Source organism: Eschrichtius robustus, chromosome 15 (assembly GCF_028021215.1).
Source record: "Eschrichtius robustus isolate mEscRob2 chromosome 15, mEscRob2.pri, whole genome shotgun sequence".
NCBI classification, from domain to species: domain Eukaryota; kingdom Metazoa; phylum Chordata; class Mammalia; order Artiodactyla; family Eschrichtiidae; genus Eschrichtius; species Eschrichtius robustus.
This window is the reverse complement of record NC_090838.1, coordinates 30,911,875-31,056,053: the sequence shown is the minus strand read 5'-3', so window position 1 is coordinate 31,056,053 and position 144,179 is coordinate 30,911,875. Positions and strand designations below refer to the sequence as shown.

The 144,179-nt window shown below is 39.6% G+C and overlaps 1 protein-coding gene and 1 non-coding gene across 3 annotated transcripts; both read right to left on the bottom strand.

Moving 5' to 3' along the window:
• Window positions 1-26,944: 26,944 nt before the first annotated feature.
• Window positions 26,945-109,416, bottom strand: RMDN2 (regulator of microtubule dynamics 2). 2 transcript variants are annotated; one of them, XM_068564297.1, is made up of 12 exons: window positions 109,117-109,416; window positions 102,311-102,778; window positions 73,800-73,974; window positions 72,681-72,783; window positions 68,839-68,899; window positions 63,007-63,082; window positions 54,612-54,689; window positions 44,307-44,405; window positions 38,130-38,183; window positions 37,961-38,041; window positions 27,213-27,262; window positions 26,945-27,108 (listed from the first exon to the last, which is right to left on the bottom strand). In XM_068564297.1, the coding sequence occupies exons 2-12, from the start codon at window positions 102,760-102,762 to the stop codon at window positions 27,003-27,005; spliced, it is 1,335 nt and encodes a 444-aa protein (XP_068420398.1). In that variant the 5' UTR covers window positions 102,763-102,778; window positions 109,117-109,416; the 3' UTR covers window positions 26,945-27,002. The 2 variants fall into 2 exon arrangements, with proteins under 2 accessions (XP_068420398.1, XP_068420399.1); XM_068564298.1 differs by lacking the exon at window positions 109,117-109,416 and adding an exon at window positions 108,453-108,981.
• TRNAW-CCA (transfer RNA tryptophan (anticodon CCA)) lies at window positions 104,889-104,961 on the bottom strand. Its single transcript has one exon. It is a non-coding gene; the product is annotated as a tRNA-Trp (tRNA).
• Window positions 109,417-144,179: the final 34,763 nt, after the last annotated feature.

Here is a 144,179-nt window from a genome sequence, read left to right as displayed (position 1 = left end):
TTCCCACAGCCCCCAAGCAGATCCAGCTGGCACTTCGCTTTCCTAGCACTTGGCATGGACATTGAGGGAGAAAGCGGGGAAACACAGGCTGGATAAAGAGGTGAGAGAATAAGGCTGAATTTTCACTGTCGTGTTTTCCAACGTGGTTTCCAGAAACTTATTGCAGTAAAAAGCAAGGTGAGCCTGTCTGCCACTTAGTTTTAATTCTTAACATCAAGAGATGGTTCTGGAAACTGCTATGGAAGCTTGGTTAACGTAAACCAACAACAAAAAAAAACCGTTCTCCTTCCTCATTGCCCCACCAGGCTCATTTTCTTTATGACAGCGTGTCAGGCAGTTCAGTTCATGATATAGATTTGCCGTTTGGCTCTGCAGAGTTTAGTACCTTTTTCACTTTCTTTGCCCAAACTTCCCATCACCTCCCTGTAGTCAGAGCTCAGGTTTCATCTTAATAAAGACTGTCTGGAACTCTCTGTTTAATACTCAGCCTGGCCCCTTCCCCAGGCACTCTCAACTCCCTTACGTTGCTCTACTTCTTCTGTTTTTCTTTTTCATAGGACTTATCTCCTGTTAATATAACATAAAATTAATCTTTTAATTTCATTCATGGTTCATGGTTTATTGTCTCTCTTCACGAGATCCCACTTCCCAGGGTGTCAAGTGGCAGGGGTGGGCATCTTTATGTTGCTTGGCAAGTGGAATATCCAATCATCCTGCTGCATTTCCTACCCAATAGCCCCAACAAATGATTTGCACTATATTTTAAATTCAGATGGTGTGATCACTGCCTAAATAATCCACTCAGAAAAAGAAATTACTTATTGTCCTATAGACCTGTGCTACCCAATAAGGTAGCCATTAGTCACGTGTGGCAATTTAAATTTAAATTAAATAAGATTAAATAAAATTGAAAGTTCAGTTCCTCACTCACACCAGCCGTATTTCTGGAGCTCAGTAGCCACATGTGGCTAGTGGCTACTGTTGTGGACAGTGCAGATGAAAAACACTTTCATCAGAGCAGAAAGTTCTATTGGACAGCACTGCTATAGGTGAATCAATTTGTCAACTTAATGGATTTTTTACTTTTACTCAATATTTAGTATCTACGCTGAGTAAGGCACCGTGATAGCTGTGCAGGGAAGATTCAGAAACCTTGCTTCCTTCAGCAAGTGTGTCTGAAGATAAATATAATATGAAGATACATATCAAGAGCCGTGAGAAGAGACGGATAAAGTGCTGCAGAAATTCAAAGGAGGGAGAGATTTGTATTTTCCAGTTCAAGGGAGAAAATCAAGGAAAGCTTCTTGGAGGAGGTGAGTCTGAAACAGGAAAGTGCCTATAACCTCAGTTCTGAAGCACAACACACTCAACACCTCAAGATGGCTATAGGAGAGAACCTGTACCAAGTAATATTCTGGTGGAAAAGTTAACTCCAAACAAGGAGATTAACGGCTATGGTTCCATGGCTTTGGAGTTCTGCTTTTACTTCTCACTCATCTTCACTTTGGGACAACTAGTCCCCACATCTGCAGAAATACAGACGTCTGGTCCTGACATCCTCTGCTTGTACAGAGCTGAGAAAAGCTGGTGGGGCTACCCAAATTTGGATGGTTGCTTCTCTAATCCTTCCCTTCTGTCTGGAAATTCCAATGCAAAGAGAATCTTCTCCTAATGCTGCTTATCCTTGAAGGACAAATCTTGACATCTTCACCTAAAGAGTTATACTAAGGGATGATGAATGATTGAATGTGAATTTCAGACACCTGAGATTCTCCACCTGGGCTCATGTATCCCTTCCCCTGAGCCCACAGGGGCCGACTCATATTAACCTGACCTTCACCCATAGTTGGAGAACCCCGTACTCTCAGTGCAAAATAAACTCAGGTCGAAGAAACAATGCACGTGAGGAGCACAGTTATTTTCATAGAAAGACATTAAATTGCTGAGAGCTAGTGTGGCTTTCCAATGCCACCATTACAAGTTCAGTATCTCTTAAGTGTTTGTTCTGATGCTGTTCAGATAGTCTCAGTGTGCTCTGTTGGCCACTGGTCATCTTGGTAGACGACTCTTCCATGGTTCACAGTAGACATCAGCAAACTATGGCCCATGGGCCAAATCTGGCCCATTGCCTGTTTTTGCGCAGCTATGTGAGCTATGAATGGTTTCTACATTTTTTTTTTTAATGGTTGGCAAAAATCAGAAGACTGATATTTTGTGATACGTGAACATTTTATGATATTCAGATTTCAGTATCCAGAAATAAAGTTATGTAGGAGCACAACCACGTTTATTTATTTACTTAATGTCTATGGGGCTTTCCTGTTACAATGGCAGAGCTGAGCAGTTGTGACAGAGACCACATGGCCTGCAAAATGGAAAATATTTACTCTCTGGCCCTTTACAAGAAAAGTTTGCTAACCCTGGTCTATACCCTCAGCTTCTCAAGGCACTGACTAATAATGACAATAACCTTCTCATGCTTCTCCAGCACTCGTGGTTGACAAAGCCCTTCCCCATGTCCCTTCCACCTCTGCCTTGAGTCCTCCTGGGCTGTGCCAGGGCCCTGGCAGGCTGACGCTGCCTCACAGAGGGACGCGAACCCACAAAACCAAAACCCTAAGTGAGGTCATTAGGAAGCAGAAACAGGTCAGAGGCATTTTTCACAAAGGCATTATTCCCGATTGTTTGAAAAATGGAGGCGTTTTCTCATAGACTGGAGAACACAGCAGTTAAATTCAGGCAAAATTCAGACCCACACAGTGTAATAACATCACTAAAACAAAATTGAAAAACAGATTGTGGCTTCAGAAGCTGAAGTCTTTGCTGAATTATTTTCTCCTTCCTGAACCATTGGGTCTCTGTAATTTTATATTGTTTGAGGGTGTGCCATAGTTTCACAATTCTTATACATAGCCCAAGAAAATGCAACAATCAAATAAACAAATTCATCCTCTTATATAGTCACAGGAGATATTCTGAAATGTGGTTTTGAAGAGTTCTTATATGTTCTTAAATGCAGAGCACAGTAAATCAAGTATAATTTCACGTACATTCAGGTCAGCCAAATCATTTATTCAGCAACTGATTTATGTTTCTTAAACATTGTTAAGCACCGTTAGACTGTTAAAAAATAAAACTGTTATAAAAACAAACACATTTCCTGATTCAGAGGCATTCATTTTCTCTTTGAGGAGAAACACTCAACTCCCCTAACACAGCATGTTGGATGCTGTAACAGACATACGTGTCAAGCACCATGGGAATAAAGATTAGGACATACCTGATTCTTCTAGAGAACGTGGGGAGATGAGGATCACGAAAGGCTCCACAGAAGAGGTGCCATGTGAGCTGGGCCTACGCGGGTGCTTAGGGGTTGAACAGAGAGACACAGAACTGGGGAGAAGGGATGAGAAGATCCTCGACAAGGCACTGAGGTACGGAAGGGCGTGGCCATCTGCCTTGTTCCTGCTGGAACCCCGTGCACAGTCCAGCGCTGGCATCTCATAGCTGCTCAGTAGCTATCAGTTGAATGAATGAATATGATGTGCTTGGGGGTGGCGATAATCCAGGAAAAGCAGGGGAATATGTGTATGGACACTCAATACATGCTACTGGGGTACCATTTTAGGGACTAGACGAGATTGACTTTTAGTTTAATATTTCCAGTGTCTGTGGGTATATAAACGGCATTTCTTGGAGTCCTTGGAAATAGCTTGTACTCTTTCTTTAGCAGCATTGCTGAAGCTCTCTCCTGCTCTGATAGACAACGTGCACGTGTTTGACATTCCTGTGAAACCTCCAAAACTTCCCAGGACATTTAAGCTAACTGTACTGAAATACCCAACGGTTAATGATACGTCATAGTGGCCACTTGTCGTTGAATGTTTGGTCTTAGGTAAGACAGGCTGTGGGTCTTTGGCAATTGTATTTGGAAGGCACGATTTTTTCTCTCACTAAAAAAAGCATATCTCAATTCATGGGATAACCTTAAATCGATCACTCTCATTTATTTTTAAGGGACATTATTTGTAATTGTTGGCTCTTTATTTTTGGTAACAAATGACTTTCAGTCTCACAATGAATTAAGATCCAAGAACTGGGATTAAGAAGCACTGCTTTGAGCTACAACAGTGCCTTGACATTTGCAGATTTGGCAAGCATGGAGTTAGTGACTTGGGATCCATCCGATTTTACTGAGGCACAAATTCGAATCCCGTGGATAACAAAGCCAGAGTATGGGCGTGAATCCAAAGTAGCATTAATGTTTTCTACTTGACTTCAGAGACCCTGTAATTCTTAAGGAGTGATTTTTTTTTTTTAAGTCTGTAGAAAATGGATCCAGAAAAACCAGCAACTTTTGGCTATGGCAGTAAAAAGAGAAAGAAGTAGTTTGACAAAGACGGATCTTTAGGCAGGTTTGTAAATGCCTATGGAGAATCATTAAGAATACGAAGCTCACTGAAAATTTTCATATCCACTTGACTGCCGTGTAAGGAGGGAATTCAAAGTCCCACCACCATTCACAAACGCCCCCGGACATATCCCTGTTGTATATGAAGGGTTGACTATATCTTGAGCACTCCCCCTGCAAATTTGATTTTGCATGAAAGGACTGGCAAATCAAAGATAAACATCAAACCAGACTCAGTCTAATGGCATAAATTCCGGGTTAATGAAGCCTGAGCTAATGAGGTTTCATGCCCTCAAGTAAGTCTTAATCCTTGTCACCGGTGTTGGTGATGTCTTTCCTGAAGAGGCTGGTTCCCGGGGCCAAGCCAGCCTCACGAGGTCACGTTACAACGTGTTCTCCCCTCTCCACAACTCCGATTCTGGCATTCAGAAATCATGTGCCGTTCACAATACTTTCCAGGTAATTTTTCCAGGTGGAAGGTTCTCAAAAGCAAAGGATTACCCAAGAGCCTTCTCTGTATGCTGCTTCGCTCTCTCATTTCCTTCTGATTCTCAGGCATCAACCACAGGGGGTGGCACAACTTGAGTTCCAAAGTTCAGTGAATCTCTCTTGTAGCCAGGAAGCTAGGCGCAGGTTAAGAATTACTATTCGGGTTTCCCTGGTGGCGCAGTGGTTGAGAATCTGCCTGCTAATGCAGGGGACACAGGTTCGAGCCCTGGTCTGAGAAGATCCCACATGCCGCGGAGCAACTAGGCCCTTGAGCCACAGCTACTGAGCCTGCGCGTCTGGAGCCTGTGCTCCGCAGCAGGAAGAGGCCGCGACAGTGAGAGGCCCGCGCATCGCGATGAAGAGCGGCCCCCGCTTGCCGCAACTAGAGAAAGCCCTCGCACAGAAACGAAGACCCAACACAGCAAAAATAAATAAATTTATTAAAAAAAAAAAAAAGAATTACTATTCAATTTTGAATTGTGATGTTTCTGTTAGAGCACATCAGGAGGAAACCATAAGTAAAAAGCATAGGAAAAACCACCCCACATTATGTAAGAACTCATTTCAATTTCTTAAGCTCATGTCTTTTAAGTAATACCTTGCCTTACAGAGTGCTCCCAACTTTTTAAGGTCTTTTTATTTTTATTGCCTGATTTTCGATTTATATAGATCCTACAGATAATAACATAAATCATCATAATTCAATAAAATGGAATGTAATTACGCCAATTCAGTCGATGAGGAGGTTAAAGTAATCCGTCAGAGCCATACTCTGAAATGGTCCTTTGTTCTTACGTTAAGAAATGTATGTGGAGTTCATGCAGAATCATGTTTTTTCTCAATTCCAAGTTCTTAATGACATGACCAGGAGCTCTGTTAGAAATTGAGCCATGATAGGATATCCAGGCCAGCTCTTCTGCCCAACTAAAGACTAGATTGCATCCCAGGCAGGCAGGGCATAAGCACAATGGACTTTTTAAGGCTCCACAAAAACATCTGAGATCTGAAAATAATGTGCTGGGCTGGTTATGTTGCTGGCTTTTTCAAGAATATTCGAGGAGAATCAGAAAGTTTGAGGCTATATGAGGGGTTGCATGTTAGGAGGTATATTGTAGAGGGAGGTATTTTTTCAAAGTAGGCGATACTTAGGCATGTGTGTTTGCTGGACATGATGGTCCAACAGGGAGCGAGGAAAGGGTGAGGCGGGGCAGAAAGGAGCTGACCGTCAGGGTCACTCCCTGACAATGCACCGGGGGTGGGATGCACGGCCATGTATTAAAATCAATTGTTGTCTTTGATTTTTGCCAACCATTGAGTGACCTCAGGCTGTCAACTCATAGCTTTGTACTTCCCCTTGAATCTTAAGTTGCAATGGGTTTGGTGCTAATAAAGCCCCCTTTCCCCATCACCTATGTGGGTTGGCCAGGGTGTAGTCTAGATGTTTCTACTACTTGCTTTGTATGAAGATCAGCCCCAGAGGTAGCAACTTTCACTTGGAAGGATTTATAGCTACCCAGCGGTTCTATCATTTGTTAGAGATTTTTCCCATATGTGTAGACTCCAAACTTGAGTTATCAGTTTTGTTTTCACAGCTGGAGCTCAGTTTCAGGCTTTTATAAATCAGTTCTGAGCCTTCTCAGTACTTCATTCCTTCTTAGTGCTGAATAGTATTCCATTGTATGGATATACCACATTTTGTTTATTCATTCACCAGTTGATGGACATCTGGATTGTTTCCACTGTTAACCTCTTATAGATACTGCTGCTATGAACATTCCCATAGAAGTTGATGTGTGGACACCTTTATATAAACCTATTTTTAAATAGGCATTTGCTTTTCTAGAGCACTTTATTTATTCATGTGGACTTAAGTTACCATCTGATGTCATTTCCTTTCAGTCTGAAGGACTTCTTTTAATATTTCTTGCAAGAAAGATCAGATGGCAATAAATTCTCTCTGTCTTTGTTTAACTGGGAATGTATTTCACCTTCATTTTTGAAGAATAGTTTTCTGGATATAGAATTGTTGGTTAACAGTTTTTCCATCTAGGACTTTGTCTATGTCATCCCACTTCCTTCTGGCCTGTATTCTTTCATATGAGGAATCTGATATTGATCGTTGTTACCCTGTATGTAATGAGTCTTTTTCTTCATGCTGCTTTCAAGATTTTTCTCTTTGTTTTTGGTTTTTAATGGTTCGACCAGGATGCGCTTAGGTGTGGATTTTTTTGTGTTTACCTTGAGCTTTTTAAAAAAAATATTTATTTATTTATTTATTTTTGGCTGCTTTGGGTCTTCGTTGCTGCATGCAGGCTTTCTCTAGTTGTGGCGAGCAGGGGCTACTCTTTGTTGCGGTGTGCAGGCTTCTCATTGCAGTGGCTTCTCCTGTTGCAGAGCATGGGCTCTAGGCATGCGGGCTTCAGTAGTTGTGGCTCGCAGGTTCTAGAGCACAGGCTCAGTAGTTGTGGCGCACGGGCTTAGTTGCTCCACGGCATGTGGGATCTTCCCAGACCAGGGCTTGAACCCGTGTCCCCTGCATTGGCGTGTGGATTCTTAACCACTGCGCCACCAGGGAAGTCCCTATCTTGAGCTTTTTAGATGTGTAGATTAATGTTTTTCATCAAATTGTGAACATTTCTGGCCATTATTTCTTCAAATAATTTCCCCTTTTTTCTGTTGCTGATATTTCTGCTTAATTAAAAATATATATTATTCTTATTCTTATTTTTATGCTTAAGCTTGGCTTCCTTGGGGTTTTCCCTGTGACAACATAACGTAGTGGTAAGACAATGATGCGTTAGATGTTGTGCTCAAATACTTTGGGTCAGACTATCTTATATTCTTTGCTGGTAGGAATGCAAAATGGTGCAGCCACTTGAGAAGACAGTTCATCAGTTTCTTATCAAACTGTCTTCTTAATCACGTGATCAGTAACCACATGCCTAGCTGTTTATCCAAATGAGTTGAAAACTATTTTTTAAATAAATTTATGTATTTATATTTTATTTTTGGCTGCATTGGGTCTTCGTTGCTGTGCGAGGGCTTTCTCTAGTTGTGGTGAGCGGGGGCTACTCTTCGTTGCAGTGCGTGGGCTTCTCATTGTCGTGGCTTCTCGTTGTGGCTCGCGGGCTCTAGGTGCTTGGGCTTCAGTAGTTGTGGCGCACGGGCTTAGGCGCTCTGCGGCATGTGGCATCTTTCTGGACCATGGCTTGAACCCGTGTCTCCTGCATTGGCAGGCAGATGCTTAACCACTGAGCTACCAGGGAAGTCCAAAAACTTATGTCTACATAAAAACCTGCACACGAGTATTGATGGCAGCTTTACTCATAATTGCCAAAGTGAGAAAATGCATGTAAATGGCTTACTGCCATTTGGCTTACTGCCATTTGGCTTACTGCAAGGCCAACTACACAAGGCATATAAATAATGGACGCTATTATTATTCTATTGTTATTATTCTCTGGTATTATAATTTGTTCCATTTTCCACCTTAAGTCTTCTGCTCATTTGATATGAGATCTTGGACAAATTACTTAATATCTCTAAACCTCTATATTTTTTAACAAGTAAAATGGGACTATTAACATTTTCTTGCATTTTTGTGAAAATTAAGTAATATAGTAATGTAGTAAGAAATTAAGTAATGTTCATAAAAGATGCTCATTATGAAGCTTGGGACATAGTATGTAATCATAGTGGTCACACTAGCTGTGTGACTTCAACCAGTCTGTTCATTAGCACAGAATAATAATACCTCTCTCACAACAGTAAAGTATAAGATCATACAGGCCTAGTGAGTTTAATGACTGGTTCAAGGTCACATGGATGGTTATTAATGGGCCAGAACTCAAGCCTAGACCTAGATTATAGGTGTTCAAAAATGATGACTATTAATTATAGCTATTATTTCTCTCCCTCTCTCTTCCCACCCACCCCCACCTGAATCTCACACACACACACAAACACACACACACAGTCATTCATATGCAGTGAAACAACTAGATGCTGAATCTTCCTACCAGGTTGCCTTCCCATCCCTGGGCTTTAGGCCTGGCATTCTCTGTCTTCCCAGCCCACATAGCCTTTCCCCCAAATTGAAACTGCTTCTTGGGAATTCCCTGGTGGTCCAGTGGTTAGGACTTGGCACTTTCACTGCGGTGGCCTGGGTTCAATCCCTGGTTGGGGAACTAAAATCCTGCAAGCTGCACGGCGTGGCCAAAAAAAAAAAAAAGATAAAAAGAAAAAAAAAAAGAGAGAGAGAAACAGGAAAAAGAAAGAAAAAAAGCCTGCTTCTTTCTGTTTGTCCACTATGTGCCAGAGCCCAGGGGTCTTCCTCCTGCTTGGAACATTATTCTGCATTGAAGAGAGGGGAGTCTGCCCCAGAGGATGGTAGGATGGCCCAGCAGAGAGACAGAGATGCTAGAAGTGGGAGGAGGGGGCAAGTAGGGATTGCAGTGTGTGTGATCAGACACTGTGCTGGGCACCCTCGTGTCCCTTGTTCCATTTAATCCTCACCGCAAGGCCTGATCTTTAGCATCCTGGGGCAGATGGTGACACTGGAGACGTTAAGCCCATGGGAAGGCAGGACCAGCCCAGCATCCTTTCTTGCTGTTCTTCCTGAACCCTCAGGGAACCCATGGTTGAGATGCAGACACAGGATGATTTTCTGGTAAGGAAGGAAGAGGCATCTTCCCTCATCTGGCCTCAAACTTAATTCCTCCCTGAGTGGAGGCCGGACCTTCTAGTTAACAATAGGAGTGAAAGGGAGGGTGAATGTTTCCATCAAAATGGAAATAATATATCAGAGGAGCAGGGTGTGTAGATAGGAGGGACTGTGCCTCTTAGTAAAGGAAGTCGGGGCTTCCAACAAAGAAGTAAGAAAATGCAGTGCCCCCAGGGGTGCTCAGGAAAAACTTGAAAGACGCATGTCAGCCTCCATCCATGGCCAATCAATGGACTTTGAAAGCAGACAGGCCTGAGTTAAAATCAAAGTTCTGTGATTCTCTAGCTGTGTGAGCTTAGGCCAGTTAATTAGCCTCTCTGGGCAATAGTTTTCCCATTTGTAAAATAAGAACAATCCCAATGACTAAAATCCTAAAACGCAGCTCTAAAGTGAAGATTGTCCTTTGCAAGATTAAAATGATATATATGAAGTATTGAATAGCATCTGGCTTTTAACAGTTGTTTAAAAAGTATAATTATTTTCATCATCACGAAACTCAAGTCAAAGCTGAGCACAAAGGAACTCCACGCCCTGTTTGGCATCCAGGGGCCTTACCTTAATGGGAAACATGGGCCTGGCGCTCCTAGTGCTGAGGAGGGGCAGAACCTCTCAGGGCAGGGCTGGTATGAGAGATGCCAAGAAATGTCCTTGGGTGTGGACTCCAGATCAGGGGACACCAAGGTGTCTCTCCTCCTACCTGTCCATGATGTACCCGTTGGTCCCAACCCTATGGGCTTCTGAGAAGCACCCAGTGTAATCAACTCACCTTCCATACTGATTCCAGAAGACTTTTACTGGGCGCCTGCTATGTGGCAGGTTTTATTCTATCGATAGATGCTGTGGATACAAAGATGTGTGGCTTCTACTTGGCTGTACCACAGCTCAGGAAGATGAAAGAAGGACACATACCCTGCCCCCAAACGCTGAGGCTCTTACACTAAAGGCTCAGATGGCCCCGCGGCGCAGACAGTGGTAACCAGCCCTGCACCATGCAGGAGACGGTCCCGAATTTCCCAGAAAACAGTGTATACAACACGGGTTTCAGTTTTCTCCTTGGCTCTTTCCCCCACGTACCAAGACCACTGAACTGGTAACATGGAACTCAGTTTATTTGATTGTTGGGAGAAACAGAAAACACCCCAAGGGAGAGAAGGGCAGAGATCCTTGTGCAAAGAAAGACTAGAATTAGCAGCCGCCTTGCCTCACCCGATGCTCCTGGCGCTGCTGACGGGTGCCCGCCACTAACACGAGACCCTCCAGCTGGAAGTCCCCAAGGTCCTCCCCTGGGCTTGAGAGGGTCCAACTGGGGGAAGAAATGGAAGAAGGAGAAGAAGGGGTCGAGCGAGAGTAGAGATGGGAAGAGGGAAGGGAGGCAGGGAGAGTCCTGGACCGTCAGGCTTGCAAGAAAGTCAACTGCCAGGTTCCAGAGGCTTCTGAAGCTTACAAACACCTGAAAGTATTGCTTTTTTATATTTTCTTAAAATTCTCATTCTCTCACCATCTCCTGAAAGTGCTGGACATGACCCTCAGCTGGGGCGGTCACTAGCCCTGTCACACTGTGTGAGATATTTAACCTCAGGGCACTTGTGTCTCATCACCTGTAAAATGGGCATAATGACCCTGCGGGAGGTTTAAAAGAGCCAAGGGGTGCAAAGAATTTCACACAGTATCTTCTGTGAGCAGTTTGTGGGATTTCCTCCTTGAGTTTCTGCCAAGCTCTCCAGACCCAATGGGAAACAGAAAATACCACCAGATAAAAAAATGTGAATTCAGGAAAGTCTCACCCAGGTTGGGAACTATGTCGTAAGACCCAGTGAAGCCAAGAAAACTGGCACGTGTTCACCATTCAGTGTGTGTGCAGCACAGCATCGGGGCAATAAAACATGTGCAGGAATGAAAGCTCCTCTCCCAGGACTTACGAGAAGTTCCTTGGATGCTGCCACGCACTTCTGGGATTCTGGGCAGGGAGCTCATGGTGGGGCCTGCTCTGGAGACAGTCACTAAACAACCAGAATCGTCAGGCAGCACTTATCAAATTCTTATACGTGAGCAGTATCAGTGGCGCGCTGCAGGGATGTGGGGAGAGAAAGCAATGTGGAAACGTCTAGGCAGGATATAAAGAGCCAGAAGATTCTCTGTCCCTCCAAGGAGGGAAGCTGAGAAATATTCTCCATTTCTACAGGCTCGTTATTTTAAGCACATTTATTTAATCTTCATAACAAAATCCTGCAGAGTAGGAATTTTTATCACCATTTTACAACAAAGAAACTAGGGCTCGGAGAGCTTAAGTCACTTGCCCAAGTTCAGGCACGTAGTAAGGTCTGGATTTGAATCTGAGTCTGAATCCAGGATTTTTTTCTCTCTCCTGCCATCTTTCCCAAAAGCCTACATTTCTGGGAAATAAATGAACTCTAGTGATAAAGCAGTGCCTCTTCCATGTGCTGTGTGCTTCACCCCTTCCTACTCTTTCTCTAGAAATAGATAATAAAGCCACCAGGATCCCTGAGGCAGCCCTGGTTGTCCTTGCACTGCGGTCAGCACAGTGGATATTTGGCCTAGTTGCTTTCCCTTCAGACTTTTGCAGAAAGAGCACCGCATGTGTCAGCTCAGTACAGCACATCTTTCTGGCTCTGTTTTCTCCCCACAGGAACCTGAGAGTCTGTGTGTGTGTGTGTGTTATCAGACCGCTAAAGAGTTACATATGTCAGCACAGAAGAGCGCTTTGATGTGCGCTCCGCATCCAGGAAAGCCCTCGCTCCTGCCCTGTTCTGGCGTGAGCTCCGTGTCTTTCATTAAGTTCCATGGGACGCCTTGCTGCCTGCCAAGATCAAGGCAAATGAAGCAGGGGGCTCTCAGGGTAAACGCTCCTTCCCAGGACCTGCATTTGGACAGCAGCAAGATGATGCCGATTATTCCATGGCTCTTAACCTTCACTTCCTTTGGGGGAGGGTATCTGGTTTCTTGCTGGGTCCACATAGTCTGCGGCTCCTTTGGAAATAAGAGATGACAACAGCAAGGTGAGTGCACGTTACAAGTAAGCCTCAACTCAAAGTGAACAATTACCTCTGATCAAAGTTTGCAAAGTATACCCACATTTGTCATTTTACGTCCTTCTTATGTGAACCCTATGAGCTGGGCACAGCAGGGAGACTTGTCTTGATCAAGATCACACACAGGAGCCACACTGGGCTCCTGGCGTGGATGTCTTGCAGGTGATGGATGGTCCAGGATGACACATCAGATCTCTCCGTGGTGAGATCTCCATGGTTGTCTAGCATAGGCACCTCTTTATCTTCAAGTTGGTTCCATCGACAAGGGTCCCCTGGGTGTGTGCCCAGCTAGGCTATTCTCTCCTTCCGTTTTCCTCTCTTTTTCTACCTATCCTTTTAAATTCTGAGCCTGGGTTTCCTTCCTGGTTGGCATACCTTTCCCTGCTGTGGTATTCAGAGTGTATGGACCTTTCATGAGGAGTTACTGTGTGTAGCTCCAGACACAGCTGTGCACACTTGGACCGTAACCCTCCATGTAACAGGGTTGGTGCCCTGGAGTGGGTCTGAGCACCGTGGTGCCGTGTGAGGACAGATCTCAAGATGCTGCGCCCCCTGCTGGTTAAACTAGATCTAAAATAGCCGCTCAATTTTACAGCCTAGCTTCCCACCCTTCTTTTTCTTCCAGGGGCTCATTGTTTTTTTCTAATTGAGGTAACATTGATTTATAACATAATATTTCTATTGATACCCCTATCATGTGCTCACCACCAAAAATTTATTTCCCATCCATCACCATACAGTTGATCCTTTTCACCCATTTTGCCCTTCCCTCCCGCTGTCCCTTCTCCTCTGGTAACCACTACTCTGTTCTCTGTATCTACATGTTTGTTTTTTGTTTGGTTTTATTTTGTTTTTGTTTGTTTATAAGTTTTTTAATATTCAACATATGAGTGAAATAATATGGTATTTGTCTTTCTCTGTCTGACTTATTTCACTTAGCATAATACCCTCAAGGTCCATCCATGCTGCCACAGATGGCAAGATTTCATCTTTTTTTTTTTTAATGGCTGAGTAGTATTGTGTTATATATATCTCATGTCTTCTTTATCCATTCATCTGTTGATGGCCAGGGGCTCATGTTTGAATGATCCATTTTACACACCACCTTTATCACATACTAAATTTGCATGTGTATTTGGATGTATTTATGATATTTATACTGTTTCGCTGATCTGTTCATCTATTTATTCACAATACCACTTTAATTATTATAGATTTAGAGTACATTTTTTCATATCTGGGTGGTACAGTTGCCCTTCCTTACTTGACTTTTTCAGAATTTCCACAAGGATGCATGCTGTTTTTCCATTTGAATCTTAGAACACAATAAAGAATCTTTTTAGTACTTTAATTGGAATTACACTAACTTTATAGATTAACTGAGGAACTTTTGCTAACTTTTAGTATGCTTTCTTCTTAGTCAAAATACACTATGTCTTTCCATTTGTTCAAACCCTCAGAATTCTTAGATTTCTGCTTATCTATCAGGCATGAAACTTAGGTTTACTGCTAGATTTTTTATTTTGTTTTGTGATTATGGTAAAGGAGGTATTACTTTCTATTACATCTTCTAACTGGCTGTTATTTGTGTTTGTAATGGTTATTGATTTCTACACATTAATTTTTTACTGCACTATCTCAGTAAATTCTCTTATTGTTGAAAATAGTTTTGAAGTTAATTCTCTCAGGTTTTTTCATGCACGCAAGTTTATATACCTACATAAATAATGATATTTATTAGCCCTGTTAATATATTAGTTTCAAATGTTCCATTGTAATTGAAGTGTCTTTTCTAATTAGAGCTAGTACTTCCAAAACAATATTAAGTAATAATAGTGAAGTCATCCTTATTTGGTCGTGACTTCAGTGCAAATCATTCTAAATTCTGTGTTAAAAGCATAATGTGCTCAGATAAATATATTTTATCCTTTTAAGAAAGTACCCCTTTGGGCTCCCCTGGTGGCGCAGTGGTTGAGAATCTGCCTGCCAATGCAGGGGACACAGGTTCGAGCCCTGGTCTGGGAAGATCCCACATGCCGCGGAGCAACTAGGCCCGTGAGCCACAACTACTGAGCCTGCGCGTCTGGAGCCTGTGCTCCGCAACAAGAAAGGCCGCGATAGTGAGAGGCCCACGCACCGCGATGAAGAGTGGCCCCCACTTGCCGCAACTGGAGAAAGCCCTCGTGCAGAAGCGAAGACCCAACACAGCCAAAAATAAATAAATAAGTAAATAAAGGAGTTCCCTTAAAAGAAAAAACGTACCCCTTTATTTATACTTTGCTATGAATTTCTTTTTTAATCAAGAAAGGAGGTAATCTCACCCTTTAAAATGTTCTACATGTTGTGTGCTTTATCATGAACATTTTAGTAGAATATATATGTGTGTGTGTATATATATATGTGTGTGTGTATATATATATATGTGTGTGTGTATATATATATATATATAATTTATACATAAATAAATGTAAATATATTGGGAGATGCCAATTTTTAAAAGCTAATTCAAGCATGCAAAGAGTTTGGAGACCAATGGGTTTAGAAGATTATAATAAAATAATTTATATTAAAATATTAACATTTACCACATATGATGAACTCTTTCCTTTTTAATGCAGAAGGCACTTCTGGATCTTGAAGGCTTTAAGGATCATCATTATGAATACTGATTATCTTATCGGTTGATAGAAGACTGGTTAACTGAGGCTCAGTCATTAGAAGGCTTTAGTTCTCCTCCGAAAAAGTTTGATCTTTGTGGCCCTCTGAATGTCCTCCGCTGTGTAAGACAGTTGTAGTGAAGCAGCAATATGCTGGGTTCCCCCAGGCCCCCAACTCCCCATCATGTAGGCACCACAGTATGACAGAGGCAGGAATGGAGCGTGAGTCAGTGTGGCCTGGGTCCAGCCTCTCTGGATCACACCTGGCACAAGTAGAGTGTCCCGACTGAAAGAGCCTCTTTCTGGCAGAGGCAAGGTGGGAGTTGACACACCTATGGGCAGAGCAGTCAAAGGGTGGGAAGGAACCAGTCCTCATAAAGACCCACTGCTTCAGCGCAGTGGGACTTCCTGTCAGGGCCACTGCCAGAAGTCTTCCTGAGTAGATAATTCTGAAAAGTAAAGAAACACCAGTGTTCTCTGTAGTCATAAAAAGGGAAAAGATAGCTGGAGGGATAAACATCCCAAGCAACAAATTCTTTTTATGGGATGTCTGGCTTTCTGCAAATTTTTACTGAACCAAGACATGTGTTCTTTTAAAATTAATACATGCAGGGCAAAAACTCAAAACAATATGCTGATTTATTTCGTAAAGATAATTCCCAGGCTAACTGTGGTTTGTTTTACATTGTCAACAAGAGTAGGGAGTGGGTGGGGAGGAATCTTGTAAAGTCTTAGAGGTGAAAAGTTTGGGTTCACATGAAATGACTACTCTGAAATCGACTAAATTCAATCTCTGTCTCTGTCTCTCCCCCTCTTGCAAATTTAATTTACCTTTAAAAGGATTTATTGAGCACCATGGAAACACAGACGCAAGATAAGATGAGGTGTCTTTTAATGTATTTAGAGAATGAATACATGTGCATATGGAGTAGTTAAAAATTCAAAGAAATATCAAAATGAATGACAATATAAGTAGCATAGGCTGTGTTGTGAGAGGTCAGAGAACTCAGGACTGGTCATTGGGATTGTATCAAGAGGGGCTCCTATAAGTGGAGAATAGCAAGGGAGGAAGAGGGAAGGACACGTGGTTTACAGCTCCCTTTTCCCAGCAATGTTCCAGTGCCATAGGCTCAAATCTACCTGCTCAACTTTGGATGCTGGGGATGTCTGAAGATCTGTTTGGATGATCTCACCATGGGACAGGGGGGAAATCAGAGCTTCTGTCAGATTTTTTTTTAATGTACTGCCCATGTTAAGGCAAGAAAGAAAAAGTAACAACTTGCCAGCAACTGACAAGGACGCTTTTGGCTGTGGGATTATTGAATTTAGTGTCATGGAACTAGTCAGAGCAATTGAATCATGGAAGGAAGACCCCCAATGAGCACATGAAATGATGCTCAAATCATTAGTCATAATTAAAACCACAATGAGATGCCACTACACATCCATTAGAATGGCTAAAATTAAAGACTGAGACGGACCATGACAAGTGTTGGTGAGGACGTGGAGAAGTGGATCTCTCAGACATTTCTGATGGGAATGCAAAATGGTGCAACTGTCCGAAAAACAGCACGGCACTTCCCTGTAAAGCTAACATACACTTACCAAGTGACACAACAATTCCTCTTCTAGGTTTTTACCCCACCCTCCAAATAAAAACATGTCCTTAGAAGGACTTGTACCTGAATAGCCATATCAGCTTCATTCATAATAACCCCAAACTGCAAACAACCCCAAACAGGTGAATTGATAAACAATTTGTTGCACATTCCAGCTATGCAATATTACAGCAACAAAGTGGAATGAACCATTGATATACCCAATAAAAATAGATGAATCTCCAAAATGTGCTCAGTGAAAGAATGAGCTCATTTATTCATTAATTGTTAAAAACAAGCAACGTATAGTGACAGAATGCAGATCTGTGGTTGCCTGACCCTGGGGTGCAGGTGGGAGATTGAGTGGGAAGGGACACGAGGGAACTTTCTGGAGTGATGCACATATTTTATACCTTGATTGTGGTAGGGGTGACACTGGCATAAACCTTGGTCTAAACTCATCGAACTGTACACTTGAAATGGTTGCATTTGGTTGTGCGTAATTTATACCTCAATAAAGGACTGAGGCTGACGCATAGGCTGGCAGATGTGGTGCACAGTCTGCTTGCTTGGATGATTCTTTTGAGACCTGACTCAATTCACTGGCTCCTCTCTTGATCAAGAACTTCAGTTGGGGTCTAGCTAACTGTGTTCAGGAGAGCATTCCTCCCGGGGCCCATGTGTCCCAAGGAGGGTCCCTGCTCTGAGAGCATGTCCAGCCCGAGACGGGGGAGACAGCTCAGGAGGGGATGTGCAGCTCTCGCTTCCACAGCCCCAGCAAGCTGTCTCCTTTGTAAAGAAGCCCAGTGTTGACCGTACCTAGCTGAGTCAGGGAAAATCCAAATAAACTTTCCCCTCACACTGCAATTTTTTGGCCAACTCGGTGAGCCAAATAAAGCAGTCCATGTTTTGGGGGGATTTGCAACTGTGAGATAGATCATAATCTCCATTAAGTATGTTATGAAACAAATTATAGTTATGGAACAGTGGAAATTCACATAATTACAACAAAATTAAAAGGGAAACAAAGTATGACTATGAGCAACATCTTTTGGAGAAATTACCACAACCAGATGTAAGTAAATTGTACCCTAAAGGCACCTTTCCAGGCCATTCCCATGAATCTGTCTTGTACAGATCCTAAACTCCCTATCCAAAGCCCATCTTATTTATTTATTTATTTATTTATTTATTTATTTATTTATTTATTTATTGGGTCTTCGTTGCTGCGCGCGGGCTTTCTCTAGTTGCGGTGCGCGGGCTTCTCATTGCGGTGGATTCTCTGGTTGCGGAGCACAGTCTCTAGGCGCGCAGGCTTCAGTAGTTGTGGCACATGGGCTTCAGTAGTTGTGGCTCACGGGCTCTGGAGCGCAGGCTCAGTAGTTGTGGCTCACGGGCTTAGTTGCTCCGCGGCATGTGGGATCTTCCTGGACCAGGGCTCGAACCTGTGTCCCCTGCATTGGCAGGCGGATTCTTACCCACTGCGCCACCAGGGAAGCCCTCCAAAGCCCATCTTAAACACTGTTTTCCCGTCCAATGAACCATTTCCCCCACTGTGGGAGACACATGTATAATGTTGGCTAAGTTAACGATTATACAAATTTCAAGAAGTCTATCTTTGTTGGTAGAAGTCTAGCTTTTTAGCTGCCTTAAGCACTTTTTAGGTAAATGAAAACAAAAGAAAAGGAAACAAAGAGTTAGTTCCTGAAGGACATTAAATCTTACATGGTTTAAGATTGATTGTATGGCTCCGAATATGATTTCTTTCTTCATTGCACAGGTCGCGGGCTGGGAGTCAGGACACCGGGGTCTGGTCCCTGCTCTCTCATGAGCTAGGTATGTGACCTCCAGCAAATCTAACCTTTGTTCCAGTCCCCTCGATGGTCAGAGAAGGATGGCAGCACTTTCTCAACCCGTCTCAGCAAGTAAAAAGCGTTCACTGAAATATTAGGCATGGTAACACTTAGAAAAATTAAAAGTTTAATATGAATATAAAGCGGGCTTTATTTGGCATTTAAAAGAAAACTTTTAAAATGTTATAAACATGATATATGTGCTGTCACTATACGTATACGTTGTAGGACCAGGTCTCTAAAGCAATAAGAATCTTCGGTTATCTTTTTATTTTCCAATCTGTTAACAATGAGCGCAAGGACTAAGTATCCCCCAAAAGCAATACTCACCACTACCAGGTTGTCAGGGATGGGCCTTTAAATCATTTTAAGCTTCACACTAGAGTATTGCAGGAGTTACTTTACTGCTAAAACAATAGACTGAAAACTAAAGTCTAGAAATGGAATAAAATTAAAATTTCAAAATAAAAAAAGTAATTGAGTCATAGAAATGTCACAATGACTAACCCTAGTATGTGGTCTGTATTTCATTGAAGGAAGGCTTTGTCAACAAGATAATTAAAATTAAAAAAAGACGTCTGTATTGCTTTTAGGCGAGTAAGAGAGCATCTTGAATTTGCAGTGGAAGGGCTGGTCTTCGCATTGCCTCAGGCTTGCTGTCTCTGGTCTGGCCCCTGACCTGCCGGGCTTCTCCATCTCCTGCTCTGCCTCTCCCTTCCCTTTGCTCACTTCTCCTCTCTCTCCTTCTCTGCTCTCTCCCTGTCACATCACATCTGAGGATAGAAATGACTCTCCGTTTTCTCTTTTGGGAACCTTGGGAATATGAGAAGTGTTTTTCTCTTTCTTGAGGTGTTTGATTTAGCTGAACACTTGTTACGCGAGTCCCTACAGCTAGACAGGCAACGCGAAGGTGAGTGATGGACGGTCCTTGCCTCGCCTGGCTGAACATCTGATGGTTGGGCTAAGAAAGAACCCCAAAAGTGCCCTGCTATTTTGAGGAGGGAGAGAGCACATCTAGTCATGTGGCTCAGGAAGGTTTGGTGGCAGAACTTCCATCACTTGAGCCAGGCCTGGAGTGGCGGGGGGAGATTTCCACAAGTGGGCACGGGGGAGGGAAGGTGGCCCTAGAGGATGGAAAATCCCAAGCCAGAGGGCAGATGAGCACCAGGCAAGTCTGAGCAACAATCAGTCCAGTCTGGCTGGAACACAGTGCATGTATGCGGTGAGGGGTGAGGGAGGCCTGTTGGAAAGACAGACTAGGTGGGAGCAGGGGGGCAACAGGGCCTTCTTGAAGGCCTGGCTGAAGACTCTGGCCTTTATGCTGTAGGCAGTTGGAAGAACATGGCGAGATACTGGTATTAGTCTGCTCTTACGCAGGGCACTCACTTGCCTGGCTTTATGCCCACCCCCTCCTGCTCCTTGTCCTTCCCCGCCCCATAAGAGCAGCCCAGCCCCTGCACAGGGAGGCGTGAAGAGCCGCTCAGCCTGTAGTGGATGTGGTGGGCAGGGTGGTCAGTGGCAGCTTCCAGCCTCCACATCAGTGGCCCCAGTGGCAGCTCGCTCCTGGGGCCTGCACTGAGCTTTAGACCCTGACTTGGACTCCGAAGAGAAGGACGTGAACAAGGTGCTGCTTGGTCCCCTGCTCAGGGCCCACCACGACCCGGGCCTCCAGGCTTTCTGGGACCTCCTCACGGCTGGGGTGTGACGTGGCTGGGAACTGGAGGCGATGAGGCGGGGCAGAGCTGGACCAGCCGCTGCAGCAGGGCTGCCCAGCCTGGCTCACTGTGCTCCGGGGGCTGGGGTTCTCCCAAGGCTCACTCGCCCTGGGGAAGCAGCGCAGCCGAGGAAGCCACCGCCCACCATCAGGAACAGCGAGCGAGGCTGAGAGGAGCTTTTCTAAACCATTCGAAATGAAAACTAAATGTCAATCCATCATGCTAGGGGAAAGACCAATGTATCTATCCTATATCCTCTCTAAAGAAAATGACGTTAAAAAAATTAACGTCTTAAGATGAAGTAAACAAAGAGTATGTGAGAAAACATAGGAAAAAAGTATCCTAGAGATGTGCCTCAGAGTTAATAAGTAATAATGATATGTTATTTTTCTCATTGAGTAATATTTGTGGCATTTGTCAGCTTTTAAAACTTTATAATTGGTTGTGATGTCTCTCATTCTAAATAAAGTTACTTTCATACCTAATTTTGTATTCTTTTTCTTAACTAATACTCCAAATTGTATAAGCTTGAGGCTCACAAACTTGGATCAGTCCTTGGATGACTCCATATTAGCTCAATATACATGTGATTAATTACGACTGCTGGGTACCCTGAGCTCCTAGGACTGAAGAACATTAAGGAAATAAAATGCATTTCAAGCAAAGAGACAAAATAAATAACTGAATTGGTAGCTTGGCTGGAAAATCACTATCTTCATGACTGGAACCTTTTAAAAATTAGGACAGACAGTGTTAGGCGCCAGACGATTTCCACACTACACCACAGTCTGCCAGATTGGAAGGGGCTGTGCAATGAGGGCTCTGCCAGAGGCACAGTATGTAATGCCATTTCTACCTGTAAGTTTCAGCAGACTATTTTCCCAATCAGGTTTCCCAATTTAAATTAGTTAGGATATGGCAATACAAAGTATTTAAGAAGGAGGAGAGATATACTTTAATTCTCCATATGCAAACTTTATTGGCCAAAATTTAAGAATGCTATATAAAAACAAACAAAAAAATTATCTCAGAGTTCTAACCAAAGTCCAATTAAGTAGTTTATTTCATAGTGCAATTGCTCAACTTGCTTTATTTTATAGAATGGATATATTTGAATATTATAGAAACTTGTTTAAAAAACTAAACTCAATATGTTAGAGTTTGCTACATGCAAAATCATGGTTTATGGGACTGGAAAGTGCCGCAGTTACAACTCTCCAAATTACAATTTCTGTCTTTCAAAATCCAAGCCATGAACAATGTATATGAATCAATTGTTTTCAAGATATTGGTCAGCAGGAAAGAAAGGACAGTGATCCCTGAGAGACAGGTAATGAACAAAGTTAAGCCCTACAATTGCCCCAGATCACTGTCTGGAGAGAGTTTCCAGGCAACGGTGCACAGCAGGGAAGCCATAAAGGAGTCCCACCATCTCCTTGAGTTGAGGAGACAAATTAATCAACACAATGTCAATCAAAATCCCATCTAGATTTTTTATGTTAGAAATTTAAAAACTGATTCTAAAATTCATATGCAAATGCAAAGAACTTAGAGTAGCCAAGAAGAGTTAGCAAAGGAACACGCCTGGAGGAATATCTGATTTCAAGACAGTAGGAAACTAAAGTAACCAACAGAGTGTGGTATTGGCATTATTACTGATAATGGATCAATGGAACAAAATAGAAAGTACATAAATAGACCCACATATATATGGAAAATTGATTTTTGACAAAGGTGCAAAGGCAAGTCAGTGGAGAAACGATACCCTTTTCAGCAGATGGTGCTGGGACAACTGTATATCCATACACACAACAAATGAACTTCAATCCATAACTCAGACCATATACAAAAATTAACCCAGAATGGGTCACAGATTTAAATGTAAAACCAAAAATTATAACACTTTTAGAAGAAAATATAGGAGAAAATCTTTATGACCTTGGATTAGGCAAAATATTTAGATACAGCACCAAGAACAAGATACGTGAACGTATGAATTGTTTTATCAAAATGAAAAACATTTGTCCTGTGGAAGACACTGTTAGGGAAGACAAGCCACATGGAAAGAAAACATTGGCAAATTACACATCTGATAAAAGACTTCTATCCAGAATATATAAAGAACTCTCAAAATTCAACAAAAAAGAAAACAAGTATCTCAATTAAAATAATGGGCAAAAAAGTTGAATGGAGACTTCACCAAAGAAGATATATGAATGTCAAATAAGCACATGAAAAAATGCTCAGTGTAATTTGTCATTAGGGAAATGCAAATTAAAATCCCAAGTAGATATCACTACACACATAGACTAGCAGCTAAAATGAAAAAGACCGACTTTATTGTATAACAGAGAACTACATTCAATATCTTGTAATAACCTATAACAAAAAATATGTAACTGAATCACTTTGCTGTACATCTGAAACTAATACAATGTTGTAAATCAACTATACTTCAATTAAAAAAAAAAAAAAAAAGACTGACCATAACAAGTGTTGTTAAGAAGGTGGAGAAAGTGGAACTCTCATACACTGCTGGTGAGAATGTAAAATCATACTTTGGAAAACAGTTTTGACAGTTTTTAAAAATACTAGACATATATCAACTATATAATTCAGCCATTCTACTCCTAAGTATCTATCCAAGAGAAATGAAAGCGTATGTCAATTTGAATAATTTATATGACTACTCATATATTTATTTGTAATTATCAAATACTGGAAACCGCCCAAATGTTCATTAACAGGTGGATGGAGGAAAAAAAAAACTGTGGCGTATGTAATAAAACACCCCTCAGCAATAAAAAGGAATGAACTATTATTACACACTATGACATGAATGAATCTCAAAATAATTATGTTGAGTGAAAGAAATCAGACAAAAAAGAGAGTGCATAATGTACAATCCAATTATATAAAAGTCTAGAAAATGCAATTGCTAGTAACAGAAAACAGACCTGTGGTTGGAGATGGGAGGTGCAGGGAGAGTCAGGAGGAAGGGGTTGCAAAGGGGCAAACTTTGCTGTTTATTTGTGGTGATAGTTTCATGGAGATATATACATATATCTCAAAACATATCAAATTGTACACTTTAACTGTACATTTTTTGTATGTCAATTATACCTCAATAAAACTATTTTCAAGACGTATGATTTGACTTTAGGCATCTAGAGCAAAATATAGCTTTGGGAGCTGCAAAAATCATAGAACATCAAGATATTAACTACATTTGGTTCTAAAATGTGACCTTGTCTTTACTTGTGCAGTGAAATATTCTTGTAAATTGCCCAATCAGTAGGTCATATAGTCCATAATGAGGCTCTCCCTACACACACAGATCAAGTGGAACAAGTCATTTACAACAGGTTTCACCATTACCCCTTTTTTTTCTTTCCTTATCTTGCGGGGAGAAGGTGGAAATATAAAAGCAGATTTAATACAAGGCAAGATACACAACAGGTTGTTGGGAATTTATGATGTGAAACCAGAAAATGGGTATCAATATCCAAAAAAAACAAGGAAAGATTTTTCTTTGCTCTCTACTTTTCTTTTCCTTCTTTCCTTACTATCCCTCTCTACACCCCCCCCCATTTTCATACCATTTCTGCCTTTCCCTTCCTTCTTTTTTTTCCTGCTCTCCTTCCACCTTCTGTCTTTTACTCCCCACATCCCCCCATTTGTTGGCAGGATTGCATGGTGGTTCAGACCACAGCTCGGACTCTGGAGCCGACTGCCCAAGTTCAGATCTCATGCTGTGTTAGGCATGGTATTTAATATCCTGTGCTTCAGCTCCCCTACCTGTAAATGGGATAATAACAGAAGTTCCCTCCTCATAGGGTTGCTGTGAGGATTAAATGGGCTAACATAGGCAAAACAGAACAGGTAGAACCATGCAAGTGTTACCATTCTCAGACTTCTTTCCCTTCCTCCCACCCCCCTCCATCTATGCCAAACACATTGGACTCCACTCGGTTAAATGGAAAGGGCCCTGGGTTCAAAGATGGGTTCCAAAGGCATGAGATTCCAAGACCTGGTACCTTATCCTGGCTCAGCCACTCACCAGTTCTCTTAGATATCAGAGATTAAACTGTTTACCGGTAAAACGAGAAGGCTGGTCTAGAAGATCGTCTCTACGGTCCCATCCACCTGTTTATACGGCTTTTTATAATTCAGAAGTATGCAAAAATTATCAGATGAAAAGCTTTTTGACAACTTGCAGGCACAACAGAGATTTTCATGTTACAATGAAGGATATTCAGTACTTAGAAAGATAACTAACACTGCAAATTACATGGACATGACAATTGTTAAAATTTTAGTGGAACACTACGTTACTTCTTTAATGTTTTATGAGAAATTTTAACACGGACCTTATTATCTTCTGAAATCAAACACATTCAAGAAGTTCTGGATCGGAACTCCCCCTTCCCAAAGCCGTGTGCGAACTCTCTTGAAAGTTTAGGAGTTTGTGTACTTTGTCTGTGGTGCAGGCTGTACCACTGGCTTGGCCTCGGTGACCCACCAGGAGAAATCGTTTCAGAAACACTCGGCAGCTATTCTGTCTTCTCCCAGGTCAGCAGAATGAGTGGTGAGTGAAGCAACTACAGAAGGAGTTCACAGTGGTTCACTTTGTGTGAAATTCACTGGAGTAAGTGAAATAATTTACATATAATGCTGCCATCCGAAAACACTACTCAGCTTTTAAAAGACGGGGAGGTGGATTTAATGTGGAAACCGCCTTTAGCTGGCTTCATCACACATAGATGCTTTGATTTTATGACTTGATGAAGACTAGCTATGACCAGGCGTGACCCTGGAATGGAGCACAGAACAGGGCTTTGATGTTAATTTGAAGGGGATATGGGATTACCATGGTGAGGAGGGAGATTTCCTCCATTAACCTCCTACTGAAAAATCTGTCCAATGTGTCAGAAATTAACAAGATTTGAAAGATTCAAGTAACTTTTAGAAATGTTACATTCTTATTGGGTCAAGTCCTTATTCAGAAACTGATCACTCAATCAAGGGACATCAGCTTGTCCACTGAAGACACATTGACTACAGGGACCAAATGGGAATTCTGTTAAAACAAGATTGATTAGGTCTTGTTATGTTTCAATTATGATCCCAAGTCCCACCATCACCAAAGAGCGTTCCCGCTGTTTCTCATAATTCTTAGCAGAAGTCTTTGTACCATTCTCTGCTGGAATGAGCTGCTCCTACAAAGCCTACAACGTGGTTGATTCTACATTATTTTCTGCTGCTAGAATCACCTGTCTCGACTTGCACATTCACCTAGCTGTTTAGAGATAGCCAGAGGTAGCCATGGCCTTGTGGATACTGTGTATCAATGAGGGTACCAATAAAACTCCTGTCCCTTCCAGCTAGTAGTTTCAGTGTTAGACCAATTGTCAGAGTTTGGGCAAGAATCAGTTGGATTGATTTAGGTATCTCGATGGGCCATTATAATAGACAAGAGGGAGAAACTAGCTCAGTTTGATTAACTGGTATCACTAAGTCAAGGCTTGAAATTGAGTGCGTAAGTGTGTGTGTGTGTCCATGCATTTGGGATAGCAAACAGTAAATTTAAGCTTTGACCTGATTTCCAGGATAAGGCTGGTTAAAGGGTAGTGGGGGATCTATAAATCCCTGCTAGGTAAGTTCAATTTAAAAATCCTTTTAATTATTAAAAATTGGGAAATATTAGAAATCAAACACAACTCCACAGAAATATGAACAACTACCAGTTTAGTGTATTTCTAATAGATGATTTTCTACGCACATTTTCATATAGTTGAGATCATGTGCGTATAGTAATTTGTGTTCTACTTGAACTTAAGATTGTCTGTGCATTTCCCTATGTCATTTTTGAAATTATTTTTAATGTCAAAATAATATTCTATTACAGTTTTATTCAAATATGGTTAACTGCTTTCTTACTGCTGGACACAGTGTTTTGTTGTAAAAAATAATGTTGTTATGAACATTTATGCATAAGTGTACTTTCTCTCTTTAAGATTATTTCTATAAAATGAAATTACAAGATTAAAGTTTATATATTTTTAAGGTTCTAGATACATTTTACCAAATGTTTGCGTCAAAATGCCCTCCCAGCAGCAGTGTATGAGAATGGTCCACCTCATGGCATCATTGCCAGCACTGAACGTTTCTTTAAAGAAAAAAAGAAATTCTTGCTAATTTGATGGTAAACGGTATCTTATTGTAATTTTCTTCACATTTTTAAAATTACTAGTTATATTTCCCCTTTTGTTTTTCCTCTCCTATCAACAACTTGTTCATGCCCTTTGCCTTTTTTTCCATTTTTCATTCACATTAATGAAATTATTCTGTTTTGTAAAGTCACCATTGAAGCAGCACTAAAACACTCACTTGAGTTCATTTTATTGAATTGACTTAAATATTTTATTTAAAGAAATATTCTGAAGACTATAGTTTAATAGGAAAAATATAAACCGTACATGTTTAAAGATCATTTTGTAGTGACCTTATAGGAAATAGATTCCTCCAAATAACATGATTAGTTTTGTAGTGCTACTAGTGGAATGCATTCTGCAGAAACGTGGTTTTGCCTTGATATCTGAGCACATTACCCTTACATCAAAAAAGAAAAAAGGATAATAAAAAAACACAACTTTGATTAGTTTAAATTTTAGTAGACCACATCTGATTTGTTGAAGTCAAGTTCTTTTATTTACCTCTTCAAGGAAGTGTTTATTTTTTTCACCTCTTTCTGTGCATCTTTATCCTATAAAGAAAATACAAATACACAAAAAGATTTCACACATTCAACCTCATACTCCAGGTACTTTGAAGTAGACTTTTGTTGAATGAGGGAATACTTTTTTGAAGACCATTACAAAGAAACTGTGCATTTCTTAGGACCAGGCATGATTCAGATCTCTGAAAACGTAAGTGATGTGGAGAGTGATTTCCAGGCTCTTCCTCCAGCTGGTCTGGAGTGGTGGATACAGGAAGGGGAGCCCCTTCTATAGAAGCTGACACACTGGATCCACCAGCGTGTTAATGATAACACTGTTTTCTTCTTCAACTATAACATGTGGAAGAGGTCCTGGCCCTAGCAGCAGAATTTGAAGAAATCTGAGATTCCTCTGTAAGATCCAGACAAGATTCCACTGCAAGATCCAAACTACCTACCTTATCAGGTAGTTTATATTTAAGATTAAAAATCATGTAATATGTTTTATAGGACTCCACATGTGTTATTTCCTTAAAACAAGTGTGGAAGTTAGGAAGAGTGGAAACAAATTCAGATGGTAAGGTACTCCTATGCGCTTTTGTGTTTAACAGACACTTACTGAGCACCTATCAGAAAGGATTTAAGGAATGTAACACATTTAAAATAAACAGATGAGGAAAACTGGACAAGGTAGATTTTGGAAGTAGTTGTTGGCCAGATTTTTTTTAAAACTGTAAGTTCTTCAATAGTTTTAATCATAAACATTAACACACTGATTCTACTGTAGTGTCTGATCAACTAGAAGTATACCTTCTATCAAATCAATATTTTTGAAGGTTGTAACAAAATATGGTTAATGAATCTATGATAGTGATGCATAATTTAAAAGAACTTATAAAAAGCCATAATTCATGTTTATCTTTGTAATCCTAGGGCCAGCTCAGTGCCTGGCACCTAGAAGACTCTAAATAAATGCCTGTTAAACAAGTGGTTAGACACCGGAGCTCAGTAACAATTTCCCAGATCTAGGAACCAATTTCTTATAGACGATGTAGATGTAGATGAGAGACTTATTTCAACTAGATGCCTAAAGAAATGAATATGCTCAAACTACAATAAAAGATTTAAAATTAAGATCATGGCTTAGCAATATTTGCCCTCAGGCACCACACAGAATTCCTTCAACTCCCACCCAATCCAACTGCCAACACACACACACACACACACACACACACCCCTCCCATTTTACCTCCTTCCCAGGGCTTCCACCTAAGTCTTTAATTAATTTACTTTTTTAATGGATAGAGGACACTGGCAGTGCCTTTTAGCTTCAAAAAAATACCCCGCCAACTAAAACCAGCACCTCCAGTCATGCTTTCCTCCGCCACTGCCCAAAATGTACCCCCTTCAGACCATGAATCCTCTTCGGTGCTCACCCCAAAACCACTCTTCTCTAGTCTCTCTTCCCTGACTCAACCTCACACTCCTCCCCTTTTTCCAGACAGAGCTCCCTGGAACCCCTGTTAGAAGACTTGTTTTGAAGTCATTTCTGCATAACCAGCAATGTATTTGCTAAAAGAATATTTCTGAGGGCCTCGGGAAGAGGATGAGGGAGTGGTTAGAGCCAATGGTAGAGGATAATTGCTCTCGACCATTTCTTATAGCTGTTAACAAACTCTTGGTCACTCTCCTTTTCCTTTTATTTTTTATGACTTTGGTGCCTTGGTCTCCACACCGAGTTCTGCCACCACTGTTGGAGACTTCACTGTTCCCATGGCCCGTGTATCCCAGCCTTTTAGAAGGGTGTCTCCTCATCTTCCCCACCACCCCCGTGAGTGCACCCTGGGCTGTGTCAGACCTAAAACTGCTCCACCTCTGAAATAGGCATCCTGTTCTCTGAACACTGACTATCTTTTGGGGTCATTTATCCAATTACGCTCAATACATCAATTTTTCAACCTTCAATAGGTTCATGGAGCAATTTTTTCCTTCTTGTTCTCTTTCAGCTTTCTCCTGCTTTGACTTATTTTCTACCCACCTTAGGTTCCACACCTGCCTACTCTCACTCAAAGACTAAAACCCTTTCTCCCCTGGGGCACCTACCCTGGTTAACTACAAATGTACAAACCCACTAACCCATCGATTCCTCTATCTAGCCTGTGACAAAAGGACAGGACCTTAATGTGCTCTGGATCCCACCGTCTCCGGCTTCCTGGTGACCTAATTCTATCAGTTATCTACCCCCTCTCTAGTCTTTCTTGAACCCTTCCTTCTTTGCTGGCTCTTTCTCATTACTATTTAAATATGCTCCTAGATTTTCCATCCAAAACAAAACTATTTCTCAATTCAAGCACTGCTTTAACTTCTACCTTACATCTCTCCTCTCTTTCCCATCAAATTATTGGAGCAGTGTCTGCACGTACTGACTGGATTTTCTCACCTCTAGTGCTCTGCACTCTGTTGCCTCCTATACTGTTCCACTGAAACAGTCTGGGTTAAGATCACCAATGACACAGGCATCATTAACTTCATCTGCTCATTACAGTCTTGACTTCCCTAGAGTGTCTGACAGAGTTGACCACTTCCACCGTCCCTTGGATTCTGGAGTCCTGTCATCTTTGGCCACTTCTTTCAATCTCAGTTGTAGGTTTCTTCTCCTCCCATTACACTGGAGTTTCTCAGGGTTGATCCTTTACCCTCTGCTTTTCACACACTACATAACCTCTCAGGATGATCTCTGCCATACTTGTGGTTTCAGACATTTATATGCCAAATATTCATTCACTTAATGGATCTGAAAATCTCACAAACACAAACTCCAAATGTCCAAAACTGAACTCTCCTTGTCTACCAAATCTGGCTCTCCAATACTCCCTGTGTCCGTAAAGGGTACTGCCACCTGCCCTGGTCAGGTTCCCATGCCAGAAACCGAGATGTCATTCTTGAGTCCTCCATCTCCGATATCCAAGTCCTGTAGACAATACTACCTACAAATCTGTTGAATCAGTCCTCATCTCTTCACTCCTCGCTGCCATCATCTTGGTCCAGGTCATCACCTCATGTTTGTGTCATTGCAGAAGTTACCTAAATGGTATTCCAACTTCCAATTTTGCTCCCCTCCCATCCAAGTCAACCTCCACATGGTAGCTATTGTGTCCTTCTAAAAACCTCATTGTGTTACTTGCTGCTTAAGACCCTCTAATGGTTTTCTCTTGCTTTTAAGAAAAAGGTATACAAGGCTCTCATCTCTTCTCTCTCTCAAGAACTCAACATTTCAGCAATACTGTACCCTTGATACAGTGCTTTTTCACGTATTTCTCAACTCCAAGCCTTTCTATTTATCTTTCTAGTTCCATTTAATAAAATATGGTGTGTATACCACCCGCATCAGTATCACCTGGGATATTTGAATCACTTATAAACTGTGCTTATTTGTCCATGTTTCCATTCACCCTTGCCATGTGGGTACATATTTAAACACAAATAGAATAATTAGAACACATGTTTTGTATTCTACGTTTTTTCCGTTACATTAAAAGGTATTTTCTGATTAAACAAAGTCCTTGTAAATACGTTTAGAGCTGCGTACAAAATTGAAACTGATCAGCTGATCAACAGTGATGCAGTAAAGGAAAATGCCTCAATTACCATAATGTTTCATGATTTTTTTAAAGACAAATACTCATGTATTAGATTTTTCATCAACAACTCTTATTAATCTACTGAGGGGTTATCATATTGTTTATTACATCTCACCAAAATCTGCATTCAACTTTTCTAAGATTGCATCACAGTTCTACATCTTTACATGGCATTATTTTCAGTAATATGTCATTTGGCAGAAGTCTAATTATATGTTGAATTGTGTACTAAAGGGTTCTTCTTGATAGTTTTTTTTTCCCCCGAGTACGAATTTTCTTATATAAAATCCAGATGAAGGCATTTCTACATTGACTTGAGGCCTAAGGAACTCCCAAGTGTGAGAACTTTAAGGCTGACTAAGGTGAGATCATTTCATTCATGACACTGAGAGTGTCTGATACAGTAAAAGTCCTCACATGCCCTGGAGTGCTGCTCTATGAGTAATGGGTTTCCCATGTTTATTTCATTGAATTGCTTCTCCAGCATGAATTGTCTGGTATTTCCCAAATGGCTTCCTCCTCCTGGTAAAGACTTGCTGCGTCCCTTCCTGTTTGACTCTGAGTTTTCTGTGCAGACCAAGGCTTGAGAGATGGCTGAAGGCTGCAGCGTTTCTCCCCTGCGTGAACTCTCTGGTGTCTATAAAGGTTAGAGCTGGGACTGAAGTTTCCTCCAAATTCATTACGTCTCTAGGGTTCCTCTCCGGTGTATGCTGTTTCATGGCTAAGGTTAGAGCATCAGCTAAAGGCTTTACCACATAGATGATATTCTTATGACTTCTCTGCAGTGTGATTCACTTGTGTCATTTGAAGGATGAATTATTACTGGAGGCATTTCCGTAATGATCACAAAGGGTTTGTCTCTGGTGTGAACAAAAGGTAGCTCTCTGGCTGAAGTGTTTCCCACATTTGTTACATTTACGGGGTTCCTCTCCAGTGTGAGTTAACACTTGTTGAGTCAATGTGGAGCTGTGAGTGAATATTTCCCCATTCTCATTATATTCAGAGAACTCCTCTCCAGTGAGAAATCTCTGCTACTGAGGAGACGAGAGGCTGTTAAAGGTTTGTCCACATCCATTCATCTATTCATTCTTCTACATATGAATTTTATGCTCATTCATTCAGTGATAACCTCTAGTTAAAGTCTTTGCCACACTGGTTACTTTCACAGGGTGTGTGACTCTCCTGCAGGTACAGAAGTTTTCTCCTTTGCAGCATGTCCACTGTATAGTTATCTGAGTAATTTTGAGGCCTTCATTATGTTTCAAGCACTTGATGTTTGACCATACTTATGCAAACGTCCTCTTATAAGAACCCAGACTATGGTTGTGAGCTCAGGTTACTCCTTTCTTCCCCAAATTCAAACTATCCAAAACTTTCTGCTGAGACAGCACACTTTCACCTCAAACTGAAGTCATGAGATTGTTCTGCATTCCTCACTTACCCCACTCACGGATCAGTTCTAATGTAGAGAAACAGACCTCACCCTCACGAACTTATTGTGACGTTAGATGGCTCCTTCCAGCAGATATTCTGCAGGGAAGTTATGTCCTAGTTTTTAAGACTTTCCAGCCTAGACCCTGGCCTTGGGGAAATCTTCTCCCTCCCCCACCTCAGCTCTTCCCCTTGAACCAACTAGGAAGTCACATCTGATTTTCAGAGCTCATACCCAAGGGAGACCCAATGACTGATGTTTTCTAGCATCATGTCTCTGTATGGCTTCCCCTGAGATGGGTCCAGCAGGCCCATTCTTTCTGAGCAAAGTCCACAGCCATGTCCTCAAAGGTCATCATTTCCTGTGGTTGCAATGCCAAGAGCCCAGCTACCACCTGCCTTCCTCTGTTTTCTTACCCAGGGACAGTCTGAGCACTAAGCCGGCAGAGCAGAACTCAACGGACAGAAACCTGAGTGAGTCACATTGATAGTGAGGTTGCTGTCATCACACTCTGCAGCTCAGAGCTTCTTTCTCTCTAGAAAAAGGACAGGAATCCATATATATATATATTTTTAAAGATCAAATTTATAGAGAGAATGTTTTGCTTATCTCTTATAAATTTTATTTATTCATCTATCCATGGCTGTGTCGGGTCCCCGCCTCCGTGCGAGGGCCCTCTCCAGCCGCGGCAAGTGGGGACCACTCCTCACTGCAGTGCGCGGGCCTCTCACTGTCGCGGCCTCTCCCGTCGCGGAGCACAGGCTCCAGACGCGCAGGCTCAGCAATCGTGGCTCACGGGCCCAGCCGCTCCGCGGCACGCGGGATCCTCCGGGACCAGGGCTCGAACCCGTGTCCCCTGCATTGGCAGGCGGACTCTCAACCACTGCGTCACCAGGGAAGCCCGGAATCCATATTTTTAACAAGCCCCCCATACCCAAGAAGGTCTTAAAGATTTAAACCACTGGGTTTAAATTCTAATTTCCTTAGAATCTCAGGTTACCTATCAAAACCTCAGGAAGGCCTTTCTTAGCCCCCGGTCCAGGTTGCAGTTCCAGTTTTATTTTCTCATAAATCTCTGCGCTTTTATTCCCATTACACTCCTCACACTTTACTGCTATTACTTGTTCAGTGCCTGCCTTCTCCACTAGACTACAGAACTCATGGTGGCAAGGACAGGATCTGTTTTTTTTCTCACTGTATCCCAAGCCTCTGGCAGAGCATCACCATATTTGCAAGATAAACGAATAAAGGTAATTTTTTTCACTCACTCGAACACACATTCAAAAACATAGATTTATTTGATCTGAAAGAGTCAGAAAATATTATGTTTTGATTAAATACATCAATGCTCTCTGCTAGAGAGATAAATAAGAGAGAGACTCATTTATATTAAATCATTATGCGCTGAGCATTTGGGTAATGATTTATCAAACATCAACTTTACTAGACTGCATACTGGTTAAAAATAACTGATCCCAAACTGATGCTACATCATCGGTTATTTTAAGAAAATTAATTACAAGGAAGGCTAAGAAATTTCTTTAAGGTATTTTTAAGATCAACTTAAAGAATACAGCTAAGGCCACTGTATACTGAGAAAGCTTAAGAAATAATATATTTCGAATGCAGACGAATAGAAGGTAGGAGACAAAAGAGTAGAAATAGGAGGGTGTAAACAGAGTAACATTGCCTGCCTATAATTCACGAAATGTCTGTTCAGACAGTGGGAAAGTCCACTCTGTCCACTCTGAAATGGCTTTATTAATTTTTTTTAATGTATAGGAAGAATTAATTCTCCAGGCATGGATAGCACAGATGAGTCAACGCATAAGATATACATTTAAACCAGAAAGAAACAGGCAAATATGAATTTCTGACACATGAGACCCTGGACAACATTGCTGGATTTTGGGAAGTGATCCAGCCACCCCTCTGAGTTGTGGGATCCCTAGAACAGGAAGACAGGTGAAGAGTTGTGGACTGACTATGCGCTCTAAACTTACCTGAAAAACCGATGTCTTAATTAAGATAAGCAAATATGAGGTCTTAACTAAGATAGAACATTTAAAGTAGAATTAGGATTTTAGGGAATTCCCTGGTGGTCTAGTGGTCAGGACTTGGCATTCTCACCGCCGGGGGCCCTGGGTTCGATCCCTGGTTGGGGAACTAAGAACCCACAAGCTGCGTGGTGCAGCCAAAAAAAAACAAAAAACAAAAAATTAGGATTTTATTATTAAGAGTGGTTACTGCTCTGAGTCAATAACTTGCACTCTTCCTCCAGGCAAACGATTTTCAGGCTGCCAGGGTTGTCGTTATTTCACTCAGTGATCATTCTCACACTGCCTTAGACACAGGAATCCCTTTTATTTTAAAAGAAGGAATGTTTCTCAGGAGCTGACATTACCTATCTAGGGTCAAGAAAAGTCCACATGAATAATAAAATACTGTAATTTCAGATTCTGGAACTGCAAAGTGGCTTATGTGCATGAATCTGGGCTCTAGAGGCCCAAGGGCTGACATTCCCGACATTAAGTGCAGTATGATGAGCTCCAAGCTCCTTGATAAGGACAGAAGTCACGTTCACAAATGACTGCGATGCCAGGAAGAGGGTACGAGTGCCACAGAAAGAAGCACAAATGTTATGCAAGTTCACAGGAGGGAGAGAAAACCGATGGCTGGGCTGCCTTCGCTGTAATGAGTGCCAATGCTAGATATTTTGGAAATAAATAAGTGGGTCAGCAAAATCACTAATGAGATATACTTCAACCTGGAAAACCTTTACAGAGAGAGTGGGTACTATAGATAACTTGCCTCATTCTACTTTCTAACTGAAAAAGAAATTGAGATATTCCTGACAGTACATTAACCACTTGAAAAAAAACTGCTAGGAATACAAATCACTGGAAAAAATAAGTAATGTGGGAAATATCTGCTAAAGCTGTTTTGCTTATTACATAAATAGTTCCACACTGCTCAGCTTTCTTAGTTACATTTATTACCAGTTCTATTTATTATTACTATTAGCACTATTATTGAGTCTTCCTACCAGTACTTACTGAGTCCTTGTTATATGCCAGGCAATACATTTGGCACTAGGAAGAGAGTGGTGAATGAAACACACCTGGTTGCTACTTTCATGGACCAACCACACAAATAACTATATAATCACAACTGTGCTAAATGACATGAAGGAAAAGTATGAGGTACTTCCTTGCCTGGGAGTGTCAAGGAAATCTTTCCTGAAGAAATGAAATTTATGCTGAGGCTTGAAGGATGAGTAGGAATAAAGCTGGTGAAGGGAATGGAGGGTTTGTAGGGGAATGTTTCCAAAAGAGGGAACACTGTGCCCCAAGGGCGCAAGGCGGGAAAGAACACAGCGTAGAGGAGGGGAGAGAGGGGAACATATGAAGCTTTAGAGATTGGTAGCAGCTAGATCAGAGCCCTGAAGGGCATGCTAAAAATTTTGAACTTCATCCTAAAAGCAAAGGGTTTTCAAGCACGGAAGTGACAGGTGAAGTTTATGTTTAATCTGTGGCTTTGGCTGATAATGGGAGCCAAGAATGACTGGGCAGGGGGCAAGAAGCTGTGAGACCTGTTGGGAGGCTCTCATGATCATAGCTCAGGTGAAAGAGGGTGGTGCCCTGCTGGAGTGGTGGGTGGAGAGAGAGAGAGCGAGAGAGAGAGAGAGCATTTGGATGACTCAAGGCATGTCTTAGAAGAACTCCGAGAACTTGGTGACTGGGTAGACATCTGGGTTTGGGGGCTGAGGGATAAGGATGTGTCAAGGATCATTCTCAGCTTTTCTAATTGGGTGGGTGGAGGTGCTATTTACTAAGAGGGGCAGATGAAGGAAGAGCAGATGCAAAGGCCTGATGACTAGTTGAGTGTGAGATGTCTATGAGTCATCCAAGCAGAGATGTCAAGCAGGACGTTGGATAATCAGGTCCAGACTCAGAGGAGAGGTCTAGAGACGCAAATTTGAGGACCCCTGGCAGGTACGTAGTATTTGAAGCCATGGAGGATAGGTTTGGCAGGTAGGGAGGAGGAAAGGGGAGAGAAGACTTAGGGACCAAGGATCAAACCCTGAAGCTGGTCAATATTAGCCCTCCTGTGAGAGCACTGAATGTCATGCATAAACATTTGCATATCAAACCAGGTACCTCACTATCATATTGTACTTTAATCTCATATTCTAATAAGAATGCATAGACACTCAGCTTAAAATGACTGCATGTAACCCAAAGTGGCATCGTTCAGGAGAGATGTAAAAGACAGTAGGGTCCCAACCACTAACATGGAGCAAGCAACGAGATGGACAAAATCTGTTTCCTGCTGAAAAAGTTACACAAACTGTCTTTTAGATAAAGAGTGCTGTTTTATATTTCCTATTCACCAATGGAGCCAACTAGGGATTAGAGTTAGAAGGATAATGAACCCCGTAGGAAATCCCAAACATAGAAGCAGGCCGAGCCCTTGCGCAGGTGGCTGCTGATGAGCCCTGTATAGAGACACAGGCATCCCTGAACCGGGAAGGTCCTGGGCAGGTCTTGTTTCACTTCCCCTTTGCAGACTTATTTCCCTGACTGCCCTGAATACTCCTTCCACTCCAGGCAAACAAACCTTTGCTTTTCCACCTCTGTACTTTTGTTCACGACCAGTGACGTGCTTCGCCCACACCTCCACGTTATATACGTCTTTCCAGGTCCACCTCTGATGCTATCTGATCTCTTCCAGGTGAAAATAATTTCCCCCTTTTCAATATGTCCATAACCAATTATTTGTACCTCTCTGAGCACTTCATGCTTTCTACCCTGAGCTCCCTTTATTTGGATATATACCTTATGTTCCCTTCTAGGCTACAAGCTCCTAGAGGGCAGTGGGCATGTCTTACGTGTTTATGTTCCAGATCACAACAAACGCTGAAGCCTGTATTGCTCCAACAGAGAAGAGGAGGAGTACTTATTTCTGAGGCATTTCTATTCAGTTGCGATTCACAGGCTGATAATGTTTATGTGCTATGAGAAGGGAGCAGGAAAACATTTATTTATTTCCTTTTGTTCCCGCAATTCCAGTATACGGGAACACAGGCTGAATTGCTAATGCTGTGAAACTCCTAAAACTTAGAGCACATCCAGAATTCCGAATTAGCGGGAAAAAGAAGCAATGCGACAGCTTCTTTTTCATTAATGGTGTTCAAAAACCAAGAAAATGTTAGTACATATTTTTAGTCCTCTTCACGGCCTTGGACAGCCACAGCCTGCTGTGCGCTGGGGACTGACAGTGGCAACTGCCCAGAGCCTCCTCCTGCTGTAAGGCGGCAGCCTGTCTAGCTTGTTTGCTGCCTACCCCAGTTTAATCACCAGCTCCCCAGAATTATGCTGTCCTCCATCCTTCCTCGGGGGGTTCATCCCACTCCCTGCTGTGTAACACCTAACATGCATCACAATGTTTTAACTGTTAGCCCACGATTTGTGTGCTCCTTAAAGATACAAGGGGTCTCCTGGGGAAGGGTTACCTACAGCAATTTTTAAAACGTCATAGTACATGTTAAATCCAAGTCAAAATGTTTTAGGACAGCAAAAAACTCCAGATGTATCTAAGCCAGTTGTTCATATTTGAGGCTGGAATCGTACTAATAAAATAAGAGTGCTCCTTGTCACCGTGTGGACTTACCTCTTTGGTAACACAAGGAAGCAACACTGCCATATTACAGAACTTCACAGCAGTATCTGTTTGTTCAAGATCAATATAACACTAGAAATGAAAAAATAATCAATATGAAGCGTAATCACATTTTTGTGTAATGAAGTCAAAGTGATCTTAAAACTGTGGTCTTCATTACCTTGGCCAAGAACATGTAATTGGACTTAGAAAACCCAGGGTGTAGTTCTTCGACCTGATTTTCAGAGAAAACAGAAAAGAGAATAACAGGGAAATACTAAAACAATAAGTAAAGAAGATATATTTCAATAAATCAGACATTAACCAAATTGCCCTAAGAATTTAGGATGGTTGTGTCACATCTGAATCATTTTATTAACTCAAGTATCCTTTGGGTAGAAATATAGCTTTTGAGCTTATCCATTAAAATAGAATTATTATTGTGGTCATAAAGCTTACAAAGCAATGAGGTACTTTAAGATTTTGGGATTCCTTTGTATAACCATCTTCCTCACTTCCCCTTCTCTATCTTTTGCTTTTTTTCTTTCAGGGACAAAACAACTGGTGATACACTCTCCCCAGGACAAGTCCCTACAATCTCTTTGGGAAGCAAGAGTAGAGCGTGACTGGTATCCCATGGCAAGCATCTTCCACTACATTAATATTTGATTTCTTATGATTTCAACACACTCCATATGAGCTGAATAATAACTGAGGTCCATCACATCAAGTTCTTTTAAAGAAAACGCAGATGCTTAAAATAACTAGTCGAAGTAGCAGACCTCCTTGCAGATTTTAATAAGTGGGTATTATAAAGGTACTTTACCCCTCATCTACTAATGTCTTACGTACCAGTTCCTTTTCTCTATCTCTGGTAAATAAGAATTCCACCAGGTATGTGGTGTTGCTACTAGAGAGCTCTTCTTAGAACCTAAGTCAATCTTTGCATTGGAGCCAGGTTTTGCTGTTGTAAAGGTCTGTGCAAGGAAGCTCCCAACCCGACCCGGCCCCCAACACAGAAGGACACAGAACCCAGAAGAAGGATACTTTAAAACATTTATAAAAATATGCTTGTTTTACAACACACTAACAATCCAGACATTTCCAAAATTAAAAAGTAAAAGTTTCTCTGTTTGAATTTTATTCTCAATTACGATCTCAGCCCCCAGGGGTAACCACTACCAACAGTTTGACAAATGCATCCTACAGACCTTTTACCAAGCAGAGGAATCCGCCCCCTCCAAAGGGAACTGATTTTTGAAAAAAAACTTTTTAATGGGACCATTTCCTACATATTGGTCCAAAACTTTTTCCCCACAACATACCACAGATACATTTTTGTGTTCACATACAAGATCTCCCTCATTGTTTCTAAGAGCTGCATTTCATACTACACATATACCATAATTAAATTAAGCATTCTCCCTTAGACATTTAGACTTATTTTTCACTATTACTAATAATGATCAGCGAACATACTTGCTCCTATATGCTTGTGTGCATGTGATTACATGTGTAGGAGAGATTCCCAGAAGTTGAATTGCTGAGTCAAAGGATACATACATTTTAAGGATGGATACTAATGGAGGGGAAAGCAAGACCTAGGGTGCTGAGGAGCGTTCCAACACCTTACAGGAGCACATCCCTTGTAAAGGCCATTTACTCTCTACAGAACCCCAAAGAGAAGGGTCCTGGGAGGAAGAGGAGGACAAAATCTCTTGGGTTGGGAAGCCAGACTGGGTGTACCTCTTTCAGACCTAGCAGATGAACAGCGTGTGGATCTGGCCTAGAACCTGCTAGTGAAACAGCAAGGCTGCGGACAGACTGAAGGAAGTCCAGTCCTGGCCAGAGTCTTGAAAGTCCTATAGAGCCATCCATGGTGCTGATGGGTTCTGGTTCTCCCACTTCCTCTCTTCTTGTCCTGTTATTTCCATTGTAACTCTTTGAGTTTACTAAGTGGATTTCTTGAGTCACGCTAATACAATTTTTGCATATTTACAAAATAAATAAGTCACAGGTATGAAATGTATGGTGTGGGGAATATAGTTAATAATTATGTAATATCTTTGTGACAGATGGTAACTAGACTTAACGTGGTGATCATTTTGAAATGTATAGAAATATCGAATCACTATGTTGTGCACCAGGAACTAACATAGTGTAGCAAGTCAATTATACTTCAAAAACAAACAAACTCATAGAAAAAGAGATCAGATTTGTGGTTACCAGAGGTGGGGGTGAGGGTGTTGGGAGGGGAGAGGAATTGGATGAAGGCAGCCAAAAGGTGTAACTTCCAGTTATAAGATAGATAGTACTAGGGATATAATGTACAACAGGATCAATATAATTAACACTGCTTATGTTATATATGAAAGCTAAGACAGTAAATCTTGAGTTCTCATCACAAGGAAAATTTTTTTTTTCTATTTCTTTAATTTTGTGTCTACATGAGATGATTGATGTTCACTAAACTTACTGTGATAATCATTTCGTGATGTATGTAAGTCACATCATTACACTGTGCGCCTTAAACTTATATAGTGCAGCATGCCAATTATACTTCAATATAAGTGGAAGAAAAAAAAAGGACCTAGAGTAAACTTTATTCGATTGTAACTTCTATGTCCAGTAGTTGCCCCAGTTCTGAACAAATCCTATCTAAATAACTTGCCCCAACATATGCACATAGCAGCTTCTTATTTCTTTAATGTTGGCATTTTAATTCTGCATATACACCTTAACACTTATGTCTAATTAACCAGAATGATCATAAATCAGAACATCTCTTTTTGTACTCATGGTTAAAAAAAAAAAAAGAAGTCCAAAGGAACATAGGCAGGCTAGTAAGAACACCTAAGTCCTAAAACGGAGCAGATCCTGCCCTTTGCCAAAGGCCTTAGCTGAATAACAAGGAAGGTAGTGTTACTCAACAGAATGTTCTGATTAAGGGGCAGTTTCTAGCTATGCTCTTATAACACTACCATAACATCTGGCAGAGAATACTGTACCTGTTTACTTCGTCTTGGTTGTCCAAGTTTCCTGGAGGCAGGAGCTGTGTTGGTCATTTCTGTGTTCCCTTCATTTGGACTAGGTATGTGCTTAATAAACATTTCTGAATAAATTAGCTTTGTTTTTAAAACATCTCATAACCTCGTGCAGCAGCCCTCTGTCATATCAAGGCACAGAAGACAGCTCTGCAGCTGGTGGAACCACTAAGGAAGATTCAGGGATCATGTGACTGCAAACAGTGAGTGACATCAGGGTGGCCAACATTGTCACACCTGTCATTTACAACACACACCAATCCAGTGGTTCTTAACCATGCCACGGGCTGCACATGAAGGACCTTGAGAACTTTAAAAACGCTGATCAAGCTTTAAAAACACTTACCATATGACCCCACAATTCCACTCCTAGGTATTTATCCAAGAAAATTTAAAACATGTCTACACAAAAGCTTGCAAATGAATGTTCATAGACGTTTTATTCATAATAGCCCCAAGCTGGGAACAACTAAAACATCCACCAGTAGGTAAATGCATAAGCAAATTGTGGTATATCCATATGATAGAATATTACTAGGCAAACAAAAAGAACTACAGATCCACTCAATAAATGGACTCAATAGATGACTGCATCTCAAAACATGCTGAGCAAAAGAAGCCAGACACACACAAAGTACAAACTCTAAGATTCCATTAATACGAAATTTTAGAATAGGCAAAACTAAGTTAGAGCGACAGAAAGCAGATCAGTGGTTGCCTGGGGCACAAGCCAGGGGTAACTGACAGCAAAGGGGCAAAGATAGTTCTTTAGGGTGATGGAAATGTTCTATATCTTGAAATGGAGATGGTTATGTGAGTATACAAATTTGTCAAATTTCACTGAACTGCACACATAAAATGGGTATATTTGATTGTATATAAACTATACCTTAATACATTCAGAGATTCTGAAATAATTAGTCTGGGTTGTGGCCTGGGCTGGCATTTTTTAAAGCTCTCCAGATGATTCTAAGGTATAGACAAGGTTAAAAACCACTGACCGAGGGAATCATGCCATAATTTTGGATGAGGTGGGAAGCATGCTATAGTTTGAAAAAAGTCCAGCAGGGAATTCACAGATGACTCCTGGTCTAAAACCACCTCTCTAGATGCTTTGAGACTGTGGAGGACCAGATTTCACCTGTTACACGAGCAAAATAATAGCAAAGTTTATTTTTTGTTAGAGCATTTAATGTGCTAGACCCTGGGCCAAGAAAATTACATGCATTATTTTATGTAATTTTCACAAAAACCAGATAAAGTAGGTATTACTATGCCTACTTTACTGATGAAAAATTTATGATTGGGAGAAATAAACATGCTCATGTCATACATATAGGAAAAGGTTCGGGTCTCAAACTGTCTGATTCCAAAGTCAGTGCTCTTGGCCTCTACAGGACTGAACTGGATGGCTCTGGGGACTCATTCCTGTGAACCCTCTTTGGCGGCATGGAGTGGGTGCAGAAGTTCTACAGTCTGGGTTCCAATGACACGACTCCCTGTTGGGACCAGGGGGTTGCAGACTCTCCTGGGCTGTGGGATCCAAGGTGTGCGCTGTTTCCTTTTCCTCTCCTCCCCGTCCCAGACTTCTTAGTTCCTCCACAGCCTTAGCCTCCTCAGTACCCTCAGGTGTTGCAGTAAATACGGGGAGAAGCATTCCTGATGCCTTCTCACCCTCTTGACAAACACCATGGAACGCATTTCAGACAATCTAAGTCATAACTAAATGGTGAGGTCACAAAGATGGTCTGCCAAGGTGTTTACATTTTAATGAAGTTAAAACTCTGTGAGCTTTAATTGAGCACTTATGAGTTGCTGGGCACTCTCTAAGCAGTTTGCTTTATTAACTCATTTACTCTTCACAACAACACTATGAGTCAGGTACTATTACCTCCATGTTATTGATTAAATTGAGAGAGAGAGAGAGAGAGAGAGAGAGAGAGAGAGAGAGAGAGATTAAGTAACTTGCTCAGTGTTAATCAGCCAGTAAGAAGTAGAACTGGGATTTAACCAGGTGCTCTGGTTCTAGAGTTTGCAATCCTTACCCTACATTATTGTGCCTCTTACTACTTTTATCTGTGTAATACTTCAGGTGCATAAGCACCTTAAGAACTTTCGTGCAGTGTCCTGAAAATCTGACTCTCCAGTTAGAACTTTGATACTATGAAAAAATGGGTTTCAAATTCAAATAAATTTTTTGCTAATGAACATAGCACCTTTAATAAATCATTTATCTTAAATACACCATGATCTCTATTCTTGTAAAATTTAACATGGGAGAACTAATTCTTAGTGGAAGAAAAAAGGTGAAGTGATGATAATGCATTCCTACCTTTGACCTGCCATTGTGTGACACTGGAAAAAATTACATTCCCGAGGTCTTGTTTTGTTATAAAACAAAAAAGATCACACTAAATAAAAAATAAGAAACATACAGCCCTTGTACTTGTATTCCCATACTTTTTTCCATTGGGCTCACGCTTGATCTTAGAATACTTATTTTTTCACGCTTCAGAGAAGAGAAGTGCAATGCAACATATTTGCCATCTTAGATTATATGATCTCTAAACTCCCTCTCAGTTCTACAAAATCAATCCCTAAAATATAACAAAAAATATTAGCCTGTACAATATGTTGGACAATTACCAAAATCAGAGCCAGATTTTGTCTATATTGTTACAAACCTGAAGTAGGCAGGTGGTGAAAGAAAAAAAAACTTAGTATCTATAAGATTCCATAATTGGTTCCAGAGAAAGATGAAGAGATTAGCCCAACAGGAAGTTGGTTAAATGGGTGGACGTATTACACATTTTCATGTGTGCATACACACAAATTACTATTTAGAGTTTTATCAGCATAGCAATTGTACATTTTAAGACAGGAATGAAAATACTGGTTTGGTCTGATGCCCCACGAATGTTCCATAGAACTGTCTGCAATTCATAGAGTGACTTTTTAAATAACTCCTCTTCTTGGCAACTTTTAATTCTTTAAGATTAAACTGGTTCTATATTAGGATAATGAGGAGTATTTAGGACCAAGTCTAATAATCAGGGCATGAATGCTTTTGCACATATTCACACGACCTGGAAAGCTACACTGGATTTGGCAGTAAGGGATGCCACACCCAGGACCTAGGGCATAACTATGACCTAAGAAGTAGTTTGGACATGCCAAAATGAGGACTCAGTCTGGGGTTTCAGTTAGAAAGCAACAAATGGAGAAGAGAAAGATTTCCTTGACAGCGAGAGTAGGAGAGCCTGGTGCAGATAGGAGCCAGTTTGACACTGAAATAATGGATAGACAAAACATACCTTAAGGAAATTTTGCAAAGCTTCTTGTACAGTTGCGGATGGTATTTTTCCAAACAGAGTAGCAGCCATTTTTTTCTCAATCCAGCTCAGTTTTGAGACCTGCAAATATAGAGCAAATCACTCTTAGAAAGTTGTTCACCTTTTGAATGAATAATCTCTCCCCAGTTAGATGAGTGTGAGATATCACCTTTATGGTATTAATATTTTGCCTTCCTTTTTTCATAATTCTAACAAACTGTGAGCTCTAAAAGCATTGGTTACCAAACCAATTTGAAATACTCATAAGGTTTGTGTCCAATGAGGGAAAAAGGGGGTGGAGGTGGGGATTAATGCTGATCCTCTTTGTTCATGTGCTTCTTGATCCTGAGATGACGCATGGTATTTCTTTGCACAGGGTGTAGTAGCTACAAGACCCTACCTTTGCTCTCTTGCCACCTTTTCCATGCTGCCAACCTGACCCAGAATGCAGCATCTCAGAAATGTAAACAGAACGAGGATCCTCAACCCACGAGGAGTGTACAGTGAGGGTCCGGTATAAATATTTATAATTCAGGAGAATTTTTTTTAAACCCGATCAACACCAAAATTAAACCTCATATTACCATTTGTTTTTTGCTTTCTTTTTAAATTTTTTCACTTTTCCCAAATATGAATAATAGATATATAACATAAAAGATTAAAAGGATTCAGGGGACTTCCCTGGTGGCACAGTGGTTAAGACTCCACACTTCCAATGCAGGGGGTCCGGGTTCGATTCCTGGTCAGGGAACTAGATCCCACGTGCATGCCGCAACTAAGAGTTCTCATGCCACAACTAAGGAGTCGGCGAACGGCAACTGAGGAGCCCACCTGCCACAACTAAGGAGTCCAGGTGCTGCAAATAAGGAGCCAGCGAGCCGCGACTAAGGAGCACACGTGCTGCAACTAAGAAGCTGCTGAGCCACAACTGAGGAGCCTGAGAGCTGCAACTAAGGAGGCTGCTGGCCACAACTAAGACCCAGTGCAACCAAATAAATAAATAAATAAATAAAATAAATATTAAAAAAAAAGATTCAGAAATGAATTCTTAAAAGGGTACTATGCTTTCCCAATCCTATCAAGTATCTTCCTTCCCAGTCCCATCTTCTAGGGTTCTAGGTAGCCATTAACCTCTATTTAAAAAAAAAAAAATTCCATCAATATTTTATAATAACTATAAATGGAGTGCAACCTTTAAAAATTGTGAATTACTATCTTATACACCTGAAACTGACATAATATTGTACATCAACTTTAGCTCAATAAAAAAAAAAAAGAGGTACAAACTACTATATATAACATAAATAAGCTACACGGATACACTATACAGCACAGGGAATATAGCCGATATTTTATAAATTTCAATGGAGTATAACCTATAAAAACTATGTTCACTATGTTCGACACCTGAAACTAAGATAATATTGTAAGTCAACTATACTTCAAAGAAAATATGATCCCCCAAAATTATTCCCTGGCTTTTCTATATAATGTTAATTTATTGCTATGCTTATTTTTGGTTTTTTTGAACCTGAAAAAAAAGATATGTTGTTTATTTCCTTCTTTGACTTATTGTTTTCACTTAGCATTATAGTTTTAAGATTTTATCCAGATTGATGAGAGTAATTGAAGTTCAGTCATTTAAACAACTCTGAGATATTCCATCATTTAAACAGACATCAATGATTTTTCATCCACTTTTTTTTAAATTGTTTACAGTGACAGATAATTTATTATTCAACAAAAACTGAGGCAAAAGGACTCAAGTAAAGAAATTAACAGAAAATATTTTACAAGGGACTTTGAAGACAGAGCCCAACTAGAACAAAATTAATGCTTTACCATATACAATAGGGATTGAAAAAACAAATTTTTCCATTCCACATGCATAAATACATTGGAAAAAAAAATTTTTTTTTATACAGCAGGTTCTTATTAGTCATCAATTTTATACACATCAGTGTATACATGTCAATCCCAATCGCCCAATTCATCACACCACCCCCCCACCCCCCCACCGCTTTCCCCCCTTGGTGTCCATACATTTGTTCTCTACATCTGTGTCTCAATTTCTGCCCTGCAAACCGGTTCATCTGTACCATTTTTCTAGGTTCCACATATATGCGTTAATATATGATATTTGTTTTTCTCTTTCTGACTTACTTCACTCTGTATGACAGTCTCTAGATCCATCCATGTCTCAACAAATGACCCAATTTCGTTCCTTTTTATGGCTGAGTAATATTCCATTGTATATATGTACCACATCTTCTTTACCCATTCATCTGTTGATGGGCATTTAGGTTGTTTCCATGACCTGGCTATTGTAAATAATGCTGCAATGAACATTGGGGTGCATGTGTCTTTTTGAATTATGGTTTTCTCTGGGTATATGCCCAGTAGTGGGATTGCTGGATCATATGGGAATTCTGTTTTTAGGTTTTTAAGGAACCTCCATACTGTTCTCCATTGTGGCTGTATCAATTTACATTCCCACCAACAGTGCAAGAGGGTTCCCTTTTCTCCACACCCTCTCCAGAATTTGTTTGTAGATTTTCTGATGATGCCCATTCTGACTGGTGTGAGGTGATACCTCATTGTAGTTTTGATTTGCATTTCTCTAATGATTAGTGATGTTGAGCAGCTTTTCATGTGCTTCTTCGTCATCTGTACATCTTCTTTGGAGAAATGTCTATTTAGGTCTTCTGCCCATTTTTTGGATTGGGGTGTTTGTTTTTTTAATATTGAGCTGCATGAGCTGTGTATATATTTTGGAGATTAATCCTTTGTCCGCTGATTCGTTTGCAAATATTTTCTCCCATTCTGAGGGTTGTCTTTTCGTCTTGTTTATGGTTTCCTTTGCTGTGCAAAAGCTTTGAAGTTTCATTAGGTCCCATTTGTTTATTTTTGTTTTTATTTCCATTACTCTAGGAGGTGGATCAAAAAAAGATCTTGCTGTGATTTATGTCAAACAGTGTTCTTCCTATGTTTTCCTCTAAGAGTTTTATAGTCTCCGGTCTTACATTTAGGTCTCTAATCCATTTTGAGTTTATTTTTGTGTATGGTGTTAGGGAGTGTTCTAATTTCATTCTTTTACCTGTAGCTGTCCAGTTTTCCCAGCACCACTTATTGAAGAGACTGTCTTTTTTCCATTGTATATCCTTGCCTCCTTTGTCATTGATTAGTTGACCATAGGTGCGTGGGTTTATCTCTGGGCTTTCTATCTTGTTCCATTGATCTAATTTTCTGTTTTTGTGCCAGTACCATATTGGCTTGATTACTGTAGCTTTGTAGTATAACCTGAAGTCAGGGAGTCTGATTCCTCCAGCTCCGTTTTTTCCCTCAAGACTGCTTTGGCTATTCGGGGTCTTTTCTGTCTCCATACAACTTTTAAGATTTTTGTTCTAGTTCCATAAAAAATGCCATTGGTAATTTGATAGGGATTGCATTGAATCTGTAGATTGCTTTGGGTAGTATAGTCATTTTCACAATATTGATTCTTCCAATCCAAGAACATGGTATATCTCTCCATCTGTTGGTATCATCTTTAATTTCTTTCATCAGTGTCTTCTAGTTTTCTGCATACAGGTCTTTTGTCTCCCTAGGTAGGTTTATTCCTAGGTATTTTATTCTTTTTGTTGCAGTGGTAAATGGGAGTGTTTCCTTAATTTCTCTTTCAGATTTTTCATCATTAGTGTATAGGAATGCAAGAGATCTCTGTGCATTAATTTTGTACCCTGCAACTTTACCAAATTCATTGATTAGCTCTAGTAGTTTTCTGGTGGCATCTTTAGGATTCTCTATGTATAGTATCATGTCATCTGCAAACAGTGACAGTTTTACTTCTTTTCCAATTTGTATTCTTTTATTTCTTTTTCTTCTCTGATTGCCGTGGCTAGGACTTCCAAAACTATGTTGAATAATAGTGGTGAGAGTAGACATCCTTGTCTTGTTCCTGATCTTAGAGGAAATGCTTTCAGTTTTTCACCATTGAGAATGATGTTTGCTGTGGGTTTGTCATAGCTGGCCTTTATTATGTTGAGGTAGGTTCCCTCTATGCCCACTTTCTGGAGAGTTTTTATCATAAATGGGTGTTGAATTTTGTCAAAAGCTTTTTCTGCATCTATTGAGATGATCATATGGTTTTTATTCTTCAATTTGTTAATATGGTGTATCACATTGATTGATTTGCGTATATTGAAGAATCCTTGCATCCCTAGGATAAATCCCACTTGATCATGGTGTATGATCCTTTTAATGTGTTGTTGGATTCTGTTTCCTAGTATTTCATTGAGGATTTTTGCATCTATATTCATCAGTGATATTGGTCTGTAATTTTCTTTTTTTGTAGTATCTTTGTCTGGTTTTGGTATCAGGGTGATGGTGGCCTCATAGAATGAGTTTGGGAGTGTTCCTTCCTCTGCAATTTTTTGGAAGAGTTTGAGAAGGATGGGTGTTAGCTCTTCTCTAAATGTTTGACAGAATTCACCTGTGAGGCCATCTGGTCCTGGACTTTTGTTTGTTGGAAGATTTTTAATCACAGTTTCAATTTCATTACTTGTGATTGGTCTGTTCATACTTTCTATTTCTTCCTGGTTCAGTCTTGGAAGGTTATACCTTTCTAAGAATTTGTCCATTTCTTCCAGGTTGTCCATTTTATTGGCATAGAGTTTCTTGTAGTAGTCTCTTAGGATGCTTTGTATTTCTGTGGTGTCCGTTGTCACTTCTCCTTTTTCATTTCTAATTTTATTGATTTGAGTCCTCTCCCTCTTTTTCTTGATGAGTCTGGCTAATGGTTTATCAATTTTGTTTATCTTCTCAAAGAACCAGCTTTTAGTTTTATTGATCTTTGCTATTGTTTTCTTTGTTTCTATTTCATTTATTTCTGCTCTGATCTTTATGATTTCTTTCCTTCTGTGAAGTTTGGGTTTTGTTTGTTCTTCTTTCTCTAGTTCCTTTAGGTGTAAGGTTAGATTGTTTATTTGAGATTTTTCTTGTTTCTTGAGGTAGGCTTGTATAGCTCTAAACTTCCCTCTTAGAACTGCTTTGGCTGTATCCCATAGGTTTTTTTTTTTTTTTTATCCCATAGGTTTTGGATCGTCGTGTTTTCAGTCATTTGTCTCTAGGTATTTTTTGATTTCCTCTTTGATTTCTTCAGTGATCGCTTGGTTATTTAGTAACGTGTTGTTTAGCCTCCATGTGTTTGTGTTTTTAACGTTTTTTCCCCTGTAATTCATTTCTAATCTCATAGCGTTGTGATCAGAAAAGATGCTTGATATGATTTCTTGATATGATTTCTCAGTAAATTTTCTTAAATTTACTGAGGCTTGATTTGTGACCCAAGATGTGATCTATCCTGGAGAATGTTCCATGCGCACTTGAGAAGAAAGTGTAATCTGCTGTTTTTGGATGGAATGTCCTATAAATATCAATTAAATCTATCTGGTCTATTGTGTCATTTAAAGCTTCTGTTTCCTTATTTATTTTCATTTTGGATGATCTGCCCATTGGTGTAAGTGAGGTGTTAAAATCCCCCACTATTATTGTGTTACTGTCAATTTCCTATTTTATAGCTGTTAGCAGTTGCCTTATGTATTGAGGTGCTCCTTTGTTGGGTGCATATATATTTATAATTATTATATCTTCTTCTTGGATTGATCCCTTGATCATTATGTAGTGTCCTCCCTTGTCTCTTGTAACATTCTGTATTTTAAAGTCTATTTTATCTGATATGAGTATTGCTACTCCAGCTTTCTTTGATTTCCATTTGCATGGAATATCTTTTTTTCATCCCCTCACTTTCAGTCTGTATGTGTGCCTAGGTCTGAAGTGGGTCTCTTGTAGACAGCATACAGATGGGTCTTGTTTTTGTATCCATTCAGCAAGCCTGTGTCTTTTGGTTGGAGCATTTAATCCATTCACGTTTAAGGTAATTATCGATATGTATGTTCCTATGACCATTTTCTCAATTGTTTTGGGTTTGTTTTTGTAGATCCTTTCCTTCTCTTGTGTTTCCCACTTAGAGAAGTTCCTTTAGCATTTGTTGTAGAGCTGGTTTGGTGGTGCTGAATCCTCTTAGCTTTTGCTTGTCTGTAAAGCTTTTTATTTCTCCTTCGAATCTGAATGAGATCCTTGCTGGGTAGAGTAATCTTGGTTGTAGGTTCTTCCCTTTCATCACTTTAAGTATATCATGCCACTCCCTTCTGGCTTGTAGAGTTTCTGCTGAGAAATCAGCTGTTAACCTTATGGGAGTTCCCTTGTATGTTATTTGTCGTTTTTCCCTTGCTGCTTTCAATAATTCTTCTTTGTCTTTAATTTTTGCTAATTTGATTACCATGTGTCTCGGCATGTTTCTCCTTGGGTTTATCCTGTATGGGACTCTCTGCGCTTCCTGGACTTGGGTGGCTATTTCCTTTCCCATATTAGGGAAGTTTTCAACTATAATCTCTTCAAATATTTTCTCTGGTCCTTTCTCTCTCTCTTCTCCTTCTTGGACCCCTATAATGCGAAAGTTGTTGTGTTTAATGTTGTCCCAGAGGTCTCTTAGGCTGTCTTCATTTCTTTTCATTCTTTTTTCTTTAGTCTGTTCCGCAGCAGTGAATTCCACCATCCTCTCTTCCAGGTCACTTATCCGTTCTTCTGCCTCAGTTATTCTGCTATTGATTCCTTCTAGGGTAGTTTTCATTTCAGTTATTGTATTGTTCATCTCTGTTTGTTTGTTCTTTAATTCTTCTAGGTCTTTGTTAAACATTTCTTGCATCTTCTCGATCTTTGCCTCCATTCTTTTTCTGAGGTCCTGGATCATCTTCACTATCATTATTCTGAATTCTTTTTCTGGAAGGTTGCCTATCTCCACTTCATTTAGTTGTTTTTCTGGGGTTTTATCTTGTTCCTTCATCTGGTACATAGCCCTCTGCCTTTTCATCTTGTCTATCTTTCTGTGAGTGTGGTTTTTGTTCCACAGGCTGCAGGATTGTAGTTCTTCTTGCTTCTGCTGTCTGCCCTCTGGAGGATGAGGCTATCTAAGAGGCTTGTGCAAGTTTCCTGATGGGAGGGACTGGTGGTGGGTAGAGCTGACTGTTTCTCTGGTGGGCAGAGCTCAGTAAAACTTTAATCTCCTTGACTGCTGCTGGGTGGGGCTGGGTTCCCTCTCTGTTGGTTGTTTGGCCTGAGGCAACCCAACACTGGAGCCTACCTGGGCTCTTTGGTGGGGCTAATGGCAGACTCTGGGAGGGCTCACACCAAGGAGTACTTCCCAGAACTTCTGCTGCCAGTGTCCTTGTCTCCACGGTGAGCCACAGCCACCCCGCCCCGCCTCTGCAGGAGACCCTCCAACACTAGCAGGTAGGTCTGGTTCAGTCTCCTATGGGGTCACTGCTCCTTCCCCCTGGGTCCTGATATGCACACTACTTTGTGTGTGCCCTCCAAGAGTGGGGTCTCTGTTTCCCCCAGTCCTGTCGAAGTCCTGCAATCAAATCCCACTAGCCTTCAAAGTCTGATTCTCTAGGAATTCTTCCTCCCGTTGCTGGACCTCCAGGTTGGGAAGCCTGACGTGGGGCTCAGAACCTTCATTCCAGTGGGTGGACTTCTGTGGTATAAGTGTTCGCCAGTCTCTGAGTCACCCACCCAGCAGTTATGGGATTTGATTTTACTGTGATTTCGCCCCTCCTACCATCTCATTTTGGCTTCTCTTTTGTCTTTGGATGTGGGGTATCTTTTTTGGTGAGTTCCAGTGTCTTCCTGTCGATGACTGTCCAGCAGCTTGTTGTGATTCTGGTGTTCTCACAAGAGGGAATGAGAGCACGTCCTTCTACTCCGCCATCTTGGTTCAGCCATCCACTCTTTTTTCAGTGGACATTTGGGACTTTTCCATTTTTTGCTCTTAGAAACAAGACTGCTACAGGCATTCCTGTACATGCCTTCTAAAGCACATTTGCAAGAGTTTCTCTAGGGTAGGCACCATTGTCATACAGTAGACAATCAAATTTAAGAGATAATACCCAACTGTTTCCAAGGTGGTTGTGCTGATTTGTGCTCCCACAACAATGTAAGAATTCCTGTTGCTCCATATTTTTACATCTCACGCTGATAATTTAAAATTTTATAAAATGAGTAGGTATAAAATGGCATCTTGTTTTATTGTCACGTCCTATTATTTCTAATTCAAGATTTATGGCTTTTAAGCTGTTTTGTTTCTGAATTTCTATTACAATTGCATTATGATCAGAAAACCTATAGGATATCAATTCTTTGAAATTTATTAAGACTTGCTTCATGACCTCATATATGGTCAGCTTTGTAAACATTCAACATATGCTTGAAAATGTGTATCCTCTAATGGCTAGATACATATTTTCATCTATGTGTATTAGATCAAGATTATTAAATGTAAGGCTCCAATCAATGTTTTACATACTTACTAATGCTTTTTTTTTGTCTTTTGTTCTATTAATTACCAAAAGAAGGAGATAAAAATTCACCACTACGTGGTATCCTTACTTCCCTTCCATGTCTTTTTATCTCTCCTTCATATTTTCTATCTCTTTGTTCCTCTGTGCTGCTTCCAGGCAACATTTTCAGATTTGTCTTAAAGTTTGTTAATTCTCTCTTTAGCGGGGCCTATCTACTACCAAATCTTTCCATTGAGTTTTCTTTTAATGACAAATAATATACTTTTTATATCAAAAATTGTTCCATGTTTCGAAATCGACCTGGTCATTTTTCAATTTAAACTTTTTTTTTTTTTTAAACGCATTGTTTACTTTGTTTATTTATTTATTTTTGGCTGTGTTGAGTCTTCGTTTCTGTGCGAGGGCTTTCTCTAGTTGTGGCAAGCGGGGGCCACTCTTCATCGCGGTGCGCGGGCCTCTCACTATCGCGGCCTCTCTTGTTGCGGAGCACAGGCTCCAGACGCGCAGGCTCAGTAATTGTGGCTCACGGGCCTAGCTGCTCTGTGGCATGTGGGATCTTCCCAGACCAGGGCTCGAACCCGTGTCCCCTGCATTGGCAGGCAGATTCTCAACCACTGCGCCACCAGGGAAGCCCGACCTGGTCATTTTTATAGTCTCATGCTCCTCATCCATTTTTCCCCTAATTTATTTTAATTTTAAAAACACATTATGTAGGTAGCTGTTTAATATTCTGTATTCCATGTTTCCAAAATCTGAAGTCCTTTCAGACCTACTTCTGTTCTCTTGTTTTGTTTCTTTTGACTGTCATTTATGATGGCTTGTTTCTTTGTATATATTCTATTATTTTTCACTGTGAGCTCAACTCTGCAAAAATGTTCTAAGGCTTGTGTGTGAAGGTACAATCCTCCAGGAAGGATTAGCATTACCTTCTGCCATTTGTCTATGGCATGAAGATCAGGTTCCATTTGGAATTAAAATTTCCTTCTTGGGCTTTTTAAGCCTAACTGTATAGTGTACATTCAAGTTCCAGACTCATGAGGTTGGGTCAATGGTTTTTAAATCTTAGGGGAGTCCCCTACCTTCATGAAGACTCAGATTCTTAATATTTAAAACTGGCATAATAAAAACTGCTTAGAGGGTTGTTAAAAGGATGAAATGTGATAAGAAATATAAAGTATAAAATGCACATCTGACATATATAGCAGGTGTTCAGTAAAAGCAAACCTCCTGCTTCATCCCTAATCTTCTACAAGCCACAATTAAAAAGCTTCCTCTTTTGCCTATCCCAATTTTCTCATTCAGAAAGAGCAGTTCTCTTCAGGGTAATTTTTTTATGCAGCTGTTAAGATATATTTTCACATTCTGTTAACTTTCCGTAAACAGGTGTCACTTAACACATTGGGTCTTAGACTCACCAGCTGCCTTTATTTATTTCTATATGTCTTATGTCCCCTTCTAAATTAAGTTTCTTGAAGAAAAGGACAGCGAGCACATAATTTATGCTTAATAAACTCTGATAAAGGAAAAAAGTTCTCCCACAAAACAGAGCAGTGCACCAATACAGGGTGCATGGGTACTGGTGGCTGATCACCATCTGAGAAAAAGCACATTTAAAGGGAGACAGTGTGACTGCCGCAAGGGGAAGTGGAAAGGCAGTAAAGAAAAAAATACATGCATTTATAAAATCATATATTGTATGTAATTCAATATATAATTATAAAATATATAAATTTATAAACTCAAAATATGTACTGATTTCATCATTTTCTCTATAGCAGGCACTAGGTAAAACAATAAAAAAGTTAAGTCACTAAAAGTATATCATATAATCAGAGTATATTCAAATAAGCTTTACAGATAAAAGCTTTCAACTTACAGTGTAACAGTATCTTCCCTTGAGGTAATACAAAAAGGGTTCTTCAGGTAGAAATTCGATTGCTTTATCTAGATGTTCCTGAAAGAAAATCCAAAAGAAATATCATCTCCCAAGTTTCAGGTAGTGTTGAGTGGAACTCTGCCTAGTTAATTCAAAGGGACTTTATAATATTTTTTTGTCCCCCTCCTCAATCTTAACCATTGATACAATTAAGCTTCTCAAAAACTCAATCATCAAAATGCTCACAACTAGAACCAGAACTGTGATTATGATTTAATAAGGCTACAGAAAACGTCACCTTAAAAATAGAAAACATCCAAGTCACATTTTTGTCTGCCCATGACTTGCCTTGCTAATACTTATTGATTGAGAGGCAAACTTACAAATGTCATATGATGTGGGTATAATGGAGAAAAGAATAGCAGAACTAGGTGATAGAAGAATCTATTCCCTTGACACTGTCAAATGGTTATAGGGAGCTGGAAAACAAAGAACTCTCTGCCCATTCCTAAAATTATTGACCCTGAGGGGTTATTTACTGAACGATTACAACTACAGGCACATGATAAATAATGAGTATGCGCATTACTTATTTTATTCATCTATCATGGCAAATTTAAGCCCTAGATTGAATTCTACTCCTCCCAGCAAATCAATACGTATTAAATGTTAACTAATTAGTGCCAGCCATGTTTATGATGTTGGTGAGCTCATGACTAAAAGGCTAAGCCTCTACCTTTAAAAAAATAATACTCATCTACTATGTGACTTTCAGGATCTATAATAATAATAATAATCCTTAATCACCCAAAGAGTTTGTTTCTTTTTTGGCACAGTACTATTTAAAGACTGTCATTTCATTTAAGTAAAAAAGATCAATTCCTAGAGATAAATCTGTTGAATAATTTGATTTATACCTGTGAATGGAGCATACAGCTACAGTAAAACATTTTTAATATCAAGAAATACCTTGGATTTAGGAGGGGGGGAGAGAAGATGGCGGAAGAGTAAGACGCGGAGATCACCTTCCTTCCCACAGATACAGTAGAAATACATCTACACGTGGAACTGCTCCTACAGAACACCCACTGAGCGCTGACAGAAAACGTCCGACCTCTAAACAGGCAAGAAACTACCCCCGTACTTGGGTAGGGCAAAAGAAAAAAGAAATAACAGAGACAAAAGAATAGGGACGGGATCTGCACCAGTGGGAGGGAGCTGTGAAGGAGGAAAGATTTCCACGCACTAGGAAGCCCCTTCGCGGGCAGAGACTGCGGGTGGCAGAGGGGGGAAGCTTCAGAGCCACGGAAGAGAGCGCAGCCACAGGGGTGCGGAGGGCAAAGCGGAGAGATTCCTGCACAGAGGCTCGGCAACGAGCAGCACTCACCAGCCCGAGAGGCTTGTCTGCTCCCCCGCCGGGGCGGGCGGGGCTGGGAACTGAGGCTTGGGCTTTGGTCGGATCGCAGGGAGAGGACCGGGGTTGGCGGCGTAAACACAGCCTGAAGGGGTTAGTGCACCACAGCTGGCCGGGAGGGAGTCCGGGAAAAAGTCTGCAGCTGCCGAAGAGGCAAGAGACTTTTTCTTCCCTCTTTGTTTCCTGGTGCGCGAGGAGAGGGGATTCAGAGCGCCGCCTAAACGAACTCCAGAGACGGGCGCGAGCCGCGGCTAACAGCGCGGATCCCACAGCAACAGGGGCGCAGAGGGAAAAACGGAGAGACTCCTGCACAGAGGCTCGGCGCCCAGCAGCACTCACCAGCCCGAGAGGCTTGTCTGCTCACCCGCCGGGGCAGGCGGGGCTGGGAGCTGAGGCTCAGCTTCGGTCGGATCGCAGGGAGAGGACTGGGGCTGGCGGCGTGAACACAGCCTGAAGGGGTTAGCGCACCACAGCTGGCCGGTAGGGAGTCCGGGAAAAAGTCTGCAGCTGCCGAAGAGGCAAGAGACTTTTTCTTGCCTCTTTGTTTCACGGCGCGCAAGGAGAGGGGATTCAGAGCGCCGCCTAAACAAGCTCCACAGACGGGCGCGAGCCGCAGCGATCAGCGCGGGCCCCAGAGACGGGCGTGAGACGCTGGGGCTGCTGCTGCCGCCTCCAAAAAGCCTGTGTGTGAGCACAGGTCACTCTCCACACCGCCCCTCCCGGGAGCCTGTGCAGCCCGCCACCGCCAGGCTCCCGTGATCCGGGGACAAGTTCCCCGGGACAACACATGGCGCACCTCAGGCTGCTGCAACGTCACGCCGCCCTCTGATGCCGCAGGCTCGCCCCGCCTCCTCTGTACCCCTCCCTCCCCGCGGCCTGGGTGAGCCAGAGCCCCCGAAGCAGCTGCTCCTTTAACCCCGTCCTGTCTGGGCGGGGAACAGACGCCCTCAGGTGACCTACACGCAGAGGCGGGTCCAAATCCAAAGCTGATCCCCAGGAGCTGTGCGAACAGAGAAGAGAAGGGGAAATCTCTCCCAACAGCCTCAGAAGCAGCGGATTAAAACTCCACAAACAACTTGATGTGCCTGCATCTGTTGAATACCTGAATAGACAACGAATCATCCCAAATTCAGGAGGTGGACTTTCGGAGCAGGATATATTAATTTTTCCCCTTTTCCTTTTTTTTGTGAGTGTATATGTATATGCTTCTGGGTGAGATTTTGTCTGTATAGCTCTGCTTTATAATAGCTTTATTTTACTTCACTATATTATAGCCTCTTTCTTTCTTTCTTTCCATTTTTTCTCCCTTTTACTCTGAGCCGTGTGGACGAAAGGCTCTTGGTGCTCCAGCCAGGCATCAGGGCCGTGCCTCTGAGGTGGGAGAGCCAACTTCAGGACACTGGTCCACAAGAGACCTCCCAGCTCCACGTAATACCAAATGGCGAAAATCTCTCAGAGATATCCATCTCAACATCAAGACCCAGCTTCACTCAATGACCAGCAAGCTACAGTGCTGAACACCCTATGCCAAACAACTAGCAAGACAGGAACACAGCCCCATCCATTAGCAGAGAGGCTGCCTAAAATCATAATAAGGCCACAGACACCCCAAAATACACCACCAGACGTGGACGTGCCCACCAGAAAGACAAGATCCAGCCTCATCCACCAGAACTGAGGCACTAGTTCCCTCCACCAGGAAGCCTACACAACCCACTGAACCAACCTTAGCCACTGGGGACAGACACCAAAAACAACGGGAACTACGAACCTGCAGCCTGTGAAAAGGAGACCCCAAACACAGTAAGATAAGCAAAATGAGGCGACAGAAAAACACACAGCAGTTGAAGGAGCAGGGTCAAAACACACCAGACTTAACAAATGAAGAGGAAATAGGTAGTCTACCTGAAAAAGAATTCAGAATAATGATAGTAAGGATGATCCAAAATCTTGGAAATAGAATAGACAAAATGCAAGAAACATTTAACAAGGACGTAGAAGAACTAAAGAGGAACCAAGCAATGATGAAAAACACAATAAATGAAATTAAAAATACTCTAGATGGGATCAATAGCAGAATAACTGAGGCAGAAGAAAGGATAAGTGACCTGGAAGATAAAATGGTGGAAATAACTACTGCAGAGCAGGATAAAGAAAAAAGAATGAAAAGAACTGAGGACAGTCTCAGAGACCTCTGGGACAACATTAAACGCACCAACATTCGAATTATAGGGGTCCCAGAAGAAGAAGAGAAAAAGAAAGGGACTGAGAAAATATTTGAAGAGATTATAGTTGAAAACTTCCCTAATATGGGAAAGGAAATAGTTAATCAAGTCCTGGAAGCACAGAGAGTCCCATACAGGATAAACCCAAGGAGAAACACGCCAAGACACATATTAATCAAACTGTCAAAAATTAAATATAAGGAAAACATATTAAAGGCAGCAAGGGAAAAACAGCAAATAACACACAAGGGAATCCCCATAAGGTTAACATCTGATCTTTCAGCAGAAACTCTGCAAGCCAGAAGGGAGTGGCAGGATATACTTAAAGTGATGAAGGAGAAAAACCTACAACCAAGATTACTCTGCCCAGCAAGGATCTCATTCAGATGTGATGGAGAAATTAAAACCTTTACAGACAAGCAAAAGCTGAGAGAGTTCAGCACTACCAAACCAGCTTTACAACAAATGCTAAAGGAACTTCTCTAGGCAAGAGACACAAGAGAAGGAAAACACCTACAATAACAAACCCAAAACATTTAAGAAAATGGGAATAGGAACATACATATCGATAATTACCTTGAATGTAAATGGATTAAATGCTCCCACCAAAAGACACAGGCTGGCTGAATGGATACAAAAACAAGACCCATATATATGCTGTCTACAAGAGACCCACTTCAGACCTAGAGACACATATAGACTGAAAGTGAGGGGATGGAAAAAGATATTCCATGCAAATGGAAATCAAAAGAAAGCTGGAGTAGCAATTCTCATATCAGACAAAATAGACTTTAAAATAACGACTATTACAAGAGACAAAGAAGGACACTATATAATGATCAAGGGATCGATCCAAGAGGAAGCTATAACAATTGTAAATATTTATGCACCCAACATAGGAGCACCTCAATACATAAGGCAAATACTAACAGCCATAAAAGGGGAAATTGACAGCAACACAATCATAGTAGGGGACTTTAACACCCCACTTTCACCAATGGACAGATCATCCAAAATGAAAATAAATAAGGAAACACAAGCTTTAAATGATACATTAAACAAGATGGACTTAATTGATATTTATAGGACATTCCACCCCAAAACAACAGAATACACATTTTTCTCAAGTGCTCATGGAACATTCTCCAGGATAGATCATATCTTGGGTCACAAATCAAGCCTTGGTAAATTTAAGAAAATTGAAATCGTATCAAGTATCTTTTCCGACCACAACGCTATGAGACTAGATATCAATTACAGGAAAAGATCTGTAAAAAATACAAACACATGGAGGCTACACAATACACTGCTTAATAACGAAGTGATCACTGAAGAAATCAAAGGGGAAATCAAAAAATACCTAGAAACAAATGACAATGGAGATACGACGACCCAAAACCTATGGGACGCAGCAAAAGCAGTGCTAAGAGGGAAGTTTATAGCAATACAATCCTACCTCAAGAAACAGGAAACATCTCGAATAAACAACCTAACCTTGCACCTAAAGCAATTAGAGAAAGAAGAACAAAAAAACCCCAAAGCCAGCAGAAGGAAAGAAATTATAAAGATCAGGTCAGAAATAAATGAAAAAGAAATGAAGGAAACAATAGCAAAAATCAATGAAACTAAAAGCTGGTTCTTTGAGAAGGTAAACAAAATTGATAAACCATTAGCCAGACTCATCAAGAGAAAAAGGGAGAAGACTCAAATCAATAGAATTAGAAATGAAAAAGGAGAAGTAACCACTGACACTGCAGAAATACAAAAGATCATGAGAGATTACTACAAGCAACTCTATGCCAATAAAATGGACAACCTGGAAGAAATGGACAGATTCTTAGAAATGCACAAACTGCCAAGACTGAACCAGGAAGAAATAGAAAATATGAACAGACCAATCACAAGCACTGAAATTGAAACTGTGATTAAAAACCTTCCAACAAACAAGAGCCCAGGACCAGATGGCTTCACAGGTGAATTCTATCAAACATTTAGAGAAGAGGTAACACCTATCCTTCCCAAACTCTTCCAAAATATTGCAGAGGGAGGAACACTCCCAAACTCATTCTGCGAGGCCACCATCACCCTGATACCAAAACCAGACAAAGATGTCACAAAGAAAGAAAACTACAGGCCAATATCACTGATGAACATAGATGTAAAAATCCTCAACAAAATACTAGCAAACAGAATCCAACAGCACATTAAAAGGATCATACACCATGATCAAGTGGGGTTTATCCCAGGAATGCAAGGATTCTTCAATATACGCAAATCAATCAATGTGATACACCATATTAACAAATTGAAGGAGAAAAACCATATGATCATCTCAATAGATGCAGAGAAAGCTTTCGACAAAATTCAACACCCATTTATGATAAAAGCCCTGCAGAAAGTAGGCATAGAGGGAACTTTCCTCAACATAATAAAGGCCATATATGACAAACCCACAGCCAACATTGTCCTCAATGGTGAAAAACTGAAACCATTTCCACTAAGATCAGGAACAAGACAAGGTTGCCCACTCTCACCACTATTATTCAACATAGTTTTGGAAGTGTTAGCCACAGCAATCAGAGAAGACAAAGAAATAAAAGGAATCCAAATCGGAAAAGAAGAAGTAAAGCTGTCACTATTTGCAGATGACATGATACTATACATAGAGAATCCTAAAGATGCTACCAGAAAACTCCTAGAGCTAATCAATGAATTTGGTAAAGTAGCAGGATACAAAATTAATGCACAGAAATCTCTTGCATTTCTACACACTAATGACGAAAAATCTGAAAGTGAAATTAAGAAAACACTCCCGTTTACCATTGCAACAAAAAGAATAAAATATCTAGGAATAAACCTACCTAAGGAGACAAAAGACCTGTATGCAGAAAATTATAAGACACTGATGAAAGAAATTAAAGATGATACAAATAGATGGAGAGATATACCATGTTCCTGGATTGGAAGAATCAACATTGTGAAAATGACTCTACTACCCAAAGCAATCTACAGATTCAATGCAATCCCTATCAAACTACCACTGGCATTTTTCACAGAACTAGAACAAAAAATTTCACAATTTGTATGGAAACACAAAAGACCCCGAATAGCCAAAGCAATCTTGAGAACGAAAAATGGAGCTGGGGGAATCAGGCTCCCTGACTTCAGACTATATTACAAAGCTACAGTAACCAAGACAGTTTGGTACTGGCACAAAAACAGAAATATAGATCAATGGAACAGGATAGAAAGCCCAGAGATAAACCCACACACATATGGTCACCTTATCTTTGATAAAGGAGGCAAGAATATACAGTGGAGAAAAGACAGCCTCTTCAATAAGTGGTGCTGGGAAAATTGGACAGATACATGTAAAAGTATGAAATTAGAACACTCCCTGACACCATGCACAAAAATAAACTCAAAATGGATTAAAGACCTAAATGTAAGGCCAGACACTATCAAACTCTTAGAGGAAAACATAGGCAGAACACTCTATGACATACATCACAGCAAGATTCTTTTTGACCCAGCTCCCAGAGAAATGGAAATAAGAACACAAATAAACAAATGGGACCTAATGAAACTTAAAAGCTTTTGCACAGCAAAGGAAACCATAAACAAGACCAAAAGACAACCCTCAGAATGGGAGAAAATATTTGCAAATGAAGCAACTGACAAAGGATTAATCTCCAAGATTTACAAGCAGCTCATGCAGCTCAATAACAAAAAAACGAACAACCCAATCCAAAAATGGGCAGAAGACCTAAATAGACATTTCTCCAAAGAAGATATACAGATTGCCAACAGACACATGAAAGAATGCTCAACATCGTTAATCATTAGAGAAATGCAAATCAAAACTACAATGAGATATCATCTCACACCGGTCAGAATGGCCATCATCAAAAAATCTAGAAACAATAAATGCTGGAGAGGGTGTGGAGGAAAGGGAACACTCTTGCACTGTTGGTGGGAATGTAAATTGATACAGCCACTATGGAGAACAGTATGGAGGTTCCTTAAAAAACTACAAATAGAACTACCATACGACCCAGCAATCCCACTACTGGGCATATACCCTGAGAAAACCATAGTTCAAAAAGAGTCATGTACCAAAATGTTCATTGCAGCTCTATTTACAATAGCCAGGACATGGAAGCAACCTAAATGTCCATCGACAGATGAATGGATAAAGAAGATGTGGCACATATATACAATGGAATATTACTCAGCCATAAAAAGAAATGAAATGGAGGTATTTGTAATGAGGTGGATGGAGTTAGAGTCTGTCATACAGAGTGAAGTAAGTCAGAAAGAGAAAAACAAATACAGTATGCTAACACATATATACGGAATCTAAGGAAAAAAAAAAAAAGCCATGAAGAACCTAGTGGCAAGACGGGAATAAAGACACAGACCTACTAGAGAATGGACTTGAGGATATGGGGAGGGGGTGGGGTGAGATGTGACAGGGTAAGAGAGTGTCATGGACATATATACACTACCAAATGTAAAATAGATAGCTAGTGGGAAGCAGCCACATAGCACAGGGAGATCAGCTCGGTGCTTTGTGACCACCTAGAGGGGTGGGATGGGGAGGGTGGGAGGGAGGGAGATGCAAGAGGGAAGAGATATGGGAACATATTGTATGTGTATAACTGATTCACTTTGTTATAAAGCAGAAGCTAACACACCATTGTAAGGCAATTATACTTCAATAAAGATGTTTAAAAAAAAAAAAAAAAAGAAATACCTTGAAGCGATATCCATAGTTAATTTTGTTTTGTAAGCCCTCAAACTCAGATACATAGCCACACAAAACCGCATACCTGAAAAGGATAAAAACAGTGGAAATTGTGTAAACTTTTAATCAAATACCATGAAATTTAACATTTAAAAAAAATCTCTAAACCATTCATTAATATTTAACAAAAGTATTCATATAGATGAATAAATAACCAATGTTTGACATTAACATGAGGCCAGTTTCCTCAGCTATACCTGGGGATACTAACACCATCTATCTCATACGTGTGCTATGAGGGTAAAACATCTAAAACGTAATCGCTTACAATAGTGTCTGGCTTGGAGTGAGTTCCAAGAAAGATTAGCTGCTGCCATCACCTTCATCAACATCAGAGTCACAAAGAGACCCTCAGAAAAGTCTATTCACATAAGTATTAAACTGAAAAATACATTGTGTCAACAGATTCCTGCTTCTCTTTCGTAAAAATAAAAAGTTCAAGGCCCCCTTAATGTCATTTGAAAATTAAAATAAATATCATGACTAAAAACAAATACTAAAATCAAAGGTAATTTTAGAATATGTTTTTTCAAAAATTCCCCATGTCCTTCAATCCTTCCTTGGAAACACTGCATTCATTACTAGAAGAGTGCATCCCATGGATTCTTTACTTTTTTCCCTTGGGAATATAAAATTTACATAAATAATTATATGACTATAAATTGGGTACAATATTTGTTCAGCAACTTGCTTCCTCTAAAAATTGGGCACAATATTTGTTCAGCAACTTGCTTCCTCTAAAAATTGGGCACATATTACTTTTTACATTCAGACTGTTTCTGTCCCTGCAAAAGTATTCAGAGTGTTTCTGTCTGAGGCAAAATATTCATTTACCTAAATAATTCAAAAGTAGGTCTTAACTTTCACTTGCATTGTCATAACTGAAATGAAAAATGTAATTTTAGGTGTTATTTATCTTGATTGTTTCTGTGGATACACATAACTTTCAAAAATTGAAGTGAACAATTTTCTTAATTTGGAACTGTCAGACCATTCCTGAACACAAAAGATCACATAATTCACACAACTTATGCACAACCAATAAAATGGCCACTTTTCAGTTATAAGTTTTTTGACCTCTTAATTTTCATTAGAAAATCAATAATCTCCTAACAGTAGAAGCAAGAGTTATGACAAAAGCAACCTATTATGATCTGAGAACTTACCTAGATTAGGAGATACTACTTAAATTACTATCTTAAATACTATCTTAAATTACTATAATACATTTATCACAACTGTACCAATATTGATATACAATATTGAAAATTTTCAAAATGAACCAATATTAATATATTATTGTTAACTAAACTCCATGCTTCATTCTAATTTCCATCTGTTTTTCCCTCACATCCTTAAATTTTGACATTTTCCTCTCCATCCCTCCTTCCATATTTATCCCTCTTAATTCACCTTGTTCAGTATCTCTTTCAACACGTGAAAATCTTTTAATTACTACTGTCATCCACCATACACCCTGTTCCTCCTAATTTTGTGTCACTTGCAACATTTATAATCATACCTTCCACATCTTCACCCACTGAAAAAAATTACTGAACACACTAGTGTCTAAGATCTAGACCTGGAACTCTAGAATCATGATATTGTCAGCAGTTATTCTTTTGAATGATTGAAGCTCAAACCCTTCTGCTAGCACGGGTAACAAAGAACCTTGCCCATATTTTAACATCTTGTCCCCAAGAATATTATGAGTGAACTTGCCTTAAAGCCTTCCTTAAATCCAGGTATATTAGCTCAATTTCCCTACTCTATCTACTAGCAAAGAAAAAACAGATCATGTCACATGTTTAGAAAAATCTGTTGAGTCTGCTTGAACTTCATCACTCACAGAAAACCCAACTAACTATTTGTGCTGTAATCAAAGGAAAAGATCCTATGTTCACTGATCTATAGTGGTGGAATCAATCTTCTATTTTTTGAAAATCAGAACAACTTATGCACATCTCTAGCTTTTACAGAGCTCTCTCAGCATGTTCTTTCCAAGTTACTCTGAGTGAAGAAAAAGAAAAAAGAAAAAAACGTGACTTAAGAAAACCATTATATGAAATATGGACATCTTCCCTTATAAATAATCTGTCACCAGAGTCTTATGTTTTTCATAATCTTTTTTGAAGTCTGCTTCTTTCAAGTCTAAAGTATTATTTATCTTCCTACATATCATAAATTCAAAGTTTACCTGAACCGCTTTTCCTCAAAGGATCATCATTTCTTTTCTGGCAATCAATCCCACCTATTATCTGCATGTATGTGTTGTTGTTTTTCACACTGTTTATCTTGGAAAATGTAATTTAAAATTTTATTTTGTAAACTCTCAGGTTGATGGGAACTATGAAGAAAGTTAACGCACAATATGGTCTATTACCTCCATCTAGAGGTTGTTCTAACTATGCGTTGACAAAAATTCTGTATTTTCTTTGCATCTATAGTGAATATTTTAATAACTGACAAGCATCACTGTCTCAACAACTAGTAAACAACTACTAAAACAACTCCATTAGTTTCCCAGTAGCATTTTTGATTTAGCACCAATGCTATTTATACTGTGAAAAAGCAGAGGAAGAGTAAATAATAGATAAAATACTGAGTACATACAAATATAAGATCTGGTTTTTGTTTTTCCACTTATTGTATGACCCTTGGTTACTAATCACGACACCACACCAGACACACATATACTACACCACACACACAGACGGCCTTGCTTTCTATAAAATGGAAACAGGTTGTTCTGTGAATCACATGCTAGAAGGCATGGGGTTATAATTTGTGAACAGTAGAGCACAACAAATATGTAAGACATTATTTATAATTAAGGTCAGGCCTATTTGGCTAACAAACTGCAAATCCATTGGTGATTCTGCTCTCTTGATTCTAGAAGTATTTTAGGCTGGTACAACAAAAACGACAGAATTATATAGAAAGCTTATGTAGGAAAGTTACAGAGCAATTTCATTTTGGAAAAGATGAAGATGAAAAACAAGTCTTTAAAATAATATTTGTTTTGCAATTATTCCCTCCATATTAACCCTTTATGATAATTATTTCTAATGATTGCATCTTTTATTTCAAACTGAAGGCTTATAAACCATCACAGAACCCTGTAAACTATGGGTCAGTAAACTTTCGCTGCAGGGCCAGGTAGGAAACATTTAAGGTTGTGGGATCAGAGAGTCTCTGTTACAACTACTCAACTTCATTGCTATGTACAAATGCACAGGTGTGGCTGTGCTCCAATGAAACTTTATTTACAAAAGCAGGCAGCTGCATTTGGCCTAGAGGCCCTGTTTTGTCATTTATGCTGAATGAATGAGAAAAAGTCGTAACATATTGAAAAAAATTCCAGCAGGATTAGACATTTTCATGACATTTTATTACAATTAATTATAGAATCAGTGAACCTAAATTTCACACATTGCTTCTCAAGTCAAAGTCTTAATTTCTCTTTTTTCATCACCCTAAACCTCTACTACTGTATTTAGTTGAATGAGAATTCTTGTATTCAGTAGGTACATCATAATGTATTTTACGAATTAAGATAAAAATCATGTTGCTGTACAACAGAAATCAACACAACGTTGTAAATCAACTATACTTCAATGAAATAAATTTTAAAAATTGACATTTGAATTTATTAAATTTTAGCAACTGATCAGATTTTAATTGTTCTTTAATTAAAAACTGATACTGAATAAAAAATCACGTGAAACACAATTGGATCAGTACTCTGTGTGTGTCTGTGTGTATGTGAATAAGATTCACCCTCGGGGTTAAATCCCACAGTTATAAACAAGGCAATTAGTACACAACAAAAAATGAAAAAAGATGAACAAAGGAGAAGTAGCCAGATTAGTGGAAGACAGGCTGGGAAACCCACTGAGTAAGAGTTAAGCATAATCTGTCCTCACAAGGTAAGTTTAAGGTGCTTATGAAGTCTTCAGAGAAGATTCAACATTGTTCCTTTATGGACATTTGGAAGTTCACACTGATAAGTGTCCTCAAATTGAGGGTTAACATCAAATGTACATTTTTAATGTGATTCTCCATGGATGCAGATGTTTGTATGGGAGAAGGAAGAGGACAGCAGAGGAAGAGGAGGGGGAGGCTCAGAGTTAAGAGTAGGGCTTCGGTGTTCTTTCTGCGTCCAAATCAGGCTAACCAACACCCAAACATCTCCATTACCGAAAGAGATGAAGCAAGTGTAGCTTGATCAGTATAAATTCATTACAGTTATACTAAAAATGGAAGAACAGAAGTACTTTAACACATATTAATTTATTAATATCAGTATTATGCAAATTAGTTGAGGAAGGTAAAGCTGGCTATAGAAATAATAGCCAAGACCCTTACATACTGGAGAAATGACCTTAAAGATATCTACCAGGATGTTAACTGCAAAATTACCTTTCTCCTAGAGTTGTGGCACAGGCACTAGGGCACAGAACCATACTTTATCTATTAGGTATACTCCGGCTCCTAAAGCAAGACACTCTACTACCCATGCATGACACATTAGTAAAATGATTCACAGGTTCTGCCAGGCTTAGCCCTTCACCCATCTCCAGGCTATATAAGAGAAGGCAAAGAGTTCGCTGAAGCAGAGAGAGACCTGGAGGGGGGATTTCTGCGAATAGAACTACTAGGGTACTTGGGTTCCACCTCCCACCTTCTCATGCGAGACGGAAGGGGGTAGCCTTGTTTCTCATTTAAAGTGATGGCAGCTTCAAAAGACCTATTCTTATTTTGGCGTGTCCTTTAGAGTTTGGGGGACATAAAGAATGTTATCTGATTCCTGCCCAGGGAAGTTTTAGGATGAGAGTGTGTGAGTGGTGCTCCCCCTGCTGGTGGCAGTGTAAAGAAACAGGTCTGCTTTGGAAAAATCCTTTGCACTTTTGAGTTGGTGGGGCAAAAATGAATTTCCTGGAGGATAAATGTGGACCTGCAGAAAAGAAGTCATTTTAAGAGAGATTTGCCTAAGACTATCCCAGAAGAATAAAATAATCCCAAAGAGGGGTGGATTTCTGACAATCTAGGTCTGAGAGAAGGGTCAAAAATAAATTTATTACTATGTCTTCCTAGCACCTAAAGTACCAATATTACTGGGGAGAAAAAATAACTAAGAAACTAAGAAATGCTATAAAAACACAACTATGAGTAAAATGAAGTGTTAATTAAAAACAATATTTTTCTTCTTATTTGTGTTTTATAATTGTAAATATACAAAGGATCCAAAACCAAACATACTCAAGAATAAATGTTTTTGTCCCAAGGATATCCACCTATACCCATCCAACTAATTAGATTTCCTTTGTTTGAGCTTTCTTATATTAGAAATGGCTTTCCTTTGACTTGTGGAATTTGTATACCTTGACTCATCAAGGTACAATGGCTGATGTGCTTTTATTCTTTTATTCTTCTCTCTGCATTTCATTTAGAAATGTGGCATCACTTTAGTATTTGTTTTCAAACAAAATGTTATATGAAATTACATTTAATTAAATTTATCATGTGCACAGTTATTGGACTTGGTAGACTCAGTTATGAATTCTTCAATGAAAGTTTATCTTAAATATATTTAAAATATATATACTGAAAAATACATGAGAATAAACAGAACAAGAACAGTTACTGTGCTATATACTAAATATTCTTTTTAGTGAATGCGACACGTTAAGTGGGTCAATAATATTTTAAAAATCCATTGCAATTTATAAAGAGGCATATTAGAATTTTATAAAGACTGCATAAATTCTATGTACTTACCATAGATGACAATGTCCATTCATGGGTGCTCTAGTAATAGCTTTTTCACCTAATGTCTTTCCTGAAAGATAAATGCACTTACACTTACCACCTTCATCTGAGTTGGTGGGAGGTAAATTATTGAATTAAGCCAGTAGTTCCCAAAGTATGGTCCCAAGACCAGAAGCCATCACCTGGAATCTTGTTACAAAAGCAAATTTTGGACCACATGAGGGACCTGATCATAAACTCTGAGAGTCAGCAATCTGTGTTAACTAGCCTCTAGTGATTCTGATGTACGCTCAAGTTTGAGACTCACTGGGTTAAGTGATTTAACCAAGAGCAAGAGAAGTCATTCAATCAGTATTTAGAAGTGTTAATAGAAATTGTTTTGTAATTAACCAACATTTACTGAGTGCTTTCTAAGTATCATATTATGTGAGCCTCTGGGAATAAAAAGTCAAATAAGACACAGTTCTTGACTTCCAAGGATTCACATTTCAGGAGGCAGTAGGTATATAAACAAATGAATTATGTGCAAAAAATAAATACAAGGTAAAAAAGAGAGTATAACAGAGAACAGAGAGAGCAACTCTATCTAAAGGGGTAAGGGAAGATGTCCCAGAGAAGCTCTTGTCTAATCTTTCACAATAATGAGCAGGCTCAGTAAATAAATAATTCCCCTAAATAATTTTACTTAGTTTTAGAATAACTTTTAATAACCTATTAATTTTTGGATAGAGGTTTGTCTAAACCAGGGGTCCCCAACCCCCAGGCAGTGGACGGGTACTGGTCCGCAGCCTGTTAGGAAGCAGACCACACAGCAGGAGGTGAGCCGCGGGCGAGTGAGCAAAGCTCCATCTGCCGCTCCCCGTCGCTCCCCATCGCTCTCATTACCGCCTGAACCATCGCACCACCACCCCCCACCGCCCCGGGGGAAAAATTGTCTTCCACGAAACCGGTCCCTGGTGCCAAAAAGGGTGGGGACCGCTGGTCTAAACCACATTCTGAAAATCTTTCTCAAAAAGTGGCTGTTTTATTTTATACCATCTCCTTTTCCCTGCTCTAATTTTTTTTTTTTTTTTTTTTTTGCTTTAAGAGACTATCCAGTGATCTACAAAATGTCCTTCTAAATAAGTAGTTTAGATAATTTTTATAAATAAAGATATTTTATTCTAAAATCATTTTCCTATTTGCTAATTTGCTAAGGTGGTACTTTATAGCTCTGTCCATTAAGAGAACTACCCTGTATAGAAATCTACATAAACTGGAAAAAAACTAAAAGGAAGTATTTTAAAATAATAACTGATAGTACATTGTGGACATATATTAAAAGAGTTAGTAATTTGGTAATGAATGATCGAAAAACATAAATACTTTTAAATGTACAGACTTTAAAAACTAAATCAACATTTTCCCTACATTGCCAAATGAACAAAAATAGCTTTTAGGGCACTGCCACAAGCTTAAAATAGAGGTGATTCCATCGCTCTGAGAATGTAAAATGGAGCTGGGTAGTATACAGATTGGTTTCGCAGCCTCATTTATGCAGCTTCAGCCTGAAAGGAAAGCTATTTCCCTTACAAAATTGTATTTTGTGATCTATTTGTGGCATTTGTATCAGTCATTTAATTCTGAAAATTACAATAATGTTCTTTTAGATATAAGATTCATATTTTATTTGGAAGACAAGTATGATCAATCATAGTACGTCAACAGATGTACTGCATAATGCTATATACCCCAGTTGGAGGTTCAGGGAAGAATTCTGTACTCTTCAGTGATCCAACCTTCCCTCGGCACACAAGTTCAAATATACTGTTATGAGCAATAACAGCACTCTTCCTCCCTTGTACTGGGTGCCAATGCCCTTCAACTCCAGGCTCCAATGTCTCAGCTCCAGTGTTCTTTGCCATCACCTTTGCCAGGCACTTACTACCTGTGCATTGAATTACAATTGCCTGTCTCCATATTGATCTTGTCGGTAAGTTCCTTAGTGTAACACTGTCTTGATCATATTCATGTCCCTCCTTCTCTTCTTCCCTCACCCCTCATTTTAACTTTGTTCCTAGACACGGTGATTTCGAATAAATATTTTGAATAAATAAATAAAAATTTCTCATAAATATTTCTTGGATAAAAAAATAGGAATTCTGTTAAATTTATTTCTATAACTGAATGAACACATCTGAGGCGTCACTGTTTTTTCTTTGACACTATAAACTTTTCTCTTTTTTGAATATATCCTGTCTCAATCCATGCTCCTTTCTTGTACTTGGGTACGAGAATTTGGATTTCCTCCAGCCTATTTCTTTCTCCATTTTCACCATCTTATACATTAACTCAGTTAAACTCTCACTCCATTTAAAAATACAGATCCCAAGTGATTTTACTATGTGAGACTTACTTCCAGAAGAAAGAGTTCCCTGCATCAACGTTCACCCCCGCCATCATATCCTCCTTTCTGTTATACCCTCTCTTAATATGCCACATTCTTCTTTACTAACAACTTACTTCAGTGTGTTTCTTTATATGTATGATTATTTTAGTAATACTATCTTCCCCACAAAGCCATAAGCTCCTTCCAGTCTGAGAACATGTCTATTTTGCTGTCATATTTCTACCTTCTAACATAGGAGGAGCCTTAATGCCCAGGGCAGGGCAGGTGCTTAAAAAATATATATATTTTAAAAAATTATTTAATATATATTTAATATTGATGGATGTTGGAACAGTTTACATAGATATACTCTGACTTTCTCAGTAGATATAAAAAAAAGTCAGTTTGTTCTCTTTGGCTAAATTTTTATTTACCTTCAAGTTAATAAATCTCTTCCCTAGAATTCCATTTTTTTATAGTCTGCAAGAAGGATTGCTACAGAAAAACTGCCCCACAAAGCTGATGATGAATATGTAAAGAGCAAGAAGGGGAATTCCTTTCATCCTCCTCCCACTAAGAATTAAAGTACAGAGGCCACTTCGCAAAGAAACCTACAAGCGGAAAAAATGTAATTTCAAGGAACTTGGAAATATTTCCTTCTTAGAAATAAAAGTGACAGGGAACTAGACTGGAAGGAGATTGGCAGTATCATTATCTTCTTGCTGTTTCTTCCTCATGCTATCTCAGAGAAGGAAAGCTTGGAAAAGAGAAGACTTTGGAATAAAAAAAAAAAAAAAAAAAATACTAAAGAAGTTTTGATGTCAAATTACTATCCTGAAACCTAGGGGGCTTTTTGCAAGAAAGAGTTTGATACTCAGTGAGAGCCAAGGTTTATATATATATCAAATTTGACATTCTAGCTGTTTTTCTTTTGTTGTTGTTACTTTGGAAAATAGAGGACAGTATAATGAACAACTATGGACTCATTGCTCAGCTTAAACAATTAGCTAAAACAAGGCTTAAACAAGATTAGCCTTAAAACAAGGCTAATCTTGTTTTATCAAGATAAAATTTGAAAAAAACTTTAAAGTATGAGTAGTTATTTCTTTGTGGTACCTGGAGTTCTACATTACAGGGAGTAAGGAGGGTTATTTTAATTGTGGTGAAAGACTACCGCTATTATTGCTTCTCATATTATTACCACTTAATGTCTCGTCTTTCTGTGATTTTATAAACTTTAAAAGCTGGAATTTGAGTTTTTTCAGTTGCCTGTTCTAATATGCTCAAATATGTTTTAAGAACATGTATTTTTATTCTAAAAAATCCTTTCTGTCCTTAGACTATATAAGTAATAGGATATGTTGAAATAGATTAAACATACTGGTTTTAGCTAAGATAATTTAGCTTTAATTAAAATTCATTAGTGGTCTACTATAGATAATGATTACTACTTGAGGATAATTAATATTTACAAAATACTTACCAATATTAGCATAATGCTTCTTTTCTTGTGCATTTGTAGATAGCTCATACATGTCTCCATAAGCACGAGCAAACCGCCAAATAAACTCTATTTCATCTCTAAACTGAATAGACAGAGCTGCACATTAGATAAACTCAGAAACAGGACCAGACTGTAAGTGTTTTCCACTGCAACTTTTAAAAAATTAGGTAAACTGGTACTTAGAAATGACTGTATCTATTCATGTGCATATCGCACTTTAAGTTCAAATATTCGTGGCTACAAAATGTGATGCAATGTAGTGTTACATTTGGATCTTAAAATCAATGAATATTATGCAGACACCAGCTCCACACCTACAAAGACGAGAAACTTGGTAGGTGTCAGAATTTATAAATTCTCTCTGGGTTGTAGTATCCTCTCCTTGTTTTCCTTTCTAAGTTATCTATTATTAATATGATGCTTCAATGGGCATTTCAGATAATATCTGTAAGTTATTAGAGATTACATACATTCAAAAGAGGAGTCACATTTTTTACCTAAATTACCTAAATACAATCCTGGAGATTTAAAAACTTTTAGGTAATGCGTTTAGAGTTGCTAAATCCTCAAAGGTTAGACTTAAATCTCTCATGGGAAAGAAAAAGATTTATTGATCTTTGTGATATTGCAAAACCCACCGTTTTTTTTTCCTTTGGTGGTGGTGGGAAGGATGAGCTTTCCCAATTCAGCCCAGCATTAAACACTGGAAAACGATTACTGGTAAGACACAGTGAAATACTAATGGCTGTTATATTAGTAACTGTAAGATAGCGAGCTTAAAATGTAGCTTTTCCTCCCTCCAGAGAAGCAGTATGTCTTATTCTTTATCTGTTACAAAATATTTATGAAATATATCAGATTGATAAAATCAATGTCAGTCTGTATAATCATATCTCTGGTTTTTATTTTTATGACCTTTGAGCCTAATAAACTCATATTTACTTTTAAAAAATTGTAGTGATATTATAAAAAAATTTACATCAATCATTTGGCTTGTGTAAACTGTGACACGATTGTTATGGTCATAACATGAATGGGATAGTAGATTAAATAAAAAACTAAAACTATACAAGCATTTTATTATCACATATTTCTTACCTTTTCTTTGTGGTCACAAAGTAGTTCAAAACTCTCCATTTTGCTGGACTCATTCATACGTAAATTATCAGCCGTCTGAATAAGGGCATCTAAATTTAATTCCTCTACATGAGTGTTAAATGCCTTAGGGAGTGGGAAACTCTGTTCTTCGGTATCAGTATTAGCTGTAATATACCTAAAATTGCAGAAATAATCATCAACTCTCTGTAAAGTTATACTATAATGGACAGAGTGATCCTTTTAAAATGTAAGTCAAATCATTTCACTCTTAGGCTTGAAACCCTGTAATGGTGCCCCTTTTCACTCAGAAAAATCTCAAGTCCTAATAACAGTCTACGAGGCTAGATGAGATTTGTCTCTCCCAGCTCAGTCACCTCTCTGACCTTGTTTCCCACCACGTTTCTCACTCAGTCAATTGCGTGCCGGCTGCCCAGCTGTTCCTTAAACAAGCCAGGGACACTCCTACCTCAAGACCTTTTCTTGCTGTTCCTGCTGATGGAATGGCTCTTCCTTCAGAAGGGGACATAACGCACACCCTCACCTCCTTCAAGTCTCAGTCAATGTCATCTTCTCAATGTGACCCATCCAGACCACTCTATGTAATGCTGTGACCACCACACTCCAACCTCCCTGTATATTTCCTTCACCTCCAATCAACCTTATCATGCTTGACGTTTTTTTCTGTAGTACATACCGTCTTCTAATATACTTTACTAACCTACTACATGTGCTATTTTTGTCAGTATCTCCCCCACTAGAATGCATGCTCCCTGACAATAGGATTCTTTGTTTTATTAATTGATGTCATCAAGTGCCTAGAACAGCACCTGACACATAGTGGATACGCACTGAATATTGCTGAATGAATGATACAGAGTTGTAGGAACTCAGCAGGCACTCAGGTATATATATTAAATATATATATAATATACATCTATACACACATATGTATGTATTTATATATATACGGATGCACACACACACATATGTTAATTTGTAGTTCAAGACGATGTTCTAACTCTTAGCTTAGTCTTTAAAAATTCATGCTGCCTCCCACATTTCCTTTTTGGTGGCATACAATGCAAACTATTTGTTTTCATTTATTTACACACTGTTCTGTTCTAAAAAGATTTTAAGGAGGTATATAAGGATATATAACATATAAGAGAACAAATCAGAAGAGGTAGGAAAAGATAAAAACAAGGCCAAATGTGAATGAGGTCAATAAAAAAGTACATATACTTTAGATATCTATACCCTTGCTACAAGGCACACAAATGTGGTTCTACATCTTCCAGCAGCTAAAGCAGTCACAGTTCCCAACAGATACTAACAAAGATAGAAATGAAGCAAGTTCTTGAGAGAAATGCACTTTTTTCCAATAATAAGACTCAAATTTCCTTCAAAGTCCTTACAAAGAAGACACTATGTGAAATGATGCTCAACTTCTTCAACAACATTATCAGTGGCAACTTCATTCTTCTAATTGCTCAAACCAAAAAACTTAGAATCATCCTTGACTTCTTTGTCTCTCCTAAGCAACATTCAGAAATTCCTGTTAGTTCTATCTTCAAAATATATCCAGAACCCAGCCACCTCTCACCACCTTTACCCGCTACTCCCCTGGTCTAGACCACCATCACGTTATCTGGATTATTGCAATGGCCTCCTATCATGTCTCCCTGCTTTAGTCCTTGACCATTGTAGTTTATTCTCAACATAGGAGCCAGAATGGTCCTTTAAAAAGCTGAATCAGATCATGTCACCCTTTGCTCAAAACCTTCCAGTGGATGACCAAATCAGAGTAAAAACCTAAGTCCTTAGAGTTGTCTACATAATCTAGTCCAATACCTCTGACTTCATCTCCTACCACTCTCCTGCTTGCTCAGCACTCCAGGAACTCTGGCTTCCTTGATATTCCTTGAACACATCAGTCATGTTCCTGCTTTAACATCTGTATTTGCTGTCCTTCTGCCTGTTATGTTCTCCACTGGATAGCCACATAATTTACTTCCTCACCTGTTTCACACACTTGTTCAAACGTAACCTTCATATTATTGCAGATGATACGATTATTTACATAGAACATATTAAAAAAACCCTACAAATTATGAGACTAATAGAGTTTAGCAGGTTGGCTGCATATAAGATTAAAATATGAAAGTGAGTTTCATTTTTAATATATTAGCAGCCAAAAGCCTAAAAAACAAAATTATATAAAATACTTTACTTACAATGATCTCAGAGAATATCAGACACCCAGGAATAAATCTAATAAAACATATGTAAAAATTCTATGGAGAATATCATAAAAGATATATTAAAAGCTGTTTATAAAAGAACCTAAATTCACGGAAAAATATATCATGTTCATGGCTGGAAACAACTAATATTATAAATAAGTAAATTCTCTCCAGATTAATTCAATGTAATTCCAATTTTATAAACCTCACCATAAATTTCATAGAATTTAATAAGATGATTCTAAAAGTTACATGAAAAGGTAAAGAGCCGAGAATAGTCAAAGCACTGTTAAGAAAGAGAGCAGGGAGAGAAGACTTACCTCACCAGATATTAGGACCTATCATGCAGCTATAATAATTAAAGACAGTGTGCTATTGGTACAAGGATAGATGAGTGACTGAGAGAACAGAACAGAGCCAAGAAACAGCCTCATACACAAATGAAAGTGTGATATATGATAGATGTGGCATGTCAGATTAGTGAGAAGTTAACAGACTGAGCTGGAAAAAAATGGTTATCTCTAAGGAAAAGGTTGAAATTGAATCTCTGTCTTATAATATTAAAAAATAACTCTAAGGTATAAGGATGGTATAAGGAATTAAGTGTTAAAAATAAGTTTTTAAACTCTAAATGGAAAATATAGGTGAATAACTTTTAGTCCTTGGGGCAAGAAATTTTCTTAACCAAAATACAAAAGCATTAGCTATAAATGATTATTAATGATTATTCATTATGAATGATTAACCAATTTGACTATATTAAAATGAAAAACTGTTGCTAATCAAAAGATATTTTCAAAAATGCAAAAACACAAATTAAAAACCAGGAATATTTTGTAACACGCACAACTGGAGAACATTAATATCAAGAATACATAAATATTTTCTAAAATTCAATGAAAAAGATACAATAAATGCAACAGAAATAAGCTCAAAAGAGGTTTTCCCAAATGAAAAAATACATATAGCCAATAAACATAAGAAAAGATGTTCAACATTCACTAGCGATCAGAGAAATACAAATCAGGACCACAGAGAGATATTATTGACACCTGCTTCATTTACAAAATTAAAAAATCTGACAATACCAAATGTTGGAGAGGAAGTCAATCCACGGATCTTATGTGAATGTAAACTGGTGAAACCAGCTGGGAAAGCGCTTTGGCATCATCTATTAATATTGAACTTCCACATATCTGAGGACTCAGCAACCAAGTCTCTGGCACATGTACAAAAGGAGGTAGGTGTAAGAACATAGACAACAGTACTTTCACAATAGCAAACCCCAGGAAACAACTGAAATGCCCAGTCAAGAGAGTGGATGAATATTACCCAGCAGTCAAAATGAAAGAAATCCAGTGATGTGCAAAATAGGGAAGACTCTTAACAAACTTATATTAAGTGGAAAAATAAGCTCTTAAAATTATATACGGGCTTCCCTGGTGGCGCAGTGGTTGGGAGTCTGCCTGCCAGTGCAGGGGACACGGGTTCGAGCCCTGGTCTGGGAGGATCCCACATGCCGCGGAGCAGCTGGGCCCGTGAGCCACAACTACTGAGCCTGCGCGTCTGGAGCCTGTGCTCCGCGACAAGAGAGGCCGTGACAGTGAGAGGCCCGCACACCGCGATGAAGAGTGGCCCCCACTTGCCGCAACTGGAGAAAGCCCTCGCACAGAGACGAAGACCCAACACAGCCAAAAATAAATGGATAAATAAATAAATAATAAAAATAAGGAATTCCTTTAAAAAAAAAATTATATACAACATGATCCCCTTTCCATAAAACAATCAAAATTCAATGTTATTTTTAAGGAATACACACATATGCAATAAAATTATATAAAAAGGACAGCAAGGAATGAACAATATAGATTATAGACTCAGGATGATAGTTACCCTCAGGTGAGGGGAGGCAGGGAGCCAAATGGTTTCATAGATGCTTATTACACTATTTATAATAACAAACTAAATAAATGAGCAAAAGTGGCACATGCATGCACCAGTAATCAGTGTTTGCATGAGCTAAAGACAGTTTTTAGTCCAATTCTATGCACCTGAGGTATAGTAAGAAAATAATAACGAAAAGAAAGTAACTGGTTTAATATCAGACAATATTATTTAAACTAAAACCCACTACATTGTACAATTTAGAAGGGTGATTTTATGGTTTATGATTAATATCTCAATAAAGATGTTATTTTTATAAGAAAAAAACTGAATATTCCTATAGCCATTAAATAAATTAAATCAGAATTTATATATATATTCTAGTAGAGAGAGATAGATAGAGAGAAGGGGGGGACACAGATAGCTATATAGTGAGCTCTATCAATATATGCAAAGAATTACTCAAATTCTTCTAAGGAATTGAAAAAGAGGAAACATTTCTCACCTCATTTTATGAAGCTAGTAAAACTAATACCAAAATCAAACAAGTATAGTATAATAGGAAATGAAAATTATAGGCCAATTTCACATATAAACATAGATGCAAAAATCCTCCAAAATATCAACCAAAAAACTTCAACACACATGAGAGAATGCATTGTAACCAAATTGAGTTTCTCTCACTAATTACAAGCACAGTTAACATTAGAAAATTTCTCTAGCATAACAGATAAAAAGAGAAAAACTATATGATCATTTTAGTGGTTACCAAAAAAATTTTTTTCAGTAAATCAACACCATTTCAGCACAAAAGAAATACCAAATGCATAAACAAGGAATAGAACTTCTTATAATAGAATATAAACCAAAAACTATGATTACAGTTCATATGTAATGATGAAATATTATAAGCATTTTCCTTAAAATCAGAAATAGAAAAGGATGTCCAACATTGCTGCTTCTACTTAGCATGGTACTGCAGGTCCTGTTAGCACAATATTAAAAGAAAAACAAAAAAAAAATTTATAAGAATTGGGAAAGAAGAAACAGAACTGTTATTATTTGAAGATTATTCAGTAGAAAGAAAACCTAGCTCCCCTTCCACCCAGCAAGGACACAGCAAGAAACTGTCTATGAACCAGAAAGTAGGATTTCACCAGATACCGAATCTGCTGTAACCTTGATCTTGGGCTTCCCAGCCTCCAGAACTGTGAAAAAGAAATTTCTGTTGTTTATAAGCCACCCAGTCTATGCTACTTGGTTATAGCAGCTCAAACAAAGACACTATTCAATATTAAAAAAAAAAAAAAAAAAAAAAAAAGAAAGAAGATCTAACAGAATTTACAGATAAGTAAATAAAACTACTATTTATGATCAATTATGTTCCTATATCTATAGAACAAGTTACAAAATGTAATTTTATAAAATATAGCATTTACATACTGTAGGAATATATACAGGAAAAACACACAGTACATAGGAAAAATTCCACAAGAGGTTTTTAAGACTTTTTTATAGAAAATTACAAAATATCATCTGAGAACATTAATGTGCCTAAATAAATGGAAAAAGATATCATATCCACTGACAGGAAAACTTAACATTAAAACAATTTCATATGGCACTAAACTAATCTACAGTTTTAATGCAATTCCAATCAAAACCACAATGGTGTTTTTCTGTGGAACTTACATGACTCTAAAATTAATATGGAAGGACAACTGTAGGAAGAACCAAGACACTACCCAAAGCAATATACAGATTCACTGCAATCCCTATCAAATTACCAATGGCATTTTTCACAGAACTGTAACAAAAAATTATAAAATTTGTATGGAAACACAAAAGACCCCGAATAGCCCAAATAATCTTGAGAATGAAGAACAGAGCTGGAGGAATCATGTGCCCTGATTTCAGACTATACTACAAAGCTACAGTAATCAAAACAGTATGATACTGGCACAAAAACATACACAGAGATTAATGGAACAGAAGAAAGAGCCCAGAAATAAGCCCTCACACTTATGGTCAATTAATCAATGACAAAGAAGGCAAGAATATACAATGGAGAAAAGACAGTCTCTTCAATAAGTGGTGCTGGGAAAACTGGACAGCTACCTGTAATAGAACATTCTCTAAAACCATATACAAAAATAAACTCAAAATGGATTAAAGACCTAAATGTAAGACCAGATACTATAAAACTCCTAGAGGAAAACATAGGCAGAACACTCATTGACATAAATTGCAGCAATATTTTTTTTGGATCCGTCTCCTAGAGTAATGGAAATAAAAACAAAAATAAACAAATGGGACCTAATTAAACTTAAAGGCTTTTGCACAGCAAAGGAAACCATAAACAAAATGAAAAGACAACCTATGGACTGGGAGAAAATATTTGCAAACAATACTGCTGACAAGGGATTAATTCCCAAAATATACAAACAGCTCATACAGCTTAATATCAAAAAAAAAAAAAAACCTAATCAGAAAATGGGCAGAAGACCTAAGTAAACATTTCTCCAAAGAAGACATATAGATGGCCAACAGGTACGTGAAAAAATGCTCAATATCGCTAATTATTAGAGAAATGCAAATCAAAACTACAGTGGGATATCACCTCACACCAGTCAGAATAGCCATCATTAAAGAGTCTACAAATAATAAATGCTGGAGACATGGAGAAAAAGGAACCCTCCTACACTGTTGGTGGGAATGTAAATTTGTGCAGCCACTATGGAGAACAGTATGGAGGTTCCTTAAAAAACTAAAAATTGAGTTACCATATGATCCTGCAATCCCAGTCCTGGGCACATATCTGGAGAAAACTCTAATTTGAAAAGACACATGCACCCCAATGTTCAGAGCAGTATTATTTACAGTAGCCAAGACATGGAAGCAACCTAAATGTCCATCAACAGATGAATGGATAAAGAAGATGTGGTATATATATATACAATGCAATATTACTCAGCCATAAAAAAGAATGTAATAATGCCATTTGCAGCAACATGGATAGACCATGTTAAGTGAAGTAAGTCAGACAGAGGAATACAAATATCATATGATATCACTTATTTGTGGAATCTAAAAAAAATGACTCAAATGAATTTATTTACAAAACAGAAAAAGACTCACAGACATAGAAAACAAAGTTACGGTTACAAAAGGGGATGGGGGTGGGGGAGTGAGGTAAATTAGGAAGTTTGGGATTAACATATACATACTACTACATGTAAAATAGGTAAGCAAAAAGGACCCAATATACAGCAGAGGGAACTATACTCAATATCTTATAATAACATACAATGGAAAAGAATATATTTGCATAACTGAATCACTTTGCTGTACACTCGAAACAACCACAACATTGTATACCTCAATATATACAATATATAGGTAAATATACCTCAAAAAAAAATTTTTTTTAAAAAAGAGAGAGAGAAAAAAAAAGAAGAGCCAAGACAATTTTAAAGAACAGATATCAGGACTATAGTATAAAAGATAAAACAATGGTAAGTGAATGTGGTATTGGCATAACAGCAGACAAACTGGCCAACAAAACGAAAGACAACAACTAGTTTAGTCTCTTCTCCACATTAAAAAAAATCCAAGTGTGGAAAAATTGTTCTCCTATTTTGAACATGAATCTTCTACTTATAATTGGGCATTTATTAAAAATTATCAGAAAGTTTTAAAAGCAAACTTTAAAAGTAGGGCATACCTAAATATGCCTGGGAAAATTCACAACATATGTATTAACTTTGTGCTGAACTTAGATTTGTACTGGGGCCAAAAAAAAAAAAAAAAAAGGCATTTCATAGGTTATCTGCTGTCAATCTTCCAACACTCTTTCAGCAGGCCAGGAAAAGTTCACCCTCAAATGTCAAATTTATCGATACTTACAAACATTCATCTCCTAGTAGACTTTTCTGGCCTATCTTCTGCTCCAAATTTGACTAAGAACTGTGCCATTTTTCCATATCTCTTCATTGCTGCACAATCAATTACTTGCCTTAATAGCAAAAACAGCATATCTGCAGGCATAGTTGCATTATTTAAAGAGAAAATGACTTTATTTGCATCAGAGTTGCATCAGAGTTGCATCAGAATAGGCAAAAACATCCCTGGCTACAGTACTGTGGCCTCTCTCCATATCAGGCATCCTGATTTAGTTCCCTTTGCCTAGCCTTACCTAACACCTCATTCTTCCCACTTTTCTTTTTTCAAAAGATAGATACTAAGAGATAAGAGAGACTGATGTCAGCAAGATGATGGACTAGGAAACTCTATGCCCTCATTCCTCCATGGATACACTAAACAAACAACAACAGACAGATTGCAACAGTTTTGTGGGAGATCTAAAAGGTAGTCAAGGATGTGCAGCAACCAAGTAAACGCCCAATCAAGAAAAATCCATATTCAAAATGGTAGAAAACTTCATGGTGTTTTTTCTCACCCTTACCTCATCCTTCCCTGGCATGGCACAGCATGGCTGGGAAGAAGTCATGCAATTCTCGGCTCCTCCCCTGGGACAAAAGGAAAAGAATGGATCTTGTTTGCAATGTTCTGGGATGTTGAGGGGCTTCCCAGGAAACTGGTGTCTGTTTAGCTTGACTTAGAGCTCAGACAGAAATGAAGGCATAGTATGGACATCAGATTGGAGGCCACTGAATGCTGTGGCAGTCACTATGGCATGTTAGAGCTACAGGGGGACTGTAGACTCATGGGTGCCTAGGTGCAAGAGATTATGGGGAGAGGAATACTATAGGACACCTAAGGCACCAAGAAGAACAGGAGTCAGATTCTTATTGAAAAAGATATTTAAAAACAGTTATGTATGGGGGAAATTGGGGGAAAAGCACATATACAGGCCGAGGGAAAACTAATGCCTAGAAAAGACCTGAGAAGCCCTTAAGCCTTCACACTGGGCTAATTAGTGGGTCTTCCCTGCATAGAGTCAGTCTACAAAGGCTAGGATAGATGGCTATTTTTTCAAATGTGCAATTTTCAACAAAATATCACAAAGTATACAAAGAAACAGGGAAAGATGACCCATTCAAATGAACAAAATAAACTTCCAGAACCTGACTCTAAAGAAATACAGGCTTTGGACTTACTGAGACAACAATTTTAAAACAACAGTCTTAAATATGCTCAAAGAGCTAAAGGAAAAAATGGAGAGAGAACAAAAGGAAATCAGGAAAACAAGTACATGAACAAAATGAGACTATCAACAAAGAGCTAGAAATTATTAAAAAAAAAAAAAAAAAAAAGAACCAACAGAAATTTTGGAGCTTAAAAAGCAATAACTTGAGAAATTCACTAGAGAGGATCAACAAAATACTTGAACAAACAGAAGAATCAGCAAATTTGAAGACAGAGCACTTAAAATTCTTAAGTCTGAAGAGTCAAAAGAAAAAAGAATGAAGAAAAGTGAATAGAGCCTAAGAGACTTTATGGAACATCATAAATAGGGCCAATATATATATTATGAGAGTCCCAGAAGGAGAAGAAAGAAAGGGGCAGACAGCTTATTTTGAAAAATAATGACCAAAAACTCCCCAAATTTGAGGAAAGACATGGATATACAAATACAAGAAGGTCAATTAATTCCAAATAGGATAAACTCAAAGAGATTCACACCAAGACACATACTCAGACTGAAGAAAGTTCAAGATAAATCTTAAAAATCTTGAAAGCAGCAAGAGAAAAGCAAATCATTATAAAAAGAGTGATCCTCAATAAAATTACCACAGGGTTTCTCAGGAGAAACCTTGTAGACCTAAAGGCAGTGGGATGATATATTTAAAGTGCTGAAAGGAAAACACTGTCAACCAAGAATTCTATATCCAGGAAAACTGTCTTTGAAAAAATGATACAGAAATTAAGACATTCCCAAATAAACAAAAAAATGAGGGCGCTCATTACCTCTAGACCTGCCTTACAAGAAATGCTAAAGGGAGTCCTTCAAGTTGAAACAAAAGGACATTTAGCAGTAGTAACTTGAAGACATATGAAAATATAGCTTTCTGATAAAGGTAAATATGTGGTTAAACATAAAAATCAGTATTATTGTAATTCTGGTTCATAATTCCACTTTTTATTCTTTTACAGTATTTAAAAGAGAAAAGCATAAAAATAATGAGAAATCTATGTTAACAGTTATAAAACATATAACGATGCAATTTGTGACATCAATAACATAAATGGGGGAGTGGAGCTGTAAAGGAGAAAGTTTTTATATGCAGTTGAAGTTAAGTTGGTATCAGTTTAAAACAGATTGCTATAACTTTAGGATGTTATACATAATACCCATGCTAAACACAAATATCTATAGAATACACGTAAATGAGAAAGGAATAAAAAAAAGTGTCACTATAAAAATCAAGTAAACACAAAGGTAGGCAGTAAGGGAGGAAATGAAGGACCAAAAGGTATAAGACATATGGAAAACAAATAATAAAAAGGCAACAGTGAGTCCTTCCCTATAGTAATTACTTTAAATGTAAATGGAGTAAATTCTCCAATCAAAAGACACAGATTGGTAGAATGGATAAAAAAAAAAATCAGGATCAACTGTATGCTGTCTATAAAAGACTCACTTTAGAACTAAGGACACATATGGGTTGAAAGTAAAAAGATGAAAAAAGATATTCCATGTAAATAATAACCAAAAGAGAACAAGGGTGGCTATACTAATATCAGATAAAATTAACTGTAAGTCTAAAACTTATATGAGACAAAGAAGAACATTTTATAATTACAAAAGATTCAATTCAACAAGAATATATAACAATAATAAACATATATGCACTAAACATTAGAGCTACTAAATATATGAAGCAAACATTGACATAATTGAAGGGAGGAATAGACAGCAACATAATAATAGTTGGAGACTTCAATATCTCATTTTCAGTAATGGTTGGAACAATCAAACAGAAGATCAATAAAGAAACAGAGGACCTGAATATCATTATAGACCAACTTGACCTAACACACATATACTAAATACTCCACTCAACAATAGCAGAACACATTTTTTTTCTCAAATGCACATAGAACATTCTCCAGGATAGATCATATGTTAGGCCACAAAACAAGTCTTAATAAATCTTAAAAGATGAAAATCATACCAAGTATCTTTTCTGATTGTAATGAGATGAAACTAAAAATCAACAGCAGAAGGAAAACTGGAAAATCCACAAATGTGTGGAAATTAAACAACACACTATTAAACAACCAATGGGTCAAAGAAGAAATCACTAGGGAAATTAGCAAATATCTTGTGTCAAAAGAAAATGAAAACACAACATATCAAAATGTATAAGGTGTAGTGAAAGCAGTGCTAAGGGGGAAACTTATAGCTGTGAAATGCTTACGTTAAAAAGAAAGGTCTCAGATCAACAACCTAAATTTACACCTTAAGGAACTAGAAAAAGAGCAAACTAAACCCAAAGCTAGCAGGAAAGAAATAATAAAGATTAGATCAGAAATAAACACAATAGAGGGTAAAAAAACATAAAATCAATGAAACCAAGAGCTGGTTCTTCAAAGATTAACAAAACTGACAAACCTTAAGCTAGCTTGACTAAGAAAAGAGGAGAGGAGAATCAAATAATTAAAATCAGAAATGAAACAGGGTATATCACTACCAATGTTACAAAAATAAAAAGGATTATAAGAGACTACAGTGAAGGATAGTATGCCAACAACTGGATAATCTAGATGAAATGGACAAATTCCTAGAAACACACAACATACCAATACTGCATCAGGGAGAAATAGAAAATCTGAACAGATCTATAACTAGCAAAGAAACTGAGTCAGTTATCAAAAACCTCCCAGCAAGGAAAAGCCTAGGGTCACATGGCTTCACTGGTGAATTCCACCAAACATCTTGAAAAAACAAAGTTAGAGGTCTTACACTTCCTGATCTTAAAACTTATTACAAAGTTACAGTAATCAAAATGGTGTGTAATGGCATAAAGTCAGACATATACATGAAAGAAATAGAATAGAGAGTGCAGAAGTAAACCCTCACATACACGGTCAAATGACTTTTGACATCGGTGCCAAGAGCAATCAATGGGAAAGAACAGTCTCTTAAAGAAATGGTGCTGGGAAAACTGGATATTCACATGTAAAAGAATGATGTTGGATCCCTACCTTATACTATATACAAAAATTAACTCAAAATGGATCAAAGACCTAAGGGTAAAATCCAGAACTATAAAACTCTTAGGAGAAGACATAGGGGAAAAGCTTCATGGCATTGTACTTGGCAATGATTTCTTGGATATGACACCAAAAGCACAGGCAACAAAATAAAAAATAAACTGAACATCAAAATTAAAAACTTCTGTGCATCAAAGGACACAATCAACAGTGAAAGGCAACCCACACAATGGGCGAAAATGCATATCAAAACCACAATGAGATACCACCTCACACTCATTAAGATGGTTATTATCAAAAAACCAAAAAACAAGTGCTGGCAAGGATGTGAAGAAATTGGAATCCTCGTGCATTCTTAGAGGAATACAAAATGGCGCAGTTACTATGGAAAAAAGCATGGCAGTTCCTCAAAAAATTAAAAATAGAATTAACATATAATTCTGGGTATATAACCGAAAGAATTGAAAGCAGGGTCTGGAAGAGATATTTATACACTCACGTTCATAGCAGCATTATTCACAATAGCCAAAAGGTAGCAGCAACCAAAGTGTCCATCAACAGATGAATGACTAAGCAAAATGTGGTATATACATACAATGGAATACTATTCGGCCTTAAAAAAGAAGGAAATTCTAACACATGCTACAACATGAATGAACCTTGAGAACACTATGCTAAGTGAAATAAGCCAGTCACAAAAAGACAAATACTATACAATTCCACTTATATATGGTACCTAGAGGAATCAAATTTACAGAGACTGAAAGTAGAATAGCAGTTGTCAGAGGCTAGGGGAAGAGAAGATTGGGGAGTTATTGCTTAATGGGTGTAGAATTTCACCGTTACAACATGAAAAGAGTTCTAAAGATAGATGATCATGATGGTTGTACAACAGTATGAATATACTTAATGCCAGTGAACTTAAAAATGTTTAAGATGATAAATTTTGTTATATGTATTTCACCACAACTAAAAAATTAAAATAGAAAAAAAATCATGATACATGCTAAAAGGAGGAGAAAAACACAAAAGTAAAAATATCTTAGTACAATGATATAAATTTAGGGGGCATTTTATTATGACAAATAATTGAAAATAATACAAATTTCTTTCCTCTACAAAAACCAATTATATTCTAAGTATTTTTAATTGCTTATATGCACTTTGTATTTGTTATTGTGATAAATATATTTATAAACTTTGCTTAATATAATGGAAAAAATTTAAATTTTCACATCAAAAATAAAATTTTGGAGACACTTTTTAAAATAAAAATTCTATAAAAATTTCGGAAAAAAATCTGAAAATTTTCACTTTTAAAAATAAAAATACAAACTCTGATTTCAGAGTTTTCTGAATTCTCAGACATATACATAAACAAACGTGTATTAAACCTAATTAAAATATCTGGTTTCAATATAGTCTGCCTATTTCCACTACAATATGTTTTTACTTATGATTTGATCCTCGTACTAGTAAAAACATTGTCTATCAGGGGGATGTCTGGCATGAGCTATAGCTAGCAAAGCTGATATAAGTGGGAATTTGTGAACTGATGAATATAGCTCTATAGATTATAGAGGAATACTATTTTAATGATTAGAGTAGAATAAAAGAAGACGTTAAACTCTCAAAGACTGTAATACATTTAGAAGACCTAAAGCTTCATGTTATTTTCAGCCCACAAAAGTATTACAGTAGTCACTCAGAAATTTGGGACTAGTCAATCTACAAGCAGTAAATCTGTTAAAAGCCTGAAACAGATGAATAATCTTTGGTTTCCGTACTCCAATAACGTTAATAAACTATCTTTCAAAACATACGGAAATTAAAGTTAAGTTTAGACTGCAATGTAGAGCTCTTTTTCAGAATATGCAGTGAAGTTTCGTAAGGGAGGAGACCTCTATGAAAACTGAGCAGTGATTTCTACAGACTGTACAGTATGCCTGGTGCGAAAGCTTCTGATCTGAGCTGCCCTTCTAAGAGAGGGTAACGTCTGAGGTGGCCTTATTTTCGGAATTTCTTTAGGTGAAGATTTGTCTTCATCTTCGGACGAGATAGCATTGTTTTCGTCTTCAAAGGGATCTGAGGTAACTCCATTTTGAGACGGGGTAAAGCTTCTAGCATTTTTATAAAACGAAGTAAATCCAACATTATGGAGAACAGGGAAAGTTACACTTTGAGAGGGATGATGTTGCACCACAGCTGGAGAATTATTTCTACTGCGACTCTGAAAAGCAGGATGAAAGGCATTGCTCCTTCACTGGTCTCTTTCTTGCATATCACTGGCAACTCCATGTTGTTGAGAGGAATCGGAAGTAATAGTTGGAAAAGTAAGCATGGCCGCTGTGCATTGACAGATGCTAGCAACAGTGTTCCGACAGGCTGAGGAATTAGCTTTTGTTTCAGAATTCATAAAATATTTAGTGTTATATTCAGGAGAATAAGAGCTTATATATTTTCCAGCATCGGTAATACTCAAGCTTTTAGAAATGATTTCAATTTCATTTGGATTAAATATGCATTGACTTCCTGATGGAGGATCAAAAAAAGTACTAGCACTCTGGTAACAGGAAATTGTATTTAGTTTGGGGGCAGAGAAAAGACTTCTGGATCTAAAGCGAAAATGTTCCGAGGGCGATTTTAAATCACCGAAGCTTCTTTTCTCTTCAGAATCAAAGTTAGCTCTACTTTGTCCACAATGAAGGGAAGCACTGCTTTGCTGAAATTTAGCAAATAAAGAATGTCTTCTTCCAAAGAAAGATGAGTAAGAAGATGTATTTGCTGAAGAAGAAGAAATTTTACTTCCTCTAGGTGAACTGCCTCTATGCATGAAAGGAGGATAAGCTGCTTTAAAATCAAGAGATGCTGGTGGTTGCATAATAGAAGAGGCTCCAGGGTGCAGGGGCTCTGAAGAAACTTGATCTGCAGCACATTTTGGTTCGAAGCTCTGGTCTTCTTTGCAGCAGCTAGAGTGAGAAAAGTGTGAAATGAGGAAAAACAATAGGGAGTACAGGTGGAAACCTGCCAAGCCTCCTGAAGAATAATGGCCACCTTATCAATATGGAAACAACATAAGAAATTAAGACAGCTGAAGTTGGTAGCCACATAGATGTATCCAAAAGAATGCCTAAGTCTCAAAGATTATTGCTAACTACCTACACAGTACCTGCCCACTACATTAAACCTTGGGAAGATAAATTGAAAGACTCAGGGAAGCAGGCACAAAGAAAAGTAAGGGAAAACATACGAGAGGGCACCAAAACAAAAGGATTCCCTGAAAGTAAAGGTAGAACTTCCCTGTCTTGAAAATAATTAAGTGATAATATCTGTTTGAGACTATTAAACTACTATATTTAAAGGGGTTAATAAGTACAATAAATTTATACCCTGCTGACTAACACGTTTTAAAATATTAACCATGGATAAAGCAGAACCTCTCTGGAGAGAATATTTCAGATAAATATCCAGATATTCCAGATATTCAGTTATTGTGGGAAACTAAAGGAAACATTAAAGCTTGGTTTATGAGGATTTCAATGTTCTTTAGCACATGAAACATATGGAGAAGTGTTTTTTTATTTTTAAAGGCTTACCTTAAGTATTGTCCCATACTGAATTTAATCCAAAGTAAATCTCTCCCTTCCTTTCTAAGCCATCATCTTTAAGCCATAAAATGCCCTGTGTAGATGGAACAGGTTAGAAGCTGAATGCTTAAGCTGCATGTAGAACTAACATGGCAATAACACAGAATATGATGATAGCAGATTCTAGAATCTAATGACATCAGTTTAGATTAAAATTGTTCTGTGGCTCATCTCTCGGAAAAGCTGCAATTCATGTGACTATGGAACGTGTATTCTAACTGCATTATGTTCAAGGAGACAGCCAACAAATCAAGGGACAAGGAAACAGCAGGATGGAAGCAGTAACATATATGATCTCTGTACAATCCTTTACTTGGAACTCTCTAACTAGCTGCCCTCCACACCCCTAGCCTACTAGCTCATTCTTCTTTCACTTGAACACTTTTTACCCCAAGGTTTTACATCCTCCCGTGATATGGAAAAGTTACTGTTACAGACTTTGGTCTGAAGATATATTAAAAAGAAAAAAAAAAAAAAAAAAAAGAAAGCCTCAGTAGCAAATGTCACTGCCCCCCAAATGAAACAAGCTAAATTTACCTTGGCAGTAAAGCGTGCCATCTGATTACATGGGCCAGTTGCACAGATTATGGAGATCTGCTGTGCCACTGTTTATAACCCCTTGAAACAACTTAAACCCATTTTAAGACGAGATTAACAGAGCTACTAGAAAAGGAATATTGCCCTCTCCTTTTCCAAAACAACTTGGAGAACTGTCTATATAAGAGGTATATGTGTATAGCCACCTATGACATAAAACATACCCTCAAATATATATATTTTAACTTCTCAATATCCTGTACACCCTACTACAACCCCCTGTTTTTTTGTTCCCTTTCTAACAACCTTCTTTGGGAAACCCTTGAACAAATCCCCCTTCAGAGGCTGAAAGCTCTCTAATTCTCACCATACAATCGTCAGTTTGTAATTTGATTTTACCCAACACACAAGCTAATGAATTAATCTGTTCCTGTTTCATGGTTGCTGGCAGAAGACACACGATTCTTGTGTAAGAGACCGAGGACTTTATTACTCACAGCAAATTAAGCAATGTGATCACCAGCTTATTTATGTTGGTTCTCCTTGACCTCAGGACCCACAAGGGCAATGCATAGGGCCCAGACACTCTTACATTCGCAGTGAGCTGCATTTCAAAGAAAGCAACACTGAGCTTAGGGAATCCCCCGCTTTTATAGCAAGCAGTAACCAAATCTGCTGTTGGTCCAGAAGGGAAACGTTACCTCATTCCTCAAGGCTTCTCGCCACAAACCAGAGAAATGGCCTGGATAAAGAGTGGTTACACAGACCTTACCCCCTTCACAAAAATTAACTCAAATTGGGTCACAGACCTAAATATAAAATGTAAAACTATGAAGCTCCTAGAAGATAACATAGAAGAAAACCTAGATAAATTTGGTTATGGCAATGACTTTTTAAGTACAATACCAAAGGCATGATCCATGAAAGAAATAATTGATAAGCTTCTGCTCTGTGAAAGATAATGTCAAGAAAATGAGAAGCTACAGACTGAAAGTATTTGCAAAATACACATCTGAAAAAGGACGGTTATCCAAAATATACAAAGAACTCTTAAAACTCAACCATAAGAAAATGAACAATCTCATTTAAAAATGGGCCAAAGACCTTAACAGATACCTCACCAAAGAAGATATGCAGATGGAAAATAAGCATATGAAAAGATCCTTCACATCATATGTCATTAGAGAAATGTAAACTAAAACAACGAGATACCACTACACACCTATTAGAATGGTCAAAATCCAGAATACCGACAACACCAAACACTGGGGAGGATGTGGAGCAACAGGAACTCTCATTCATTGCTTGTGGGAATGCAAAATGGTACAGCCACTTTGGAAGACAGTTTGGAGGCTTCTTACACAACTAAACATACTCTTAACCATACCATCCAGCAATCAAGTGCTCCGGTATTTCCCTAAATGAGATGAAAACTTATGTCCACTCAGAAACCTGTACATGGATGGTTACAGCAGCTGTCTTCATAATTGCCATAACTTGGAAGCAACCAAGATGTCCTTCAGTAGGTGAATGGATAAATAAATTGTGGTATATCCAGACAATGGAATATTATTCAGCACTAAAATGAAATGTGCTATTAAGCCATGAAGAGATACGAAGGAAACTTAAATGCACATTACTAAGTAAAAGAAGCCAATACAGGCTACATACTATATGATTCCAATTATATGACATTCTAGAAAAGGCAAAACAGTGGAGACAGTATAAAGATCAGAGGTTGCCAGGGGTTTGGGGGGAGAGAGGGATGAATAGGCAGAGCACAGAGGATTTTTAGGGCAGTGAAAATACTCTGTATTATGCTGTAATAGTGGATACACGTCATTATACATTTGTCCAAACCCACAGAATGTACAACACCGAGAGTGAACCATAATGTAAACAATGGATTTTGGGTGATTATGATGTATGTATCAATGTATGTTCATCAGCTGTAACACATGTACCACTCTGGCTGGAGCTATTGAAAATGAGGGAGGCTATACATGTGTGAGGGTAGGGATTGTACGGGAAATCTATGTACCAACCTCTCAATTTTGCTGTGAACTTAAAACTGCTCTAAAAAAGTAAAGTCTCATTTTTTTTTTAAATTAGGGGAAAAAAAGGGTGGTCAGGGCCTTACATTCTTGATTCTTGGCATACCTAGCAAGATGTGTAAGCGAATAGGAAGCCCAAGGAGGACTGTCTCTCACTATAGCAATCTATTATTTGCTTCCCTTTCTTGTGAGATTATTGTCTATTGTCCCTAAGTCACACTAAGATCTGTGAGTACCTTTTCCAAAAGGACATCTTTTGCAACTGAAACAATGGATTATATAATGCTTATAAAGTTTCTATTAAAAACTTCTCTTTCCAAAAGTAGACCAGTTTGTTGTTTAACATTTCCACTAAAGGCCTCTAAAAGAAGCACTTGCCCACTGAGCTACCCCAAAGGAAATGATGAAGTTATGACAAGATCTCAATGCTGACAAATACTTCTGCCCAAAGGAGGTAATGAACAAGGTCAGATCACTCCCCTCCTCACCCCTCTGAATAAATCTACAATTGTCAATTTAAAAAAAGTATTTAGGTGTGCATGTCTGGGGGGGTGGGGAAGAAGGTCCAGATCTGCATAGACGATTGAAAGGAAAAGAAATTGCATACTAGCATGAGTAATATCTAAAGGTTGTGTAATATTTTTCTGGATAGAGTACTTACCTAAATCTCTAATCCTAAAATCACCCCCTCATTGCTTATTTTTAAGAGAACCTTAACTAGACACAGCCCAAAAGAAGTTAGTAAACTGTCATAACAGTAAGCATTTAAAACACGCTTCTCCTTCAATCCCTTCCCAATTCTCTTTATTCTATCAATTCCATGTTCCCAGGTACCTTCTGCATTCATCATGTCCTATGGTTACCTAAACCTCTTCCTTTTTTACCTCAGCCGCTCTATTCCCATCAAGACTAATACCTCATCATTATATTCCTCACTGTGCCTCAGGGACATCTTATTTATCTATAACTATAATTGCTGGTAATTAAAATTATAATCCTGTCATGATATCTCAGCTGAAAGTTAGAAAATCTTCTAGAAAAAAGCTTCTCAAACTTTAGGGTACATCAGAGTCACCAGGAGAGCATTTAAAAATACAGATTCCTGGGCACAATGCAGAATCCCAGAGATTCGGATTCACTAGGTCTGGGGCTGGTCTTGAGAGTGCAAATTTCCATCAAGCTCCCAGACTAGGTGGGATATGGGTGCTGCTGGCCCACAGACCACACTTTGAGTAGCTCTGATCTAGATCATCTTGGTAATCAACAAACCCTAAAGCGACGGTTAAAAGGAGCCTCACAGCAGCTTCCTACCTGAGCTGGAGTCCAATAAGGACAAGGACAGTGAATGGTATCAGGACTGAATGTCCCTCCTTTCTTGGTGCCTAGATGCTAAGTCCCTTTAGGGACCTCGCTTACACTTGAGGAGAAGTAAGAGGGAGGAAGAAGGGGGAACCCTGAATGTGACTGAATCTTTAACACAAAATAACTAGCTCTAAACTAGAATTGACAGAGTTAACTTGAATTGGCACATTCAGATTTTCCCACATCAGCCAGATTTTCCCACATCAGCGATAGTGAGCTACTCTGAATTCAGTTATAAAGCACAGTTACATGTTTAGCTGATCTGAGTGTAGTGAATGTAAATTATTCAATCTATTACATGATATGAATGATAGTTATTTGTATATTTACCAAATATAGCTAATTATGCAAAATAACAATAATGTTCATCACTAAATTACCACCAGGTTAATTATTTTCTTTCATTACAATATTAAACTCTAACCACATAGGTTCACTGTTTGTAGTTTGTTACTCAGATAGCATGATTATCTATGTGATTTGAAAGGTAGAAAAAAATATGGCTTGAAGATCACCAAATAATTTCATAGGTTATTTCTATAATTTCCTTATCCACTATTAGTTTCTTTTGAAAGAAAGGTTAATAAAATTAACTCACTAGACAGTAGTTACTAAATACAGTCTAGTAAAGAAACAGTACATAGTCAAGGGTTTGAACTGATCTAATAACAAACAGGAAGTAGTTTTTAAAACAATAGAAGCAAAAAAAAATACACATTTTAGGTCAAGAAGTAAACACAGATGTGTTCCAGCAACTTTAGAAGACTTATTTCCTTATCTATACTCTTGACATCCTTAGCCTTTTGCCTCTCTATCACACTCACCCTGCAAATCTCCTAATTTGAATCAATTAAGCCCTCTGACTCCTCCACTTCTATATATGAAATGCCAAGAACTAGTGAAAAGATGCACGCTACAGTGCAAACTGGTGCACAGTCTTGAACCTCAGTTGGAGCAACGGTCTGCAGGGTAATCCTTACCCATGTTCCTAGTTAACGTCCTCTTCCACTCCCCACAATGTCTCTTCAGTACTTTCTTTGGTCATGTGTCCATTCATTTATTAATATAAATATGTAACGATCATCTATAACGTGTCAGGCACTGTGCTAAGCACTGCGGACATCACAGTGAACACATCAGTGCAGGCTCTTAAGAAGGCCAAAGCCCTAAGACTTGGAAATTGACAGAGGATGGGAGAGGATGGTGGTATGGGGAAGAGGGGAGTCAAGAATCTCAATCTCCTTCCTCACATGCCTCAGTGTACTTCCACCTCCACTCTAGAAGATGACCTACGGTCCTTCCCTGAGAAAACTAGGGTGATGAGGCAGGAACTCTTTCAGCTTCTGGCCCTTACACCCACAAAGGTATCTACCCCGTATTTCATAGAATCAAAACCACCATCAACTGCAAGAAAGGAAAAAATGTTGCCAATTAAACTATGACACAGTGATGATCTATTAATTGGTGGTAAGATACATCTTGATTTAGGAGATGTTAAAATGTGAAAGATGGTTCATCTTATAATCAGTGACATACAATATGTCTGACCCCACACACTCCTCCTTAGGTTAGGTTAGGCTTCAAGGGCACTCAAATGGAACTGAGGTGACTGTTATGGTACTTCAGTAGCCAGGCACCTTGGGAGGTAAAGTCTGAGTTCCGCAGGCACTTCGCACACATACTGGCCTTACCCCCCCTCCCTTATCTCCTAGGATAATGTTTTTAGAGCACTCTGACACCTTGCACTTTCTTAACTGGGGATGAGGAAGAAAAGAGGCAGTGTAGCACAGTGTATAGACTCTGCCCTTTACCAAGGAATTACCTAATCTTTCCCAGACTTATCTCTAGAATGAGGATAATAGTATCATCTTCCTTAGAGAGTTATTGTATGGATTAAAGGAGATAACGAATATAAAACATTTAGAACAGGATCTGGAACAAATTTTTGATGCAGTTGACTTTCATTTTCTTCTGTAATATCTGTGCACAGAACTGGGATCTTTTTCTTTCCCTTATATGACACATAGAATTACTGTAATATTTAATGCATTGTATCTATTGGTCCTGGGCATTGGAGAGGACACTTAAAGATCTAAGTTTTATCGTTGGTCCCAAGAATCAGGGGCACCCAGATTCACCTGTGGACTCACTAGTAGGAGGAATGAACATAGTGCGCTTCAAGTTGTGAACAAAGCACAAGAAGCAAGATCACTAGATGAGGCTTCTATAGACAAATGTCTCCAAATTGGAGGCAAAAGCCAAGAGAATGTAAGTTCGACAGGTGCAGGGACTTGTTTGTTGCCACTGCACCACCTACAAGAGTGTACCTCATAGTCAGTGGTCAATAAATATTTTAGAAATGAATGATTTTGCAAGCTTGTTCTACCTGTCTTTCTTAATAACCCACTGGTTATTATATATATAAATATTATGGTAATAGAAGCACTGACCAGGAATAGTGTAATGTAATGTAATAATGTAATGTAGACTATGGCTTAAGCTATGTAACATTTTTTCCTAAGCTAGAACTATCTTACTGGGAGTGGGAGTTTTAGAGATTTTATATTGTCAGTTACCATTTTTACCAAAATACTATCTTGAGGTTAATAAAATTTCCCTGGAGTCTACAAGTGATACTGTTTTCTTTCTTCAACATGTTAGCTCAATACCTAAGCTGTACTGCTGCTAACAGGGTCAGGCACACCTTGTTTCATGGGTTATTTCCTGTATTTCCCCTTTGTTTTCATTTCTGACTTAATTCCTCTCTGGTATTTTTACTCACTCTCTATATTGGCTTCCTCTCTGCAGCCTAAAACTATGCTCAAGGGACCCCACCAGCCCTCACCCCAGCTTGAAACAGGAGGGTTTAGCATCTGGCTCTAGGATGCAAGAGTACTCGGCACTTATTGTTTGTTCTTGGCCTTTGGGGCTCTGGTTGAAATAGACTGAGACCATCCCTCTTTAACATTGTGTCACATTTTGTTAAAACTCTGTTTTACTTGTGAGACTTTATCTTATGCCCTGCTGTGTTTCGAGAGCCTATACAGTACCTACCACAGAGAAGACACTCTCATCGAATGAATAAAAGGGACTTCAACTGTTAGTGCTACCCTTCCTTTACTATTATTTTTTTTAAAGAAATTCATAGAAGAAAAGAGCTAAATGGCAAATAAACTATGAAAAGATGCCCAATCTTACTAATGCTCAGGGAAATGCAAACTGAAATAATGATTACTTACCGCATCATCACCATCAGGTTGGCTAAAACTAAAAAGTCTGACAATATAAGAATTTGTATGGAAAAATAAGAATTCTCATATACTGCTTATAGGATTGCAAATTGGTATACTCTGAAGGATAATTAAGTAATAGAAAATAACAGTGTATTTAGTCTATAACTCAGCAATTCCACTTCTAAGTATATACTTTCAAATTATTCCACATGTGCCTAAGGAATTATGAAGAAAGGTGTTCAATAAAGCATTGTTTATAAGAGCAAAAAAATGGTGACCTAAGCATCCATCAATAGGGAACTAAATTTTTTTTGAATTTTATTTTATTTTTTTATACAGCAGGTTCTTATTAGTTATCTATTTTATACACATTAGTGTATATACGTCAATCCCAATCTCCCAATTCATCCCACCACCACCACCCACCCCCCCAAGAGGGAACTAAATTAAGGCATATTATTCATACAGTGGAATGCAACATAGCAACTGAAAAGAGTGAAATAAGTTTACGTATATCAATATGGAAAAATGTCCTTAAAAAGTTGATGCATAAGCAAATTACAAAGTGTTATGTACCCTACAATGCCATTTATGTAAAATTTTAAAACCAAAGACCATTTATTCATTGTTTATGTAAACAAGTACATGTAGGAGTGCATTAAAACTTTCAAAGGAAGACTGCACACCAACTTCAAGATAATGGCTACCTCTGAAATTAGTACAAGAGGATCTCAATTGTATGTGTAGCGTTTCATTAAAAAAAAAAAAAAGATCAAACAAACAAAAAAAATTTTTTTGCAAATTTTTACTTTTACAACATGAAGGGATACAGAATCACCACATACTGAATATCTGAATTTGTCTTTCTCTCAAGGCCTTGAAAAATTGAAGTTCAACGCTAAACCTGACTTGGAGGAAGTAGATGGTGGTAAAAATAAAAATGTAAATGAACAAAAAGCAAAGTCTATATTTTGGCTCATGAAAATTAAAGTCTAAGAAGTTTTAAATAAAACCTCAAAAACCTGTATCTGCCTGTGGTCTTGCTTTCATGACCATCTTCTATTATTTGTAAAGTAATATCATCTAAGGTACTAGGTATTATGGCTTGTATTGTGCTGGTGCTCTTTGTGGGTAGATTTCTGGGGTTTCTTTTTCTTTTCAAATAATCAGCAATGTGTCTGTTGATACTATCTGAAGGTATCATGTGAACTTAATACTAAAATGAAAATACCAAGTCAAGAAAAAAATCAAGAAGGCCCATAAGGTGCTATACAACCTTGCTTACCTAACAGAATTATCTAATTTTCAAACTCATGTATTCTCTTAAAGCCCACATGAAATGGAAGAACAATGAATTTTATTATGGGGTAATACTTTAACCTAAACTGGAATAAGATTTAACTTCTGAAAGGGAGGTTTCTGAAGCTTTATATACCATTGTGATATAAATACCACTTTTAAACCCGTGGTTTGATAGAGCAATATAGCTAAAAGGTTGACAGAAGAAAGAAAATTGGGCAGCTTAAAAAAGAAAATGAACTAAAAAGTTTTCAGAAATAGGGAAAAACTTAAATGTAAACTGAAAACATCAATGTGAACTAGTGACTTAAAAAATATTTAAAATGATTTTTCTTTACCCTGTCCCTAAAGGGGCCAAAACAGTCTCTGGTATCATCCTGCCTAAAAACAGTACTCCTCTACACCCCCGATTTTGGTATCTAGTACTATTTCTCACAGAAATGAACCAATGCTGCCAGGATGGTAGCTGATTCCAAGTCTTGGAGCAGGGGCCAAAACCAAAGTCAGTCGAAACAATATTACCAAGAAGCAAAGATGCCTTCCAAGATGTTCACGCTAGCTGTAAGAAGGGAAAAGAACCCTGGCAGGCCCACTGATGAGCCTGCCAGGGTCATGAGATTTTTGAGCCTTTAGTCATCATCACCTCCACAACTAATTAAATGAAATTAGCTGAGACGAAGTAAGGCATAAATCCATAAGTCCATGATGATACGAAGAGAGGCATGCAGAAGATTCTAATAATGTTTACAGAAAATGCATTCTACTGATCTACCCACTCAAGTTTTAATCAACAACGAAGAATATAATTAGATTTTTTTCTTTTCGTGTGTAAAACTAATAGTATCAGCCAATTGTGATTGACATCTATTTTACTAAAAGAAGTCAAGATCTCTCGGTGCCTCTTGAAAAGGATAAAATTTACATATGGAACATGTAATTGTCATTTGCTGTTTTAACTTTGCTATCAAGGACACTATGTATCAAGGCTACAACCCATCTTAAATGTGGTAATGGGATTATGACTGTATCTCACCATGACCAGTTGTTTCTGTCCCAAGCAGGTTATAAGAGGACATGCAATCTAAAATTTAAACAAATATATTTTATAAAACCTTACTTTCAAAAAAAAATTTTTACTTATTTAAAAAGTTTGTTTCTTTAGATCTTTCTGTATCTTATTCCTTTCAAAGCAGAAAAAGAAATAAATTGTTTTCGTTTCTTTGCTTTTGTTTATTTTTCTAAAGTAGAGCTAAGGAGGGAACAGTTTCTCTCCCTCTACTTTATTTTTTTAAAATTTTTATCTTATTTTGGATTATAGTTGATTAATAACGTTGTGTTAGTTTCAGGTGTACAGCAGAGTGATTCAGTTATACATATACATGTATCTATTCTTTTTCAAATTCTTTTCCCATTTAGGTTATTACAGAGTATTGAGCAGAGTTCCCTGTGCTATACAGTAGGCCCTTGTTGGTTACCTATTTTAAATATAGCAGTGTGTACATGTCAGTCCCAAACTCCCAATCCATCCCTCCCCCCACCCTTCCCCCCTGGTAACCATAAATTCGTTCTCTAAGTCTGCAAGTCTGTTTCTGTTTTGTAAATAAGCTTGTTCATATCATTTTCTTTTAGATTCCGCATGTAACCAATATCATATGATATTTGTCTTTCTCTTTCTGACTTACTTTGCTTAGTATGATAATCTCCAGGTCCATCCATGTTGCTGCAAATGGTATCATTCTTTTCAATGGCTGAGCAATATTCCATTGTATATATGTACCACATCTTCTTTTTCCATTCAACTCTCCCTCTGCTTTCAATGCCATTCATTGTCCATTATTGTCTAGTCCATTATTAGGGCTCTAGTACATCTTCTCTCGTACTCTTGCTAACAAAGGCACCCAGGATCAAGCAAGAGAAGGGGATGTCTTACTTGACATCAATCTTAAAGTTCTGATATGTCTAGTTTTTATTAGCAGTATGTGACTACTATTCATAGATTTCACAAATCCCTCTTGAATCCACATAAAAAATTTATGCCTACACCATTACTTGAAATTAATTAAGTCCCATAATTATCTTCTTTTTATTTGTCCTAAACTTATCCTAATCTTATCAAAGGTTGCCTGTCTTTTTAGAATACTAGAATTTCTTGAGCAAGCCTGTGCTCAGCTTAACCAGGGTCTTTTAAGATTAAAGGCCATTGATCCTTTTGGCCTAAACTCCTTCATCAGGCCTGCCATCTCTTCCCTCAGTCTAGTGGATCTTCTCTGGCTAGTCTTTAGTTCCATTACGTCCCTTCTAAGATGTGATTGCCAAAACTGCACATAGGACTCCTGGTGAGGAAACACCACAGATCTACATAAGGTAAGATAACCATCGGTTTGTCTTCAGTAACTCTCAATGATGCGCAATGTTATGGTCGGATTTTTATCATTATCAGAGTCCTAAGCTGCTGTTCTCTATACCCATAATAATTAACAAGTGTCTTTTCTGAGTGACAGTTCTAAATTATTTAGAACTATTTTAGATTCCTTTTAAACATTTCATTGCCCGGACTTCCCTGGTGGTGCAGTGGTTAAGAATCTGCCTGCCAATGCAGGGGACATGGGTTCTAGCCCTGGTCCAGGAAGATCCCACATGCCACGGAGCAACTAAGCCCATGCACCACGACTACTAAGCCTATGCTCTAGAGCCTGTGAGCCACAAATATTGAGCCCGTGTGCCACAACTACTGAAGCCCATGCACCTAGAGTCCATGCTCCACAAGAGAAGCCACCGCAATAAGAAGCCCACGCACCGCAACGAAGAGCAGCCCCCACTCACCACAACTAGAGAAAGCCTGCGTCCAGCAACGAAGACCAAACGCAGCCAAAAATAAATAAATAAAAATTAAAACAAACAAATAAAAACCATTTCATTGCCTATTTTAAAACCAGTCTACAACTTTTCCTGTTGTTCAGGAACACAAATTTTTAAGACCTTCTTGTTATCTAGATCTAGCATTTGTGGCTCTTCTCTCTCTGAAAGATTTTTCATAAGTTATTTCTCCAGTTCTATATAAAGATGTTAAGTAATTCCAGTCCTAGCATTGATCTCAAAGACCTCATCAACCATTTACACTTCTTTATCTATGAAATCACCCTTAAATCCCTACACTTTGTTTCCTCTTTCCAGATCCCTTCTCCTTCTTCTCTAATAATTCTATAGTTATTTAGCAGATCACTCATTAATTCAAGAAATAGTTACTGGCATCTACTCAGTGGTAGGCACAATAATAGATGTTAGGAATACGATGATGAAAACATAAGGTCCCTGCCTTAAAGAATTTCAGGCTATGCTACATTCACTGGTGCATCTTTATTTACTTGCCTATTTTACTCCTTAGAAACACTAGTCAGGCACAATTCCTTCTCTCATAAATCATTTGTTTTTCCCCTAAAAGAACATTATTTATGTTCTTGATTGTAGAATTCAATGAATTACCCATGCAAGGATGAAACTGAGTCACTTGTACATTCTCAAACCTTTTTAGGTCTGCACTGCCCAATTCAGTAGTCATTAGTCCCATGTGGCTAATTTTAAATTAATTACAATGAAATGAGATTAAAAATTCAGTTCCTCAGTTTCACTAGCTACATTTCAAGTGCTTAATAGCCATATGTGGCTACTGGCTACCATACTGGGCAGCACAGATTTAGACCATTTCCATCATCACAGAAAGTTTTATTAGAGAGTACTTTTTGGACAGTTCTTATGTAAGGGGTCACACAGTGGTCACATATAAAAACAGGTTACACATTTTGGCAAACAATCACTGTCTTCCTCAATACTCATGTGATGCCACCTAGCACTAGAATAAGTTACTTTCTTTTTGTCATTGAGGTCTAAACTAAAATACTGACCTCTATGGAATAGTGTTTTAATTGTAACATAAGACAAAATAATCACTCCTTTTTATGCCTTCTTAGTAACAGAATATATGACTGGGAATGTATAATGAAAGTACCTAAGTAATAGCAATAATGCAACAAATAATCAATTCAACATGGGAAACATCTTAAAGAATCTTACCCTCCTTCACTTTCCGCTTCCTCTGAACTATTACTTGTTGCTGAACTTTGAACTGTAACAAGCCTTCTTTTTCTAGCTCTGTGCTGAGGACTTATCTTGTGAAGAGTTACCTTCCCTCCAAGTTCGCCTTGGATATATTCCTCCAGCTTTGGAATGGCTTCTTTAAGAACTCTGATTTCCTCTTTGAGTTCTTCCATATTTGTCAGTAATTCATTTAACTTCTCCAATATCTGAAGTTGCCTTCCTTGAAAGATCGCTGTTGTTCCTTGGCCATTAGGCATTTCATCTTGCAAAGGCATCAAATCAAGTGAATTACCCAAAGAAAGAAATTTAGGTAAATCCATTGCTGTCCTTGGTTTACGAACCTTGTGGTACCACAGAAGCAGCAAGCTGATTCCAGTAGTTCCCACCATGATGCCAAGTATCATTTCTTTGTTTGTGGAACGAGGCATTTCCTGGTTTTTGTTTCTAAAATTAAAAGTATAAATGTAAATGAACATTGTTTCTGTCTTTCCCAAGACAAAAATATTAGGGCTTTTTCAATCAACAAAAACAAAGTCCACCTCATCACAAAAAAATTTAATAACACTTGATAAATCACAAACTAAAATAAACTACGAGTAATTGCCTCTGTAATGTATGTGGCTGAGTAGAAATACTACCTTTATGGATATTATTGACAACCAGTGTAAAGTATCAACTTTAATTCAGAATTTGTACTCTACATATGATCTGAAATTTACTCTTTACCATATATTTTTAAAGGGTATGGTAGAGGTAAAAGCATCATTATAAATTTCTGAGAAAAACTATTTAAGAATTCAAATTATGCTTAACTGTGTCTGAACCTTTTATTTGTATAAAATTAACTAGTGTGCTAATGTCTGGGTTTTATCTAATCTTTAAGGAAAGCCCAAGAAAAAGCTCTTCCTTGGCATCTAGTTAACATTTTGTACTCCAATTTAGAGTGATAAACATTTTAAAATGGGCTTTGAGATATAAAATATACAAAGAGTTTTGGCAAGTTTGTAACCACCTCATCTCTTTTATTCAACATGGAAAGCAGAGATGCTAATGTATGTGCAGGCTTTACCTTCCTTCTTCTTCTGACCTGGAATTCTTCTGCTTCTTACATTTCTATTTCTGTCTGAGGTCTTACTGTTTTTATTTTCTTTCAAATGTTCACTTATTTTTAAAGTAACAAAAAAGTAATTTCTTTAATTTCTTTGACTCCTTTCTCCTTCTGAACTTTCACCATTTTGCATCAAAGACCCAAGCTTTATGCTACATGGGCCTAAGCTTCCATATAAACTTATAAACTTCCATATAAACATAAACTTGTTGCATATAAACTTAGCTACTTTGACAAAATGCACCATAATCTTTCTTTACTTCATCCCCTCTTCACTAGTTTTATTGCTTATCGCTGTTCTTAAAGGCCACTAAAGGAAAACAATAATATAAATCCCCCTTTCTTTCTGAGACTTTAAAATGGCAATGAGTATATAAATACAATGATAAACTTTTGTAATGAGAGTAAAATACAATAAGGCTTTTACACAGACTTTGAAGTTTCCAAAATTGTTTTCCCATCAATTTTCCCTATTTTATAAACAGGTAAACACCTGTATTAAATTTTGTTTGCAACTTGGGAGAAATGATACAAATAATGGTAAACTGTCTGTTACAGGAAATTAAATTTGCAAATATTTCGGTTTGTTTTTCCTGACACTTTCTCAAGGAGCAAATTATTATAGCACTGCCACCCTTAATCCCTGATAAACGGGAAACAAAGAGGAAAGTACTATGATCTCCCCAGGTTTCCAGTTGGACGCAATTTCTGGGCTATGGCACAGGGAAGGGAAAACCAAACAGAGCCTGGTAATCTCACTGAGTTGAACAGAGATCAGAGTTCAGAGAAACTGAAGCACCCAGAATTTGTGCCCACTTAGTACTGAAGATGAGGGACTTATGCAGCGAAAGAGTTCCAGAAATATGCATAGGGCGGCTTCCCTGGTGGCGCAGTGGTTGAGAGTCCGCCTGCCAATGCAGGAGACATGGGTTTGAGCCCTGGTCCGGGAGGATCCCACATGCCACAGAGCAACTAGGCCTGTGTGCCACAACTGCTGAGCCTGCGCTCTAGAGCCCGTGAGCCACAACTACTGAAGCCCAGGTGCCTAGAGCCCGTGCTCCACAAGAAGAGAAGCCACCGCAATGAGAAGCCCACGCACCGTGACAAAGAGTAGCCCCGGCTCGCCACAACTGGAGAAAGCCCGCGCGCAGCAACGAAGACCCAACACAGCCAAAAATAAATAAATAAATTAATTAAAAAAAAATGCATAGGGCTATTCTTGAGTCTTTTTTTTTTTTAATTTTTAAAAATTTTTATTTATTTATTTATTTCGGCTGCACCAGGTCCTAGTTGCAGCACGCGGGATCTTGGTTGTGGCATGCAGGATCTTTAGTTGTGGCATGTGAGATCATTAGTTGCGGCATGTGGTGTCCTTTTAGTTGCGGCCTATGGAATCTTTAGTTGCGACATGCAAACTCTTGGTTGTGGCATGCATGTGGGATCTAGTTCCCTGACCAAGGATTGAACCCGGGCCCCCTGCATTTGGAATGCAGAGTCTTAGCCACTGGACCACCAGGGAAGTCCCTCTCCTTGCATCTTTAATTGAATACCAATCTGTACATGCATAGAGTGAAACCCCACTGAGCCAGGCAAAAAACAATTTCAAGGGAAAGAACAATTACCAGGGATCTGTAAGCTGAACTATTCCTAAAGATTACACAGAACTGGTAAGTGTTCAACTGTTTACCATCCAGAGTGTAGAGTGTGTATGAGTTACTTGCGACTTTCAGTAGAGGCTTCAGAAGGGTAATGGCTTGCTAATGCAGCTAAATTAACACTAGAGTGAAGGCTATTTAGACCTGCTCTAAAATAGATTAAAAATGAGCCTTCAAAGGATCAGACTGATTCACAAGTAATTTAACTGCCTTCAGTAGAAAGTCCAACACTCTTTATAGGAATAGAAAAAATCCAGAACTCAACAACATAAAATCACAATGTTGACCATCTAATCAAAAATTACTAGACATGTAAAAAAGCAGGAAAATGACAGAGGTGATATAATTAGCAGATAAGGGTTTTAAAACAACTATTACAGATATTTACGTTCATTATTTAATAAATATTAAAAATATGCTAAAGGAAAACATAAACATGATGAGGAAAGTTATAGAAGGCATTAAGCAGAACCAAATAGAACCTCTAAAGATAAAAAATAAAATAACTGAAATAAAATTTTACTAAATGAGATTAACAGCAGAGAAACACTACAGGAAAAAAAAATATCAGTAAACCCAAAGACATAGCAATAGAAACCATCTGCTATAGACTAAATATCTGTGTCCCCCCAAATTCATATGTTGAAATCCTAATCCCCAAGGTGATAGTATTGGATGGAGTCCCTTTAGGAGGCAGAGCCCTCGTAAATAGGATTAGGGCCCTTATAAAGAGACCCCAGAGAGATCCCTTGTTCCTTCCACCACATAAAGTTACAGCAAGAAGGTGCCAGCTATGAACCAGGAAGCAGGCCCCCACAAGACAGTGAGTCTGCCAGTGCCTTGATCTTGGATTTCTTAGCCTCCAGAATGATGAGAAATAAATTTCTGTTGTATATAAGCCAAGAGTCTACAAGATTTTGTTATAGCAGTCCAAATGGACTAAGACATCATCCAAAATGAAGCACACAGATTTTTTAAAAAGACTAAAAAACAAACAAACAAAAAACCAAGTAGAGCCTACAGGGTAATATCAAGCAGTCTAAAACACATATAGTTAAAGGGAAGAAAAGGAGGGGTAACAAAAAAAATTTGAAGGAAAAATGGCCAAAAAAATTCCAAGTTGGACAAAATCTATAAACCCAGAGATCCAAGAAGGTCAACATAATCCAAGAAGAATAAATTAAGAAAACCAAACCATGGCAAAACATTATTAAAATGCTGAAAACCAGTGATAAAGAAATCTGAAGAGCAGCCAGTGATGGGAAAAAAAGACATATTATGTACAGAAAAAAAAAGATAAGATTACAGCAGACACTGTCTCCAAGGCATCACCTCAGAAACTATTCAAGCAAGAAAACAACAGAGTGACATCTTTAAAGTGCTGAAAGAAACTGTCAACTTGCATTTCTACACCCAGTAAAATATTTTTCAAAAATGAGGGTAAAATAATGAATTTTTTAAACAAAGAAAAGTTGAGAGAATCCATTACCAGCAGCCATTCACTACGAGAAATGCTAACAGAGGTTCTCCAGGCAGAAGGAAAATAATAACCCATAGAAACTTGGATCTATACAAAGGATGAAGAGCACCAGTAGTGGCAAACATGTGGCAAAATATAAAAGTCATTTTTCTCATTTTAAGATTTATTCATAAAATATTTGCTTATTACAGCAAAAATGACAATAACATATCATGAGGTTTTTACCATATGTAGAAGTAAGAAAGTAGGACAACAATAGCCCAAAGGATGGGAAGGGAAAAAGAGAATATACTGTTGTAAGGGTCCTAAGTTATAAAGCAGTGTTATAATAAAGATCCACAGTTGTCACAGCAAAGGAAACCATAAAAAAGACGAAAAGACAACCTCCAGAATGGGAGAAAATATTTGCAAACGAAGCCACTGACAAAGGATTAAGCTCCAAAATATACAAACAGCTCATACAGCTCAATATTAAAAAAACAAACAACCCAATCCAAAAATGGGCAGAAGACCTAAGCAGACATTTCTCCAAAGAAGACATACTGATGGCTAACAGGCACATGAAAAGATCCTCAACATCGGTGATCATTAGAGAAATGCAAATCAAAACCACAATGAGGTATCACCTCACACCGGTCAGAATGGTCATCATCAAAAAATCTACAAACAATAAATGCTGGAGAGGGTGTGGAGGAAAGGGAACCCTCTTACACTGTTGGTGGGAATGTAAATTGATACAGCCACTATGGAGAACAGTATGGAGGTTCCTTAAATAGCTAAAAATAGAACTACCATATTGAAATATGACTTCAGAACTGAGAAAATCAACTGGGAAAAAATCTAAAATCAATGGAGGAGGTATTTGTTTTAAATAATCACAATTAGAGAATAATAGCTCAAGCTATGTTTGAGTTTTATATCAGTATAAAATGAATGTGCTTCTAAGCCAATAATTTGTAAAATGCCACTCATTAAAAATAGTAGTAGAGAAGAGTAATACATCAGAACACCTGCTTGCCTGCAGTATAATTTCAAAGGTTACATTATATTACATCATTTACATAACTTTAATACATTTAATTATCACATTAGTAGTAGACACTTGCACTTTAGTATAAAAACACAGTAATTTAAAAATATATTGACTAGGGAATTCCCTAGTGGTCCAGTGGTTAGGACTCAGCGCTTTCACTGCTGGGGCCCTGGTCAATCCCTGGTCAGGGAAGTAAGATCCCATGGCAGAAAGAAAGAAAGAAAGAAGGAGAGAGAGAGGGAGGGAGAGAGAGAAGGAAGGAAGGAAGGAAGGAAGGAAGGAAGGAAGGAAGGAAGGAAGGAAGGAAGGAAGGAAGATTGATTCTTGGTTTAAAAAAAAAAGTATATATATATAGACTAGATAATCAGATACGAAGTATTATTCCTGTCACATTTCAATTTGTAAGGTGCTAATAATAATGTAAAATAATAGACATTATTTTATTATAAATTATTGGCATCTAAAATTAATGGGTAATACATAATTAAAGGTTGTTTGCCCAGAAGAGAATTAAGAATTCTGCTGAAATAGTAAATCATCAAAATGTTGACTCTACTGAAATTTCTGCATTAAAATTCGTTTGTAGAACCTGTCATAAAACATTAACTTCAGAAAACATTTAATTTTCATGTTCTAGTTTTAATTAAAATTAATTTTTAGAAATGGAAATTATGCTTTACCAAGTTACTTACAATGCTTTCAGCAATATTTAGCATATATATTCACTTAATTCATCAGCTGATTAGTAGGGGGAAATACATAAAATATAGAACTCTGATAAATTCGGAAGATGGATGAAAAGTTTTGCAAGGGTAAAGGCACAGTATGGGCTATAAACGAACCTGAGTTTTAAGTTTCCCAAGGGAATTGCTCTGAGACCTTGAATTAGCGATTAGATTCTCCACAGCGACCTGGATAACTTGATACTTTCTAAGTGAATTCTAATACTCATATTTCTTTCGGTTTTCTTTTTTTTTCCTATTTTATAATTTCTTTTTCATTTAGGGCTCCCTGATGTTTGGCTTATTTGCAAATGTTTGTCCCACTGAAAATCTAGCCTTCATTTTGTGTAAAATAAGTGGAGAATCTGATCAAAACAAAGCAAAACAAAACAAAAACGTTTGCTTAAGTTTCAAAGGTAAGAAAGACCCAGGGAGCCCAGGTGAGAAGCGAGCAAGTGTCTCCGGCAGAAACTCATCGGGGTTCGCAGGGACCCGCCGGGCCGAGGCAGCACGCTGCCCGCTCCCCACGCACCCCACGCCGGGCGCCCGCGCGGAAATACTGGCGACCTCCGGGGTTGAAACTTCCCAGGCACCGGCTGGGCGAGGGTTGCGCCAGGGTAAACTTCTACAAGCCGGCTCTGCCGCCCGGAGGAGGACGCCCCCCACGCTCGCGGCCGCCTAAAGGACGCCCGCACGACCCGGAAGTGCGGTGGCCGCTGCCGGAAGTGCTGCCTCGATCCTCGGCCGCGTCCCACCCTGGACAGCCGAGATGCCCACTGCCCACCTGCGCAGCACCAGTTCTCGCCGCGCCGGTCTCTGTGCTGTCGGACACCGGGGACCTGCCGACGGGGCGGCTGGGAGCGAAGCGGCGGGCGGACAGTAGTCCCAGAGCTAGCGGGTCCAGAGGTCCGGCGCCGCGGCCGTCTCGTCCTGACCCAGATAGCTGAGGCGCCGGGGGAGGAGCCCGCGCCGCTCGCCCCGCGGTTCCCGCCTCTTCCCGCCGGGCGGTCAACTCACCGGGGCGGGCGCCCTGAGCACCTTTTACAAACGGAGACAAGTGCGCTCCGCCGGGCGCCTCAGCCAGCACCGGACTTTGCCGCCCGGGTGCCGCCTCCCTCAGAGCTCGTCTCCCCGCCTCGACCACCGCGCCCTGGCTCAGGGCCAGCGCGCCCGGCCCGGCGGGAGGCTCGGCGCGCGCTTCCTGCCTCCAGCGCGCTTTCTCCCATCACTGCCGCTCCCGAAACCCACCCTCCCTTCGGTTCTTTCCCGCCCCAAACCCACCCCCCTGCCCTAGTTTCACCCTTCTTCTGTGCCCCTTTCTATACACAGCCTTGAACCCTACGTACGACAGAGTCAAACGCGGACGTCTTGCATCAATTACTAATCAAGTTATCCTAGGTTCACTTTAACTCACTTTCTCTTTTAATGAGCTAAATCCCCAGCCTCGCCGTCCACCCCTCAACCCCACCACCATTCAGAGTTGCCTTTAGGCGGAAACCACTATCTTCTCGATGCTTAACATTCGAGATTTTACCCAGCTTCGCTTTCTGTGGTTTGTAGAATGAAAATAAAATTCTGCCAAATGAACTCTTAAAAACTGCACATTCACTCCCTTCTGTATTGTCCTCACTTTGAGCTTTAAATTTAGGCCTGCAGGAAACAGCCTTGAGTACTAAATTCCCTACCAATGTGCTGAATGGAATTAAAAACGGATGCATTCCTATTTATCAAAAAACAAAACAAGCAAAAGAACTCCTCTAAAGAATCAGAAGGCTAATTTCACAATCCATACCAAACTATTTACTAATGGAGATTCTACAGGATCTTTAAGACTATAAAATGTTTTTTGAGCTTTAAGCAAGCTGCATTGAAGAATAAGTAAGCCTAGCCACGTCATTTTATTAAAACTAAGTTATATTTTGGAAGGCAGCAGACTAATACTTAGCCTCTAAGATTTGAAACTATAAAGCACTCCTAAGAACCACTTTCTTTCACACTTTGTTATGGTTTACAAAGATATTACAATATAATGCTAATGTTTGCTTTATTTAAACAATACAACATAATATAAACCTGTCTGGCAGGGTGATCTCTTTTAATGAGATTTCTTTCCAAAAGAAACTTTACTGTCTCTTCAATAACTCTTAAAAGAAGCTTGAAGCACCTTGAGATTTAAGCTTGTCCAGAAGGAGTCCACTGAGTTGTTCACGGCTGCATCCTCAGCACACAGCACAGAAGAGGTCTGCAATAAAAATGTGGAGGGTGGGCTGAGAACAGGGCCTTACCAACCCTCTGCTCCAAAAGAAAGATGTTAGCTGGTACTGACTTGTTCTTCAAGTTCAGGGAGTGGGGTAAAATAGCTGGACTCTTTCTGTATGCCTATGTAACTAACACCTGTTCCCCTTGATTCTGTTTCTTGATCAGTAAAAATTATCTGCGAGGTAGAAACTCACAGAGCGGTGGTCATTGATCTTTGGTAAAGTTAAAACTAAAAAGTAGAGAGGAGCTATATTCTCCAGGCGCTGTTGTAGGGATGACATAAAAAAGAAGGAATGATTCTACCTATCTCTACTAGGAATGTGGTCTCAAAGGAATGTCTGAAGGGGAAAAACAAATCACTAGGAATCTCAAAGATGCTGTTTGTCATGGACTGAATGTTTGTGTTCCTCCAAAATTCATTATATTTAAGCCTTAATCTCCAGTGTGATGGTATTTGGAGGTGAGACCTTTGGGAAATAACTAGGTTATGAGGCTGGAGCCCTCTAGAATGGGATGAATGCCCTTATAAGAAGAGACCAGAGCTCTTTCTTTTTCTACCATGTGAGGATACAATGAGAAGCCAGCTGTCTGCAACCCAGAAGAGGACCCTCACCAGAACCCAACCCTTCTGGCACTATGATCTCTGATTTCCTGCCTCCAGAACCATGAGAAATAAATGTTTGCTATTTAAGCCAGCCATTCTATGGTAATTTTCTATGGTAATTTTGGACACTTGTATTCATCACAACTAGCACAGCATTACAGTCAGCTGACACCTCTGATGTACAGGCACTTCACAATTTGTCCTCACCTACTTTTCCAGCTTTTCTCTACCATTTTCACCAGACATCAATCCTTCACTTCACCTATAGGCAAACTACCTTATTTTCTTTCCATAAATCACACGTTTCCCCAGTCTCTGTTTAGACTGCTCTCTGTGTCTGGAATACCCTACCCTTTGCCACCTGTCAAAAAACAATTCATCCAGTTTAATCTGTTTCCCTTGAGCAGCTACTCCACACATTCTCCTCCTCCCCCAAAGAAGAATTCCTCCAGGCCCCGCCAAAACTCTGCAGAAGGATAAGGAGTTTCCATGAGTAGAAACCCCCTCCCTGCTGGTTTTCTGCACCCCGCTCTCATGTACACTATCATTACCGCTTGGTCAGTGACTGTGGTGCCCTTGAGCTGAACATCTTCAAGGCAAGGATGTATTTCTCTTTGTATCCCCAGCGCCTGGCACAGTGCACATTCTCTATATATTAGATAAATAGTTGAAAAAAATTCTTTGAAAGTATATGTACACTCAAGAGGAAAGCATTAAGAAATCTGCCGTCCTTTATATGGTAGGAACATGAGAAGTGTGTGTCAAGTGTATGTTGGAGAGGGGGGTTTGTTTTATTTTTATTTCTTGGCTTTTATCTAAGTGGTTTATATCCAGGAAGAAATTGAATGACAAAGCTGGTGGAGGAAGGAGCCATCCAAGCATAACTGAAGCTCCAAATTGCCCAAATTAGGTCTGTAAACTGGAGGGAGAACCAACAGCCACAGCAAAAAGATTGATTAACTCTTATACTCAGTTCCTGCTTCATTCTTTATATGAATTATCTTATTCCATCTTCCCAACAGTCTACTGAGGTAAATTACATTACAGGTGAGGGTTTGCTGCCTGTGATGGAACATTGGAAGGGGACTCTTCATAGCACCTTTTGTAAGTACATCATAGCACTTCTCAAGTGATCGTGTTCTGTCTGCATCTCCTACTTCAGTTACTTGGGGTTCAGCCTTCTCTGCTCCCTCTATGGGAACTGAACCTCCAGACAGAGCACTTATCGCATGGAGGGCTTCCTTGTAGGGGTCTGCCATTATCTCTAAACCACAGGGTATAAAATTATGGTGGGTCTATCATGTTCATTGTAGGCTAGGAATAGAGTTTGGGGAAAAATAATCCTGTGTCTAAAATTAACAGTTTTGGGCTTATTTTAATTTTAGGGGATCCTTAGAACACAAGAAGATTATTCCCAAAATTTCTGAAAAGATACCTATGACTAAATTGGACCTTCCAAGGGAAAAATGCCTTCTTTGAGAAAGGTATGAGGATAAGTTTATTAACTATTTCCACAAGACTAAGCAATTAGTGTAATAAATTATTAATCACATAAATACAATAAAATAATTGACCCAATATTCCTGTACTGAACGAATCTTAAATGGTATTTTAAAAAGACATGTATAAAAGAGGTTAGAAACAATATTTATGTAATATAATTTAGCAATTCAATGTTGAATCAATTTGTTAAAAATAGAACTACCTCATTAAAGTACAGAATTCTTATAAGAAACTTTTTGTTTTGTTAGAAAAATTAAGTTTTTATTCAATGTCATGTTCAGAAAGGCATATACATTGCCTGATTGATACTAACCTTGGTCAATGATTATCAGCAGTTTTTCCATGACACATAAAGATAGGAATGAAGATTCTTCAGATATTCCAGGAGATTTTGTAAGTCACATTCTTACACTGAGTTTCTGAAGTCAACCTGTTAACAGCTTTGGATATTCTCTAAAATGGAACTCAACAAAGTCATAGCAGAAAGTCACTTTACCCCTCCCTTCTGCATTCTTTCTTCATCTTGAGAGAAAATGTTCAGGGATATCTTTGACAGTATGTATGTCAGCTTTATAAGTCAAGGTCAGTTTCATTGTTTGTGGCAGATTGAAAAAAAAGTCAAATGTTGGTCAGTTAGACAAAATATTGTTACAATATATGCATGTATAAGTTAGTTAAAATAACTGAATAGTTTTAATTATATATAAAAATTAGAAAAAAAGATTTCATTTAGGACTTGGATGGCAAGTCAATTTTGTGTAAGGTTCTCCTGGGAAAAAAATTGGAGTTAGCAGTTTTCCAGACTCACTGTCCTCAGACTATCCAAAGAAAAGTTATTTTCCCCTAGGAACAATATCTTTCTAGAAATTGTTCAGTAGATAGAGACAGCCTCTTGGTACGCAAATCAGTCTATAAAGATGGTCACTCTTCTGATGCAATAAAGGCACATTAATTAATCAACCGTTGTTAAAACTTTTTCCATTTCATAAAAGTTGTATTCCTATCTTTATAACTAAGACATATATTTGGACTCTCATTGAGAGAAGTGAATCTAGAAAGAGATGAAATTCACCACTATAATGATTTTAGAAGAAAGCTTGTCTCATAAAGCAAGTGACCAAGCCATTTGTAGTGTAATAGAAAATAATTGTGGTTTGTTCAGAACTGAGAACGTATCTTATCATAAAGTCATGCTATATAAATCGTGGTTTGTTTCCTAAGTAACCCCATAAAATCCTTCGTAATCCATAGGATAATATGCTCTATGGTTTTCAGCTGAATTCTAACTCAGAACTGCTGATGTCAGGAAATCATCTATCTGTGCTATGGCCTTGGCTGCTTCCACTTAAAAAAAAAAAAAAAAGTAACCTTGACCTTGCCAGCTGCAGCAGCTGATAACTGTCCAATGAAAAGAGAGACCCATCCTCCAGCTGCGACGTCTGCTTACCAGCTAATGCAAAAAACTCCTACCACCAGCCACAGCCTCTGCCAGGTTTCTAGCAATAAAGGAACTACCCATTCAGCCATGGGGCTCTTTGACTTCCTCACATGAAGCAGAACAGCCCTTCCAATCCTCCTTAAAACAAAAAAAAGACAATTCTGACAGTAATGACATTTACTTTCTCTCTTGGTAACAGAAACCTCCCATTTCTCAAACAGAAGGGTACTGAGAGGAACTTTTCTTCTGGACATAATGACATTGTACAGGAAACACAATTCAGGAGGTGTCTGTATTTCATAAATGAAAGACTGTTAACAAACTAATATGAATAATTTAGTTATTTACATACGGACATTTTACAGAGTGAAAATAGCTTCAAAAATTTCATAAAGCAAAAAAAAAAAAATTTCATAAAGCATTTAATTGTGAGACTCCAACTTTAGACATAAAGGCACTTCCAGTATTTTCCTCTGCTAAGTATTTGCTATTATGGAGACATGACCATCATTAGGTATCATGATTTTCTCCTCTTTTTAAGAAGTAGAATCTGTAAAGATCTTTCATCAAAATAATTTGTTGCTACTGTGGCTTAAGTTATGGCTTAAAAGGCATCAAACACCTAAGTAAAAAATGAAAATGAGAGAGAGAGAGAGAGAAGAGAGAAAGAAAGAGAGAGAGAGAGAGAGAGAGAGAGGGAGAAGTAAGAAAATAGTTCCTTTTCTTTCAACCCGCTTCTCCAGCGTCTTCTGACAGGTGCACCCCTGGCCCTGGGGCCTGTTTGGCAGCTCTCAGCTCACGTGTCCTAGCAAGCCTTCAAGAGATGAGATGAGGCAATGATCACATGAGCAGCACCTGCTCTTTCTTTCTTGGCCAACGGGTTTAGTGCTGTCACCCAGATTAATCATTCGTGTCACAGTCGTTCTCTGCTCGCCAAATTCCTTCGCTCCCACCAGTTAATTCTCAGGATGCGGATAACCAGTGAGCCCAATCAAAGATTTCATGCACGAGGTATGAGAATGCTTTCTGCCTCCTTTTATCAGACACATAACACTTTGCAATCATGGGGCACTTGGGAGCATTCAAAGTGCGTCCACGTGTTTGTGTTATTGTCACCCCAACCTCTGAGATGGACAGAGCATGGATTTTCATTTTCATCTCGCAGAAGAGGAAATAGGCTCTCAGCGATTAAGTCACACAGTAAATAGAAACTCAGCGCTCTGGGCTTTCCTGGCGGTGCAGTGGTTAGGAATCCGCCTGCCAATGCAGGGGACACGGGTTCGAGCCCTGGTCTGGGAAGATCCCACATGCCGCGGAGCAACTAAGCCCGTGCGCCACAACTACTGAGCCTGCGCTCTAGAGCCCACGCACCACAACTACTGCAGCCCATGCACCTAGAGCCCGTGCTCCGCAACAAGAGAAGCCACTGCAGTGAGAAGCCCACGCACCGCAACGAAGAGTAGCCCCCACTCGCCACAACTAGAGAAAGCCTGCGCGCAGCAACAAGCACCCAACACAGCCAATAAATAAATACATTAATTAATTAAATTTAAAAAAAAAGCTCAGTGCTCCTCACTTATGATGGAGGGCTCTTTCTTGCCTCTCCTGCTGAAGCCTAGTTGCTAGTGTGCATTTCTGCTGTGTGTTGGCTGGGCAGTGAGAGCTAGTGTAGGCTCAGACAATGAGTGTGCAGAAGGGTAAGGCAGTGTTAGTTTATGTCTAATGCACAAAATAATAATAAGTTCACTGAAGTTTCCCCCTTGTGCATTACTTATTTTACTTATAGGGAAAGAAAACTTTAAAATATTAAAGAATAAAAATGCTACCCCTTAAGCTGGGGCGAAGTGAGAGGGTGGCATGGACATATATACACTACCAAATGTGAAATAGATAGCTAGTGGGAAGCAGCCACATAGCACAGGGAGATCAGCTCGGTGCTTTGCGACCACCTAGAGGGGTGGGATAGGGAGGGCGGGAGGGAGACGCAAGAGGGAGGGGATATGGGGATATATGTATATATATAGCTGATTCACTTTGTTATACAGCAGAAACTAACACACCACTGTAAAGTAATTATACTTCAATAAAGATGTTAAAAAAGAAATGCTACCCTTTATTACTAAGTGACTAGCAAAATACTGGATGCTGTTTCATAGTTTTTTTTTTATGAAATGTCTTCCAAGTCTTAACCTTAAAGATGATAAAGCATGTTCATTATCTTCATCTAGCACTGATTTCCAGTTTCCTTAAGATTATTTCCAGTCCAGTGCTTTTGTGGAAATCACAACTTGTTAGATCTTTGCTATTAGGTTCTGTAGTGTGTTTGTAAATTCATAGACTTAAAATTAGAAGGGATTTAGGGAGGTCACTTAGGTGACATCTAAAGGAGTATTTCTAGGGTTCTACATATAAAGTCAGAGGCCTTGTTGGGGGTGGGTATGCTTGTGACCTTTATTAGCACAGCTTGGGGGAAAATCTGTTGCACTTTACCCAGATAGAGCAAGCACTTACACTTTCAAATGAAAGTTTGGGATAACTGACAAGGATGATGTAAGTTTGCAGGTTCAAAACACTCGAGCAATTGGAAAATTACTTTTCAAAACATTGCCTCAATTTCTAACAACCGTTCTCACAAAAAGGAGGGCCTTTTGAAGTATATCTCAGGAAAAAAAGAGTGATAAAATTTGGCAGCTTTTGAACTTTTGTGATAACCAGAAAAGATAAGGCAGGCTCACATTCACTACATGAATCGCTGAGAAACCATTCTCATGATTCCAGCTCAAAGGGAATGTGCCTCTCAGTACTTTTTGATTATCCTGAACACTATGGTTTTATTAGACTTATTAGACTGGGTTTCTGTGATCATCAGTTAGATCATTGAAGAAAATCACACAGGGGATAAATTCATTAAGAGTTGTTGTAGAAAAAGGAAAATGTAAAGACTGAAAATCTAGGTGGAGATGGGATCACAAAACGATAGTACAGAGGCCACATACTCTGTCCACACGTATTATATGTTTACAATATCTAAATATCCATGATAGTAAGTCTTTTATTTGATCTGTCATGGTACTATGCAAAAGCCACGTAAAAGCACTGCAAACAGAGAAACCCATATCAGGAGCGGAACTAGAATTGGAAGCAAGGCGCTAAGAGGATGGTACTGGGAGGATAGAGCCTTCTCTTGTTGGACATAAACGACTCACGGAACATCTAACTCAGAATAAGACACTGCAACACAAAATGCCAAACACACGTCTCTCTTGCTAAATGAGTAACTGCTAATTCTTTACTAGTTACAGTTTTATCTTACCTCTAGTTTGCCCTCCTTGTATGTGAGATTTATTAAGATACCCTTCCTAGAATTGCTCCCTCTTTCTGACAATGCACACTCTAGAGCATTCCTTAGAGCACCCTCCCGAAAATTACCCAACCCAAACCCAAATCCTATATGTTCATTCTAATAACCTCTTTCGAGACACCTCACCATCAACTCCAGGTGTGCTCCTGGTGGTCTTTGGCTGGAGAGCATTGACAGTTAAATTATTAAATTCTTTAAATATCAATAGGTAGGTAAAATTTTTTCATACTGGAATTCTTGGGTCAAAGGGATAAATGTTTGAAATTGTGATCAATATTGCCTAATTGTCCTCCAAATAATATTCAGTTTTAAATGCTTACCAGCAGTTTTTCTATCAGTTGTTAGCCTTTTCTTATGGTTGTGCAAGATTTTCTTTGTTACAATAACACTGGTTACAATAAACCAGACACTCTTCTAAGTGTTTTCCATGTTATAAACAAACTCTTGTTAATCGTCATACCAAACCTGTGATGTAAGTTCTATTATTCCCATTTTATAGATGAAAAACTGCCGTGATTAGAGGTTATACAGTTTGTACAAGGTCACATGGCTGGGAAGTGCTCGAGCTGATATTAGAGCCAAGCAGTGTGAGTTCAGAGCCCCTGCTTATAGCCACAATGTCATGGTACTTTATTGCAGGAATGGTAAATGAGCAGCGTCCACATGAAGAAAAAGTTAAAGCCCTAGTGAGAGACATAAAAATAGGCTGGAATAAATGAAAAGCCATGCTATATTCCTGGATATACAGATTTACTATTTTACGGATGTTATGTTTCCCCACTTTAATCCACAAAATTTCAACTCAGAACAGGCCATTCTGGAGTATTTTACAAAATTATTTTAACGTTCAACTGGAAGAACAAAATGTATGAACAATCAAAAAAAAAAAACAAACAAAACTCTGAACAGTAATAATGAAATTAGACCATCTCTACCAATTATTAACGTTTACTATAAAATGGATACAACAGCACAGAACCAGTGCAGGAATAACGTAATTAGCCCTGACCGTGGGCTTTTCACCTCAATAAGCCCTAGTGATTCTCAACCCAGTGACAATTTTGACCCCCAGGCGAAATTTGGCCATTTCTGGAGACACTTCGGTTGTTATGACTGGGGAGAAGCTATTAACATGTAGGAGGCACCAGACAGGGAAGCTGCCAAACTTGTTTCAATGTTCAAGATGGCTCTCCGTAACAAAGAATTATCATTTCCGAATGTCGCAGTGCTGAGGTTGAGGAATTCTGCCCTAGATGAATTTTAGGGGTAGGAGGCTGTGTCATAACCCCTGAAATCACATCATTTAGGCACCTATTTAAATTTGTCTTTACATCTAGAGTCACTTACTACTGGATCCTGTTGATGGAAACCATTTCCTGATTTCTTTCTGAAGACTTTATATAAACATATTCCATAGACGTCTTTGGGGGTCTTGAAAGGAAAAAGCCATGTTCATGTGACTTAAAAGATTTTGCTACAAGTCTATGAACTGAGGCTGTCTGTTTATAACCTATGCTACATCCAAGGGTCCACTGTGCACCTACTAAGTACCTGGCAAGGTTCTGGAGTCCAGCAAGACACACGGGGTGACTCAGGGCAATGACATTCTCATGGGGGAGACACGACAGACAAACCAGCAACTCTAAAATATGCTGGCAGAGCTAATGGCTATGGTAAGCTGAAATAGGGGAACGTGACAGAGGGGCAAGTTTAGACTGGATGGTTAGAGAAAACCTTATGAGGAGGAAGGCTCCAAGCTGAGATCCAAGCAAAGGACAATACAAACAGAGAGAACAGCTGGGCAAAGGCGTTTAGCTGGGGATGAGCTTGGCATGCTAGATGAACAAGTAGAAGGCTGGTGTAGCTGCACCACAGTGATGGAGAGACAGTGATACAGGATGGGACCGGAGGTGCAGGCTGGGACCACATGCTAGAGACCATATAAGACATTTGGCTTTCATTCTAAGTATAATGGGACGCAGGAGAGTGCAAGGATCTGGTTTTCATTTTTAAAGAATTGGCCTGGATACTCTGAGCATGGAGTAGAGGACAAATGTAGAAGCAGAGAGTCCAACTGGGAGGGGTTTCAGTTCATCCAGTGGAGAGGCGATGGTGGTGTGGACAGGGGAAGTAACAGGTGACGTGGAGAGAAAGTGTGCTGGGATTTGGGCGTGGCTGGGAAGACTCATACCAGGTCTGGCAGAGTCCTAAAATTCAGATAATGATGTGTCTTCCCAACCTGTGGGACTTACTGCTTCTAAGTTCAGTGGTTAGAGTGCTTTCTCTTCCACCTTTGAATTCTGCATATGTAGGAAATTTCACTGGTGAAAGTCACATGCTCACCATTAGCAGTTGTAAGTCTCTAGATAAAGGATGGTGATACTAGAAGGGAGGGGGTGCATAAGGGCGGTAGCAAAGAATGTATTTGATATTTTGTGGGTTTGTTTGGCCACATGCTCTAAATGTAATAAGCTCTGAGAATTTCTGCCTGAAGGAGAAAAGTGGAAAATACCTATCACTCAGGAATGCTTTTAACCACAGTTAACAACAATAAAATAATCCAACTAACAGTAGCTTTAAAAAAAAAAAAAAAAAGCAAGTGGTTGCTGGCATTGATTCACCAGTCAATGATGCCTTCAAAGGCCAGACTCTATCTTTCTGCGCTATCATCCACAACATTGGCTCTTGGTCCTAATGCTTGATTTGCTCAAGATTGGAAGAAGGGAGAGAGAGACATGGTGCCAGTTATCAGGAAAGAAAAGCTGTCTCAGAAATCCTCATGAAACTTATGATTGTAACTCATTGGCTGGAAATGAACACATAGACATTTCTAGTTGAAAGAAAAGCCAGGAAAGGGGATTTTCTGACCTCCAGAGTAGAAGAATGGAAGAGTGAAGGAGATTGTGAATGGTTTTGGGTTAATCAGCCAACGGGGTCTGCCACTCTGACCAAGTGAGAGGTGGAGTGTGTAACCCAGATCCAGAAGCGGAACTCTGCAGTACACAGCAGGGGCTCTAAAGTCCTGCTGTACGTACTGGCTGTTTTCTCAGTCTCTCCCTTGTCTTGGTACAATACTATCTTAATGTTTCATGTCAAATGATAACATATTAATGCAATTATTGAGAGATCTCTTGCACTGAAGAGTTTTTAAGCAATATCATTGTCTCTTCAATCACGTATCCTAATTTTTAGGTGCAATTTAATGCTCGATTTTCGTACACTATGGATCCTAAGAATATCTTCATATGAACTGACGATTGCTGGCAAACTCAGGCAAGATTTCCTTCTGAAATAAGAATTCTTATGTATTCTGTGGTTTATGTAAAAGCCTATGGTTTGAGATGCCTTCAGCAGGATGGAAGAATTGGACAAGAAGAAAAAGAACAGGAAAACATAGTAACCAGGTGGTGAGCACTTTTAAAGACGAGAGCTCTCAGAAATATTGTCTTGAGGTTGTTATAGAAGGTAGATGCAGTTAAGCTGTAAGGAAAGAAATTGGGCCTGGGGAGTATGGTTTTTGCAAAAGAGGGGAAATGTAATCTTTAAAACTAGAAAGTTAAAACATTAGGAATCATTAAATGTAAACTAAAATTTATTTTTTATCTTTAAATGTTTAAAATAATTGTAAGGAATATCTAATCATAGTGTCTGGATTCTCATCTGCCTGATTTTCCCTGTCCAATTTTTCTAGATCCAAAGAATCACAGCAGGAAAATTAGAATACAAACTAAAACATTTTAATTCCATCTTCAGAGCTTATAAGACTTAGTTCTGCCATGACTTTTAATGTATTGCTTGGACATGTCTGGCTGCAAGTAACAGAAAACCAACATGAAGTGCATTAAACACTCAAGATTTTTATTATCTCACATCTTAAAAAGTCTGGAGGTTAGACTGATTCAGCATCCTAACACTATCATTAGGAGCCCAGACACTTTCCATATTTCCGTGCTGCTACCCACAGCATATTGACTTTCATCCTAGGCTTGCATCCTCATGGTTGCAAGACGGCTGCCACATCTCTAGGAATCATGCCCTCTCACAACTGCCTCCAAAGGCAGGAGAGAAGATGGAGTCTCTCCTCATGAATCACTTTACTTCTGTGAGTGAAAAAGATTTCCCTAGATGTTCTTTATGTCTCAATGGCCTTAACTTATCATCCCTGTGCCATAGCTGAAAGGGAGATATTTTAGAAAAATTAGTAACTGTTATTTGCACCTCTGTTGTGGGAGGCAGGCTCTTTCAAATGGCAAGAACAGGGAGGGGAATGGCTATTGTTCAGGGAGCCTTGTGGGTAAGAAAACAAAATTACCTCATTAACAGATTTGGTATCTTCCCTCAGATGTGTCAATAAAAGTGAGTCCGATTTCTAAACCTGCCTTCAAATCAGAATAGTTCAGTCTCAGGTATTTCCTATCTTCTGAGAGTAATTCTAGCTCATTAACTGCCTTCAGAAAATAGAATGCTGATCCTGAGCCTTAGCTAGCTCTCCTGCTAATACTTTTTCACTTTAAGGAGTAATGAATGCCTGTATTAAAAAGGAGGATGTGTTCCAGCAACATATTACATTGCCAGAAACATCATTAACAGAGACCTAAATAATATAGAGGGTCGAGAATCCTTAATCCCTTAATCCTGGCTAGCAATGCGATGGGAGAAATCAAAATTGCCTACTCAAGGTAACTCAGTTTAAGATTTTAAGATTTTAAGTCTGGGATTTTAAGTCTGGGATTCTTCCCATCCCCGTTCACTTTCTCTCTCTGGGTTCATGCTCTGGCTTCAGCTGCTGGTGTCTCTGGTTATTCCCATGGCCTTTAGTTTCAAGGTCCAGCATTTTGTTTCTTTTGTGGCCCGATCATAGATCATGAGATTTTTCTGGTCTCTGGCCCTCTCAGCACTCAGCTTCCCCCTCCTACTCCATCCCTAGGGGTTTCAGGAACTCTAGCCTGCTTTCCTACCTGGGTCGGGTAGCAGAACTTTCTGAGACAAACTGGCCTATTCATAAAAAATAATGGTGACACAATTAAGCATACCTATCTAAAAAGAGACTTCCTGACCACGAGATTCTACAAAATCTCTAATTTCCTTTTGCAAATTTGCATGAAAGTTGCGATTATGAGAGAGGAAAATAAGAAATAAACATTGCTTCACACATACAAGAACTGCTCTGGGAAAGCAGGAAGAATTCAGTCCTCTTTTCTTAGATAAGGGAACAAAGTCAGAGATAAGATGTTGCCTTGGGAAAAAAATGTTTGCTTTCAGTGTTTTTCCTCCTCGGAGCCTGACTAGTCTTCGGGGATTCAATACTCAGAGCTGAACCTGTGTGGGCTTCTGTGCCAATAAGCTTCACGTATAAAGCATTCAGCTTCTGAAATGAAGAGCTGTGAGATGCCAAGTACTGCCACGCTGAATCAGTGCTGCGGGCCCTGAGTGGCATGGGGGCTGTGGAATGAAACCGAGTTTGTTGTTTAAAAAAAAAAAAATGGAAAGAAAAAGATGATTGATGTAGTTTCGCCACAATTTTTAAACGTTTCATGCAGTTTAAAGGAAGAGTTTTGAATGATGACAATCTACATGTTTCGATACACACCGTTTTGCAAGTTAAAATTTAAGTTAAAAAGAAGTTTCTCATAGATATCAATCTATCAAGAATTTTTCTATGGGTGGTGGTGGCTGGGATGTTTTTAGCCTTGGGCTGCCTTGATGGAATAAACCTGGGAGGGAGACTTGGGCTGCTGTTCTGGCCTCTGAAATTGATTTACTTTGGGACCTCAAGTAAGTCACCTTAAAGGATTTTTGTCATAGTGAGTCAAGGACCTATCCTTGACGCTCACTGAGCAATAAAGCAGACAGACATGTTCGCTGAATGACTGGAACTTCTCAGAAGGGCGAGGCTGTAGAAAGACCTCACATGACTTTCTTGTACACTCGTGAACCTGGTGTTGACCCAGCAGAGCTGGAAGAGGCCTCTTAGACCATCCAGCCCAGCCCTCTCATCGGCAGATGAGGAGCCCAGAGGGGGAAAATAATTCTTAGCAAGGTCACATAGCCAGTGAGTGCAGAGTTGGGCTCGTAACTCAGGTTTTATGGTTATTGTGAGGTTTTCATTTTCTCCAATGTCCAAGTGTGAATAAAGAGTTTGTTTTATGGTTAAATGCAAGGTGAGTGTGCCCACAGTGCTATCAATAACCCTCCAGGCTCTATGTCCTAGAGAACAGAGGGATGGCTTAAGGGAATGTCCCCAATGAGTCAGGCAACGGTTGCTCTGTCCGCCTGTGGTCCCTAGGAATGAACCATTGCGACAGCCCTGCCTTCAAGCAGGAGGTAACCCAAGGAGTGGTCCGCGCTCCCCACCACCGAGACTTGACTAGGGAGGGCAGCGCTGAGTAAGCAAGTCAGGGCTGAGGGTAGGAGCAGAGGCCTGGAAGGGGGCGGGGTGCAGAACACGTGCATAGAGGGCTTCACAGCAGAATGATATCAAGACCGTCACATGTTTCTTGTTTTTTGTTTGTTTGTTTTGTTTTGCTTTCCTGGGGCACTCTGAAGCGTTTCTTTCAGGGATTCAACCATTACATTTGAAGCTTGTGACTATGTGACACCTTATTAGAAAACAGTGGTCTCTGAACCAGGAAGCCTCAACTCCCAGACTTTGAGTGACAGTAGATGGATGTGGATAAGACAATATCTCATGAAAGTGTGAGAGGAAGGGCAGGGAGGAGGGGGAGAAGGGCAGAAGGGGAGTAGACTAAGCAGGGGTCTTGGCTGACTTGACTGACAGGTGTGATCCCTGCTTGAAGATTCCAGCTGCTGGGCCAGAGTCATGGAATTTGGAGATGGTCAGAATGGAGTCAAGCTGGAGCATTCTCTAGAGAGTTCCTGGGGAGCTTAGAAAAGAGCCTTTGTGCAACAGTTGCTGCCCAGGGGTCTGAGTAACTCCACCCCAAAGATACAGCCCTTTGAGCCCTAAAAGGTCTAGACTTCATAATAAATAATAGCAAATACTAGTTATTAAGCACTTCTGTTGAATGTGATACAGAAGTGATTTTTTTTTCATGCTCTGTCTCATTTCACAATCACAACAAACCTTGAGTTATATATTGTTAACCCCATTTTACAGATGAGGAAATTGAGGTTTAGAGACATTAAAAGAATGTACCAAGACCACCCAGCATATAAGCAAGCAGAGATTCCAAATCCAATTCTTATTCTAAATGCACATTTTTAATGATCATACTTCACTCCCATCTGCTGGGCAGGTTATGACCTCCTGAAGAGGAAGCAGGGACTTAGTCACTCAAGAGAGGTCAGTGGCCGTGCGTAATAACAGGGTCTAAATTCAGGATTCTTACAGGGTCTGAGCTGGAGATAGAGGTGGGGCAAAATAAGTGGGAATTCCACACACTTAAAATATGCCCCTGGGGTCTGGTCCAGGATCTTCCTTTGAGTTACACCAATTCCATGATTTTTTTCCACGCCAACCTGCCCATTGCAAGCTCAATGTGAGGAATCAGAAACTCTGACCATTTGAGGAAGGAAGACAGAAAAAGGAGGAGGAGGGAAGTTGGAGGTGGGAGAAGCCGCAGGCACTGAGCATGTTCAATGAAGCCTCAGAGCCTTCATCTGCCTCAGGGCTGCGGTTCTCTGTGGCTTTGGGTCTTAGCTTCTTTACAGCCCTGGTCTTGTGGAAGTCACGGGCAGGAGAGGATCCTGCAGGAGAGCACAGGACCAGGGGTCTAATTAGACCACAGATGCTTGTTCAGGCAGAAAAGGAGACCAGGTAACATAGAGCAGGGGTGTGAGAATGGTGGGTCCAGATAGGGAGGCAGGATCCAGAGTTAGAGCATCTCTGTGGGCAGGAGGGTCTGGAGCAGATAGGAGGGGGTCTGTGGGTCCCTGAGATCATCTCTGTCAGAAGGAGCACAGATAAGTTTCAGGAAAGTAAGACGCAAGAGAGCACTTAGGACTTCAACAGAAATACCAGACAAGCTAGTGGGTTCTAGGTGCCATGTTTTGGCATCTAGTCCAACCACTCAAAGTCCTCAGAGCCACCACCAACCCGGGACAGACCACTGATCCAGGACAGAATCTGCTCCCTTGCGCATTTTGGCTGGCTTACTCAGCTCAGTTTGGGTGGAAAAACTGGCCATGAGAGGGCAGTAGGGAGCCACAAATGCCCTGAGATTATTGCCGAGGACTGAGTGCTCTGGGGTGGCCCAACATACCTAGGTACAAAATTACCTGGTCAAAATGACACTGATGGTTAAGAATCCGCCTGCCAATGCAGGAGACATGGGTTCGAGCCCTGGTCCGGGAAGATCCCACATGCCTTAAATCTGTGGTTTTTTCGATATTGAGCTGCAAAAAAAAAAAAGACACTGATCCTCAGCCACATCCTGGACATTGTGATTCTGTAGCCTGGGTGGGGGCTGGCAGTCTATAGTTTTAATACAAGGCCTACGTGATTCTGATGCAACAGCTCCACAGCTGCTCCCCTAAAATATGCAGAATCTTCTATTCAGCTCCCTTAAACCAAATGACAGATACTATTGTTAGGAGAGTAATATCTGTTAAAATATTTTATTGGAAAAATGGATCACATAACAATGAGTATATAAAGCATATTCTCATTTCAAAGAAGATAATAAAGCAAAGAGCTATGCAAATATTTCTTGGAATAAAAAGAACTTTAGAAGCCCCAGCACTGTGTGCCCCTCTCATCTCATGTTCCCTCTTCTCCCCAGAGGTAACCTTAATCCTGAGGTTTGTGAGAACGGCCCCCTTCCTTTTATTTAAAGCTTAACACCTCTGTTTTTATCCCCAAATAACGTATTTTTTTAACTTGCACTGATTTTGAATTTTAATAATTATTTTTTTTCCCATTAACAGTATGTTTGTGAAATAAATACATGTAAATGTGTGTGTTTGTAGTTCATTACCTTGTATGGATATGCCTACATGGATTCATCTCCTTTCTTGATGGACATTTAGGGAGCATCTAGGTTTGGGTTTTTTTTTCTTATTAAGAACAATGCTGCTATGAATATTTCTGCACCTGGAGAATTTTGCACGAGTTTTTCTAGGACATATATCCAGGAGTAGAATTGCTGGGTTTTAACGTATACACAATAAGCACTCACCATAAAAAAAAAAAAAAAGACTGTTACAATTTGATCACATCAAAATTAGGAATTTTTTAAAAAGTGAAATAGTGAAAAGACAAGCCACAAACTGGGACAAGGTTATTGCAATACATATAATTGATGAGTGACAAATATCCAGAGTATATAAAGAACCATGAATCAATAAGAAAAAGGCAGATAACCTAGTAGAAAAATATGCCAACGTCACATGCACTTTACAAGCAAGCAAATCCAGAAGGACACTATAAATATTAAAAGATGTCCAACCTCATTAGTTAACAGGGAAATGCAAATTAAGCCCACAGGGTTATATCAGCACATAGCTTACAGATTGGTCAACATTTAGGAACCTGCTAATGACAAGTGTTGTGAAGTTTTGGGACAAGAGAAACTTCCACTCATTGCAAAGTAAATGGTATAATCACTTTGAGACACTCCAACATTGTCTAAGTAATCTTCTCAAGGCTCTGGCATTAGAGGATGGGTTGAAGAAGGCAGTGGAATCTGAGAAGCCAAGTGTCCAGCACTGAGGTGGGCTATGGAGGGGAACTCGAGGAGGGGTCTATAGTAAGCCCTTGCCTTGGTGTAGCTATAGCCTCTGTGTGCTCACAGCAAGCATCTGATGGGAGGCCTGGGGCTGCTATGGACCAGCGGGGCCTGCAGTGTGGAAGAAGAGCCAGACATGGAACAGAGGAGAGCAAGCACCCTACAGGACACCTCACCTCATCACAAAGACCTGCAGAGAGGAATGGCTCCTGCTTCACTCATTCCTGCATCCCACATCTTGTCTAAGTTCATCTCTTGGTCAACTCTAACCAACACTTATAGTAAAGGGGATTCTGGGAAATGTAGTTTCTATCTGTACTAGTTTCCTATTACCACTCTAACAAATTGCCACAAACTCCGGGGCTTAAAACAATGCAAATTTATTAGCTTGCCATTTTGGAGGTCAGAAGTCCAAAATGGATTTCACTTGGCTAAAAGCAAGGTATCGGCAGTACTTGACCCCCTCTGGAGGCTCTCAGGGAGAATACATTTCTTTGCCTTTTCCAGAGTCTCAAGGCGGCCTGAATTCTTGGCTTATGGCCCCTTCCTCCCTCTTTAAAGCACACCGCTCCAACCTCTGCTTCTGTCGTCACATCTCCTTTCTGATTCTGATCCTCCTGCCTCCCTCCTATGATGGGTGTGATTATCTTAGGCCCACCTGGATAAGCCAGGATAATGTCCTCATTGACCCCTAATCACATCTGCTAAGACTCCTTGCCACGTAAGGAAGCATAGTCACAGGTTCCAGGGATTGGAACCTGATATGTTTGGGGGGTTGTGATTCAGCCTAACACAACAGCACAGTCCAGCCACCTTCCCCCACCAAACCGGGAGTCTTTCTCACTGGAGGTATTTCAATTTGCTCACCTAGGTTCTCACATAATGTATGACCCTCTCCTTTCAGGGGTGCGTTGTGCTGGTAATTTATGAATCCCCTCATCATAAGATCTTTCTGGACTTCCCTTTCTCTCTCAGGCCCTGCTGTTGTCTCATATTTTGACACACCCACCCATACTCTGAAGTTGTGGGAATTCCTTTTCACCTAGCTTTGCTGAAGATGTCCTCAGTGTTTTTCTTTTATCGTCCTAGACTGCTTTTATGATTTGGGGAAATTAAATAAAACTATACTGCCACCAAATTCTTGCTCTCTGAATGATCTGCACTCTTGTCACGGTTTTGAACAAAAGGATAGAACAGCATTTTTTTAATACTGAAGTTAGAAAATAAGTACAATGATAAAAAATTAATGCAGGTTTTCAAAAGACCCTCTCTAAGAATGGATTTCCTAGTCAATCTCTTCCCAAACCATCCCCAAAAAATATGACTCAGCACTGAACTTCAAAGCTGAGTAGTTATTTACACTACTAGAAATAAAATTGAATGTGAGTGAGATGTGGCCAAGATACCCTCCATTATGGTCAGAAATGAAATTGCAAATGTTTAGGGTCAAGATATCTTCTCAGTTGAAATATCAGTTTTAAAAATTTTCAAACAAAGTGGCTTGATTTCTTACTGTCTTGAAAGTGTTTGGCTTAATTTCATCCCAAATGAGATTTTTAGACTGTAAACCACACGGAAGGAATCCCTTGGACCACCTATCTCAAAGCTTCTGCTTGCAACCACAGAACATACATACACACACACACACACACACACACCCCACACACCATCTGAAGTGTTTGCCTAGCATATGACCATCTCTATGGTTATAATTTTCAGATATCTATTTCTGTACCCTTTTATGGAGAATTCAAATCTCTAGCAGAAAATACTCTTTCAAAAAACCCTACTCATTGCATTTGGGCAACCACAGACCACCTGGAGGGCTTTCAAAGACCAGATTTTCAGAAACTGTAATTTAGAACATAAGAGGCATCATGGTGTCTTGAGTTGAGGAGGACCGAAAGATACCTGGTACAACCTCCCCCCGGAAATTTAAAAACTAATAAAGCAAGCAATTTGTATTGATTCAGATATAAAAAATGTCTTAAAGTCATTAACTCTGGAGCCCAGATGTCAGCTAAGACCTCCTTGCCCTTTGGGGATTTAGGAAACTTTCTAATGGAACTTGGTTAAGCTCCTGCATTCACGAACGTTTCTCTGTTTTGCCTTCCCTCAACCTGGACACTCAGGCCCTTGGAGTTATCTGGAACTGGTCACACTCCTCAATCATCTCTCGAAGTTAATGGCATCACGGGAGGGTCATAAGGGGTCATGTGACACCACTCCATATTCTGCCATCTCCTACACCTTCCCTCCCCTCCTCCTCTCTTCCACCTTCTAACTCCACCTCCATCCTTCCCTAGGAAGCAGACAATCCCACCCCCTGGCACTGTATGCCCTTCCCACATGGCCTTGGTGCCATCCCCCACCCACCCCCTCCCTGAGGCTAACCTGCTCGGAGGGGCCCTACTGAGTATTTTCCCAACAGGGATGGGACTCTTCTGAAGAGGAGTTCACCTGCCAGCTGCTGAAAGAATAAAAATATCTTCATCTCCTTATACACATGGCAGGTAAAATGATCATCAAATCACGAAACTACATGAAAAGTTATTTAGTCTCATTTTCCACAGAGAAAAATCCACATAGAGAAACCCAGACAGACAGGTGAGGACAGATGTGAGGGTGTATAAAGGCTTCTTCATAACTAACTCTTTCCCTTAGCGGGTTCAGCAAATGTGCGTTACTTGAATTTTATGCCTTTCCTAGAGCTGCAATCAGAGTAGGTGCCTCTCCCAATACTACAGTCAGAATAGGTTACTCTTCTTCTGCATTCTTTTCCAATCCTGGGAAATCCTTCTTCTCATTAACTAAATCTGTCACGCTATTCTTTCTCCTTGCTTATAGGAGCACATCCAAAAAGGAAAATTTCTACTGCTAGGTTTTGTATTTATTTCACTTGCTATTGAAAAGGCAATGTTGCAATGAACTGTACTCATCTGATATTCCCTGTGTAGAGAAATCAGTAAGTTCTAATGACAAAAAATAAGATGGATTCTTATATTTTTCTTTAAGGGTTTCATGTATACGTGTGTTGTTTTACTGACAAGGCAGCGAGTTCCCAAGACTCTGTCTTATACTTCCTTTCAGCCTTCACCTAATCTAGCATGCTGCCCCTACTTGCTTTAAAAATGAACATAAATCGCTAAGCTTCACTGGGCTGCTTCCTACTAAGTCAGACAAAAGAGGGCACTGTCTTGATTCAAAGGACTTTAAGAAGCAACATGATGTAATAGGAAACATTGGGATTAAAGTCTGAGGGCCTGACTTCAAAAGGGCTGCGGGCGGGTTATCGAAACTCTCTGAGTTTCTTTGGTTTCCCTGTTTATAAAATGACTAATAATAATTACTGCCCAGCATAAGGCTGTTATGAAAATCGAATACAATTGGGCATATTAAATTTCTTTGCAGGCTGCAAAGCATTTTACAATGCTGAGATATCAAGCCAGGGTTTAGCCATCAATACACCACACAGGATGTGAAAGGAAGGAAACATGGATCCAGGCAATTCTCTGAGTCTTCAGGTGCATTTCTGTGGACTTGACCCTCAAATCCCCTCCTCCAGCTCTATTTTTCATACAAATCTTTCCTTTATCTCCAACAGTAACCTTGGGTTTGTGATGCATTGGCTGTGGCCTGGGTCAGCAGAGTAAATCTGAGCAAGCAGCTTAAACTCAGCCCTCATGAAGGGAGGTCCCACCGAGCTATGGATTGTCCAGGAGTGATCTGTTTGCCTTTCCAGGGCTGCAGGCTCCAAGCTGACCCCTGTAGATTGTGTCTTTTCCTTCTTTCCAGTGCATAGAATGAGATGCAATCTGGACAGCCAGACTGGGTCGGTCATAGAGGCCCAAGCAAATCTTCATCTCTCTGACCCAACCAAACCCTCCAAGGAGGGTCTAACCAATGTTCCCTTTGTGGACTCCAGGGGGCTCGATTGCCAGATTTGTCAGGGGCCTGACTAGGGTGGGCACAGAAGTATTTTACAAAGGCCACAGGGCTGGGTTGGGTCTGGAAGTCCCCTGCTGGGTCAGGCATTTGCCATTTAGTCGCTAGATCCAGGGGGAATGGAGAGGGACGGCGAGAGTCTGGACAGTGAGGGTGGTGGTGGGGGGGTTGGAGGGGAGCCCTTAGGGGAGATGGACCAGCAGCTATTTACCAACCTACGAAATAGTACGAAAGTTTTTAGATATATGAACACCTGGAATGCACTTACGGGGGTGCATAGGCTGAATACCAGCCCAGGGATTAAGATGTCTTCAAGTCTGTTCCCCTGGGTTCATAGATAAGGAAATTAACTGGGTCAAGGTCCCACTTTACTAGGAATGGCTTCTTCCCTGCATTTTCTCTGGTCAATTGTCCTCAGTCATCTGGGCTTCAGAGCCTGAGGCCTGAAGAGCGGCCTGGTTTCTATGGCAACCATGAAACAGATATTATGCCGGGACAACCCTTTATTTCACCCTTTATTAAAGTCTTTTCACTGGCACCTTGAATTTGATTTCCTAACACGTTCTACTTTTCCTTCATCAGTAATTCACATCAAGAAAACTTTATTAAGCAGTTACTGTGTAGACGGGGCTAGATTCCACAGGAGCTACAGAGAACCAGAGAGCTTTGGAGTTTAAGGAGGCCATAGGCAGAAGTGGACACAGGCGTCACTGGCGGGGGCCCCGGAATCCCTGAAACGCTGAGCTGAGAGTGGGGAGGAGCCTGCATAGCCTGGAGCACCTGGACTCGTGCGGAGGCCAACAGACGCAGCCTGGAAAGAAACGCTCATCCCAGAAAAGGTGGGCCTGGCGGTTTCCAGGTTAAATGGGATGAAACCAGAGAATTCAGCATTGAGAGCAGATACAAATGGTGGCAGTCAGGTAAGGCAGCAGTTTTTTAACTTTTCTTAGAAGCAAATCTTAGGAGAAGCTGAATATAAAATGGACTAACGCAGAACTGTGAAATGGGGGTAGGGTAGGACGGAGAACACCGTGAAAGTGCAGGGCTCTCGGAGCACAGTTTGGAAACCACTGGAAAAAATAAGGCCCTTGGGGGCTGGAGGATCTTGCTGAATAGCTCCTACACCTCATTCCAGGATCCCCACAAGGAAGGCCTCAGGCTCCTCAGACCCTGGGAGATTAACTCAGGTGAGAGACTAACTGCGAGAGACTTAAGGAAACACCAAAAACGCCAGCTACTCGGTTCTCCACAAGAAAAATGGGCTAGACCATTTACACATTTTTCCCTGTAGTTAAGCTACGTGACAAACTAGATCATAATCAGAAACCGCTTTATGACTTTAGCATAAGAAAACATGGCCACAGGTTTGGAAATATTCAAAGTCCGTATCATCAACATTCTCTTTCCATAGAGACATACATATATGGCAGGACATAATCAGAAGGAATCAGTACAAGGGAGAATTAAAGAAATCAAATCTTTAATTCCATCAAGCTAAAATATCCTGATATTTCTATCTTCTAATCCAGTGGACTTCAAACTTTATTGATTGTGTACCCCAATCAGCAAAAACTGTTGGAGCCTACATTTCTAGTATATGTATATTTATGAATTACAGAAACTTCTACTGATATTTTGCATATTAAACATTAAAAGAAGTTAATTTAAAACAAAAGGAAAAATTCTAGTATTTTCCTCCTCATTACAGTGGAATATCTAAGTGATCTTTTAATGAAGGAAATGGCTTTCATACCCATGCATTTGCCATGTGTGAATCTTCTTTCAATAGAAAAATTCAAAACACTCAAGGGTGCAGATGCATAAGGTGCTTGGTGATAACTTTTCTCCAGTGTGCTCTATTAAGATCATCACCTATCTCAGTGGTTAACTGTGTCATCACAGTATGTAGAAACTGTGCTTCTAAGCTTCTAACTTTTGTGTTTGCCCTTTGATCTTCTCTACCATTGAAGAACATGCCGCCTTCCTTGCGTGGAAGTATTATGATCATTAAAAATATTGAGGACCTCAAAAAAATAAGCAAGTCCAGCTGCCCAATTTACATCTACAAAAGCTGGAACTAAACTGGTTTCTTAATTCGCAGAAACGTGATGAGTTTATTTCATAGGTCGAACGTTCTTGACTTGATAGAACTTTTCCCCTCAATAACCATCACACATCATCGTTATTGTCATGGATCAGCATCTATATTCGCGCATAATGAAGACAATGATTTGAATCAAACATGTTGACCTTGATGTCATTCCATTTTTACAGTATCATTAAGCACAATGTGTTAGTTCAGCCAACTTTTGAAAGATTTTTAATAAAAAAAATTTTTAACATCTTTATTGGAGTATAATTGCTTTACAATGGTGTGTTAGTTTCTGCTTTATAACAAGGTGAATCAGTTATACATATACATATGTTCCCATATCTCTTCCCTCTTGCATCTCCCTCCCTCCCACCCTCCCTATCCCATCCCTCTAGGTTAATAAAATTTTCTTGATGAATAGAGCAGTGAGTTGATTCATATTCACTGGTGCAAACTTCTTGGTGCTTCTTTGCCCAAGGGAGTATGAAGATGCTTGTTGTCTAACCTACTCAACCAGCTTCTTTCTCTGTTCTCTTTCCTAGCCTTCCCTGGGTCTAAAGAGAAAGACTTTCCTCTCCTCTTTTTTAGTTTCCTATATGGACTTTAACGGTCCTGCATGGACTTTCATATGTGAAAGAAGGAAAAAAAAAGAATTTGGAACACTTTCTCTTACTATGAATTAGGCCTACTTTTCAAGCTTAGTGTTTTGCTGCAAAATCCTATTTTAAATAACTAAAGCTATTATTCAAATATCATTTTTTTCCACTTTGCATTACTGCTGTAACAATCTTAATCTTAGAGACAGATGATGCCTCAGGCTGCCTAGGGAGAAGGGCATGTACCCGCAACATGTGAAAAGAAAACATGCTCACATCTTTCAGTCTCTTTCTTTACAGAGCTTGATCAGTTGGCTTCTACAGAAGGCTTCACAGTGTAGTCTACAGACCGTGGTTTGCCTGCCTGATGTTTGACCAGCACTAGCTATGCAGCGCTGCAGCTTTCGGCTCTCTGAGGATCTGTCTGGCTTCTCTGTCATGATTAGTGTTTCCCCCATCATGCTGCATCTACAGTAGTTCTGGGCTCTGTTCTTTAATCTCTTCCTATTCGCTGCCACCAGGGACACTCTGACCCAACACAGGAAGTCCTTAATTCGTGAATGGTCTGTGTTTGGAACGTCTGTTAAGTGTAGCATTTGAAACCCAGAACTCATTTTTCTGCAGAGAGAATGTTAGAAGTGTTTGTTGGGTCTCCAGGTCAACCCACAAAGCCCCATTCAACCCCTAGTACAGGTAATGAATTTTCCCTTCTATCCTTTTGTACATCATAGCTGGACCGAATGTCAGAGCTGAAATGGAATTTAGAACATCGTGCTATACTCTGGTAACAGGGTTGCTTTCCACTGTATTCTATTACAAATACCCCACATTCCATCTACATTAGATGTTAGGTAGGGTCCTGTGGTCCAGCCTAGAAACCCTTTATAGCATGGTAAAATCGAATAGTTATAAAGCAGGAATAGCTTTGCCACAGAGAACTTCACCTTGGCTATTTTTCTTTATAACCTTTGGGGCATACTGCAAGGACTAGTGTTTGTCAGTGATGTTGTTACATCTACGTACACAGATGTGGCCAATCCTTACGTACCTTAAATCAATATGAACATGGAAGCCATCACTGGGAAAACCAAAGGGCTCAGGTGTGGGAGCAGGGGTGGGAAGGAACACCTTGTGGTGTTTACGGAGCCAACCATGCTTCTATCTTAGGGCTCCTTCTTGTTCCTATCCTCTTGTCTGGAACGCTTTCCCCCAGAAATCCTCAAAAGACTTCATCAGCTCCTTGCTCAAGTATCACTGCTCAGCGATGCGCTCAATGCCTGTTCTATCTAGACTAGCACTTCCTGGCACTCTGGTCTCGTGCTCCTGCTTTGCTTTTCTCCATAGCACTTCATTTGATTATTTGTCAAATTCCTTGCCTGCCATTCCACTCCCAACTTCCATGTAAGCTTCATGAGTGTAGGATTTTGTCTTTTTTGTTTATTCTTGTACCAACACGGCCTAGAACACTGTCTATCCAACACACGGTAGGAGCTCAGGAAATATATTTTTAAGTGAAAGCATGAAGTGAGTGAGAACGGAGTAGTAAGCGCTAGCTGCTCTATATATGTTATTTCACTTAAAACACTTCCGTGCGGTAGGCTGCTTCTTCTCCCCCCCTCCTCCCCGCCTCCTTATTCTCAGATGAGTGGCTAAACACCTTGAGTTTTAAATGCCACTTTGACGATGCAATTTTGTGATTTGTATTTGCATTTTATCAGTTTATAATTACTGATATTTTTGAATCTCAGTAAAATTTTCTCACATTCCCTACAGAAGAAATTCGAATTAAAAGATATTCTCTTTGGATTTAGTTATTAAAAAGAGGAAAGGATAGCAGCTCTAAAGTGATTTGTCTGTAAGGAAATACCTTGAGGACAATTTTTAGCCAACCGGATTCAGTTCAAGTCAATAAATCTCAAATGAGTAATTACTACGTGCTGGAGTGGGAGAGAATTTAAGGTCCCCATCCACCTCTTCATCCTGGTAGAAATGATATGTAATCATTTTTCATTCATCCATTCATTCATTAACAAGCATGAGTTCTGCCCTTGAGGCATTCTATTGCAGAGAGAAAGACACCTCTAAAAATCCATTAATAACACAGTGAGATGATAGTAACAGAGGTTTGTACAAGATGCTCTGAGGACTCGTGGAACTGTAGGTTCATCATCCTTTTCATCCGTTGCATATCAAACTCTCGAAGAGTCTTCCTGAAATTACTTTCAGGAAGTAATTTATACACACACACACACACACACACACACAGCATGGTTAGGCAGACTCGGCACATTTATACACTGCATCAGACCACAACGATGGGACCTGTATCAATACATCAAAAGCAGATTCTCGCTGAGGGCCCCAACGCAAACCACCACAGATATATTGGTAGGGGATTCAGAGCCATGTTTTGTGAGTTAATAGGAATGAGAATAACTTTGGAACCAGAAGCAACATTGGATTTAAACTTGGCTCTTAGTTAGCTGTGTAATCTTGGTCATGGTACCTACTATCTTGGAATCTCCCATCTCACAGTACTGCTGTGAAGAAAGTTTCTAGCATAGTCTGATACTAAGTGTATGCTCAATAAATATATAACACTAGCTACCTTGTTCTACTAGCTTCGGAGTAAATTTTATATATATCAGTTAATCAGCAAAATAACCTTATAATTATTCATATTTTACAGATGAAAAGACTGAGGGTAAGAGAAGTCACATATCTACTAAGTGGTTTAGCTGAAACTCACCATATTTTATCCTCTTCCTAAGTTAGTCCTCTTAAGCATTACATAAATCATTATATTTTCATTTTATAAATCATTATATTTTCATTTTATCTGGTTCTTTCTGTAATTGCTTAAGGATGTCATAATCTTAAAACAAAAAATGTGTATTTACAAATCTTTACTGGTTAAATACCGGGGTTATAAAATTGTCTTTCCCTCATTAAGCCTTAATTTTCATTGACGAGTTGTAATGCTTCATTATTTTATTGATTGACAGTAGATGGCGCTGCTGATCGTCCAAAGAGACAAAGATGCTCCCATACACCCCACCCCCTACTCCTTTCCTTAGCCCTAAAAAAACAAACAAACAAACAAACAAACAAAAAAAAAACCTGGTGAAAAGAAAGTAAAATTTTCATTCCAATGAAAGGTTGAAATTAAGACTTTGGAACTGCCATGTAATTGAGTTGGATGTGTATATGATCCATCTGTGTTTTATTTGGGACTCTAGGGGAAATCTCCTCGGCTATTTGCAAAGTTTCATTAACAGGATTAAAACAAAATACAGTAAAATTTAATTAGCCAGACAAACAATAAATTTAGAGTTCTTTGTGAGACAGATTTCCTGCCCATAATTTTAGGAAGAGATGAATATTAAGACAACTATGAATTTAGCTTAAAATATGTATAACTTCCATTCCAGAATCCTGAAACTAGTACAGAGGAGTATAGTGGTCAAGATGAAAAACCAAACAAATTAATGATCTGACCTTTGAGTAAGTTACTTAACATCTCAGCACGTAAATTTCCTCATCTGTAAAAGTGAAATATTTTTTGCCTAATTCACAGGACAGTTGCATGGATCAAATGAAGTAACGTAGTGTAAACACCTAGGGAACGATAATGTCCTATATCCAAATAAGTCTTTATTTATCTTTGCCATACATTCACTCCAACCTCCTGTAGGTACAATCATAACACAGTGAAAACTGAAATTCAGAGTAAAAGACTTGAGGATTAGATTTCCTCTTTTGTCCACAAACAATATAATAACTTTCGGTGTTTAGATTTATGTAAGAAAAGAGACTAAGGTATTTTCAACCATCAGAGGAAAGTTTAGCTTAATATGCAGTAACCAGAAAATAAATAAAAGAACACTTGAATCCAGAGCATATAAATGAGTTGCGGTAGCCTAACTGTTTTCACTGTCCTCTCTGTAGGAGTGTGTGTGCCATGTATGGAGGCGTCAGGGGTGCGTGTCTGTGGGGTACATGTTTGTGGGGTACAGATCAAGCTGACCAGCTGAGTATACTTAAGCTGCAGAGATGGTTACAACCCTGAAGAAGCCTATGTGGAACGTCTCCCTTGACTTTCACAAGAGGCAGAGACATTCCCTTTTCTCCCCTCCTTTTTTTAACAGCTTATTGAAATATCTTCAGTACATATGAAAATAAACACTTCTCAAAAGAAGAAATTCAAATGGCTAACAGGTGTTCAGCATCTCTAATCATCAGGGAAATGCAAATAAAAACCACAAGGAGATATTACCCTACACCTGTCGAGGTGGCTATTATCAAAAAGACAAAAGATAACAAGTGTTTGTTAGTGAGGATGTAGAGAAAAGGGAACCATTGTGCACTGTTGGTGGGAATGTAAATTGGTGCAGCCACTATGGAGAACAGTATGGAGGTTCCTTAAAAACTTAAAAATAGAGCTACTATATGATCCTCTGCTTGTCTTTTAACAAAAGAGTCACACATTTTTGCTGATGATGGTGAGTATTGCGGTTTCTGCCTCAGGAACACTGGGCACCTCATGGCAGTGGTTGCTGGGCCCCAGGCTGCTGCCCCAAGGGGCCAACACCCTCCATAGCAGCAGCTCTAGGCAGCCAGAGGCAGCTTCTCCATACCTGACAGGAGCAACTGTCCCGTTTCCATGCTCCACTATTTGATCAGGGTTTGGGGGACCTAAAGCATCCTGGCCCTGGCATAACTGACTGGCCAGCTTCTAAAAGCACAGGGGTCAGATTCCTGTCCCCTGCCCCCTCCCTCCTGCTTTTACAGATTCTAGCACATCCTGAGGCAGGAATCTCTGCCTGGCATCCATCAGGGCTGCCATCATTTGTCCCTGGGAACATTCCCTTACAGGCCTATTGAACTTGTGATTACAGAGGTGTTTGTATTTGTTTAATTTCTCCCACCAGACTCTAAGTTCAGGGGGAGATGTGAAACAGGTCTGTCTTTTTGACCACTGTGTCCCACAAGCCTAGCACAAAGTAGGTACTCAGCAAGTAGCTGCTGAATGAGTGAAAGAATAATTGGCTTTAACCTTCCCCCAAAAGGGCTGGTAGGCATCTAAGAGTTAAACTAACCCACCCACTAAGTGCACAGACTGGCTGCCTTTATGCCACTTCTCAGCGCTTCAAGAGGACAGACCTATGGAGGGGATAGGAGAGTTGTTGATGGAGAGAGGCTGGGTTTGTGGCCGGCAGCCCCCCACAAGCTAAGCTCTCCGGAGCCTTTCTTGCTAAGCCAGTCCCCCCAAACACGAGCCTGCCTGCCCCTTCCCCCTCTTTCCTTCATTGCTCCCTGTGGACATGGGCTGGCACCGAGCTTGATCCTGAGTCAGTCTGTTCTAACAGGAAGCGAATAGTGTTCCTCCCCTGATGGAGGTGTTTCCTTCTTAAGAAGTTACAAAGGGCTCTTTTCACAGAGCAGGGGGCCGGGCCTGTGTGTGGCCACAGTGCTGTCTGCCCTGTGCTGAGCGAAGCATGTTCTAGACTCAGGGGCCTCCTTTTCTGGAAGAGGTAGCAGCCTGAGCCCTGAAACAGCATGGCCCTGTCTCTCTGAGTCTCAGTCCCCTTACCCGCTGCCTGTAAGCATCCTCTGGAAGCCCCCGGGATCACTGTGAATCTTTTTCTTTTCTTGGCTTCCTGGACACACCAGTCTGGGTTTTCTTCCCATTTTGCGGTCCCCTTCCTGGATCCTCTTCCTCTTTGTAATCTCATCATCCTTTCATCCCGGGTTCCCCAGAGCTCCGTCCTGAGGGCCCTCTTTTCCAGCCACACTCGCTCCAGGGTGAGCACACTGAGTTTCATGGCGATAAATTCCCTCTGTGTGCTGAGGAATCCCATATGCTTAGTTCCAGCTCTGGCTTTGCCTTGAACTCCAGATTCTTATAACCAACTGCCAACTCTACATTCCCCACTGGGATGTCTAATTGGTGTTTCACCATCACTGGAGCTAAAGCTGAACTCTTTTTTTTGGAAGACTACTTCTTTAATGAATGACAGAACATTAACGTAGACCTATGTAGTCTATACCGCGTGCAATAGTGGGAAAATAGGGTTCTTCATGTTAAAGGTCAGGAAGACTGTAAGGAGTTGGCCACCTTGATGTTATTTTAACAATGAGGTGGAGGTTCTAGCCAATGAAACAAAATGAGGGGGTGTAGAAGGAAGGAGAATGAAAATTATTATTTGCAAGTGGTATGATCGTTTTCACCACAAACCAAAGAGAACCTACAGAAGAAGAAAATAATATAAAAGAGATATCAAATAATACTCAGAAAATAAATATATATTAATACCTTGTTCAAGAAGTAACAAATTCAAAATATAATAAAAATGTCCCATATCCAGTAGAAATTTTAAAAATATGTAAGACACCACAGAACCAACTTCTCTAAAAGTATAACATGTTTATGAAAGAAATTAAACATAAACTATATTTAAAAGCAAATGACAAATTAGGAAAAGACTTTGCAAGTATACAACAAATCAAATTTTCATATCTCTAATGTATAAATAGTTCTTACAAGTAAATAAGGAAAAGGTGGAATTCCAATTAAAAACTGACAAAGGGCAAATAGTTCACAAAAGAAAAATAGCCTACAAGTCTGTTAAAAATGTTTGGCATCATTCCTAATCAAGGAAGTGCAAATTAAAACGGTGAAATGTATGGCTAGTCAAATTGTAACCTTTTTCTAAAATATTGTCAGCATTGAGGAGATGTGAGGAAACCGACACACTCATACTTTGTTGGTAGAATGTAACTAGTTGTGATTTTCCCCAAGGACAATTTGACAGTATGTATCAAAATCCTTAAACCATCCTTCGACCCAGAAATTTCACTTCTAGAAATATATTCTAAGAATATAATTATAATCATGGATATATAAAAAGTTTTGCTATAGCAAAATTTTGATAAGGGGAAATTCTGAAAACAACCCAAATGATGAGCAATAGGGGACTGATTAAATAAACTATGGTTCATCAAAAAATAAGGAGATCGTACAGCATTACGCGTGATGTTACGGAAGATAAAGTTGAATTCTTCTTTTTTTTTTTTTTGGCCGAGTGGCTTGCAGGACCCTAGTTTCCCAACCAGGGATCAAACCCGGGTCCTCGGCCGTGAAAGCACAGAGTCTTAACCACTGGGCTGCCAGGGAATTCTCTAAAATTGAACTCTTAATTCCGTCCTCCCTACGCACCTGTTGGCCTGTCTCTTAATGTTCCTCACCTCGGTAAGTGGCTCAGTCCCCAAACCGTGCGGTCACCCTTGACGTCTCTCTTTCCTTCACATCCCATATCTAATCCACCGTGAGGCCTGTTAGTTCCACCTTCAAAATGTGTTCCTCATCTGACCTCTTCTCATCACCCCCTCCTCAAACATCCTAAGTCTTGATGGAGACCAAGCCACACCCCCTCGCTCCTGGGCCACCACAATAGCCTCTGATCCTCTGCTTCCACTCTTGTCCTGCTACATGCACTTCTCCATATAGCAGTCAGAGCGATCTTTTTAACTTAAATAGATCTTTTAACTATTTAAGATCAGGCTTCCCCCTGCTTGAAACCACCCAGGGGCTTCCCTTACACATGGAGTGAAATGCAAACTCCACACAAAGCTCTAGCCCTTCACTGGCTCTGGACCCTGTTTATCCTTCTTTTCTTTTTTTTTTAATTTTTTAATTAATTTATTTATTTTTGGCTGCATTGGGTCTTCATTGCTGCGTGCGGACTTTCTTTAGTTGTGGCGAGCAGGGGCTACTCTTTGTTGCAGTGTGTGGGCTTCTCATTGTGTTGGCTTCTCTTGTTGTGGAGCATGGGTTCTAGGTGCGCAGCCTTCAGTAGTTGTGGCATGCGGACCCAGTAGTTGTGGCTCGCGGGCTCTAGAGTGCAGGCTCAGTAGTTGTGGTGCACGGGCTTAGTTGCTCCGCGGCATGTGGGATCTTCCCGGACCAGGGCTCCAACCCGTGTCCCCTGCATTGGCAGGCGGATTCTCAACCACTGCGCCACCAGGGAAGTCCCCTGTTTATCCTTCTGACTTCAACTTCTATCTCAGCTCTATCCATGCAGGCCTTCTTGGAATTCTTTGGACTTACAAGCTTGTTACTGCCTCACATTTGCCCTGCTGTCCTCTCTCTGGGATACTTTTCCCCCAGGCCTTTATGTGGCTTTGCTTTCTGGAGAGACTTAGAAGTCTTCTCTTGAGAGAAGCTGTGTTTGATCACTTAAATAAAATAGCCTCCATCATCGAAAACTCCTCACATGGATTTGTTTTTATCATTGTACTTGTAAATACCTATGTCAAGTATTACCTACCTTTAGATGAAAGCATGAGAAACCCTGGCTAGTTTAAGTACAAAAGGGATCTCTTAATAGACTTTGAGAGCTCAAGGAATAGTTGGGAAGGTTCAGTGACTCATAGCCACGAACAATGCATGAACCCCACCCACAGGTGAGAACTCTGCTGTCTCTGCTGCCACAGGTTACATCACCAAGGCTGCTGAGCTGGGCACTAGTTCTGCCTCACCCACCACCTCTGGTGTTCTGGAATCTCCATCTCACTGCAGATGCTGCCACCATCAGAGAGAATTTTCTGCAAGCCCCGTGTCCTTGGATCACCAACTCCTGACCCCAAGTATGAGCCAGTGTGTCTGACTGGTCAAGCTTTGACCACAGGTCTTGGCTTGTTCTACAACGGAGGCTGGTCAAACTGCTCTCTGGCATTTTTCATTTCTATGTAGTAGGCCATGGCCTCTGCATCCCCACAAGACTCCATCAGGTAGAGAGTCTCCAGACACAGGATGGAGGTTCAGGTTCTAGGCAGCTAAAAAGAATGAGAAATGTCCATTGCACTAGTTGGCTCCTACTCTCTGTTTATTTGTCTATTGCTTATCTCCTCCTCTAGAATGGAAGCTCCACGAGGTCAGGGGCTTTGTCTTTTTCCGTCTGTTTCCCCAGAGCCCAGAATAGTGACTGCACAGAGATGCCCCCACCCCATAACTATGTGTTGAGTGAGTATCAGATACTATATTGACAGTGTTGCCAAACGTAAAGATTAAATAGTCTAGTTGGCGTTATCATTCTTCCGTTTGGTGGCTGATGCTCCTGGCCCCTCTTCAGGCCTTTCCCTCTCCCCCAGCTGCTAAAGCAAAAGCAAACCAGTCTAGCCGGATGAGGCCAGAAAGTGGACAGATGGTTCAAGGCCAGGTGCTCTGTACTGGGGACGGGAAGTCAGCAGCGACAAGAGCGGATCCCAGGGAATTTCAAGGAGGGAGGACAGGGTGAATCAGGGGTAAGGGCCAGAGCATAAGCAAGTGAGAGTTCTAGGATGATGAGAAAGCCCTATCCTGTCAGCAACTTCCTTGAAGAGAAGAGGGCAGAGTCCCAGAAATTAAGGCTCCTTTAGCTACCCTGTGCTTTCTGGCTCGGGGAGCCTGAGGGAGGGTGGGGTGTGCCTGAGGGGGGCACAGTGAGTGCAGGGCCAGGAGCAGAAAGCCTGCTGGAAAAGTCCCCATTCCACCTCCGTGTGTTTCAGAAATGGCCCATTGTTTTCCAAGTCCAGGACCGCCGCTGACATGTGACCACAGGGATCTGAAGGGGTCTGAGTCTGTGTGTGCACGTGTGTGTGTGTGTGTGTGTGTGTGTGTGTGCGCACCTGGTGGAGGAGAGTGAGGGGAAGGTACGAGGCATGTCAGGTGGGGTGGAGGGGAGGAGATGAGACTCTTGCACCGCCCAGGGGCAGCAAGGCGGTCTGCTTACCCTTCTGTGGGCTGTACTTCAATGCTCAGTGACTGCATCCTCCCTCTAAACCTCTGAACATTTTGAACCTGCATGTAATTGGGGGTGGGAATGGCTGGCTTGTTTGTCCTGCGGCAGCTCTGGGGGAGCTATGGGTGGAGCAGGTGTGTTGTAAGAGCACAGGGTCACTTGCCTCGGCTGCAGTCTTACTGTCCTGGAGCAGGAGTCGGGATCGTGGGGTTAATGTCCCATGGGACAATGGGACATAGGCCTCCAGGGCATCAGGTTCCCTCTGTTTCCCACCCCCTTGCTCAGCCTCCTTCCTTCCTGCCTCTCCCTCCCCCCGCTAGAGTATGGGCATCGTGGTACCTCCCACCCCAACTAGCGCTTGGCCACCTGGACTTCTGGACTCCTGCAGGGCTGGGGGGCAGGACGGCTGGGTGGCTTTTAGGGAGTCTTTAAGAAGGAGGATGCATGGAACTCTGACCACTGGGTGGTGGGGGGAAGGTCAGATGCAAAATGTTTCTCTTCTAAAGAAAAAGAGCAAAAAATTGAGAGTGAAAAGCAGTGTCTGGGCTGGATTGCCTGCAGGAGAGAGCTGGTGGAGGAAG

Coding starts and splice junctions, on each gene's coding strand:
- RMDN2 (XM_068564297.1), bottom strand. CDS start 102,762: ATGCCTCGTTCCACAAACAAAGAAATGATACTTGGCATCATGGTGGGA. Junction 27,263..37,960: donor TTCCTTGTGTTACCAAAGAG/GTAAGTCCACAC, acceptor TTTTCTTTATAG/GATAAAGATGCACAGAAAGA. Junction 27,109..27,212: donor ATAAACACTTCCTTGAAGAG/GTAAATAAAAGA, acceptor TTTTGATGTAAG/GGTAATGTGCTCAGATATCA.